The sequence below is a fragment of the Sorghum bicolor genome, chromosome 6 (assembly GCF_000003195.3).
Source record: "Sorghum bicolor cultivar BTx623 chromosome 6, Sorghum_bicolor_NCBIv3, whole genome shotgun sequence".
Taxonomy (NCBI): Eukaryota; Viridiplantae; Streptophyta; class Magnoliopsida; order Poales; family Poaceae; genus Sorghum; species Sorghum bicolor.
The window spans coordinates 45,471,623-45,613,049 of NC_012875.2; the positions used below are offsets into that span (position 1 = coordinate 45,471,623).

At 44.2% G+C, this 141,427-nt stretch overlaps 12 protein-coding genes, 1 non-coding gene and 1 pseudogene across 17 annotated transcripts in view; 6 read left to right on the forward strand and 8 right to left on the reverse strand.

The window, feature by feature from the left end:
• LOC8075828 (glutathione S-transferase TCHQD) lies at positions 12,425–14,658 on the reverse strand. Its single transcript, XM_002447819.2, has 3 exons — positions 14,215–14,658; positions 13,402–13,612; positions 12,425–13,300 (listed from the first exon to the last, which is right to left on the reverse strand). The coding sequence occupies exons 2-3, from the start codon at positions 13,608–13,610 to the stop codon at positions 12,712–12,714; spliced, it is 798 nt and encodes a 265-aa protein (XP_002447864.1). The 5' UTR covers positions 13,611–13,612; positions 14,215–14,658; the 3' UTR covers positions 12,425–12,711.
• On the forward strand, positions 29,112–34,357 carry LOC8075829 (ultraviolet-B receptor UVR8). The gene is made up of 11 exons (XM_002446464.2): positions 29,112–29,494; positions 29,636–29,969; positions 30,267–30,348; positions 30,699–30,854; positions 31,890–32,063; positions 32,436–32,507; positions 33,066–33,137; positions 33,311–33,429; positions 33,550–33,635; positions 33,746–33,798; positions 33,939–34,357. Exons 1-11 carry the CDS (start codon positions 29,404–29,406, stop codon positions 34,029–34,031), a joined length of 1,332 nt encoding a protein of 443 aa, XP_002446509.1. The 5' UTR covers positions 29,112–29,403; the 3' UTR covers positions 34,032–34,357.
• Positions 37,508–39,161, forward strand: LOC8075830. Its single transcript, XM_021463889.1, has one exon. The coding sequence runs from the start codon at positions 37,939–37,941 to the stop codon at positions 38,644–38,646; it is 708 nt and encodes a 235-aa protein (XP_021319564.1). The 5' UTR covers positions 37,508–37,938; the 3' UTR covers positions 38,647–39,161.
• LOC8075831 (acyl-coenzyme A thioesterase 13) lies at positions 40,062–42,879 on the reverse strand. Its single transcript, XM_002447820.2, has 3 exons — positions 42,583–42,879; positions 42,325–42,468; positions 40,062–40,556 (listed from the first exon to the last, which is right to left on the reverse strand). Exons 1-3 carry the CDS (start codon positions 42,757–42,759, stop codon positions 40,413–40,415), a joined length of 465 nt encoding a protein of 154 aa, XP_002447865.1. The 5' UTR covers positions 42,760–42,879; the 3' UTR covers positions 40,062–40,412.
• On the reverse strand, positions 43,243–50,495 carry LOC8080314 (protein disulfide isomerase-like 1-2). 3 transcript variants are annotated; one of them, XM_021463937.1, is made up of 12 exons: positions 47,269–48,084; positions 46,652–47,020; positions 46,021–46,233; positions 45,903–45,933; positions 45,474–45,761; positions 45,175–45,363; positions 44,957–45,082; positions 44,587–44,724; positions 44,383–44,499; positions 44,152–44,269; positions 43,918–44,030; positions 43,243–43,800 (listed from the first exon to the last, which is right to left on the reverse strand). In XM_021463937.1, the coding sequence occupies exons 3-12, from the start codon at positions 46,203–46,205 to the stop codon at positions 43,549–43,551; spliced, it is 1,557 nt and encodes a 518-aa protein (XP_021319612.1). In that variant the 5' UTR covers positions 46,206–46,233; positions 46,652–47,020; positions 47,269–48,084; the 3' UTR covers positions 43,243–43,548. The 3 variants fall into 3 exon arrangements, 1 of the variants encoding a protein (XP_021319612.1); XR_002454381.1 differs by lacking the exons at positions 43,243–43,800; positions 43,918–44,030; positions 44,152–44,269; ... (5 more) ...; positions 45,903–45,933; positions 46,021–46,233 and having other exon boundaries at positions 46,244–47,020; positions 47,127–50,495; XR_002454380.1 differs by lacking the exons at positions 43,243–43,800; positions 43,918–44,030; positions 44,152–44,269; ... (5 more) ...; positions 45,903–45,933; positions 46,021–46,233 and having other exon boundaries at positions 46,245–47,020; positions 47,269–50,495.
• On the reverse strand, positions 50,652–54,324 carry LOC8080316 (pentatricopeptide repeat-containing protein At3g26540). Of its 2 annotated transcripts, none has more exons than XM_021463936.1 (2): positions 51,075–54,324; positions 50,652–50,991 (listed from the first exon to the last, which is right to left on the reverse strand). In XM_021463936.1, the coding sequence occupies exon 1, from the start codon at positions 54,071–54,073 to the stop codon at positions 51,899–51,901; it is 2,175 nt and encodes a 724-aa protein (XP_021319611.1). In that variant the 5' UTR covers positions 54,074–54,324; the 3' UTR covers positions 50,652–50,991; positions 51,075–51,898. The 2 variants fall into 2 exon arrangements, with proteins under 2 accessions (XP_021319611.1, XP_002447868.2); XM_002447823.2 differs by having other exon boundaries at positions 50,652–51,013.
• LOC110436208 (NAC domain-containing protein 104-like) lies at positions 73,375–74,657 on the forward strand. The gene is made up of 3 exons (XM_021462647.1): positions 73,375–73,663; positions 73,752–74,047; positions 74,184–74,657. Exons 1-3 carry the CDS (start codon positions 73,495–73,497, stop codon positions 74,334–74,336), a joined length of 618 nt encoding a protein of 205 aa, XP_021318322.1. The 5' UTR covers positions 73,375–73,494; the 3' UTR covers positions 74,337–74,657.
• On the forward strand, positions 98,086–99,372 carry LOC8080317 (DNA-directed RNA polymerase II subunit RPB1). Its single transcript, XM_002446466.2, has one exon. The coding sequence runs from the start codon at positions 98,086–98,088 to the stop codon at positions 99,370–99,372; it is 1,287 nt and encodes a 428-aa protein (XP_002446511.2).
• On the forward strand, positions 110,993–112,523 carry LOC8080319 (U-box domain-containing protein 25). Its single transcript, XM_002446467.2, has one exon. It carries the CDS (start codon positions 111,150–111,152, stop codon positions 112,344–112,346), a length of 1,197 nt encoding a protein of 398 aa, XP_002446512.2. The 5' UTR covers positions 110,993–111,149; the 3' UTR covers positions 112,347–112,523.
• Positions 112,663–112,735, forward strand: TRNAF-GAA. Its single transcript has one exon. It is a non-coding gene; the product is annotated as a tRNA-Phe (tRNA).
• LOC8075833 (mitogen-activated protein kinase kinase kinase 3) lies at positions 113,386–119,207 on the reverse strand. Of its 2 annotated transcripts, none has more exons than XM_021463160.1 (11): positions 118,545–119,207; positions 117,174–117,827; positions 116,906–116,993; positions 116,742–116,804; positions 115,999–116,159; positions 115,830–115,905; positions 115,189–115,248; positions 114,988–115,095; positions 114,659–114,895; positions 114,187–114,293; positions 113,386–114,115 (listed from the first exon to the last, which is right to left on the reverse strand). In XM_021463160.1, exons 1-11 carry the CDS (start codon positions 118,952–118,954, stop codon positions 113,863–113,865), a joined length of 2,217 nt encoding a protein of 738 aa, XP_021318835.1. In that variant the 5' UTR covers positions 118,955–119,207; the 3' UTR covers positions 113,386–113,862. The 2 variants fall into 2 exon arrangements, with proteins under 2 accessions (XP_021318835.1, XP_002447871.1); XM_002447826.2 differs by having other exon boundaries at positions 113,386–114,118; positions 118,545–119,205.
• Positions 124,420–129,535, reverse strand: LOC8080320 (elongator complex protein 1). The gene is made up of 5 exons (XM_021463148.1): positions 129,165–129,535; positions 128,608–128,925; positions 125,422–128,522; positions 125,159–125,257; positions 124,420–125,080 (listed from the first exon to the last, which is right to left on the reverse strand). The coding sequence occupies exons 1-5, from the start codon at positions 129,333–129,335 to the stop codon at positions 124,762–124,764; spliced, it is 4,008 nt and encodes a 1,335-aa protein (XP_021318823.1). The 5' UTR covers positions 129,336–129,535; the 3' UTR covers positions 124,420–124,761.
• LOC8080321 lies at positions 130,861–135,627 on the reverse strand (annotated as a pseudogene).
• The window catches only part of LOC8080322, a 2,824-nt gene continuing 366 nt past the window's right edge, over positions 138,970–141,427 (reverse strand). The window contains exons 1-5 of the mRNA XM_002447829.2: positions 141,343–141,427; positions 140,542–140,624; positions 140,299–140,474; positions 139,661–139,769; positions 138,970–139,531 (exon numbers count right to left, since the gene is read on the reverse strand). The exon at positions 141,343–141,427 is cut by the window's right edge and continues 366 nt beyond it. Of these exons, the coding sequence (XP_002447874.1) occupies positions 139,223–139,531; positions 139,661–139,769; positions 140,299–140,474; positions 140,542–140,624; positions 141,343–141,427 (762 nt within the window). The 3' untranslated portion in view covers positions 138,970–139,222. The remainder of the gene's footprint in view (positions 139,532–139,660; positions 139,770–140,298; positions 140,475–140,541; positions 140,625–141,342) is intronic.

The following is a 141,427-nucleotide window of genomic DNA, read 5'->3' on the forward strand; positions in this document are numbered from 1 at the left end:
TCTCCGTCAACGACCGGCTCGTCGGCGCTGACATTGAAAACGAGGTCTCCACGCCGAGGTGGAAAGACCGGGAAGCGAGAGAAACCCGGAGGATACGGTGGTAAATCCAGGTCGTAGTCTTCGTCCTCGGAATTTATGACTTCGGTAGGAACGGAGCCAATGCTAGAGTTTGTGCTGGAAGCCTGGCCGTCCCGTAGTTCTCGGATCGTCACCATGTTGACGTAGTGACAAGCTGGTCGATTGCTCCGCTTTGGCAACCAACCAGTCCCGTTGAAGAGGGATTGGATGTGCCGTGAGTAGTGAACGGCCGAATTGTTCAGCCCGTAAGGAGAGCCTTGATCTGGACTAGCCTCGAGTTTGACGGACCGTCCTGAGGGGGTCGAGGTTATCGTCAGAGACGTTCCTAGAAGTTCGTGTGTGACGACACGAGTTGGCCGGTGAGAGTTGTAAAAATCCGTTGACTTGGCTTGGTCAGGGTGGCGCGAGATCCCATCTATTAGTCGGGAAGCTTCGAGAAGCTTGAGATCGGCGCGATCAAGAGCTCGGAAAAGATCCGAGCCATCGATCTTCTTTCCCCTGTAGCACGGAAGCGGTGGTCGGGTGCTCGGTGCCGGTGTCCGCGTGGTCGGAGCCGATGCCGCCGTCATCCCAGATCGGATCTGGGTTTCTTCCGAAACCGTGACCGTGGGGCCACCGCCGCGGGTTGTCCACGTAATCTGGCCAACGGTGAACGTGAGGCCTTCAGGCACGGCCGCGGAAGCTGGAACGATGACCATCTTGTTCGTTGGAAAAGTTGCACGCACACCCCCTACCTGGCGCGCCACTGTCGACGAAAGCTAGTCGGCAGTCCACCTTGGGGTATACCCACGGTAGTAGTTTATCGGTAGACGGTGCGCAAACTACGAACTCAATGGTGACGCAAGACACGGACAAGCTTTTTATCCAGGTTCGGCCGCCGTGTGGGCGTAATACCTACGTCCTGCGTCTGATTGTATTGGATTGAGAATAATGTGTCCTAAGGGGGTCCCTTGCCCCTCCTTATATAGTCCGGAGGGCAGGGTTACAGATCTGGAAACTAATCCTAGTCGGTTACAATTGCCATAGATAGCTCAATATCAATTCATATTCTAACCGACTAGAATCCTGCTTGATCTCCATGTCTTGTTTTCTTGCGCGAAACTCCGAGCAGTCGGATCAAGCCTCGAACTCGTCTCGTAATGGACCAAGCCTCCTGGCCCAAGTCTAGCCGTAAGGGTATATGGGTTTATACCCCCACACTCAGGTTATCCTACGAGCAAAGAGTGACATGCAACCATCGATGAAGACATGGCTACAAGCTTATGTATAATATTTTTTATCTTTTTCCACTCTTTTTTTGTCTCCTAAGTGAGGCTTGTAACACTTTGTACATTTTGTCTTTTTCAATAAATTCCAGTAGGGGGTGAAACCCCTCCTGTTTCCTAAAAAAAAAAAATATAGGACTTGAAACATGGACTTTGTAGAAATAACCCTTGGAATGTTAGTTTCTTATTTTCCATGACATTTGTTGTATTTCATCTCTTTTTAATTCCTGGTACATGTATTTCGCCGGGGGTCGAAGCATCCATCGCAGCCGCTGATGGCACCGCGAGGGGCCGCAAAGGCACGAGAAGTTCTTGCACACGTACGTGTCCCAGACGACGGTGGTGTCCGGCGGCGTGTTCCAAAGGCTCTTGGGCAGTGGCGCCGTGTCCGCGAGCACGTGTTGTCCTTCCTGCCGGCCCACGAGGCCGTGCGGACGACCGTGCTTGCCCGCTCCTGGCACGACCTCAGGATGAGATCCCCTACGCTCCGCATTGTCGGATGGGGTAGTGTCGCCAAGTTCATCCAGTTCGTCGAACGCTTGTTGCGCCACTGCCTCAGTGGCCTGACATCCAGGCACCACCGCAACGGCGAGCCATGCGCTGCACCGATGCCTCTTGATTCCTGTCTGTTCGATTTGTCCCTGCTGGATTTCCACGATGAAAGAAGCATGGTTGCTAACGAGATATATAGAGACGCTGATGAATGACTGGATCCAGCGTGTTGTTTGCTGCCAAGGCCTTGTTTACTTTACCCTGAAAACCAAAAAGTTTTCAAGATTCCCGTCACATCGAATCTTATGGCATATGCATGAAACATTAAATATAGACAAAAATAAAAACAAATTACACAGTTTAGCTGTAAATCATGAGACGAATCTTTTGGTCCTAGTTAGTTCATGATTAGATAATATTTGTCACAAACAAACGAAAGTGCTACAGTACCGAAAATTTTTAATTTTTCGGAACTAAACAAGGCCCAAGTTCGTGTGCTACGATTCAGCTTCCTGTGCCATGGGGTCCCGCCGTTCGACCTTGCCTGACTCTTCTCTCAGAGCATTTAACCAACTTAGAGCTCGCTAGTGTCGCATATCATGATAACCTTAAGCTTTCAGGTTGTCTAGCACTGCAGGATATGAAGATTGAGGATTGGCTTTTTGTTTCTGATGAAATTCAGGCTCCATACTTGAAGCATCTGACGATGAAATTCAGGCTAAGGAGCTCCACACTTGGGCGACCCCAGGCGGCACCGTTGGCACGGCAGGATGAGGAGGAGATGCATTTGGGCGTCGGGGTGAAAGCTCTAGTTTGATTTTGGTGAATTGATAAAACCTTATATGGTAACCTATTACTCTAAGTGTTTATGAGATAGAAAAACACACTCCAAGTGATAAGCAACATGGGTGATAATTATGATGGTGATGGTGGAACCAAGGTGATCAAGTACTTGGGTTTAGAAATGAAGAAAGAGACAAATAAAAAGCTCAAGGCAAAGTATATTTGGTTAGGAGCTTTTTGGTTTATACTCAAGACACCATAGAGGGTGTGAGTGATTTAGGATTGATAGTCATACTATCAAGAGGGGTGAAACTCGTATCTAAATGTGGTTCTTAAAGTGTCACTAGATGCTCTAACTCATTGCATATGCATTAGGATCTAGTGAAAGCGCTAACTCCTTTGAGAAAATGCTTGTGAAAATACTAATACACGTGCACAAGGTGGCACACTTGGTGGTTAGCACTTTTGAGCAAGGGTTGAAGAGGTGGAGAGGGGTTTGAGATCCTCTCTTCCTTCTGCCGAGCTTGTGAGGCAGGATTCGGCGCTTTTATGGAAATGAAATGCTTATTTTCCACTATGTCGGATGTTGTGTTGAAGAGGAGATGAAGTCGCAAGCACCCGTCGAACGTTGAGGTTGGCAGTGTTGGATGTTGGACCTGCGTCCGGCACATGTTGGCAGTTCTGCGTGCTTTTTAGTGGGTCACCGGCGCGTCCAACGCTCTTGCACCAAACACAGCTGGAACACTATTGAGCGTCCAATGAGTGACGTCAGCAGGGTCATGAGCGAGATTTTCGGACAGTGTGCGTCGGACGCTGAGGCGCGTCTGATGGCATGCTGTCAGACGTGTCTGATGCGTCTCTGAGTAGCGTCCGGTGTGAGAAAGGAGTGTCTGATGTGTAGCACATGATGCATCTGACGCCTCCTGACCAAGTACATTAATGTTTAAGTGACCGTTAGAGATCAATGGCTCACATTTAAATGAGGACACATGGCAGCAATCAGGAGTTGCTGGCAGGGCAGTGTCGGACGCTGAGGCGCGTCGGACGCCTTGGTATCGGCGCGTCCAACGCCCCCGACAGAGGCTATTTTCGAAGCCTAATGACTCTATTTGTTTGGGAGCCACTATAAATATGTGTTGGTCGGCTTGTGCTGACTCTCTTGGCCATTTTCATTGAGATAGCAACCTTGTGAGCCTAGCCAACACTCTTCCACTCAATCGCATCATTGATTCATCATCTTTATAAGATGGGAGAGTATCCAAGTGCATTGCTTAAGTGATTGCATCTAGAGTCACTTGGTGATCGTGTTTCGCTGCGGGGTTCGCTTGTTACTCTTGGAGTTTGCCAACTCCTAGACAGCTTGGTGCAGCGAGGATCGTTGAGCGGGGGGTTAGTGATTGTCTCGGCTCCGATCGCAGTGATTGTGAGGGGTTCTTAACCTTTATCCGGCGGAGAACCAAAAGGTACTCTAGTGGATTGCTCGTGGCTTGTGTGATCCCCATCTTGTGTTGGTTGTGCAGCACCCTAGTGAGGGTTTGGCATGTGATGCCTATTAGCTCGTGAACCTCCAAGTGAGTGTATCGCCACAACAAGGGCTAGCTTACCGGCAAGCAAGTGAACCTCGGTAAAAAAAAATTATTGTGTCAATATTTGATTCTGAGGTGATTGGACTTTATTGGCATTCTCTATTGTGATTAGTTGGCTTACGTGGTGGTATATCAATCCTAACCTTTTTTTGCATTACTTTGTTAGCTAGTTTGTGTAGCTCTTTTGCTTAGCTTAGCTTATCACCTAGGGGTAAGTAGTGACATAGTTTTAGTGTGCTTCCTTAAAGACTATAGAAACTAGATTGGGTAGGAGGCTTGCATCACCCTTGTAGAGCTATTGCCAAATTTACTTCGTCATCTTATATACTAATCAAGTGCTTTTAGTGTTGTTATAGAAAATTTTATTTGGCTATTCATCCCTCCCTCTAGCCATTAAGACCTTTCACAAGGTCTTTGGATTGATCGGATGGGAGGAAGGTGACAGGATGGGGATCGGCGGTGAAGAGAAGGAGGACGACAGCAACGGGGAACTAGATGTGTATTAACAGCGATTGATGCTTCGGCCCTCGGTAAAAGGGTAAGTTTAGGTAGGAAATACATGTATTAAGAATTAAAAAGAGATAAAATAAAACAAATGTCATAAAAACCAAGAAGCCAACATTTCGAGAGTTATTTCTACGAAGTCGATGTTTAGAGTCCAATATCTACAAAGTGCGTTATTTGAAGTCCTAAAATATGCAATTTTCTCACTCAGAAATAGAATTTTAAGATGTGATTGAGGAAATTAAAGGATCAGGTGCGTAGGAACTTAAACATCTTTTTGATTTCCCTCCACTTATCATACGTTTCACAAGGTGCTCACTTCCTAAATTTGTCTCATGAGAGAAACAAAAGTAAGGACACTATTCCACAAAAGTAATAAAAAGGGGGTGGCGGCTAGGGTTTGGGTCACCGCTCGTGTCGCCAGTGTGGGAGCGACGCGGGGACAAGAGTGTTGTCCCAATCAAGGTTCAAAATTTCACGAATTTTGTTAATTTCGGTGGTGGCCGAAAGAAAAATCCAAAAAAAACATATTTCATATGCTAGTCTCTAAAAAGATTCAGTGAAATTTTGGCCAAATTTTATGAAATTTAGTAATTTCGGTGGTGGCCGAAATTGTTGCCATACCGAAATTAAAAACCTCTCCTAATTCCTTCAAACTAGGAAGGTCAAAATATGTCAACTTCCTGATTGTTGCAAGAGGTTGAGGTTCCCCCGATAGCGAAGGTTGGTCGAGCTTGCTCGCCCGTTGCTTTGAGGGGCCTGAGTATCTTGACAGACAAGGAAGAGAGAGCTCGAAACCCTAGAACAGTCAGTGCTTCAGTAAATTGGTTTCAACTAACTCTCAGAAAAGCATTTATAGTCCCTTTATATAGGGCTCGGATCCCGACTAAGATTTGTTACAAGAATGTCCCGTGACAGTGGCGGAATATCCCAGCATATTTCGCCCCTTTGTCACTGACCTACAGGGTTACTAGAGTAATTCTCCTTCAAGAACACTTCACAGGCCGATCTGCCGGAGTTGCGCCCCCAAAGCGTCCCTGACCTCTGTTGTGCCTCCACCGAAGGTTCTGGATCCTCCGCCACCCAGCCGTCGGAGGTCCGGTGTCTGCCTCTCGAGGTTCTTCGCCATCTTCAAGCCGGTCCGGACCTTCGCCGCACCTTCGCTGCAAGCTCCAGATCCTCCGCCAATCTTCTGCCAGGGGATCAGCGTCCGCCTCTCGAGATCCCTCGCGCCGGGTCAGCATGCTCACACCTGTTTCACAGAACCAGATTGAGTCACGGAGTTAGCTTTTCCCCGGAACCTTCATACTCTCCTGTATGAAGGTTAGGGGTACGAAGGCTTGGCTACCGCGATTGAGTTTTGATGGCTTTGTTTCCTAAGAAGGGGGGGGGGGCAGGCGTGGTTCAATCCCCAACACTGATCATGCATCTAAAAATTCAGCATGAAGCCACTACGATTTTAGAATCAGCTTGGTTATCCATTTGTTGTGGGTCAGCCAAGCTCACACCTATTGAAGGCATTAGGATAACAGGATGAGCTGACTATCAGAAATCTTTTACTTCCCAAATCGGAATGTTCGTTTGCTGCAATCATACCTGGACTGCGAGAGTGCTAGTCCATTCAGGAGGTGCATGCCGTGTGCACTTACGATCTCGTATCGTTTATTATATTCAAATTTTGTAGTGCAGTTTCAACTTTTTGTTTGTGCCATAGATGGTCTACCAAGCCAGATCGATGCGATGTTCTTGTTGTGCGTGTCAATATCTTTATTTGCACTGCACCTTCTTTGCAGCCTTCATAATAGTGTAAAAAAAAACTAGTGGCAGATCATGAGAAAGAAAAAGGAAAGGACACTTTCACAAATATTAAACGAAATTAAGTAACTACAATTCCTTCAAAATAGGAAGGTCAAAATATGTCGACTTCTTGACCATGCATCTAAAATAGCACTTACGATCTTGTATAGCTTTATTCAAATTTTTCATTGCGGTTGCAAACTATTGTTTGTGCCACAGATGGTCTACCAAGTCAAATGCAATGTTCTTGTTGTGTGGCAGTATCTTTATTTTCTCTGTACCTTCTTTGCAGCCTTTGGTAATAGCAGAAAGTTAGTAGCGAATGAATCGAATCTGTCAGTCATTTAGTAGTGTTTTTCTCTCACAGTAAGTCTATCTCCCGAAGTTTACTAGTGTGATGTGTATTCATGTCCAAAACAATCGGTAATAAACAGTCATATCATTATGTTAGTGGAATCTGAAACTCATTAAACCCTATCTAGGCCATCCTCTTAAGCTAATTCATGGGCTAGACTTGCCAACGAATTTCAGACGGTGAGACTAATCAAACATTTCAGTTAAAACAAAGGCATCATGTTACACAATTCAAGTATTTAAACTTCTCAAAGAAACAACATCAACCGAAAATGGCAATAACTGAGAAATGAAAACGTGTCATTCAGTCATCGAATGGATTGTGTGAGCCAAGAAGAAGAGGAACGAGCGCCTAAGAATGACAGGAATGAGAGGTATCAGGAAGACCCAAAATGAATCATAGCCTTGACATTCCCATTCCTGCTAATCTTAGGCCCTCTTTCTCCCTCTTCCATGATCACTTAAAACAAGCATTGCAAACCAAGAGGAAGAACAAGGAGCGCTTAAGAACGATAGGAATGGGAGGCACCAGGAAACACCAAACCGAAGCTCCCACCTCCACTGCTGGAGGGAGGGAAATTTCTAGAATGGCTTTCCTCCATGTTCCCATTCCCACTGCTCTTAGGCCCGCTCTTTCTTGCTCTTCCCGGCTCACTCTTACAAGTCATCCATATACTCTCAAGCATGAACATGTTGGTCACTGACCAAAGCCCATAGGCCTAGAGGTGTATATATAGATCTTTAGTGCATTCTGAACTTTATGTCCGCAACAGGAGGAATTGGAGCCATGTGATCTTCAGGCCCTGTCCTGCATTGTCAGTTTAGAGCATGTGCATGAGATCTTCTGTTTGGCCATATTTAAAAGGTTGCCAGTAAAAAGGTCCCAGCATTTACAATGGGGGACATTGGTGAAGAAGCCTCCGTTTAAGAAAGTGAGGAGAGATGTGAATGACACCTTATGAAGCTGGATTGTAGGAAAGGTACAGTAGTACAGATATTGGGCAAGGAATGAAGTATTGGGCAAATACAAATAAAACAAACAACCCAAGAAAGGGACCACTATCCCTGTTGAAGATCAAAAGCGCGAGAGCTCTAATGGTAGAATGGCAGGCAAGTAGACGACAAAAGTAAACGTGACTGCAAGTTACTTCAGACAAGAACTGCTCCGGAACAAGTGATAAAATGTGGTTAGCCCATAAATTTGGATGTTACATATGAGCAAGTAACCGTATTACTATTCTGAAGATGTTCTAGATCCAGAAACTATCAAGAACAAACTTTTCAAGAAAAACATATTTAACATTTATAGGTCACGTTCTGATTCAAGTATTCAACAGGTATTGATTCAGCTATGCAACTGCTTAACTATAAATGTTAAATATGTCTGTCTATTGATCTACAGTCTGTCTATTGATTCAGCTCATTGTGAAGTATATTTTCTGAACAAGGTCCGGCTGCACAGACAGACTTAGACAGAAATCTTATATTCCTTCACAATGAGCTCCAGTTATGATCCCTTATAACAAGATTAAAACATGACGGCGTGCATATTAAGATTCAGCATCAAACCACTGTAGACCACAGGGATCAGCCAAGCAATACATCTACCTCAACCGTTCTTGGATTTGAGGCATCAGGAATGAAGCATGTGCTCACTGTCCTTAATCTTCTGTTGTCTTACATGGACTACTTGTCCATTTGGTTGCTATGCTCCATGCGTGTTTGATCCCTATAGCAGGGCAGTTGCCTGCTATGTTTGTTGTGTAGAAGGACTACAAACTTTAGAATGTATAATTTTCATTCCATGTTTGTCATAATCTTAGTTCTCATTGCTTTCTTTGCAATCCTTGGTCATAGCAGAAAATTAAGCAGCGAATGCATGTGGATATGTTCCACGAAATAACATTTTCCGTTGTACATTCCTGACAAGATTTCTAGTCACTAGTCAGTTTTCATAACTACAGGACAAGCAATATTATGATCTGTGATCATGTACAGAACAGTAAGTACTAGAAGTTGTATTATTTTGCCAATGGGTTGTGACACGAACTTGTAGGCGAGCTAGCTAAGCCATCATCTTAGCGTATGAGTGGACTGCACAAGACACAGAATATGAAACTGAAAGGGCTGCAATTAACAAGGCCATCATCTTGAACTAGATGCCAAATAAAGAAAAGAAAAGAAAAAATCACCATTTGACGAGTGAAAACATCATCTTTTAAAGATACAGCAAAACAGAAAAAGGAAACACACTGTTTATCATCTCAGTATTGTGTGAGATGAATCGAAGAAGCACCTAAGAACAATAGGGTTGGAAGGCATCAGGAAGACTCAAAATGGGATCTTAGGTCCTTTTTCCTTCCTTTACCTGGGTCACCCTCAAGTTGAAATCATCCAAGTCCACTTGTACCAACGCTCTTTAATAACGAGGCTTTCCAGCTTCTGGAAAACCCTATCCCCCATCTTTCACTTCCCCTTTAGATGAGAAGCCGAAGGTAGCTATCAATATGGCACATCGAAGAGCATAAAAGCAATGGGTTAGTTAAGTGCAAAGCTGAAGGGTCTGTCGATAGATAGTTGGCTCGCTCAGTAGCAAAGGGATCCTAAGGTCTCTTCGCCAAGAACTCTCCGGCAATGACAGAGGAACTAACCTGCCTGCTGTGGCGGGGCGGCTTTAAACAACAATAAGACCTGGACGATCAATGTAAGAAATGTTAGATTTGTTGATGGATGTACACAGATATATAATATACTGGGACTTTCGATACAGAGTGAAATGAACTACCAGCTTTCCAAGGAATCCCGTCGTTCTTCCTTACTAAAAGACTATTGCATGCACTAGTGTGTGCTTTGGTTTTTTTCGCTAAAACAATTGTGCTGCAAGCCATAAGGAAAAGGAAGGAGTGCTTAAGAACGAAAGGAGTGGGAGTCATCGGGAAATACCAAACCAAGCTTCTACCTCTGTAGATAGAGGAGGAAACAAATAGGTAAGGCTTTCCTCCATGTTCCCATTCCTACTGTTCTTAGGCCCTCTCGATCTTCCTATTCCAGGCTTACTATCAAGTCCCACTACTCTCACATACTATAAACCATATATGTCTGGATTGATGAGATATGAAATATATATGGGCCACTAGTGCACCCTATAGAAAACCTTTTGTGGAGTAAACTATGCACAGACAGACCTCATCCATGGCGCACCGTTAGAGCTGAAGTCAATGACACTGGGGGGAGCACGTGGATTTTAGATAGTCAAGCTGGGTGACTTGCATATATATAGCCTGAGTAACCTGTGCTATATACACATGTACAAATACATCTTACACTTTGTCCTGAAGACTAAGTGTAAATATAGAGCATATGCAGAAAAACTTCGCTTTACCCATATCTAATAGGACCACCAGTATGGCCAGTATTTAGATTACAAAAAAAAAATGAAGACATTTGCATTTAAGAATGAGAACAATGAGGGGATAACATATCTTAAACATTTCAGCTGTAGCATGGTTCAGATGTCAGGAATGCCATGCTATTTGAAAGCAATGAGAAGCTAGGCATAAGAAATTGGCAACATTATAAATAAAGTAAACAAAGGAAGAGAGGTGTAAATTATAATCGCTCAGGCTAAGAGGAAATACAATAAGACAGTGACAGTTGTTGCAGTTGAAAAAACAAGAACTGTTCAGGCTAGCAAGAAAACACCATGCTACCTAATTCAACACATAGACATCAATTTGATTTTTTCACACTTATTAGTGCATTTCAATGAGTTCAATACAACAGGAGGTGTAAGCACTCTGCACTTTGCAAGTTTAACCCCATGAAATTGTAACTCAGAGATGACTGAAACAACTACTAGAGACTAGCACAAAGTATGCACGGATTACAAAATCCTCAGCTCTGCAACACTTGGCTGGAGTTCTCTGAGATGGCAGACACCTGCTTGGACCCAGAGTGCATATCACCAGGAGCTCGCATGCTGAGCAATCATTTGCTACAGACGTGCTTGCATATGTTTAGGCTGTGCAAAGAGGATGCAATTAGTTATAGATCTTCTAGTTTCCATATTTGCTTCTTGCAAACTTATTGACCACCTGTCCATTTGGTTGCTCTGCCCCAAGCTTGTGTAATCTCAGTGTAGCTCATTTGGTTCAAATTTTGTATGGAAGTTGTTGATTTTGTTTCTGGTGTAGAGTCACATGTACAATGCTCATATCTTATGTTTCATCATCTCTGTTTCTATACTTTCTTTTGCAGTACTTCGTCAAAGAGAAGACAGCGGAAAATGCATGCCATCATATGTTCTGTCAAATAGCATTTCTATGTCTCTTGCTGTTAAGTTTGAGGAAGTGCTAGCCAGTTTCTTATTCCATATGCTAGCTGATAAATGTTGGCATGAGATGTGTTCATATTCAGAACAGTCAATAGTTAAGCAGTTGTATGATTGTGCTAGTGGAATCTGAAACTTGACCTATTGGCAATCTTTTTTGAAAGAACCTATTGGCAATCTAACTAAGCTATAACCTTTAACTTATCTGTGACCAAACAGGCCAAAGAATTTTGAACTTAAAACATTCCAGGAAGCAAAGCCAACATCGTAAACTATGCATCTACTAAGGCATGCCAAAACAAACATAAAAGAAAAAAAAAGTCAAATCAGGAATGGAGACACAGCACTCATCCTGTATGTCATGTGAGCCAAAAGCAAGAGGAAGGAGCACCTAAGAACAATAGGCATGGGAGGCATCAGGAAGACCCAAAATGAGCTTTCCATCTCAAAGGCCTTCCTACATGTTCCCATGCCCACTGCTCTTAGACCCTCTTTTCTTCCTCTTCCATGCCCACTCCCAAATTCAAATCATCAAAATAGGAGCATAATTTGGTTGTCTACTGAACCAACTGCACAGTAAGCCAAAAGGAAAAGGATGGAGCACTTAAGAACAATAGGAATGGGAGGCATTGGGAAACACCGGACCAAGCTTCCACCTCTGTTTCTGGAGGAGGAAACAAACAGGATAGGCTTTCCTCCATGTTCCCATTCCCACTGCTCTTAGGCCCTCTCTTCCTCTTCCCAGCTCACTCTCATGTCCTATAGCTACAACTTTCCATATGCTCCACAGCAAAGAAACTTGGATTGTTGAACAGAAAACCTTCTATCTGAGATATATATAGAGCGGTAGTGTACTCTGGAGAAAACATTATGCAGAGAAAACGAAGTACAGACCTGGCCCATGGTGCATTATTGGAGCAAAAGGAGCATGTGATAGTCAGGCAACTGTCCTGCATTTTAAATGTCGCACATGCAGAGCTTATGCTTACCTGTATGGTCATACCTAAAATGCCAATCAGTATTAAGGCCTGCATTTGGAATGGAAAAGAAAATGTGTCATAGAACTTGCACTTTAAGTCTGATAGAAGTGAGGAGAAAGGATATAACATACCTTTGCAGTAGAGTATCAAGGATAAGTGGATAACCTCCCCTTCAAAGAAATTAGAAACTAAGGAAGAAAGGCATAATAACTTGATCAAGTTATAAATTAAGGAAGCAATTAGACAGTACCAAAATCAAGTCAACAATAATTTATTTCAGACAAGAATTGGACTAGAACAAGTGACAAAAACCGAAATGTATACTTAGGCCTATTCTGTATACAGTTCTATAACATGCATTTCTGCAAACAACATGAAGCAGAAATATACAAGCAAACAAACGTATTTGGTTTTACAGGTGAAAACAGAACTCAAGACCACAAAAAGTCACATGGAAGATGTACAGATGATTTTTTAGCCAAAACTCACTATACAAGTCAGTTCACAAGGTACTGATTCAGCTATTTCAGCTGCTGGACTATCTAGTACTTCCTGAACAGGGTTCGAACGCAAAGAAAGAACGATGTCTTGAAGAGAGTCCGATACTTCTTCCATCCACTAAAGTATTTGCCAATGGCAATCTTGTAGCTTGGCCGCAGCTTCACCAAATTGTAGTACTCAAGTATCTTGGGTCTGCAGTTGATGTATTCATCATCAAGGTCCAGAAGAGTTATGCGCGCAAGAATAGGGATAAGCATCGAATCAGCAGGTGAGAATTCATCGCCAGCGAGATATTTGGTCCTGCTGAGCTGAGATTCAACTTCATCAAGGAGTTTGCTCAGTTCTTCCTCGCTTTGCTTCATGATGTCAGGGTCCTTCACTTTGTCCTCAGTCTCATAAGCCTCACGGAGCTTGACATGATACATGCTAGCTAAATCAGGGGCATCAGCCATGCGAGCAATCAACACCCGCCTTATGAACTTGGAGACAAACGCACGGTACTTGACCGGGGTGTGCGTGAGGGTGAACATCTTAGGATTCCAAGCATCAACTTTCTGCATCCATTGGTGAACCTCAGTATTCACAGGGGCGATTTCACCACTTAAATGCACTGCAAGCCTGTCTATGTACCTATGACAACGTAAAGTGCATATAAACATTTGTGTTCAACAGAAATAGAAGAATGTCAGGTTTCATATATTTCCAATATATATAAAAAAGAAGGAACGTACTGAATAATATCGATGGCGCGATAGATTACGTGCGCTCCATTCTGGAAGACTGGGAGCTTCGCTGAAGGGTTCATGCGGAAGAAGTCCACATTCATGTTTTTGCCCGTGAGTGGATTGACGTGATATGAGGTGTAGTCAATGCCCTTCTCTTCCAGTGCCATTCGCACTTTCTGACTGTCCAGCGAATAGGGGTGGTGGTATAGCTGCATTGCTGTATTAGCAGTAAAAGAAAGATGTGCTTAGTATTAGTTCCTCATGACAACCATACTTGCTGTGTCTGGAATAGCATAAACAAATGTGCAACTCAAATTTTTTTTTAAACAAGTAAAACTCTGCCTTTCAGAAAGCGAACGTGCAACTCATCAGAGTCAATTACTGTCTGGGATCAAAGTATATACGCAGTATTATTGCAATAAAAACAACAGCAAAATAAACAGGAAGATAAGTAGTTTGCTCGTTTGCTCTGTATTTCTTCTACAGTTCAATTCTGGAATGATAATAGGTACGATGGAATAAGTACATCTGTTTGTGTAGTCCTAATGAAAAAAAAATTGTAATCATCATGGTGGCACCGGCTTTTCATTGCAAATCACGCGACCCTTACTATAGCAGCCATGAATCATGAGAATCAAGGGGGGGAAGGGAACAAGCCCTATGTACTGGCTACAAGGAGGGGAAAAGGCAAAGAAAACATCACCTGTCTGATCTCCTAATTGGTCTGATAAACACTAGTACAGCCGAACTACAACTACCGCAACCGCGCGACGCCACACCGAATTCAGCCAATCGAGTACGGGAACTGAAGAAGCGTACCTCCCGAGTCCCCGCGAGGAAGCGGCGGCGATGGGGAGTGGAGACTGGAGACTGGAGAGACTTCGCGAAGGCGAAGATTCTTCCCGGCGACGAGGAGACGCGGGCGGGCGGGCGGGCGGGGTTTAGGTGCGCTCGTGGTCGCGGGGGCAGTTTCAGTCGGGGGCCTTTGGGGGCTCCGCTGCAGTTTCAAGCCAAGCAGAGTCGGGGCGTGTGCTTGGATTCGTCCTCACTGGCACGTTTGACGACCTGGATCGACGCAAAAAGGCCCTTTTTTTTGCCCCCCTCTTGTGCGTCCTCGCGACGACACCTTCCTCCCTCGCGGCCTCGCCTCGCCTCTGCTCGTGCCCGGCTCGATCCCGTCGCCTCTGCCTGGTCGGTGGCCGTGGGGAGGGCAGGGCCGGCCGGCTGATTATCCAATGCGCCACACCCGGGGCAAAGGGGACCTGGGAGTAGACCCAACTCGCCGCCGACCGGCGACCGCCGAGTCGCGCCGCGTGAGCGTGACCCAAGTGTTTTTTTTTTCCCGCGGCGTGGCGTGGCGGTGGCGGAGGCCCCGCGCGCGCGGTCAGGTCGGGTCGGGTCAGCGTCTGACGACGGCCCGACGTGACGGTTACGCCAGCCCGCGCCACGCTGTGTTCCCGTCGCATCGGACGAGCTAGGCGGCTTCCGTGGGTGTCGCTCTCACCGACGCACACGGCGGCGCAACTGACAAACTGGCACGGGCCACCGGCGGAGTAATAGCTGTCCGCACACCGCCCGTTCGTTCCATTTCATCATTCCGTTCCCAGTCGCGGTTGCCGGTTGGTGTGGCCAGGAGAGGAGGAGGTCTGGTTCTGCGCTGCTTGCTGTTGCCACCTGCCAGAGTCCAGAAGGCTGCGTCGTCATTGTGATTGCCGTGGCCGCGCCGCGTGGTTCTGGTCAGGTACCTTTGCCGCTGGGATTTTTTTTTTTCTTTTTTTTGTTTTTAAATAAATTCTCTGTCTTTGAAAATGGGAAGTCATCGCAGCTGCGAAGGAAAAAAAAGATTGCACCAACGGCAAAGCAAGTGTCAATGGGCTAATGGCGTGACACAAACAACATGGTGTAACGCTACTATGGGCCGTGCCACAGACATGAAGGGCGTGTTTACTAAAGGGCCTAGGGGTGGCCCGAGCTCCTTTAGCCAACAGCAGCTCATATTTAGATATGCTAGTTCATTCTCGGAGTCCACCTCACACGAATTTTAAAGCATTTTGAGTCAAACCTAAAAAAATAATGGAGGATCATTTTTAAAGCCGGCTAGATTGAGCAAGGAACTGGGCCCCATAAAAAGAGCGGGCTGTTCTACACTGTCCACCTCCCCTTCCTATCCTCTATTTGGCTGGCAAACAAATATAATCTCTACTCGGCTTTACTCTACGTGGCCCGCAACTACACATGGTCACGTGCATCATTTGCACCAGGTCGTGGCTGGCCATAGCAGCATCAAACACACCCTATGGAGTAACTTAACACACCCTATGGAGTAACTTTTTTTTCTGAGGTACGTAGAACATAGGGTGATATAATAAGCAACAGAAGACATTATGGCCTTGTTTACTTCCAAAATATTTTACAAATAGAAATAGTACCACTTTCGTTCGTATTTGACCAATATTATTCAATCATAAATAATCAGGCTTAAAAGATTCGTCTCGTAAATTACATGTAAACTGTGTAATTAATTATTTCTTTTATCTATATTTAGTGCTCCATGTATGTGCCATAAGATTTGATGTGTTGGGGAATGTGAAAAATTTTGTAAAATATTTTGAGTACTAAACAAGGCCTATAAGACGTGGGCCGAACTGGGCCAGCTTGCTTTAGTTTCCAGTCATACAGTGTGAAGCTCAATACGTAGTAGCCCGGCTAAAAAAAATCAATGTGATGATTGTTTTCCAAAAAGAAAAATCAATGTGATGATGAAATGAGACCACTTCCACCCACCATCTAGTAGAATATTGAAGTTCCAATGCGACGAAGCAGTGCAGTGTGTTTGCTTAGGCTCATATCCCGCCATGTCAATTGCCGTTTTCTTTGTCTGAGCTTATAAGCTGAATGTAGCATTATTTTTCTTTCACAACAAATAAACTAATAGCACTTTCTACCATGAATTATCAGCCAAACGAACAAAGCGGACCGTTCTCGCTACCGCAGAGCCTGGCTGGCTGCCTTGCCTGCCGTTTACTCCATGAGTGTTAGTGCCACGAGGCTCACGCACGCGCCCGGGGTGGGGGGAGGGGGGGGGGGTCAACGTCGCCTCAACAGTTCGCGCGCTTCATTCATCCTTGCGGCGGCCTAGAGGCTAAGCGGCGGCCGGGCGTCGGCTTGTGCTTGATTTCGTTGAGCCGGACGCTGGGCCAGCGCGCCCCAATTTTTTTAAAATTTGGCCTTTTTTTTGAAAAAATTCTCTTTTGGACACCTAGAAAACTTAATCTCAGTTTTGGACACAGGGGGTCGACGCCATGTTGGCGTCGAGGTTACACGTCTCGACGCCATGGATCACGGCGTCGAGGTCCCTGGCTGTGCCAGCGTGGCTTCTGACGTGGCAGAGACCTCGACGCCGTAGATCATGGCGTCGAGCTCGACGCCATAGATCACGGCGTCGAGCTCTGAACTACATAGCAGAGAGTTCATCCAGTTCTTGCCGAAGATCGACGAGCTGGAGAGCTTGCTGGAGGTCTACTTCGTGCAGATCGACGGCACCCTCAACAAGCTCTCAACTGTATGTACATTCTCCTTCCCCTAGTCTCAGATCAATCGATGCGTTCAATTTCAATCCATGCCTTGCGCTGAAGAAACGTTTAATTTTTTGGTTCATTCATGGATTGGTTTGGATTGAAATACTTGAAGCTGCGGGAGTACGTGGACGACACGGAAGACTACATCAACATCATGCTGGACGACAAGCAGAACCAGCTGCTGCAGATGGGGGTGGTGCTGTCCACGGTAACGCTGCTGGTCACCGGCGCCGTCGTCGTCACTGCCATCTTCGGCATGAACATCCACATCACGCTCTACAGGATCACCGACCTCAACGTCTTCTGGGAGGCCGTCGGCGGCACGCTCGCCAGCGTAGCCACGCTGTTCCTCGGTGCCATGCTCTACTACTGGAAGAACGGGATACTCCGGTGATCGACGATCTTCGGCAAGAACTGGATGAACTCTCTGCTATGTAGTTCAGAGCTCGACGTCGTGATCTATGGCGTCGAGCTCGACGCCATGATCTACGGCGTCGAGGTCTCTGCCACGTCAGAAGCCACGCTGGCACAGCCAGAGACCTCGACGCCGTGATCCATGGCGTCGAGACGTGTAACCTCGACGCCATGAAGCATGGCGTCGACCCCCTGGGTCCAAAACTGATATTAAGTTTTCTAGAGGTCCAAAAGAGAATTTTTTCAAAAAAAAAGCCAAATTTTAAAAAATTGGACCAAGCGCTACCAACTCCTCTGTGGGCGGGTTAATGGATCTTCACTCACAACGTAAAGTTCAATTCAATAGTAAAAAATACTTCCTCCATACTTAAAAGAAAGTTGTTTTGAAAAAAATTTAGATCAAACATTAAAAATATAAATTATGAATAATTTTTAAATTGTTAAGTTTGAAAATATAAAAATTATGTATATATTATTTTTAATAAATATTTTTATGAGAACAAGAGTCAAAGTTATACGGCACCCATACGTATGGCTAGGAGAGGATCAGATGAAGTCAAAAGTACGGATCACGATCACACATTGTGTAGCATGATTTGCTCAACAGTGACACACGAGCTAGATCAGCGAGTCCAGCCAGGAGCCTCATGTCACACAGTATAGCTCGTGCGCTGCCAGGACATGTCTCTACCTGATCCCGAGCCCGAGCGGGCGAACCTCCAACCACCAACGTACGTGCCCACCAAACCCCGTACCACGGGGCGTAAACTCGGGCGCTGCCGCCGCCGTGGCCCGCGCGCGCCACGACGCGGAGCCCAACCAGAAGGAGCGCTGCAGTCTGTTGGCAGTAACTTTCTCTCACGGTAAATTAGGTCTAGGCGTTCACCCGAAATCTAAAAAGTTTTCAAGATTCTTCGTCACATCGAATCTTACGACATATGCATGAAATATTAAATATAGACAAAACAAAAACTAATTACACAGTTTGTCTGTAAATCGCGAGACGAATCTTTTGATCCTAGTTAGTTTATGATTGGACAATATTTGTCAAATAAAAACGAAAGTACTACAGTATCGAAATCCGAAATTTTTTCGGAACTAAACAAGGCCCTAGTTTCGGAACATATATGAAATATTAAATAAAAATAAAAAAATTAATTCTACAGTTTTTCTGTAATTTACAAGATAAATCTTTTCAACCTAATTAGTCTATAATTAGATAATAATTACCAAATACAAACGAAAATGCTATCGTACCAAAAAAATTAACAACTAAACAAAACCTTAATGAATAGTACTTTCAATTATGAATTATTAGCTAGGTGAACAAGCTAATGGATAGCAAGCGCTCACTCTGGCTAGTTTGGAAGCAAGCAAGGGATAAAAAAACCCTCCAAAGAAGTAAATAATTATTTAAATTATGTCGTTATAGATTTTCACCTCCAAAGAGCTAAGGATCTCAAGAAAATTTGAGTTTCTGGCTCCGTTTGGTATGGCTTCACTTCATCAATGAAGCTTTTTTTTGGGCTTCAGCTTCATTAACAGCTTTATTAATGGAGCTGGAGCCATTTTGGTAAACTATTTCACAAAACAACTTCTTTCTTAAAATATGCTCTCACAGAACGTCACGTAGGATGAGGTGAAGCCGAAAAAACCACTACTTTTAGCTCCTTCACATTCCAAAGCCTGTGAAAATACGATTTAAGGGGCTTTATTGGTGAAGCCATTCTATTTTATCCCGTTTGACATAAAATGGCTCCTGAAGTAGAGGCTTTATTGGTGAAGTCATTCTATTTTATCCTGTTTAACATAAAATGGCTCCTAAAGCCGCTGAAGAAGCCGTACCAAAAACGCGACCTAAATTAGTCCGCGGTGTCTCACACGCCACAGTATACGCCTTTCTGGACGGGAGATGCATGCACGGCGGCACGCCCTCTGTACGGCGACAGTGCGCCGGTACAGCCACGGACCACTAGGCGTGCAGGCATGATTGAGGCATTGAGGGCTTGTTTATTTCCACTAAAAAACTATATCACATGAATCTTACATCGTATATATATAGAACATTAAATATAAATAAAAACTAATTATATAGTTTGTCTATAAATTACGAGACGAATTTTTTAAGTATAGTTATTTATAATTAAATAACGTTTATCAAATAAAAACGAAAGTGATACAATACCCCTAATTAAAAAAAGTTAGAAACTAAACAAGACATAAACAAGGCCTGAGTCTCGTCGCACTGCCTTCTCCAAATCCCACGTTCCCGTGTTCAGGCGGCAGCAGAATCGGCTCTGCATTGGCGTGGTAGTACATACAGTCTCCGAGTAGTATGTTTACTGGCCCTAACGTTCCAATAATCCGCAGTTACAATTCGCTAGTACGTACTAGCCTTCTAGAAAGACGGTACTTCGGCCGGCAGCCAGGACACGCCGACGGGAACAGAGACACGTGACAACACATTTATAACGAGCTCTAGTAGTATCGTTACTGTATAGTATCGTGTGCTAGTATGGTGCACGCCGGGCGGGCGCAGTAATTAGCGAGCTACCTGGCGCTTTGATGACAGACTAAAGACCGACAAGGAAAACGATCGGCCCAACACGCATGTTCCGCATGTGTCGTGTGTGGCACTCGGGAGTTGAAATTCGTGGCACCGTTTCTCCGGCTCCCAGCCAGTCCCATTCTCGTTCACGCACCGGCGGATCCAGGATGATGATAAAAAGAGAGCTAAATAGTAAACATTTAGAGTTAAAGCTAAAAATTAATAAAGATTTATGACTAATTAACACTAATATAATGAATAAATATATTCATAGGGGGGCTGGAGCCCACCCAACCCCCAATTTGGATCCGCCACTAGGTTCACGCCTCATTTAGTTTAGAAAAAGGAAGTTTTTCTACGTATTTTATTACATTCATAACTATAGCAATTAGTACCTAATTATAAACTAATTAAATTTAAAAATTCGTCTTATAAAATACACGTAAACTATATAATTAGTTTTTTAATTTATATTTAATGCTCCATACATATATCCTAATATTTAATGTGATGAGGCAAAAGTTTTTGAAGTTTTTGGATGGAAACTAAATAAAGCCTCACTCTTCGAGTTGTGAAACGATAGGGTTTGACTAAAATTAATACAAAATACTTACCCTACTATTAATTTAATTAGTATGAAAGATATACTCCCTTCGTATAGGTTTTTCAGATGTCGTTTAGGACAGTGACACGGTCTCCAAAACATAACTTTGACCTCTTATTTTTATAAAATTATTTTAAAAAAATGATATATGTATACTTTTATGAAAGTATTTTTCAAGGCAAATCTATTTATATAATTTTCACATTTACAAACTCAATAACTTAAAAGTTATTGATAATTTATATTTTCAATGTTTGACCCAAACCTTATCCAAAACGACGTATAATCCTATACGGAGGGAATAATTATAGTAAATCTAGTTAAATATATGCTCCCTCTGTGGTTTCTTAAATAATGTTGTTTTGAGGTTGTCTTAAGTCAAACATTTTAAACTTTTACTACAAATAAATTCTTTTGGGTTGAGTTTGAAAATATGAAACAGCCCTGTTCGTTTGAACTTATCACCAAAAATTTTATAGTTAGTAGTGTTTTTCTCCCACAATAATCAGCACCACCATCAACATCACCGCTTTACGTTCATAAAAGTATATATTCATTATATCTTATAATAAAAAGTAATGGTCAAAGTTATTTATTTGAGACTATGTCACTATCCAAAATGTCATTCTTTTAGAAAATTGTAGGGAATAGTAAATATAAAATATTCCCTCCATCCCAAATTATAAGTCATTCCAAAAATCTTGGAGAGTCAAACCATCTTAAGTTTGACCAAATTTATATGGTAAGATAATAATATTTATAGTGTCAACTTAGTACCATTGCATTGTTTATTAATTATATTATCATATTATACCTATTTAATGTTATAAATCTTTGTAATTCTCTCTATAATTTTAATCAAAGTTGAGATGCTTTGACTCTCCAACATTCTTGAAATGACTTACAATTTTGGGATGGAGGGATTAGTATTCTACTTACTATAAATTATTTTAAAGTTAAATTAGATTACCTTTGCTCCCTCTTGTCTCAAAAGAAGTTATTTTTGTTTTCCAAAAAGTCAACTTTTTAAATCTTTGACCAAAAAAATATTAATATTTATAATACATTATAATTATCATTAGATAGATGATTAAATATATTTTCATAATAAATTTGAGAATTTTTACAATGGTTGTCGAAAAATGGACGGTCCACGAGAGCCGATCCGACGGCTAAAAAGACAAAGGAACCAAGAGGAACCAATCGAAGAGGCACCAAGTGCATACTAAACAGTGGGGCCATATGCACTAAGTGCATACTAAAATTAGTGGAAGAAACCCATTAGGATAATTCTATTTTTGAGATTTATTTATATAATTAAGGGTAGAATGGTAAACATTATGATAGAAACTAGTATAGGGATGATCGATTGAATTGAAGTAATATATGTCGCATGTTTTCTCTACCTCCTCGGTCTAGCCACTCTCTCATCTCTCTTCTCCGTTCTCACTGTCAACTGTGAGTCCGTGCTGCGGCGGCGACGGCTGCCAGGGCAAGGGCGAGCGCAAGGGCAGGGCTGTGGCATCCAGGGCACGCGATCTGATAGCGATTATATGCGGTGAATAGGTAGCACATTGTCCTTTAAAATGGCTTTAGCAGCCACGTTTATAACATTGTCTTTATTTATTTTTGAATCGTGCTGCAAGGACGCAATTCACAATGAAAGGGTAACTGTTACTAGATGGTGTGTAGTTCATCTAAATCAGTAGAGGTGCAATTCACAATGTCGTTGATGTGTCCGAACACAAGCCGTTGTAGCGACGTTGAGCTGATGGAGATGTGGCCGGCGGCGATGACAATGCCCACGTTGCTCACCTCGAGCTCCCGCAGGCGCGGGCACTGCATAGACACAAGGTGGCCGACGTCGCCGAGCACAAACTTGCCCCCGTTGGATCCTGAGGGCGCGCAGCTACGTGAACACGCCGACACTTGGGACTTGGGAGTCGGAGCTGGAAGTTGATCCTGGCGAGCTCGATGCGCGTCACCCTATTGTAGACCGCCACGTCTTCTGCCGCCTATGAATGTTGTGCTCCGTCGAGATCCCTCGTGCGCCGGCGTTGGCGCCCAAGAGGGAGAGGCGGAGCTCGCCGGCGTGGCACGGGCGTTGATGGATCCACGTCGAGGGCAAGGCGGTTCAGTGCGGCGGGCAGAGTAGGCGTCAAGGGCGACGTCGACGGCGTCAACGTCGAGGAAAAAGCACTCGGCGGCGCCTTTCGGCTCCACGTGGAAAGAGAGCGCCGGGACGCAGTTCCACAGGCCGCGCCAGCGGCGGGACAGGACGCTCGTGCGCGCGGCGGCGACGGTGGTCGGGAGGCAAGCCGAGGGCAGGCCGCCGGCGGCGATCTGCCGAGGCAGGCTGGTAGCGACACTCCGCACAAGGCTAGGGGTAGGGCGACGATGGTGCCGTGCGAGGATGAGGGCGAGGCGGCAGTGATACACGATGGCGAGGCAGTTGCGATGCGTGCACGATGCGCGATGCAGAGGGCGAGGCAAGGCCGCGGCGATGCGTCTTTCATGTGTGGTCTTTCATGTGTGTATGTGCGCAGCGAGGGGTGCGGGGGAGCCACAATTACAATCCTAACCTTCCACTCATAAAATTAATTAGCGCTAATAATTTACTTAGGAACCTATAGGAACCAAGAATACCCTCAACCACCGTAAAAGAGCTCAATAAACTTATTTAGAAATATAAATATTGCATATATTTTACTACAAAGCTAGTTATTATTAAAGCTATGAAAGTTTAATCGATACGTTTTCCTTGATAATCTTCTTTTTTTACCGAGGGAGTATAAACTTTATACAGTCCAAGGTAGTACGTGGATGTGCCTGTGCTCCGTGCCCGTGCCCGTGCCCCCTTAGTAGATGATTTCAGGCGTGGGTGCGGTCTTTTTTTTTTTGCACACGATACTTTCATGAATCCTCTCTCTCCTTTTAAAAACAAAATAAAATTCTCAGCGTAAAAAATAACTTCATCTATAAAACTATTTTAAAAATAAGTAGTTGGAAAAAAATAACTCATAATAGCTCATAAAGCTATTGTAAGTTATACCAAATAGTTCATGAGGAGTTACTTTATATGGTTTTCGCTTCTAGTCTAGAAATGGCTAGCTCGGCTCCTACTGTACAGTAAAAATGTCTCATCCTAAAGTGTTGGCAGGACTCCTTTAACTCTTTTGTAGAAGCTGTTGTTGTCGGAGCTAAAGCTCGAGCCATATTAAACAGGACCTAAATGTGTGTTTGGATGTGATATATAGAGCTGTTGCTATCAGTGTTCATGCATCGGGAGCCTAATTTCTAGCCTAACACCACACAAATTAAAAGTGTCAAATACTATAGCCCTGTTTAGATTAGAGATAAATTTTTTTGATGTTATATCGGATGTGTCGGTAGAATATCGGGAGGAGTTTTTAGAAACTAATAAAAAATAAACTACATAACTCGTCTGGAAACTACAAGACAAATCTATTAAGCATAATTAGACCTTGTTTAGTTCGCAAATTTTTTTGGTTTTTGGCTACTGTAGCATTTCGTTTTTATTTGACAAACATTGTCCAATCACGGAGTAACTAGACTCAAAAGATTCATCTCACAAATTATAGGTAAACTGTGCAATTAGTTTTTATTTTTATCTATATTTAGTGCTCCATACATACGACCAAAGATTCGACGTGACGGAGAATATTGAAATTTTTTCGAACTAAACAAGGCCTTAATCTATCATTAGCATATGTGGGTTACTTGAACACTTAAGGCTAATCATGGACTAACTAGGCTTAAAAAATCCATCTCGTGATTTTCAACTAAACCGTGTATTTAGTTTATTTTTTATCTACATTTAATGTTCCATACATGTGTCCAAAGATTCAATGGGATGATGAAAATTTTTTAGATGGAGAACTAAAGAGAGCCATAGTATGAGTTATGATCCGAGGCGAATAAGCAATTAAGCAGCCCCCATGTAAGGGTACCCTACCGATCTATATGTTCATCGAGCACGATGATGTTCAGGTACAGGCAGGGGGCAGCCAAACACCGGAGCCTTGTTTCTAGGCTCTAGGCGTCTCATGCAGGAGGCAGCTTCTCCAGGAAACGGGATCTAGAGCACGTGAACATGCATGTATGGATGCACTCCAAGCCTACACACTTTAAAACCGGATTACGGTGCTCGTATCACGAATTCACGATCTTATTCTTGCCGCGTATGCATATACTAGACCGTAACTGTACAGTGATGTGCGTTATATCCTTCTCTAATTGGATCATACGTACGTAGTTGACCTTTTCTTTTATTCATTAATTTTGATATGTATCTAGATATATTATTACATATAGATGCATAGTAAAATAGATATAGAAAAAGTTAAAGTAACTTATAATTTGAAATAGGAGTAGACTAGTAGTAGATGCACTAATTTACCGAATTAATTATTGCGCCATTAGACCAGATTACAAGTTCATGTATGGATCAACAATAATCTCACCCACATTATTAGTTGATGTATGGTAGATTTATTGCTACATTCAATTATGAGTTGCATTCCCTTCACCTAATCACCTCCTGGAGAGCTCGAGCTACCACCGATCTTGGCCCTTGTTTAGTTTCGAATAAATTTCGGATTTCGCCACTGTAATATTTTTATTTTTATTTGACAAATATTATCTAATTATAGACTAACTAGACTCAAAAGATTTATCTCGTGATTTATAGGCAAACTGTGTAATTAATTTTTATTTTCGTCTATATCTAATGCTTAATGCATGTGCTCTAAGATTTAATGTGACAGGAATCTTGAAAAGTTTTTGGTTTTCAAGACAAACTAAACAAGGCTCACTTACGATACTATTGTGGACTGTGGTAGTGTGGTGTACTGGTGTTAGTTGTGGTGGTAATGATGATGCTCATTAGTGCACACGTACGATTGATCCGCAGGGTCCGGCCATCCTTCCTTGTCGTTCTATTCACACGTAGACTTCTTCTCTTAATAATCAGAAGCTACATGCCCTGGCCCTCCTGTTCTTCTAGCCTGCGGACGGTCCATATCCTCAGATCGTGCACCATCTTGTACAGTGTTTCACAACACAAGGGATGATAGAGATCGCAACTATGGCCTGCTCGCCTCACGAACTAGAACTCTAATGGATGTTTTTCCACCCAGGCTGCAGAGACGTCATTGAAAGCTCCGTCAACTAGTGTTGCTTAAGGCCGTGTTTGATTGCTAGTGTTTTTTATAACACTTATCACATTAAATATTTAAACACATATATAAAGTACTAAATATAGACAATTTATGAAATTAAAAACACAACTAGAGAATAATTACGAGAGGAATCTTTTAAATCTAATTAGTCTATAATTGAATATTAATTGACAAATAGAACAAAAATACTATAATATCCGTTAAACTTTAACAGCTTTAACCGAACACCCCTTGAGTCTCAGCTTTTAACAGACCGAGCTAGAACTCTAGTCTGATTTGGGTCGCTTTTATTGGAGCAGCACGGTATGTGTGTGTGTCAGATCCGAACCTAAAGGCAATATGATGCAGAGTAACCCAGAAACTTTTTCTCTATCACATCGATTGTTTAGACATATACATAAAATATTAAATATAGATTAAAAATAACTAATTATATAATTTGTATGTATTTTGTGAGACAAATTTTTTAAGCCTAATTAGTCTATGATTGGACAATAATTGCTATAGTTACAAAAAGAAAGCAGTTTGATTTGTTCACATGAAATCTTTTTTCGATTCACATGGTACAAATGGTTCAAACCATGAATAGAAAAAAAAAGTGGAGCCCATGCATGCAGGCCCGAGGCTAGTAGTTTGCTCCAACCACGAGAAGAGAGAAACCTTATGCCTTTTTTTTTATTAAAACATAATGGAGGTCCACCAACTGAACCAACCATTACAACTATCGAATTGTGTCTCATGCTGACAATTTTGCACAACAAAATCACTACCTTGTTTACTTCCAAAAATTTTTATAAAATAGAAATAGCAGCATTTTCGTTTGTATTTGACAAATATTATCTAATCATAGACTAACTAGGTTCAAAGATTCGTCTCACAAATTATAGATAAACTGTATAATTAGTTATTTTTTATATATATTTAATGCTCCATGAATGCGCCACAAGATTCATGTGATGGAGAATCTGAAAAATTTTGCAAAATATTTTAGAAACTAAACAAGGTCTGAGACACTGGAGCCGCCTTAGTAGGCCAACTCATTAACAACAACAACTCATTGTACAAACATTAAAGAGGAGGAGAAGGGGGAGGAAAAGATGCAATGGAAATTGAGTATAATGCATACTAGAATACATTACAATATCAAGTTTAACTTTGGAGTTTTAGGCTATTGGACTATAGTTTGCGAATTAGCTTATTAAGCAAGCTAACATGACTTGTTAGAAAAAAAGGAAACGAGACGAGCTACCACGGTCAGGTAACCGTTCGCTTGTCTTATAAGCTGTACTTTTTCTACCAACCAACATTATTTTTCTCTCACGATAAATCAATGAACAGAACGACTAATTTGAAATGAGCTAACTAAACAAGCGGCGAACTCGTGCTCGGAAGAGTGATGGCAAAACTTTACTCTCCGAAGAGTGTACTACTTTTTCTACCAGCCAACATTATTTTTCTCTCACGATAAATCAATGAACAGAACGGCTAATTTGAAATGAGCTAACTAAACAAGCGGCGAACTCGTGCTCGGAAGAGTGATGGCAAAACTTTACTCTCCGAAGAGTGTAATAGATCAAGCATGATGCATGAAGGTTTGCTGAAAGACTGTGAATATACCATCCAAACGTACATGGATATTCTGTACCAGGTTTTTAAATGACATATATTATATAAACAAAAATAAATTTTGCCATTAACTATTGGTTTTATATAGGGACACGGAGCAATATGTGCCGTTTGGATGGATATAAGAGTAGGAGATAGAAAAGAAAATAGATGAACAGCTAGGATTAGATGATGGATAAGGAACGGATGGCTAGGATATAATGTTACCCTTTGGAGAGGTTGGATATCTCTATCCTCGTACCTATTCCAGTGCCATCCAAACGCCACAGCTCCACGCTCTTGCAGTCCTGCTCCCGTGAAGCTGTGACAGACTTGTCAAATTGTTTTTTTTTAAATTATTTTCTACATAATAATATATGGCCTTGTTTAGTTCGCAAAAATTTTCAAAATTCTCCGTCACATCGAATCTTTAGTTGCATGCATGAAGCATTAAATATAGATAAAAATAAAAACTAACTACACAGTTTACCTGTAATTTGTGAGATGAATCTTTTGAGCCTAGTTACTCTATGATTAGACAATGTTTGTCAAATAAAAACGAAAGTGCTACAGTACCCAAAACTCAAAATTTTTGTAAACTAAACAAGGCCTATAGGACTTGCCAAATTGGCGAAAAGTCATGTCTTGACTAGGAAGCCACGGAATTGGAGTTGGAAAAACGGGAGGCAAGGACCACGGCGGGCGCGTAATGGACTTCTGGCAGTAGCCCAGTACGTCCACTTGGACATCTCGGTCCATCGTTTTTATTTCCAGCTCGTGATACGGTACCATACAAATGGAACAAATTGATCAATACGTACATCATCCATGATGAGGTGCAGAGATCCAGGTCTTGTTTTTTTTTTTTTTGAGAAACAGATCCAGGTCTTTGCCTGAGTAGTGAGGCCTTGTTTAGTTCGCAAAATTTTTCAAGATTCCCCGTCACATCGAATCTTTGGTCGCATGCATGAAGCATTAATTATAGACGAAAATAAAAACTAACTGCACAGTTTACCTGTAATTTGTGAGATGAATCTTTTGAGCCTAGTTACTCTGTGATTGGACAATGTTTGTCAAATAAAAACGAAATGCTACAGTAGCCAAAAACAAAAAAATTTGCCAACTAAACAAGGCCTGAGTATTGCTGGAATCTAATCTAAAAAAAAGAGTATTGCTCGAATCCCTGGTTCTGCAACGGAAAAAAACACGTTGCGATTTCGAGCCAGCCTAATCTAGTTGGTGAAAAATTTAGATACAAATATTTAATATAATGAAAAATCTTGAAAATTTTAGGAAGGGCCCGTTTTCTCCGAAAAGAAAAACGGCCGGAGCCCGGGAAGACGACGGACGCGACGAGACGAGCCGAATTAAAAACCCAGATAAGTTTGCGAGGGCGACGTTGCGCGCTTCTGGTCTCTTCGCTCCCGGAGCAAAACGAGTGGCCCTCCAGGCCGCCTCCCCCTCCCGCCTCCGAAAACTCCCCCGTCCCCGGACCCCTCTCGCCACCCGCCCACTGACAACGGGCCCCGCGGAGACACGGCCCCACGAGTCAGCGGAGCACCACCCTGGCCTGGCCGCCGCGACCGAGCACGCACGGGGGCCCGTCGTCGTCGTCGTCCACCTCTGCCGCTCCTCCTTAATGACGCGCTAATCAGCGAGCGAGCTTAACCCACCGGCCGGCTCGGGCGAGCGCGCGGCAGTGCTTACCGGCGTTAGCGAGCGTGCGTCTCGTCACATGGGGGGTGGGGGGGTGGGCCGGTGGGGCTTGTACGCTAGCCATTAATACGGCAGGTCGCCCATCCCATCGCGGCCGCCGCGCCCCGCCCGTCTCATCTCATCAGTCTCCACTCCCCCCCGCTTAAAATCCCGCGTCCCGGTCGTCGCGCACCCCCCCACTCCGCCTCCGCCTCCGCTCCCGGCACGCCGTCGCGATTGTTGAACGATTGGCGGCCGCCAGCGAGCGCACGCCCGTTCCAGTTCCTCGCGGTGTTTGGTTTGGTGGTGGTGGCTAGAGTCTCGACTGGACTGGACGCCGCGGCTCGCCGCCCGGTCGGAGAGATGGACTCGGTCATGGCCGCCGTCCCCGACTCGCCGCCGCAGACTGTCGTGCTCGTCTCCGCCGGCGCCAGCCACTCCGTCGCGCTCCTCAGTAAGCCAGGCCGCCTGGACTAGGCATTCCGTCGAGCACGATTCTGGGCTTGTCAGTTTGTCACTTGTTGCTTGCGCTTTTGGCTGACAAGTGGCCGTCCCTGCCTTGCTTTTCCTTTTGTTTTGTGTGTCTGCTTGCCAGCGGGCAATGTCCTGTGCTCGTGGGGCAGGGGCGAGGACGGGCAGCTCGGCCACGGCGACGCGGAGGACCGGCTCGTGCCCACCGTGCTGAGCGGCTTCGACGCGCCCGGGATCACGTCGGTCATCTGCGGCGCCGACCACACCACCGCCTACTCCGAGGACGAGCTGCAGGTCTACAGCTGGGGCTGGGGAGACTTCGGGAGGCTCGGCCATGGCAACTCCAGCGACGTCTTCACGCCCCAGCCGGTCAAGGCGCTGCAGGGGCTCAAGATCAAGCAGATTGCCTGCGGGGACAGCCATTGTCTTGCCGTCACCATGGCCGGACAAGTGCAGAGGTGAGCGGGCTACCCACCACAGTTGTAACTGTCGAGCATGTTATATGACTTGTTGCGAGTATTAAGACTATTCATGTGAAAAATATATTTGATAAGCACTGCTATCAAGTTTCACATCATGTATTCGGTTGCTCTATTCATGAAAAAACTTATAGGGAATGAAGCCTATTCATGAAAATTTTTTTTGCTAATCAGTTTCATCAAGTTTCACATCATTGTATTCCGTTGCTTTATTTGAGTTTTGCGGATAACTTTTTTAATATCTGATCCCTATTTCTTCTCTTGGTTGTATCGTAGTTGGGGCCGTAACCAGAATGGACAGCTAGGCCTTGGAACCACTGAAGACTCGCTGCTTCCACAGAAGATTCAGGCTTTCGAGGTAACACAAAGGGGATAACGAAATCTTCATACAGAGTGATCTGGATCATGTTACGAAAATTTTAGGACCACCATTTGCACTCCGACAGTGCAACATGCTATGCGTATAAAACTATTGAGTTGAAGTGTTGGATTCGTATCTAAGTACTTATGATTTCGTTCACAACAATATATTACCTAAACTACCATAATCATGAGACACCATTTATGTGCTGTCATTATGTTCCCCAGTAATGGTGATGTGAACATTGGCCCTCACCCATCCCACCTTGTTCCTTCTGGAGCAGAACTGTCACTATTTGTCAATGTCCTGCGCACTGCACTTTAGTGCTAATGGTCCTATGTTTGTAGGGTGTTTGCGTGAAAATGATTGCTGCTGGCGCCGAACATACTGCTGCAGTTACTGAAGATGGTGACCTCTATGGATGGGGTTGGGGTCGATATGGAAACTTAGGTCTTGGTGACCGTAATGATCGTTTGCTTCCTGAAAAAGTATCTTCTGTGGAGGTAAATTATCTGATTTGGCTCAGCTTGTTTTTTCCAGTTTAAAATCAACAGATCCAAGCAACTGAAAGTCTACTAACACCTACAGCACTTGATACTGCATGAAAATTGATCACATGTTACAAAATCTAAGTGTGCTCCTTATTCCTTAATCCTTACTTGATCTCTGAGACACGTCAGCTGGGCATATGTTTAGCTGTGACTTACTGCTGTGGCATGTTTTTCATTAAGAAGTTGAGTGAAATGCAAGCATCAATAGTCAGAACGGTAATCACTGGATTACCAAGTTAAGGGCACACATCAGTGTTTACAGCGGTTTATATTACACATAGCACATTTGCGACCTTTCTGAAAAAGACCCTAGCTCTGAGCCACAATCAGGTGTATACATAAGAGAACCATCAGCAAACTGAGCTGTTCCTTTCTTTCCTGATCATCCACCCAACAAGGAAAAGCAGGGAGTCGGAACCACGCTGGATGTTGTCATCTTGAAACATCCCTCAACTAAAAATAGTGTTGGGACCTTGGGGGTCAATCTTTTTTTGCCCTGATAGAAACCATCAAATGCATAAAACTCTTTCAGCTGATTGCAGAACTTCTGTGTTCTTGTCTAAAAATTATGCCGGTGATTTTCTTTGAAATCATAAACATGGAGGGCATCCATTTTACCTTTTCCAGTCCTGACAAAGTAAAGCACTAGCACTGGTCTGCCATCATCCAAGCACAGATCAGAGGTCTGCCATCATCCAAGCACACATCAGAGTTTAAATATTTGATATATGGTTCAGTTATAGGTGAAAAGGGAGTTCCTTACTCTAATAATTAATAATTACTTAACAGTAATGAGATGAGTAAGATTCAGTTTTCCCTGCAGCTTTATCTTACTCCTGCTTTATACTCCGTATAAGTTAATGGAACTGTCACAAAGATATGGCCATTTTGGTCCTCTTCCCGTAGATCATTACTTTTTTTTACTGTTATTTCTGTTTGTTCTGTTGTTCCAGGTTTCTGTAATTCTTATGTTATGCCCTTCTGTAGGGTGAGAAGATGGTGCTTGTGGCATGTGGATGGCGCCATACAATCACTGTTTCTGACTCTGGTAATCTGTACACTTATGGTTGGAGCAAATACGGTCAACTGGGACATGGTGATTTTGAAGATCATTTAGTTCCACATAAACTAGAAGCTTTGAAAGATAGCACTATATCCCAGGTAATACCTTCTAGAAACATTCCGTGACATGGTTTTGTGAAGGATTAATAAAATCAAGAACTTTCATTTTCACTTTGCTGGGATTTAGAAAGACGATGGTTCCATACTTCCATGCACAGGTTGACATAGACATACCTTATACTGATGGCTTGAAGAATTCTACCTTTTACATATTGGTATATATAGTCAAGTTTACCTTGAAAGTTGAGGAAACTCCCAAACAAATGGGAACATATCTTATGCTACTTAGTCCAGAGCCCCAGACAAAATGTCCCTGTCGGAATAAATTAGCATGTCCTCAAGTCTTTATTACTATTTGACTATTTCAGCTTTGGAATAGAAGGTTTACATACACAAATTCTGCTGATTTAGATTTCAGGCGGTTGGAGGCATACGATGGCACTTACATCAGAGGGAAAGCTTTACGGATGGGGATGGAACAAGGTCATTATCATCTTTGTGCCTCTACTTGCTTTGGTACCCAATTATTGGTGTCTGATTCAAACCGCACATGCAAAATTCTATCATGTACTTTTTATTGATGAATAAAAAGACATTTATCGATGAATAAAAAGGCAAACATTGAGTAATGCATCTCTTTTGTGGATAATTACACTTTTTTGTATGCACATGTATAGTTGCTTAGGCATGGTGGAACTCGGCATGATGATTGAGAAGTTTCTTTCCTGAATAACACAACAGAAACAAGATAGACTTTATCCTTGGTCACCTTGGGAAATTGAGTTCAGACAAACACTGTTCTTCTATGAACATGATTGCTTACTTGCAAAATGACCATTCTTCTCCCGAAGAGGGACACATCTTGTCTCTACATGTGCATACTTTGGGAACAACTTAAAACTATGTACAATCTAGGCACACGGCGACTTTCACGCAGAGCTTTGCTTGCGTTCCATCTCTATTGTATTCTATTTTCACTTGCCCATGTGGGGGTTTTGTACCATTTTTACACTGAATGTTTCTCCTATTTTGAGCCTGCAGTTTGGACAAGTTGGAGTCGGCAACAATGATGATCACTGCTCCCCAGTACAAGTTCATTTTCCCGAGGATCAGGTATGGTTTGTTTGTGGGAGGGCTAGTGCATAATACTGACTTTTTCCTCAAACAAACGATCCTTGTACTACATGAACCAAAAAGTTATAGCCCCCAAAATGATGGTCACAGTTCGTTAATTGATTCATTTAAATTACAATCACTAACTTTTCTTATTACTGTGGTTACTGCAGAAAATTTCCCAAGTTGCATGCGGATGGAGGCATACACTTGCCCTTTCTGAGAAGAAAAATGTTTTCTCCTGGGGAAGGGGTACTAGCGGACAGCTCGGCAATGGTGAAATAGTTGACAGGTGGTTCTTATCTAGTGCGCGAGCTCAATGTCTTCTCCCTTGTAAAACACTTGTTTATGCTAGTCTCTGCTATTTATACTCTTATGTGCTGACAACTTATCGACTTGTATCATCCTGAAGGAATACACCTGTACTGATTGATGCCTTAAGCACTGATGGTTCTGGCTGCAAGAAGTTGGAGTCATCAACGGCAGCCCCATTTGCAGGTTTGGTTCATTGAAATCTAGTAGCTGCAGATGCTCTTTCAAGACAGGGAATTTTTTGAGGGAACATCTTGCAAGACAGGGAATTGACTGATAATCTCTATTTTTTGCAGCCAAAGTTTGGGTATCGCCATCAGAAAGATATGCCATAGTTCCTGACGAAAACGTGAGTTCAGTTTACCCACGTTTAGTTTGAAGCAAATTGCTTAAACTGCAGCATTAGTGACACACAAGAAAAGTTTTTTTTTACAACACCGACATATCCATCTGGTTAGTGCTGCTGAATTTTCCTGTGTTCATCTGCAGGTTCCTAAAGCAGGCGAAGGCACAGCACGAGGCAACGGCGCCGACGCGAACGTACCAGAGAACGACGTAAAGAGGATGCGCGTGCAGTCGTAGTTCTTCTACCATCCACTCCACCGACCTCCCTTAAGTCCTTAACCCTAGTAGTACTATGAAGAAGACCTGGTGCCCCGTCTAGCGGTGCCCGATTTTTGTGCATTATGTTGTGCCGAAGTACTTTCCGTGGACGGACGGACCTCCTGGTGTTGAGATGGTAGCAGTAGCACTGCCTCGCGTCGTAGCGATGATGTGTGTGTGATGTGATTCACCTCTTAGAGGTGGCTAGTAGTAGCCCAGTCGACCTGCACTTGTTGTGATGTTAAGATGTGTCCTGGATCTTTGACATTCATGGAGGGTACAATAAGTGCTTCATTCTCATTTCTTGCCGCTTGCATGATGGCTAACCAAAGCCATCAGTCTTTTCGGCAGATGTTCTATTTTTCTTGGCAGGAGATACGGGTAAACTGAAATTTGGATGTGAATGTGATTGAATGATTGTAGAACTAGAAAGGAACAAAACAGTACGGATGCAGCATCTGCCTCTGTTACCCTGGAGATAATGAGACATGACATTAGAGGCAGAGAAAGGGAAGACAGGTAGTAGCACGAGGTTGACGAAGCAAGTCACGCCCTTGTCACCTTGTGATTTGTGAATTCTGATGCCTGGACGTTCCTTTCCTTGCATTTACGATTGCTGCATCGACCATGCAAGTCACGCTGAATTTTTGTTTCCTAGATTCGTGAAGAAACAAAGCACCCAAACAGGTGAACTCCAACAGCGAAGGCAAAAACAGAGGCCCCGAGTGTTGGTCTGCCCCCTCCCCACCGAGCTCCTCGCCAAGCGCCAGCCTGACCCCTGCGAGCGGATCTGGCAGCGCCGGCCCGCCTTGCCGTCATCAGGCCTGCCTGGCCGAGCGCCCCACGGGCTCGCCTGGCCGTGCTCTGTCGACGCCGCAGTCCTGCCTCGACGTCATCGTCCGTGGCCGCCAGACCTCCGCGCACTCCCGTTGCCGGAGTGGGGGTGGGAGAAGAAGAAGGAGAGGGAGGAGAACCCAACGCCGGAGATTTGCGTCGTGCACAGAGGTGACGCATATTTGCCTTCTGCTTGGCCTCGTATGTAAAATGCATGTTGTGTTTGTGTCCTCTGTTGGAGCATGATTTGAGGACGCAAAACAGGATAGACGACGGATTTTACGTTTGGGTAGTGCTTTGTCTACTTTCTTGGAGATAGTCCTAGGTGCGGTAAAATTCGAAGAAAAATTGTTTTTTAAAAAAAGAATTTAGAGAAATTTAGGGTCCTTTGGTTAGTCTTTTGAACCTGCTTTTGCTTTTGTAAAAGACAAAAGCCAACCAAAGGACCCAAAAGCCCGACGTCATTATTTTACGAACGTTCAGTGAAAACAAAAGCAGTGGTCAATTTCCGACAGCTATTTTCTTTCTTTTTTGAAAAGTGCATATGTTACTTTCTATTTTTGGATAGAATAGGAATCGTTTCTCTTTCTCTTTTGAGGCATTCGATTCTCTTTTTACTTTCTTTCGCTAGATCACCCACCCTTTAATATTTTTTATTTTTTTAAGAAGCATGTGCTCATAACTTATAAAACGGAATTAAAAAACATAACTTTCACGATAAACTTAACAGTACTAACTTAAAAGTACTTCTAGACAACATAAGTTCGAGAAATAACTCAACATTGCTAACTTAGTTGTTCTAAAAAAGTTATAGCATATAACTTATGTACATAAGTTTACTCCCACTATTTCCAATTATAAGGCAAAACATTTTATAACTTGGAATAGAGGGAGACATAAGTTATACAATACAACTTATGCACATAAGTTACGCAACTAATACACTAGTGTATATAGAAAGTTATACAATTATTATACACAAACAAAAGTTACACAATACAACTTAGCAGAATAAGTTAGCAACATAACCTAGCAGAATAAGTTAGCAATATAACTTATATGTTATAAGTTAATATACATAAATTGCTACTAGAAAAATAAAAATCTTCGAAACATATAGAAGTGGGGTCTAGTTTTGTTCGCCTCGTCACGTTGAACACAACGGTGAAGACGGAATTAAAAATAGATACATCATTCAAAAGTTATAGTAATTTGAAATAAATATTTTGTTTTCTTCACGATAACGTCAAAAGCAGAGGGGAAGAGAAGTGGAAGGGAGGAGGATGGGCGGCCGGCGTACATTAGTTATCGGATCGTTCGCTAGATTGAACTGAATGACCATGAGAATGGAATTGGGCCAAAAACCACAAGTGTTTTTGCCCAAAAGCAGTTTTTCTCGTAGTACAAATCCAAAAGCACCTCACCTCCTACTTTCACTGAGGTTGTTCAGTTTATTTTTTTTCAAAAACCACGAGTGACCAACCAAACGACTTTTCGCTTTCTCAAAACCCATGTTGCACAACAGCTTTTCAAAAGCTCAGAAGCTGCAGCCCTAACCAAACGCACCCCGTGACCGGGCGACTCGGTTACGCACGCTCTCGCATTGCGTCCTTGTGCGGGGATGGGCGGCCGGCCAGGCCCAATCCAATTCCGCCGAGGCAGGGCCACACGGGGACGGCTGGCGGCCCAAGTGAGCGGACATGTAGCGCGAGGCCGCGAGCTAGCCACCCTGGCCCAGTCGACGGTCCAGCCGAGCCGACAGCCGTGTGCATCACGAGCACGCTCCTTCTGGCTTTCTGGGTAGGAAAAAAAAAAAGGAATCGTGGTACCACTAACCACTTGACACGAAGCCCGGCCTCTGCAACGGCAACGTCGCACGCCGTGGGAGTTCCTGTCCCGGTCATGTCCGTCCGTCGTCATTCGTCAAAAAGGCAAGACCTCCTTCGCCGGCCGTCGTCGCGTCCCTGCCGCCAGACGCACCCCACACCTCACCTGACCAACCTGACACACACACACACACATCTCACGCCCGGCGTGGTTAGCTCGATCGTCGCTAGCTAGCTGCACACACACACACACACACACACACACACGTGTGCGGCAAGGTATTAAGCGGAGAGGAATCCAGGCAAGTGCCGCGCGACGGCGACGTGCAGTTGGGGGCGTCGACCAGCTAGCGGGGTGGGTGCCCAGGCCGCATCGCGCCACAGCGACGGCCGAAGCTGGCAGCCAAAGCCAAAGCCAAATGCGGCGTACGGCCCTCGCCGACTCGCCGGCTCATGAGGCGTCAGCCATCAGGTTGTCACACCACCCGCCCCGGCCGCCCCGCGCGCGCGCTCCCCCCTGAAATGAAATCACCAGGTCCACCAGACCACCACCGCGGCTCCGGACCAGCTGTTGACACGGCCGATCGACCCTCTCTGTTGCGGTTCGCTCGCTCGGTCCCCGGGCGATCGACACCGTGTATGCCCTCCGATCCTGTCGGCGGACGGGTCGATCTGCGCGCCAGTCCCAGTCCCAGACCCAGATGGTACGCGCACTGCACTGTTAGTCTGTTACCGCTTTTACGGACGCATCTGGTACGCGCGCGTCACATGTCAGTGGCACACGGTGAACTCGGAGCGTGTATTATGTAGCCTTAAGCCTCCCGATCGATGCTAGTCTACCACTGCAGCAGATCACTCGCTCCCCAGCTCCAGTCACCGCAGCGACACGTGCGTATGGCCCCGACCGCTGGATCCGGGTTACATATGCCGTGTGCGTTTCCGTGTTGCCGGCCGGAGCGACGAGGACGGAGGACACGCGACGCCGCGCTGGACCAGCCAGGGGTACAGTACAGCATCCACCTACCTACTGGCTACTACTACTACAGGGCAGCCGGGCAGGGGACACACACACCCACACAGCGCGCGGCACCAAAATCACAATCAGGCTAGCTTCCTCGCCTTGGGGAGCGCGCCTAGCGCCTAGCGACGTCATCTACTATATCCTTCTCTGGCTAGCATACACATAACACAACACACAACACGTCGAGTGTTAATTAAGAGTGGACATGGACTCCACCAGCTTCCCTGCCACTTCGACGACAGCCGCAGCGACGGCGGCGACGACGGCCGAGCCGCCTGCTGTCGTCGTCGCAGGCCCACTCCCGCCGGCGGCGGCGTCGGCGGCGTGCCGCCACCTCCCGTTCTACCGGTTCACGGCCTCCTCGTCGTCGCCACCACCCTGGTTGTTGTTGCCTGCTTCTTCCTCTCCTTCTCCTACCGCCGCCACCGGTGCGCCGCCGGTGAGTGTGACGACGACGACGAGCCGAGCGCCCACCACTACCATGGCAGCGCAACCAGCGCCGCCGCCGGGCGCGGGGGGAGACGTCGACGCTGCTGCTGCTGCTGCTGCGGCGGTGGTGGTTGCGGCGGAGGTGGAAGACAGGATGGACCTGCTGTGGGAGGACTTCAACGAGGAGCTGGCGCGGGCCCGCGTCGCCGGCGCCGGGCTGCAGCAGGCGCGGCGCGAGCTGTGGTCGGAGTCGGGCTCGTCGGACGCGGAGTCGTCGTCGGAGCCCGCGGCGGCTCGCGGGTGCGCGCCGGTGCTGCGGCCCTCGTCCAGGGCCGGCGGCGCGGTCCGGCACTGCCGCCGCCGCGCCGGGACGTGGGTGATGCTCATGAGGATCTTCAGGAGGCTCTTCGTCATCGAGAAGACCACCGTCTCCGCGTCCGCCGCCAGGCGGCACCACGCCGCTGCCACCACGAGGGCGAGCTGATGCCAGCATGCTTGCAGCCAATTGCCTCCATGATCATGCCTGAATGCTGCTGCGCTTAGCGTGAGCTGCATCCTGCACTGCATGCATGCCTTCCTGTGCGAACGTACGCCGTACGGCCACTAGTAAATTATACTGCTATGCTACTCCATTAGACATACAAGCAAGGGGAGGATCATCTGTTCTTGACGCTGTAATTAAGTAAATAGGGTTCAGTGGTTCATCATCGGCAGATATAGAGAAATTATAGCTAGCAGTGCCATAGCAATGCCACTCCATTTCTTCAATTCATTCTCCCACTGTTAATTACTGGCACTCCATTTTTGTTAATCCTGTTTTATTTATGAATTCATCAATAGTAGAAATGTAAAGGGAAAAAAAAGGAGAAAAGTCAATGCACATTCTTCTTTTTGTGCCTTTTTTTTATTAGTCACGAGACGCTGTCTTGTGTTCATGGTATCATATTCATATCTGCGGATCCGAAGAAAGAAAGAAAGGTGCACGGCTTTCTCAGGACATTTTTTTTTGGGTGTGTATTCGTGGGGATGAAAGGTGCTTGTGCTGATGCGTGTTTTTATTCAGGCGGCTCACATAAGGACAAGGGCATTAGCTCGAAATAATGAACTGACTAAAGGCAAAAGGAGACCACGGACAGGGACATCCAACCTCCTGTCTCTCAGCAGTAAGAACCCTTTTGTCCTTCCAACAATCCAAGGTAACTTCAGAAATCACAGTCGACGGACAGCTACATTGTGTAAGAATGGGAGAAGAAGGACAGCTTTTCATTAAAATGACCCAATGCAATGAAACTGCCTAGGATCAGCAGTTCAGCATGGCCTTGTTTAGTTCCAAAAAAAAATACTAAATTTTTTTTTCCGTCACATCGAATCTTACGACGGAGCATTAAATATAGACGAATCTTACGACGGAGCATTAAATATAGACGAAAGTGCTACCATTCCCGAAACCAAAAAATTTTGCCAACTAAGTGCCCCAAAAAATTTTGCCAACTAAATTGGGCACTATGACTGTTTGAGTATGCTGATTTTTTCAAGGCTGCTTAGTGCCACTGGGGCTAGAGAGTAGAGACTCACAAACTTCCTTCATCACAGCAAAAAAACTGGCACTTTTGTCTCATTGCCTGTACCATTTACTTGCATCCAAATTCAAAAACTGCACGGGCATAGGTAGGAAAGGGACAATTCTTGCAAATCATGTTGGGATCCTACCACAAGTCAATAACAAATTGGGGTCAACTAACAGCTGAATAGACAGGATATGATAGCCCACAAGGACCTAGAGCTCGTACCACTGTAAACACAGCGTGGTGGCAGCCGGGCCTACTTTCACCAACTATCTCAGGCCGATGTGTGCACCAGATTAAATACCATGCACCTTCTAGTCCAATAATAGAATGATGCAGCAATGATCAATTCTTTTTATAAACGGATTGAATCTCCCAAGATGATGGCAGACCGAGCCAATGCAACAACTGTTATTTCCTGCGAAGTTACAACCAAGTGCCTCTGTCGAAACATGTTATCCGATCATGTCTGTCAAGTGAAAGTAACATGACTAGACCAATATGCATCAGAGGCACCAATGATGATACTTGAATTTCATACATATATAGTATATATACAGCAATTTTTTTGACAAAAAAAGATATATCACAAGCATTGTATGATTGCTGCCTATTAATGATGGCACCAGTAATGGAGGGTTTGGGTGCAATTATGTTGATATCTTGTTAACAGAAGGGGAGCACCTCACAATTTGCTTGATGCCACAAGATACTTTGTATGACGGGCCTGTGCCATCAATTTTCCTGTCTTTTTCTTCCTGAAATCGACAGAGACAACACCAACTGACTTTCCAGCACGCAACAACTTCCCCTCAACCTCTATTTCCTCCTGGACAATCAACCCAAAAAAGTTAACAGTATTGTCAAAAAACTTTGTAAGGAAACATAGCAGTGTGGAAACAAAGAAAAAGTTGAAAATAAAACTATTTTTCACTATGTCACCACCAAGGGCAGTGCAAAGACAGGACTAACAAAGTAACAAGTGGGGGCTATGGGCAAAAATGTCAAAAAGTCGCAGATATTTGAAACCTATACATAGAGAGTGACATTTTGATGTGTTGCACCTCTACAGTGGTGGATTTTTTAAGCTGCCCTTAGCGATAGCAAATTGGCAATTTTCACTAGCCGAAGCTGGCTTCATTTTTGTTTAACTTCTAGTAGAATAACCAAAGGACCATCAGTACAATGCGACATCTGACAGTATCAACTACCAAGATGGCTACTTTTTATACCTACCAGAAAATTTTCCAGATATAAAGTGATACAATCCTACACTGTTCAACAATGTTATCCAGAACAACACTCATTTATGTAACCATCTTTTCTGCTTACACACGCAACACATCCTACTTTAGGTAAGTACATAACCTTTAATGCAAGTTGCCAAAAGGTAAGAAGCAAAGAAGTAATAACCATTTCATCTTGCCAATCGAGCTGTTGTCATGCAATGTTCACTTACTGATATAAGTCATACAAATGTAAGCATTCAACCTTTCCAGAGGAGTAGAGGACCACGAAGCAACACTAAAGCTTCTAGAAGAATCATAAAAGAATGGCTATTTATCTATTCTAAATAAACAATCTTAGACCGAATGATACTGGCCTGGCAACAGGCACATGTGTTATGTTATGCATGAGCACAAAAAACAATAAAAAGTATGAAACAATCAGCATTGAGTCATTAATTTGGCAGTTATTAGGAAAATATCTTAATCACGCTGAAGACGGATTTCTAGCACAAGAAAGATGGATAACTGAACTGGGATTCAAAAAACCTGTTGCAAAATTAAACTAAAGACAGTTTCATAGGTTCTGAAATTATGTTATCATGAATACATCAAATTGTCTACAACAGACAGACAAGAACATATACACCTTTGCCACATCCTAATAAAATAAAAAAACTTTCACTATTGAAGTTGTACCATCATTAATTACCACAAAATGCACCCTCGAGCCTCTACTAGAGACAGATATACTAATAAATTATTTCAGAATGCTAGAAAATAATAAACACAAATCCAACAACTTCCATCAAGTTGGAAGCAATTTCAGCATCCAATCCCAGCTCATCCCTACAGTCCTACTCATCAACCAACTTCACAATACAGCACATTGACTAGTATCCAGTATATAGCAGAGAAGATTCCTGAGGTATTATAGCCATAACAACTATGAGTGTGCCATTGAGATCCAAGCCCATAGCTTAGTGACAGTTTCTGACAGCCAGAAATCCATGCACAACAGCAAGCAGTAGAATTGTACAAACCATGGGCGATTGTAATTTCTAGGAGACAAACCACAACATGCTAATTTGACATTCTCCTTAAACATGCTAGAACCATGACACAGCCTAATTGTCAATAGAAAGTACAGACCTTCAAATTATCAGAGAGCAATTACTGAAAGTGAATGCCATTTCTCCAGGGAAAAAAAGGATTTCCCAATGGCCTAGCTCTAGCACTAGCAGACTAGAGCAGCATATAAGTGCCGAATCAATCCAGTTCCATCACAAATCCCGATCCCAATGAACTATTTTTTTTAATACCATAATCGAACACAAAAGGAAATGTGAACCGAGAGAGAGTGGGTCTCACCCCGACTGCAGCCGCGTCGACAAAGGAGACGCTGATCTCGATGGAGACCCCGCTGCTGGGGAGCCCGCTGCAGAAGAACACGGCCGATCCCAGCTGGTCGGCGAGCGTCGCTGTGACCCCGCTGCGGAGGTACCCCACGGGACTCTGCAAGGGCACCACAGATCGAACCAAGCAAAGCAATCAAGCAGGTCAGTCAACTCCGAGTCCGTCGACACCATCTCAACCCGGAGTCGGGAGCGAAGGGAGTGCGAGGCTTACCGCAAGGCGAGGTGTCACGACGAAGGAGCAGAGGAGGCGGCCGTGCTCGGCGGCTTCGATGCTGACGCCGCTGAGGACGAAGGGGTCGTAGAAGTGGAGCCGCGCAGGGGTGGAGCCCGTGATTTTCTCTGCGGTTGCGGTGGGCTCCAGGCTTTTCCGCACCGCTTCCGGGTCCATGGTGGTGGCGCGCCGGGCGGTGAGGAGAGGGGAGGCAGCCAAGACGGCTCCGGAGACGAAAGGAGGCCGCTGCAGAGCGTGGTGGTCGGGGTGGGGGAGGGGGATGTGGGATTGCTAGGGTCATTAGGCTGACAGGTGGGGCCACGGCAGTGATAGGAGCCGCACTCAGGGGAAAAAAAAAAAGAAAAATGCTCGCGTGCTCAATGTTGAGCATATGCATATTTGGATTCGCGCAACTGAGCAGGAACGATTCTATTTGGATTCCTCTTTTGGGCATGTTCGGTTGCAAGGAACGACACCTTGAAATGATTCCCGGCTGGATTGATTTGCTAATTTATATAAGCTTCATTAGCAAGAATGATTTGAGCTCCGTTCTCGGCCAAATGAACGAGCCCTTACATAAAAACATACTGTCTCCATAAGAAAAAGTATATAATTCTGAATTTAGATCGAGTTAAACTATGAAAAGAAATACTATTAATGTATAAATTAAAGTTTGACTTATGAAAGTTTAGAAACATTCTTGCTAATTGGCTAGAAGCACTAAAAAAGTTTGACTATTTTGCATGAATTGGGCAGAAACAACGAAAAGGTTGAGTGCTGGCTGGATTACAATGGCCTTATTCAGATCAGTAACGGCTTATGACAGCAAATTTCAACCAAATAAAACTAGCAACCTCAGTGTGCAATGACTTATGACAAATGGTTCCCAACTTGTAATTGGCTATTTTCTCTGAATCTCTCTATGTGCCTCACTCTCTCACAGCATAGCTACATATGACACCTTGATCAGAGTTCGTCTTTCGGAAGCTCTGACGTCGATGAAGGTGCAGTGCCCTCTTCTACAGCACCAGCATCCGTCTGCGTCACTTCGTCCACGGCACCAGCTCTGGGGCCCTTGTTCTTCTTGATGAAACTGATGATGTCCTCGGCCGTTCTTCCACCATTGTAGGAATAAAGGTCACCGGTGGTCGAGTAGAAGTAGATCGTGGGATATCCCTCCACCGCCAAGTCGGTAGGGATATCGTTTGCAGTGCCATCCTGAGAAACCAAAAGGGATTTATGATAAGTAATGCCTGGTATCAGCAAGATCATACCATACCACAACAAGGAAACAAAGAGAAAAACAATTGAGCATTCAGTCGCAAAATGGCTCACCATCTTTGCAATGACGACGTCTTCGTCGTCTTGTAATGAGACTGCAACTTCCTCCAAGATTGGGGCCAGCTTCCGGCAATGGCCACACCAAGGTGCATAGAACTCGAGCAGTACTGTAGTAAAACAAGTTGAATGTTAAATGTAACTGAAATCTGAATGTAACCACTAATACAATCATATTGAGCTAAGGGGCACATATTACTCAGACAACCGATGGAAGTGAGAAAAACTAACCATTTTTGCCAGAGTTGAAAACGACATCATCGATACTGTCAGCCACAACGACCTTAACAGGTTGGTCATTCACCTTTGGGATTGGCTCTGACTTAACATAAGGTGTCAAGTTTCCATACTGCATGAACCAACACAAGACAGAACAAGATTGAGCAGGAAATTATTTGCCAATAAAGTACTGTGAAACAGCTCGGTAACTAAGAAACATAATAAAGTAGAAAAGGCCTCAACTATGTACTCCTTCAACCAAGGGATGATTTGATCAGGGTCAATAGTTGGATTGAGATATTTCCCACCCTGTGCAATCACAAAAAGGAGGGGCGCATCGTTCTCTTTAAGCCCAAAGTACTGAAACCATTAGCACAAGAGCTTGTTAGGCATCTAACTGTAGAAATTATTGACAAACAAATACACAGAGAAACTACAAATAGCAACCTGGAAGGCACGGTCAGCAGCTTCAACATCACCAATTAGAAAACTTATGTTATTAGCACTGAATTTCTTGGCAGCTTCTTGAATCTGATTCTTGAAGGCCTCCACTCTGTCGTCACTGAAGTTCAAGAAAAGCATTGCCTGTCCAACCATATTTCAAACGATGGTATTCATGCTTTCAGTAGATATGAAAAATAGGTCGATGCATTCGCGCAAGCAGAAATGTCAGCTCAATGCGGATAACATAACCTATTACGTATACTTATGCAGAGGAAAATGAATTACAAAAACCCAGCTCTTCCACCTAACATACAGCTCGTATATTCAAATTCTGAAGGAGCAAACAGAACATAATCACAATTGTGTTACTCACTTTGGCACTAGGAGTGCTGTAGTATCTCTCAAGAAACTTATGGTTGGTTGGATCAGCATCGAATGTAACTACTGCTGGGAAACCAGACACGTCAATGAATTTTTCAAGAGCATCCGTATCAAAATCCTGAAAAAGATCAAGAATGGTGTTTTAGTGCTAGTGTGTTACTGTGTTCAGTCATGAATTAGCATTGAATTATACATGAAAAAGGAATGTACCCGTGAATCAGCAAAGAGCTCGTCAAATGGTTTGAAGAGACGAACAACAGGGCCCTTGATAGTCTGATCACCACGTGGCAGAATGCTTGCGTCTGACGTGTGAAAGAAATCATAGTCTGACCGTTTTTTCTCTGCCACGGCCATGAAATTCTCATACTCCACGCCAGCAAACTCGGGGAAAACTCCAACCTGCAACAGAAGTTTCATATGGACATGGCATGCATCAAATTCGCATCCATCACTCTCCCATGGCATCCACGAAACAGAAGACATTATTCTTAACAGTGGTGAAAACCTACAAGAACCACCCCCTTGTCACCGATGGACGACTGAGCAGCCTCCGCCGAACTGAGCTCGATGGAAGCTGGGCCGACCTGCTTCTTGAGGTACCCCACAATGCCATCGGCGTCCCTCGGACCACCATAGCCACGTACATCCTTCCCTCCGTTCTCTATGATCTTGATGGTGGGGTACGCATGCACCTGGTACTTGTCCTTGATCTCCTTGTTCCTCTCGTCGTACGCGTCCACTTTGGCGAGCACCAACGGCGGGTCGTGATTCCTCAGAACAGCAGCTGCCTTCTCGTACTGCATGCATGGTATCACGGACATGGCACAAAACAAATTAAAACACACATGACATGTCCCTGCGTTGCATCCTCCGGGGCAACCAGGCAAGCCCGGCAGTCTAGCACAGCGGCCCGTATGAAAGGAGCAGCGAGTTGTTACCTCTGGAGCGAGTTGCTTGCAGTGGCCACACCTGCGGATAAGTTACCATTACTCCATTAGCCAAGAGTTGAGACAGAGCACGGCTGCTCAGAGAATGGAGTCACTGAGCCGTACATACCATGGCGCGTAGAACTCGACGACGATGAACTGGTGCTTGGCCACCACCTCCGAGAAGTTACTGGCGTCAAGCGTCAGGACCACCTCGCCCAGCTCCACGGCGGTCTCCACCTCAGCCAAGACAGGACCAGAGAGGAGAACGGCAGCGAGGAGGATGGTGAACGGAAGCACCAGGGAGACAGCCATTGCTTAAGCTGCAACTAAAAGTGCCCTGCTGAGGGTAGAACCCGAGTTAATATATGCCAGGGTATTGCATTGCATTTGCAGGGATCTCGAGGAAGTCAATGGGAGCTTTGTTTGCTAGCTTCTCTTTGACTCTATGTCTATGAACTTTGCCTTCAAAAGACATTAGTGAGCCTCGTTCATCTTTTTTTTCCCCTTCAGCAAATGATAGCCTGTAGCTTGTAAGTGCTATCAAGTATTGATAGTACAGCGCCTTTTGTGTGCAAGTGGCATATCACCTTTGTAAATTAGAGTTATGCGCTAGAAGCACACCAAATTTTTTTGTAAGTTTTGCAAGTACAAGGTACTTGGCGTTCTTGCCATCCCTAGGAGATTAAAAATGATTTACAGGAAAATACATAACACAGTTAATCTAAGAGTAACTGCAGACTGCTAACGCTAATGCTCACCATCTGAAAATGCCAGCAGTAACAGCTCCAGCTTCTTATTCCCACCAGGCACCAGGGGCGGGTGGCGGGCTTCATCCTGAATTCCAGAGAGGATTCCAGACTCAGAGCGGCCCTGTCTACTGAACACTCTGTTTTCCTTTCTTTCCAAATTTCCCAGATTGTGAGGATGATCAGGGACCTGAGACCCAGCACCAGAGAAGGCCGACCTTGCTTGTTAACTGAATGTTTGAATGTAGCAATCCTGCAGGGAGGTAGCCGACTACTAGGTGGAAGGTTACACCCCTCATGCCACAGTCAAATCACCGCCACTGCCCATGCCATCATTATTACTGGACGCTCTATGCTAGGTGCGTTGCCATCTCCAAGTTCCTGATACATAATTGGCAGAAATATGAATTCAAAATTTTTCAAATCAAAAGGAAAAAAAGAATACGAAGAGCCATCCACACGTTTGCATCCGTGCTGCCGTCCATACATGTTCTTGTAGGGACATCCTCACATCCATACAAAGAATTTACGACTTCGCGTCGCTGATGGCTTCCAAATGTGTGTAGCTATTGCCGAAATTACCGTTTCCCTGAATTTCAGAAAATATGAAGAGCGTGTGAAGTACTCACCATTCTCATTTGCAGTCCACACACTGTGATCAGGCTGGTCAGATGTAGGATCCACATTGAAATCTTGCTACTGGACGAACAGCTTGACAAATTTCTCAAATAAAGGAAAAGTGAGGACATGGTCCAAATCTGGAAATCCATCTACGATTATGTGAGCCTCAGCCATTGTATTCTTCCTTCTGGCGTGCGCGATTATGTGAGCCTCAGCCATTGTATTCTTCCTTCTGGCATGCGCAAACAGGGACGGGAAGAGTGCCGACAGTGTGTCTTCTCGAACCCAACTAGTCCAGAAACATGCTGTGTCCTATGAGTCTGTTGTTCAGTTGGACAACAATAGCTGCATTGAAAAGAGCAATATTAGTAATGCTCTACAGGCAGGGGCATGCCAATCCAAGGGTGCTCTAGTGCAACCCATTCAAACCACAGCCACCATAAGCGTTGAGCTCGCGTGTAGCATTCAAGGTCAAGTATGCTAAGGCCGGCCATTTCTAATAGCTGACACATTGTTGTCCAAGGCACTTTGTATTTACCCGAGGAGAGTTCCTAATCCCCCACCCAAAGGAAACATCTCCGTAGCTTATCCCATTCTTTGAAAAAATCATTTTATCTGGTTGAGAACAGTGACCAGATAGGTTGGTTGGGAGCTTAAAATCGATCTGAAAACTCGCCTCTCTCTCTCTCTCTCTCTCTCTTACTAGGTAAAAAGATGATCCTTTCTGTCAACCAACTTGCTTTTGGCCCTGTCCTGTAAGTACTGTGGATGTACTAACCTTGGCAATACAATCTCAAGTTGTCAACGCCTACTTCTGAAGTCATCTGACTTTCTACTTCTATCCACAGGCTTCAGAGCAGTAATTCATCAAGCCATCATCAATTTCATCTATACTCGTTCTGCCCATCTCCATCTGAATTATTCTTAAAGTATTGTGTATCTCATTCCTGCATGGATGTCGTTTGTCTCGTGCTAGAAACACATTCATTTTCCTTCCTATCTCAATCCAACTACACCCTGGCTGCTTACTGACACCCCTGTCCTTCATGGATCTCCTCACTCTAAAAACTTCTGCCCATTTGCCCATCTCAGCGTACATATTCGAGAGAAGGACATAGGGTCCAGAGTTCTGAGGATCAAGCTCAAACAATCTCCCAGCTGTCCATTCCCCCAACTCAACATTCTTATGCAGCCTGCAAGCACCTAGCAGAGAAGCCCAGAGCACAGAGTCAGGTTCCATTGGCATGTCGTTTATGAGCTCCTCAGCTTCTTTGAGATGACCAGCACGACCAAGCAAGTCAACCATGCATGTGTAATGATCTCGGGATGGCGTAATCCCATGATCTTCAGTCATAGAATGGAAGTATCTCCGGCCCTCATCCACCAATCCAGAATGGCCACAGGCTGACAAGACCCCTATCATAGTGACAGAGTCCGGGTTCTCATTGCTGCACAGCATTCTCTCAAAAAGATGCAATGCATCTTTTGCACGGCCATTCTGTGCATAACCAACAATCATCGCATTCCAGGACACATTATCTCTGGCTGCCATTCTCTCAAATACCTTAGCACCATCATCGATGGAACCTGTTTTCAGGTACATGTCTACAAGGGAGTTCCCAACAAACACATCAGATTCTGGCCCAAAGTCAAAGCGAAAACCTTCCTTGAGGACATGCACATGAGCTTGCTGACCAAGTTGAAGGTCAGCAATATTCCCACATGCGTTCAGAACATTCCCATACGTGTAATGTGTCGGCCAAATGGAGTCTCTTTTCAGCTGGACAAAGAGCCTAATTGCTTCTTCCTCCTCACCATTCTGGGCATATGCTGCAATGAGCACATTCCAAGCAATGACATTCTTCTCGACCATCTGCGAGAACACCACTTGAGCATCTTCCACATTTGCAGACTTCGCATACCCAGTGAGTATAGATGTTTCTGACACAATACTCCTGGAAGGCATGGAATCAAAGATGCACCTTGCTTCCCACGTCCTCCCACATTTGGCATACATGTCCACCAGAGCATTGTTGAGCACCATGTCATCCCTAAGTCTGTCACACTTCACCATATGGGCATGGACCTGCCGTCCTTCCCTGTCTGCAGCAAGTCCTGCACATGCGCTCATGACACTTGAGAGTGTCACCTCATCCGGAGAGAAACCAGCAGCCATCATCTCGACGAACAGCATGAGTGCCTCACCCACGGGACCGTTCTGCTCGTAGCAAGTGATCAGGCTGTTCCAGGAAACGACGTTCCGCTCCGGCATTGCGTCGAACACCCTGCGCGCATCCTCCGGGCGCTCGCACTTGGCGTACATGTCCACGAGCGCGCTCCTGATGTGCACGTCGTCCGCGTGCGGCGACCTGGCGACGAGGCCGTGCACCTGCTCCCCGGTCCTCGAGTCCTTCTCAGCGGCGCACGCGCTCAGGGCGCTGGCGAAGGAGTAGGCATTGAGCACGAAGTCGTCCGCGTGCATGGCGGCCAGGAACCGGAGCGCGTCCGCGGCATGCCCGCGCCCGTGCCGTGCGAGCGCCGCGACGACCGCGTTGTAGGAGCACTGGTCGGGGTCCGGGATGGCCTCGAAGAGAGCCCGCGCCTCGTCGGGGCGGCCCAGGCGCGCGTACGCGGAGAGGAGCGCGTTGTACGAGAAGGTGTTGCGCAGGGGTATCTCGTCGAACACCCTGCGTGCGTCGCGGAGTCGGCCGAGCCGCGCGTACGTGGACACGAGCGTGTTGAGGAGGAAGGTCTCGCCGGCTACGGGGGACTTCAGAATACGTGCGTGCGCGGCTCGCGCGCCGGAGAGGTTCGGCGCGGAGCGGAGGAGGTCGGCCAGTGGCGACGACGCGCGGAGGTGCGCGACGAGTTCTTGGCCATGGTGGTGGTGGAGGTGCCGCGCCATGCCACCGAGAGGTACGCCGTCAGGTCGTAAGACCCACCCTTGGACGGATCTCCTGTCGTAATCAACGGCCAGGATCAGTTAAGATAACATGTGCGAATCTGAGTCAGGATCCTGCATGAGAACACAAATACTATTTCTCAGCAACATTCTCGAGATGTTAACATTCAAATAAGTGTTCAGTTTCGAAATGCGTTTGTAAAAGCATCACAGTTTCACACTTGCTGATGCACTTTTGAAAGATTGAATTGAGAATGCTCCTTGCCATCAACCCATCCCATCATCAGTTTCATCAGTCCCCTAAATTTCTTGATTTTCATCATCCATGGCAATACAACTGCATTGCAGCATCGGGGGCTCGGGGCTTCAGCTAATGCTGCATAGCAGATTACAATCCTGTCCACTTCATATATAGATTCAGCATCTGGACACAACAGTTAATCTTTGTTTTAGGCATTTATAGTTAACATGCACAGCACCAGATGCAACTAAAAATGCATCAGCATCTTCTTATCTTAACTCGAGGCATGCCATTTGCTCTCCGAGAGTTCTCATTGTAGATCAAGCTTCAGCTCGATTTTTTTTTAACACAAATTGCAGCAGCTCTGCCCTTCAATTAAGGTACGAAAAAGAGAACAAACAATCCAAAACTAAGGGAGAGGCAGTTGCTAGCTGCTACACCACATCACTAATAAAACAGGAAAAGCCCCAAAGGCTGAGAAACCTCCCCTGAACACAAGGAGACACTGAGCCAAGGAAACAAACACTATGGCAGATTGTTAAAAGCTCTTTTATGCTGAGAAATGTCTTCCTTCACTTTTAGAGCAACCTGTTGCACCGTTTGGGACATGCTGTCAAAGATGAGCTGGTTATGATGTTTCCAGATGTTCCACATGATATAGACGGCCATACCTTTGAAACTGCGCCTCTTGTCCTTTGGGATCTTGCGGGCTGTTTCCTTCCACCAGGTGCTAATCGCTGTGCTCACATCTGAAAGCGCAGGCAGCCTCATGCTAAAATGGTCCCAGGTCAGAACCTGGTTCCCGATCGCCTAGGCAAAGGGGCACTGCAAGCAAAGGTGTCTTCCAGTCTCAGGGGGCCATTACACAGCACACATGCATCATGGTGAGGCCAACCCCATAGCACCAAATTGTCTGTGGTTAGAGTTTTATCTTGCACCAAAATCCAAGTGAAGGCTTGCATTTGTTTTCCATATGTGCTTCAAATTAACTTTGGTTTGGGCCTAGTGTAGGAGCCCTTGAATTGTGCCTTGTGCGCTGACGTGGAATACTGGCCATCAGAAGTCCATCTCCAGATGATGGAATCTTGCACTGTAGATGCACATACTTTACTCGATTGATGGTGATAGTCGTACTTTACTCGACAGACAGATGAACTGCTGAAAGTGAAGTCTGCAATTGGGAAATCCAGCACTATATGATCATATACTTCTTAACTACATTCTGACCCAATGCAAACCCCCAAGGCAGGAGAGGAGGTTAAGCCCTTGATAGACATCAATTATCAGGTCAATCAGCACATGAGCTCAGGGTCCAGCCTGAATTCTCGTTTTAGCAGGGTATCATAAGTGCTGCTGAATGCTGATCCTACCAGCTTATAGGCAGCTAAAAGGTCAAGTTCAAGTTTGTAGCATCTCAGACTGCCCATTCAGCTTCTCAGCCACCAAAAAGACCACTCCTCAACAAGAATCTCAATCATCACCAGTTTTGTCCACCTCAGCAGAATGACATGGGCTCTTCATCATCACTGCCACTGCATTTGTAGTCAGGAGTGGACTCGAAAAATATAACTGGAGTAAGGGGTTTTCTGTCATTGATACGCTGCGCAGCCCTCTCCCCTAATTTTCTGTTCCCATATTCCCTGCAGCAGTCAAAGATCCTAAGCCACATCGCGGTTGTTGGCTCAAAGGGCATGTGGTCCACGAAATCCTCTAGCTCAACCATGTATCCATGCTTGCCCAACAGCTCGATCATGCATTCATAGTGTTCGATGCGTGGGATGATGCTATACTCATCAGTCATCAGAGTGAAATAACTCCTCCCCAACCCAACATGCCCTTCACAGATACATGAAACCAGAGCACCAAGGAAAGTGACAGAGTCTGGCCTAATCCCCTGCTTCCGCATTTCATCAAACAATTCAAGCCCATAGTCACCTTTGCTATTGTAAGCACATGCAAAGATCATAGAATTCCACAGGATGACATCATTAGATAATCCCAACTCAAAGATCCTGGAGGAATAATCAAACAGACTACACTTGGAATACATATCAACCAGTGCACTTCGCAGTATGTCATCAATATCATACCCGTTTCTGATCATGTATGCATGAATCTGCTTGCCATGATTCAGCAGAAATATATTTGCACAGGCTGCAAGGGCAGAGCTGAATGTGGACTGGCTAGGTTTTGCCTCAGATTGCATCTCACGTAGAGCATGCAGAGCTGCTTCACTCATGGAGTGGCGTTCGTAACCTGAGATGAGTGAGTTCCAGGAGAATCTCTCTCTCTCTGATCCCATCTCAAATAGAAGAAGCCGTTCCGCGTTCCTCAGGCATCCACATTTGGAATATAACCTCACAAGTGCATTCATCAAAAAGGGGTAACTGAACAAACCACACTTGAGAGCAAGTGCATGGAGCTCCTCACCTTTCCCAAGGTCAAGCAGCCCTGTACAGGCATTGAGCACAGAACCAAGTGTAACGACATCAAGCTCCTTTGTCTCGTGCCTCATCTGCTGGAACAAATCTAAAGCACCAGTCAGATCCATGGACTTGACACAACCGGTCAACATAGCGTTCCAGGATACCAAATTGTGCTGTTCCATGCCATCAAACACCCTTTTTGCATCAGCAATCCTGCCACAAGCAGCCAATCCTGACACAACTGAAGTGGATGTCACCACGTCCTTCTTTGGTGCCAAGTTGAAGAGCCTTAGCGCTGCATCAATGTCACCACACTTTGCATACATATCTACAACTGAGCTCCGCACGTGTACATGGTGTTCATACCCATGTCGGAGCACAAAAGTATGTATGCACCTTCCTTCTTTAAGTGCACCGTTATCCCGGCAAGCAAGCATTGCGTGTGTGACAGTATATACCAGTGGCCTAATGCCAGCCCATACCATCCTGAAGAACATATGAACTGCCATGTCGCCCATACCAGCGAGAAGATATCTCCGGATGATTACATTCCACGAAATGTCATTGGGTTGCAGGATGTCATCAAATGCCCGCCTTGCATCTGTAAGCAAGAGGCACTTCCCATACACGTCAACCAGTGCCGTGCCTAGAATCACATTGGACTGAAAGTCTCTCTTTGCGATGTGACCATGGAGCTGTTGTGCACCACGCAGGTCAAGGCACTCAGCACAGCAGGCAAGCACTGATGCCAGTGTGACGTCCTTGGGGCGAATGCCAAGAGAGTTCATGCCAGCGAAGAGGGAGAACGCCTCTGCAGGGTGCCCAGCGCGGGACGAGGCGGAGATGATGGCGTTCCAGGATCCGCCATCCCGGCGTGGCATTGCGTCGAACATCTCCCGCGCGTCGGCGAGACTGCCGCAGGCAGCGAGCGACTCGATAGCGCGGTTGAAGAGGAATGTTGGAGCGAACGAGGTCGAGGTGGAAGGGGAAGAAGACGAAGAGGAGGCGAGGTGGGAGGCGACGCGGCGGGCGGCGGCGAGGGAGCGGCGGGAGGTTGCCAAGCGGAGGAGCGAGGCGTAAAGAGAGGGCGGGAGCAGGGAGGAGGCAGAGCACGGGGGGAGGGCGTCGATGGCGGCGAAGAGGTGCCCGGCGGCAACGTGGTGGGAGATCGCGGACACCGTTGAGGCGACGGCGGACGCGGACGCGGCCGCCATGTTGGCGGGAAGGCAGGATGGGTCTACCATAGTATACGCGTAATGGGGGTGCTGCGCTATCTGAGGGCCTAAATTGTTTTTTTTCTTTTTTTTTTTGTGATTATTTCCTCTATTTTTTTAGATTCCTCTAAGAAAAGCTAATTGTAGTTTTCTTGCATTAAGATGTGGTCTGAAATGTAGCTCGATTACATCAGGTAACAAATTCTATAACTTATTGTCCATTTTTGCTCCTTTGTAATAGGTCTCACTGTTAATCAACACTAGCTTGTATAAGACCAATAGTGTTCAACTCCATTGTAATCATGAGAATTTTTATATTTGACACGGTGCTATAAATTGATTCTTAGAGACACGATGTAGAAGTGTCGTGTCTGAAAATTATTAGAAAACCCAACAACTAATAATTCTATCTGTAAATTAATTTTTAAAGATGAATGTAAAAAGCTAGCTGTACAAATTATGACAGTTTTAGACTTTAGAGGCAGACCTCGAAAATCCTCCACCTCTAAAAATACTTCCAATGCGTAGTTCAGCATATAAGTCACTTCCTAGGATTTTTTTCGAGTCCTACATTCAAAGTCACCGCACATGCTCTCTTTCTAGCCACAACATTTATCTATCTCCGCACTCTAGCTGCTTTACAACTCTCCATCAACGTGTATGGAAGCCGCCAATATGTTCCCAATGATGATCCAGATATGGTGGCCCTTCACACTGACTTTGTCCTCTTATTCACCCCAACTCTTCTCGTCTTCTCTTGGAGGAAAAGTAGATGAGACCACCCAGCTGGAGAGTTCAGCTTTGAGTAACCTCTGAGAGGAACGTTGAGAAGAACACTTATACTCAAAGGTACCTATCCTTCAACAGTTCAACCCACCCATCATATCTTTAATTCTCCACCCAGTATGCATGGATCCTCTCCAATAGAGTCCACATCCACATATCGGTTGGGCTCCAGCGAATGGATAGTTGGATCCACTTAACATTGAGATGCAACGCTATCGATGGTCCTTGAGCTCCATCAGGTATGTCTCATTGCTTGATCGGCCATGGGTTCTCTAGTCCTTGGCTCCTCTTGTATCCTCTCCCTATCCCTCTCCTCACATGGTGGATTTTGGCATGGTGATGTGCAGATCCATCCAAAAGACGTTGAAGACAGCGTGGCAACATGCATACTATGGAGGTGACTATGATTATAGAGCGTAGCATGTGGACCCAAGAATAGGACGTTGAGGAGCTACTTCTTTTATTATTATTTTCTACTGATTTAATAGAGATGGGTATCATAAGACACATGCCTTTGTAGTTGCCATTTTCATAGGAGCACTCCACCTCTAAAATGTCTCATTTATGGAGGCCTACTTGCTAAGATGGGCAATCATGTCACCTCTGCTAATCCAAAAACCTGTTCTGTGTAAACCGGTAGTAGTGATACTGAATCCTTAGGCATATGTGTGGTTAATTGAGTAGCAACTAGTAGATTAACCTTAGTGGAGTCAACTTACTAGCTCATATGGATTCAAAAGAAGTTGAAATACAATAGTCTAACAAGTAACAAGCTAGTATAGAAAAATATGTAAGCATAGACACATGAGTCATAGATAAGTGTGTGAGCTTAGCTCTTAGCGAAGAACTAGCTTATTATTTTGTTTCTTTTTTAGCGAACAAAATATTTTATGAGTTAGCTCTTTTTAACACTGTTCAAGCTGTCCTTAGTACCTTGATAACACGTCATCAATAGTAGTAGTGGTATGCTACTACATTCACAAGATACTGCCAAGCTGCAAATGATTACCATAGCCATCATTAAGCCTCAGGATCAAAGATACTATGTACTCCTTCCATATCGCAATTAGAAGTCGCTTAGGATAGCATTGTGCATATCAATGAGTGATTAATTAGAGGGGATTTCCTTCTTTGCCCTTATTAAATAAGGTTGTGGGTGTTCCTATATAACAATTCTTCGCAGTCCAAGTGGTAAGCACTCTGTGCCCCGAGGCTGGAGGTTGAAGCGCCCCTGGAAAACCAGGAACTTAAATGTGATACAATACTAGTCCCAGGAGGCTAGTAACACATTTATTACATCAGATAAGTTTCAGCGCAGTAGTCTCGGAAAGCGTGGACAAGGAAGGCACGCTATAATAATAAGACACCAAAATACAACATAGGTCCAAAGGACCCAGAAACAAACGATATCACAATCGAACATCTGACGAGTCCCAATGCCACAGGCTTAGTTGGGTGCAGACACGACCTTACTCGAACGCCACTTCGGGATCGAAGTCCGGATCTTCCTCTGTTTAATAAAGCAAGGATGAGTACAAAGTACTCAGCAAATCCAACCTTACCCTACGGAAGGGGATAATGATATATATGCATATGGATAAATCAAGGATGATGCTTAGTTTTATTTGCATAAAGCTATCTTTTTACACATGCAAGGTTTCAGTTCACAAATACTGTTGTAAAAGACCTCTTTTTCCATATATGATAGTATTTCTGAAAATGGGGGTTTGATCACAATTTTAAGTGTTGTTGAACCCTTGTTCCCACAACACAATGGCAGTCAACCATTTATTTCTAAAATCACACTCACTCTCATGTTTTCACTCATACCAACCAATCTAGTTGTTGAAACTAAACCATAACCCGTCCGAGACCGCGGACACGGCTATCCAGATAGATTTACATTCTGCAGAGGTTGTACACTTTTCCCACAAGTAGGATACTATAACTTACACCGTCGTGCAAGCACAGATCCATCAAAGTCATTACCCTCCATAGCTAAGTAATGGCGCTCACCACGGAAACACTAAGGTCACATCTCATGATACCACAATAATTCACAAAGCTCTTTTCATATATTTCAACAATTTTACATACATCACTTAGTGTCCCGTTGCACACCTGCCTCTAGGAGATTGCCATACTAACTAGAGGGATTTAGACTAAGCCTTTCCCATGCAAGGCGAGTGGTTGTACGATAAATGAGTTAGGCAAGATGAATCATCAACTCAGTCCTTAATCGAGACAAGGCGGATATCTTCACGCTTAACCCCGCAAGGTATAAGCCACAACACCAGGGCATCCCCAAAAAAGATCCCATCCGCCCCATCTCTATAGTAATCACATCTAAAACTTGTTCATTAACCCTTTCATAATACCCACAATTTATTTTCACCACTCACACCTTTTACTTTTAAAATCATTATATTTGAAAAATATAGCGATGAGTATCCATGATGAGTAACCAGTCCTAAGCATACTAAATAATAATATTTCTGTCATAGCATATTATTTGTTTCTAGGTTCGAACAAGACAATTACCGGGTAATATCAATTCAAGGATGGCTATTCAACTGGTTTTAACTAAGCAACAAAAATACTTCGTACATATATCGTACATGCAATATTTAAAACGGCTTCTACGGGTTGTGTTTAAAAATAGGATCAATATGCATCAAAGGGGATCGGTTGGACTTGCCTCCGTCGGCGTCCTCGGCAAACTCCTGCTGACAGTCCGGGTCCTCGGCGTCAAACTCGCGGTACTCGTTTCCAACGTTCTCGTTTTCCGGCTCGTTCACTCCGTCAGCTAAAATACGCGACGAACGACACAGACAACAAGCACAGATAAATAATCATATAAATTCAAATGAGCTCCAAAAATCATGAAATTAATATGGGAGGTGGATCATGATTTTAGATGAATTTAGGAAAAAGAATTATTAAAATCAGAGTTAGCATATGGTATTTGTAAAATGGCCGGACTTTAATCATACGAAAAAGGCTAACAATGATTAAGGAATGGATGCTTCACGTGGGCATTTGTTTGGCTGGTAGTGCATGCATGCATGTACTATTTGGTGAAGTTAATGCTTATGGCCCACGCATGCATGGTTAGAGAGAAATTAGCAGGGGTCATTAGAGCTCGTCTGTATGTCATGGTTCTATTCGTGGAGTTCTTGGCAGTGAACCGGTACAGACAAATACAAGGAAAAATACAGAAAAATACTACAGAAAGACAGAGAAGAGCAAGAAGATGCTCATGAGCTGCTCACCTCGTCTTGCGACGACAGTCGAGCTCGGCTTGTGCATATGGCCGTATACGGTATACGCGAAGTGAGAGTGAGTGAGCGAGTGAGTGAACGTGCTTCTCGGGTGGTGAGAGTGAGCACCCGAGGCTGGCTTTTTATAGCCAGAGGAGTGAGGTTATGCCTCTGGTGCTCAGCTTCGTGCCATTAGAATTGCTACTGTAGTGCATGGCTACACAGGACGACAGAACGGTGGACGGTGCCTAATTTTCATGCAAATGGCAATGTCTCATTTGCATGCACGGTGCGTGCAAATGGACGGTGCCTAATCACCATGTCCTTGCATGCAGGTGCATGCAAATGGACGGTGCATGCTCGTCCTGCATGCATGTATGCATGAGATATATATTCGTGTAGGTGCACTGCTATGTTTTCTTGCATGTAAGCTTGCTGGTACTCGCTGTTATTTGTGCGCGAAAAATATGGATGGATTAGATGGAGATACTATAGAGCTCAAATTATTTTATAGTTTTTGAAATATATTTTGAAAATAATTTTTAATACGAGCGATTTTTGAATGTGAATTTTTGGGATGTTACAAACCTACCCCACTTAAATGGAATCTCGTCCTCGAGATTCGGCTGGGTCCTAAATAGATGAGGAAACTATTTTCTCAGGGCATCTTCTCTTTCCCATGTTGCTTCTGCTTCAGTGTGTCTACTCCACTGAACACGACAAATTCGGACTGTTATCGTTCGAGTTTGCTTGGTGACTGTATCTAGGATTTTTATTGGCACTTCTTGATATCTTAGGTCGTCTTGTAAATCAACAGTGTCTGGCGATATTTGTTCCTCTGGTACTCTGAGACATTTCTTCAATTGGGAGACATGAAACACATTGTGTATATCTGACATTTCTTCAGGTAGCCGATTACGATAGGCTACAGCACCAATCCTCTGTAGTACTTGATATGGTCCAATATACTGAGGTGCTAGCTTGCCTCTAACTTGGAACCTTCGAGTTTCTCGAATAGGAGAGACTTTGACATACACAAAATCTCCAACTGCAAAACTTAACTCTCGTCTTCTTTTATCAGAATAGCTCTTTTGACGTGATTGTGCCTCTTTCAATTTTTCTCTGATTTCAGCTATACGATCTTCTGCTTCCTTTATAAGGGCTGGTCCAAGCAAGGTTCGTTCTCCAACTTCTGACCACATCAATGGGGTTCTACATTTTCTTCCATACAGGGCCTCAAAAGGTGACATGCCCAAACTAGCTTTGTAACTATTATTATAGGAGAACTCTGCATAAGTTAGGCATTTCTCCCAATCTTTACCATACGTGAGCACACATGCTCTTAGCATATCTTCCATAATCTGATTTATTATTTCAGTTTGACCATCTGTTTGAGGATGATAAGCTGAGCTAAAATCTAGCTTGGTTCCCATAGCTTCACGCAAACTTTTCCAGAACTTAGAGGTAAATTGGGTACCTCGGTCAGATACAATCCTACTTGGCACACCATGCAATTTGACTATGTTATCCACATATAACTGGGCTAACTTGTCTCCACTATACTTGGTGTGCACAGGTATGAAGTGAGCAACCTTGGTAAGGCGGTCCACTATTACCCATATTGAATTATTTTCTTTCAATGTTTTGGGTAATCCATTCACAAAATCCATGCCTATCTCATCCCATTTCCAAACAGGAATAGGCAATGGCTGGAGCAAGCCTGCTGGTTTTTGATGCTCTGCTTTAACCCTTTGGCAAACATCACATTGTGCAACAAATCGTGCCACATCAGCCTTCATGTCATTCTACCAATATCTTTCTTTTAGGTCCATGTACATCTTGGTGGCACCATGGTGGATAGAATAAGTTGAGTTATGGGCTTCATCAAGGATTAATTCTTGAAACTTTCCCTCCTTGGGCACACAAATCCTATTTTTATACCACAATACTCCTTTGTTATCCACTCTAAAGTATGGAGCTTTATTTTCTCCAGTTTGCTCACGAATCTTCATCAGATCCTTATCCTTATGTTGTGTATGCTTGATTTCTTCCACAAGAGTTGGCTGCACCATCAGACTGCCATTTTGAGGTTGACGTACTATATGCATGTTCAACTGTGCTATCTCTTCTTGTAGGTGAGTGTTCTTAGGCACCAACTGCTGACCATATGACCTTCTGCTTAGGGCATCTGCTACCACGTTGGCCTTTCCTGGGTGGTAATGAATCTCAAGGTTGTAGTCCTTGATTAACTCCAACCATCTTCTTTGCCTTAGGTTCAAGTCTGACTGTGTGAAGATGTACTTCAAACTCTTGTGATCAGTGTAGATTTCACACTTGTTTCCAATGAGGTAGTGCCTCCAAATCTTGAGAGCATGTACTATAGCTGCTAACTCCAAATCATGGGTAGGGTAATTTTGCTCATGAGGTCTAAGCTGACGGGATGCATAAGCAACCACTTTTCCTCCTTGCATGAGAACACATCCTAAACCTTGTCTTGAGGCATCACAGTATATGATAAAATCTTGGTGAATGTCTGGCAAGGTTAACACTGGTGCTGTTGTTAGTCTCTTCTTCAACTCTTGGAAACTCTTCTCACATGATTCTGTCCAAGTGAATTTCTTATCCTTCCTAAGAAGCTCTGTCATGGGTCTGGCTATCTTGGAAAATCCTTCTATAAACCTTCGATAATATCCAGCTAATCCAAGAAAACTTCTAACCTCACTCACATTGGTGGGTTGCTCCCAATGGGAGACAGCTTCGACTTTCTCAGGGTCAACTGCAACTCCTTCATCTGTCAAGATATGGCCTAGAAATGCAACCTTCTCAAGCCAAAATTCACACTTGCTGAATTTAGCATACAACTTATGTCTTCTTAGCTTTTCCAACACTACTCTCAAGTGTTGCCCATGTTCTTCAGCACTCTTAGAGTAGATAAGTATGTCATCAATGAAGACTACAACAAACTTATCTAACTCTTCCATGAATACCTTATTCATGAGGTTCATGAAATAGGCAGGGGCATTGGTTAATCCAAAAGACATCACTGTAAACTCATATTGTCCATATCTGGTTACAAAGGCTGTCTTGGGGACATCACTATTCTTGATCTTGAGTTGGTGATAACCTGATCTCAAATCGATCTTAGAGAAATACTTGGCTCCTTTAAGCTGATCAAAAAGATCATCTATCCTTGGCAGGGGATACTTATTCTTGATGGTGACTTCATTTAGGGACCTATAATCCACACACATCCTCATACTTCCATCTTTCTTCTTCACAAACAAGACTGGGGCTCTCCATGGTGAAGAACTAGGTCTAATATAACCTTTCTGCTGTAATTCTCTTAGCTGCTCTTTTAGTTTAGCTAACTCTGCCGGAGCCATTCTGTAAGGTCTCTTGCCTATGGGGGTATTCCCAGGGATAAGATCAATGATGAACTCTATATCCCTATCTGGTGGCATTCCAGGTAGTTCCTCAGGAAATACATCAGGGTATTCTTGCACTATTGGTACTCCCTCTATGGTCCTTGCATCCAAGTTGAAGACCATTGGATTAACTTTAGACCCTCGGGTTTGGCATTTCACTTTAATCCCTTCATGGTTAACTAATGATACTTCCTTGGTTGCACAACTAATAATTCCATTGCGTCTGGTTAACCAATCCATTCCAAGGATAACATCTATTCCTTTGGACTTGAGCACTACTAAGTCTGCTAAGAAAACTACCCCACTTAGAATGATCCTTACATTTGAACAACCTAGATGACATTTGATGTCAGACCCAGGTGTTTGGGTTATTAGGGGTAACTTTAGTAGTACTGTGGGTATTTGACGCTTCTCAACAAAACTTGATGATATGAATGAATGTGATGCTCCAAAATCGAATAATACTGTTGCAAGTACTGAATTGACTAAGAACTCACCAAGTACCACTCCTGAAGCAGTCTGAGCATCCTGAGCATGAATATGGTTGACACGAGCTCTACCATAGGATTGTTGAGGTTGCTTCATCATCTAGCTATTATTGTTGGTGTTTCCATTGTTGCGAGGGAAACCACGGTTGACTCCAGACACTGCACGTCTTGGTCCATTAACAGTGTGGGACTGAGTGGATACTGCTGGTGGGTTGTTCTTGTAGGGACAGTTGGCGATGTAGTGTCCAGTCTCATGGCAATTAAAGCAAGTCCTAACATTGTTTGTGACTTGACCAGTGCTGTTCTGTTGAGTCTTGCCATAAGTTTGATTCTGATAGGTTGTCTTAGGTTGATATGATGACTGCATTTGGTTATTGGAGACACTAGCAGGAGAGCGAAACTGCATTGGGGCTTGAGTCCGCTGGCTTGGTTGGCTAAAGGTTTTCAGCCTCTGGGATCTAGCACCATCTTGAACCTTGCGCTCCAGAAACTTGCGCTTGTTCTTTCCTTTCTTCAGTCTTGGCCACATCAGTCAGAATGGCCTTGTTCATCAAGGTGTTGAAGTCTGGATAGATCTGTGGGGTCATGAGGGTTCTAAGCTCACAGGTCAATCCTTCTATGAACTTTGTCTGCTTCTTGACATCAGTGTTGACCAATTCTGGGGCATAACGAGACAACTCAGTGAATTGGAAGATGTATTCACTTAGGGTTTTATTTCCTTGCTTCAAGTTGCGAAATTCATCAGCTTTCAGCTTCATGATCCCATCTGGAATGTGGTACCGGCGGAACTCATCCACAAATTCTTCCCATGTGATTGTGTTGGCATTGTCCACAGCTCCACTATAGGCTTCCCACCAAGAAAGGGCAATTCCTGTCAGCTGAGAGATGCTAGCAGAACTCTATCCCTTCCATCGCAGTGGATTGTGTCCAACTTCCTTTCAATCACCTTAAGCCAATCATCTGCTTCCATGGGGTTGTCAAATCCGGTAAAGGTGGGTGGCTTAAGCCTCATGAACTCAGTCATCTTGTCTTGGACTTCGGCTCCACGGTTGTTCCTGGGGCGGTTCATGCCTTGAGCCAAGGTCTCTAGAAGGCGAGTCTGAGTTACCATGACTTGTGCTAAGTCAATTACTGGAGGAGGGGGCAAGTCATCTCCTTCATTATGGTTCCTAGTCTGACTCACTTCATCTTCATGAATACCATCAACATTTGCGTTGGCTTGACTTTCATTTGGATTTTGGCTTTATCTACTAGCTGCACGACCACTTGGTTGAGAGCGGGTAGCTGGTTTATGAGGCATCTGTTGGTTAAGATGAGAAAGCATTAGATAAGGGTTAGATCTATTGAGTGATGTTGTTTTTTTGTTAAGACGCTATATTTTAAAAAGGTGCAAGTTTTAAGACTTGCTATCCCGTAAGGGAACAACATGGAGCACTCAATTATTTAGCACAACCAACAAGCACAAATATATATTTTGAATAAGAGGGCGGTCTACAACATAGTAATGGAGGAAATAAGCGTACTACAATACGATTCATCTACTTTGGGGGTTGAACAAAAGTGAAGTAAACTTCACTTCCCCAAGACATAAGGAGGAACTAGGTGCTACTATTCTTCAACTTCTTCGGATAGAACGACTTCATTCCCTTGGTGTTGAGGAGGATCATGCTTCCGGCATTTGTGGTTCTTCTTTTGGACTAAGAGGTGGGTCACCGTCTTCTTTTGGTGGTGGCTGGGTGAGGAGGGGAAATCCTTCTTCCTTACTGGGCTCCAACTCTAAAGCTTCATGAGAGGCTTCTGTGGGTAGGGGAGCTGATGGCCCTTCTATGTCCATCTTTCTTTTGGTTTTTAGGGACATGATTGGGATACCTTTTAGGACTATGGGCTCTTGGTCTTCCTTTGCTAACATCCTTCTTTTGATCCTGGTGATAAGGTAGGCATCCTTCAACTCCTGAGCATGGCGGTCTTCAGCTGCCTTCAAGACTTCAGCAATGGCGGTTTCACGACTCTCGGCTGCAGCTGCTTGGGCCTGAGCTTCTGCAAGCTGCACATGGAGCTTTCTAACTATGATCTCGGCTTCCTGCGCACGATGGATGCACTTCCTTAACTCTGAGGCCTGCTCATCATATTGCTTATTTAGAGCAAGAAGGTACGTGGTCATGAATACCACAGTTGGGTCATCTTCAAGTGAGTAACGTCCTTGCAAGAGCTCCATGCGGGTCCTCCAAACTGGTCGGTCTTTTTCATCGGGTCGAAAGAACCTCATGGGTGTACGGGTGATGGGCTTCTCGTAGATCTGGCATAGGTACCTCAAGACTTTGCGGGCGACGGCTTGATATGTATCTGCAAACCGAAACCCGGTCGCAGTCATGCTCCAAGCTTCAGCTATATTAGGGAAGTCCTCACTTTTCCCAATATAGACGGTAACTTCACACCGCTCGGTCTCATGCTCTTCATATTCTCTGCCTTCATATTCTGGGCGATCCTTGATTCCAAGTTTCTGCATGGTAGCATACAAGAGCTTGGGAAAGCCTTCTACACTTAGACAGTAACTGCTGGTCCAAACTCCTTCTGCCATCTGAGAGACATAGATGAGAGTAAATATTTTTTTTTTCAAATAGAGGGAAGAGGGTAAGAACTTTTGTAAAATATATTTATTTAGTAAAATACTGGTCCAGAAAAGCCTAAGGTCGCGTCCTACAGCCAACTACGGCTCTGATACCACCTGAAGCGCCCCTGGAAAACCAGGAACTCAAATGTGATACAATACTAGTCCCAGGAGGCTAGTAACACATTTATTACATCAAATAAGTTTCAGCGCAGTAGTCTCGGAAAGCGTGGACAAGGAAGGCACGCTATAATAATAAGACACCAAAATACAATATAGGTCCAAAGGACCCAGAAACAAACGATATCACAATCGAACATCTGACGAGTCCCAATGCCACAGGCTTAGTTGGGTGCAGACACGACCTTACTCGAACGCCACTTCGGGATCGAAGTCCGGATCTTCCTCTGTTTAATAAAGCAAGGGTGAGTACAAAGTACTCATCAAATCCAACCTTACCCTACGGAAGGGGATAATAATATATATGCATATGGACAAATCAAGGATGAGGCTTAGTTTTATTTGCATAAAGCTATCTTTTTACACATGCAAGGTTTCAGTTCACAAATACTGTTGTAAAAGACCACTTTTTCCATATATGATAGTATTTCTGAAAATGGAGGTTTGATCACAATTTTAAGTGTTGTTGAACCCTTGTTCCCACAACACAATGGCAGTCAACCATTTATTTCCAAAATCACACTCACTCTCATATTTTCACTCATACCAACCAATCTAGTTGTTGAAACCAAACCATAACCCGTACGAGACCGCGGACACGGCTATCCAGATAGATTTACACTCTGCAGAGGTTGTACACTTTTCCTACAAGTAGGATACCATAACTTACACCGTCGTGCAAGCACAGATCCATCAAAGTCATTACCCTCCATAGCTAAGTAATGGCGCTCATCACGGGAACACTAAGGCCACATCTCATGATACCATAATAATTCACAAAGCTCTTTTCATATATTTCCACAATTTTACATACATCACTTAGTGTCCCGTTGCACACCTGCATCCAGGAGATTGCCATACTAACTAGAGGGATTTAGACTAAGCCTTTCCCATGCAAGGCGAGTGGTTGTACGATAAATGAGTTAGGCAAGATGAATCATCAACTCAGTCCTTAATCGAGACAAGGCGGATATCTTCACGCTTAACTCCGCAAGGTATAAGCCACAACACCAGGGCATCCCAAAAGAGATCCCATCCGCCCCATCTCCATAGTAATCACATCTATAACTTGTTCATTAACCCTTTTATAATACCCACAATTTATTTTCACCACTCACACCTTTTACTTTTAAAATCATTATATTTAAAAAATATAGCGATGAGTATCCAGGATGAGTAACAAGTCCTAAGCATACTAAATAATAATATTTCTGTCATAGCATATTATTTGTTTCTAGGTTCGAACAAGACAATTACCGGGTAATATCAATTCAAGGATGCCTATTCAACAGGTTTTAACTAAGCAGCAAAAATACTTCGTACATATATCGTACATGCAATATTTAAAACGGCTTCTACGGGTTGTGTTTAAAAATAGGATCAATATGCATCAAAGGGGATCGGTTGGACTTGCCTCCGTCGGCGTCCTCGGCAAACTCCTGCTGACAGTCCGGGTCCTCGGCGTCAAACTCGCGGTACTCGTTTCCAACGTTCTCGTTTTCCGGCTCGTTCACTCCGTCAGCTAAAATACGCGACGAACGACACAGACAACAAGCACAGATAAATAATCATATAAATTCAAATGAGCTCCAAAAATCATGAAATTAATATAGGAGGTGGATCATGATTTTAGATGAATTTAGGAAAAAGAATTATTAAAATCAGAGTTAGCATATGGTATTTGTAAAATGGCCGGACTTTAATCATACGAAAAAGGCTAACAATGATTAAGGAATGGATGCTTCACGTGGGCATTTGTTTGGCTGGTAGTGCATGCATGCATGTACTATTTGGTGAAGTTAATGCTTATGGCCCACGCATGCATGGTTAGAGAGAAATTAGCAGGGGTCATTAGAGCTCGTCTGTATGTCATGGTTCTATTCGTGGAGTTCTTGGCAGTGAACCGGTACAGACAAATACAAGAAAAAATACAGAAAAATACTACAGAAAGACAGAGAAGAGCAAGAAGATGCTCATGAGCTGCTCACCTCGTCTTGCGACGACAGTCGAGCTCGGCTTGTGCGTATGGCCGTATACGGTATACGCGAAGTGAGAGTGAGTGAGCGAGTGAGTGAACGTGCTTCACGGGTGGTGAGAGTGAGCACCCGAGGCTGGCTTTTTATAGCCAGAGGAGTGAGGTTATGCCTCTGGTGCTCAGCTTCGTGCCATTAGAATTGCTACTGTAGTGCATGGCTACACAGGACGACAGGACGGTGGACGGTGCCTAATTTTCATGCAAATGGCAATGTCTCATTTGCATGCACGGTGCGTGCAAATGGACGGTGCCTAATCACCATGTCCTTGCATGCAGGTGCATGCAAATGGACGGTGCATGCTCGTCCTGCATGCATGCATGCATGAGATATATATTCGTGTAGGTGCACTGCTATGTTTTCTTGCATGTAAGCTTGCTGGTACTCGCTGTTATTTGTGCGTGAAAAATATGAATGGATTAGATGGAGATACTATAGAGCTCAAATTATTTTATAGTTTTTGAAATATATTTTGAAAATAATTTTTAATGCGAGTGATTTTTGAATGTGAATTTTTAGAATGTTACAGAGGACGGACCTGTACTGGAATTGCATGGCACGCAACGTGCGTGTGGAGAGGGCGAGCGACACTATTAACATGTGGGCGCGGGAGCCAAAGCGTGCGTGCGAAGAGGGAAAGCAGCACTATTAACATGCGGGCGCGGGAGCCGAAGCGCTAAGGGTCATTCGTGTTAAATTTCAAGCCGCAGAACCAAAACGACTTCCTTTGCCAAAGTCGTTATCTCGTCCAGAACAACTTCTATTAACGATACAGAGGGAGTAATGAATTACTCTACTACGTTTGGTTACACGCGGGTTATGGTGGATACAACGACTAACTTCACTAGCTAACTGTCGTCAAAGAAAAAAAGAATCACTAGCTAGCAATATTTGAAAAGGGATTTGGCCTAAACAACAAAAGTCCAGACAAAGACCTGTTGACGAGTTAGCCTGTGGTTAGTAGGACTTGGATAGTAACGTGACTAAACCGGTGCTACCAAGACAATTGGACCATATTGGTAGTCCCTCACCACTTTACGGGCCCCTACTTAATTAACCTGTCAATCAAGTTCAACCTGTGAGAGGTACTCTCTCCATTTCAAAAAAATGTCGTTACTATAAGTTCGTGATGATCAAACTTTCTTAAATATAACTAGATTTATAAAAAAATATTAATAACATTAATTTGTATCTTCATATAGATTCATTATAAAAATATATTTAGTGATTCATGTAATGATTTTAATTGTACGCCACAAATGTTAATATTTTCTTTTATATATATTTGTTTAGGTATCTAAATTCCCAGAAAGTGAGAATGATACTAGGGAGTATCTATCATTCAACTGTATTGGTGATGTTTTTCAGGTGTTTGTATTTTGTCGGCAATTGTCTCTTTTTTCAGGTGTTTGTATTTTCAGGTGATGCATGAAACAACCAAGTCGATCCGTACCAGAAGAAAACAAAGCATGTAAGGACAAGAATATCCACAGTCTGAAGAGGTGTAGGTGTATTAATTAGTATAGTAGACAGTAGGCTGCCAGTTTTTCCACAGAATAACAGAGCACATGATTGCCAATAGGAAGATAGGCCTTGTTTAGTTCCGAAAAGTGAAAAGATTTCGGCACTGTAGCACTTTCGTTTGTTTGTGACAAATATTATTTAATTATGGACTAACTAGGATCAAAAGATTCGTCTCGTGATTTACAGCTAAACTGTGTAATTAGTTTTTGTTTTCGTCTATATTTAATGTTTCATGTATGTGCCACAAGATTCGATGTGACGGGAAATCTTGAAAACTTTTTGGTTTTCAGGTTGAACTAAACAAGGCCATAGCCATTTTAGCACAGAATAATTAACGAGGAGCACAAGGATTTGCTGCCCATCCCCCCAGAACAGAGTACAAGAGCAATATGTCATGTCAACAATAGCCAATTAGCTTACCCGAGTTACCTCAGGATCAAGACAAACACAGAGCAAGGGCCGAAAGAAACAATTTGGGCGACCAGGGCTCTTTTTTTTTACAACATCGACCAGGGCCAATTGTGTACCCACGAGTACCAACTTCCAACACCATGATGCCATGGCAGAGCCACCAAGGCCATACATGCCCCCCCACCCCCACCACCCATTTGAGACCATGTTCGATTGATCTTTTTTATAATTACATTCATTTGATCTTGAGATGGGAAGGATTGAAGAGCATAGAGAAGAATTTTGACTCATAAGGAATTGAATCCTTCTCAATTCTCTTAGTTTTGAGGACACAACATGCCTATTATTACAATTTTTTTAGAAAATGAAAGAACATCTAGCTTGATCTTCACAAGAGAGAAATAAGACCAAAATTATTATTATAGGACACGAATGCTTAAAAACAAAAATAATTCTATATACCAAATAAAGGGAGGCAAACAAGATAATTGCCATAGCAAGCAAAGACAGTGTTATTTGTTTTCATCACAATGTTGTAATTGGCTCAATGACGAAGCTAATAAGTTCCTAGGAGTAAGACCTGCATAAAGTTTTTAGGTTTACACAGAAACAATTTTATTTTATTTCTTGTCAACCAAATAGAACAAAGACTTATGTCCTTGTTAGTAAAAACAATGTATTTTTTCCTCCATGTTTACACCATCTTTAAAAGGATTCGTAACATGAAGTGGAACAATACAAAAAACAACCAACAAACCCAACCAAAGAGCCTTTGCCAGAAAACAATCAAAATAAAAAGGTGTAGAATTGTTTCATTGTCACGGGGATCCTGTTTTCTTCCCAAATCCTGGTGTTCTAGACACGCGGACATGTTACCTAGTTATGTTCATTGATGAAGATACAAATTAGCACAACTCTACTTCACCGGTGGATTAGCTTGTTTTGTTTCGGCTCTCCAAGTAGCTCTACTGGTGGAGCTAAAGTTGTTTTAGTAAAAGTGTCAAATGTTTAGTAAAATAGCTCCTTAGGATAGATAAAAAGACTAAAATGTCCATAATATCCTTTTCTTGTTTTTCCTTACTTTTTAAAACAACTTCTTTTTTATTTTTTCCCTCATCACCTATTTCTCCTTCCCTTCACTCCTCTCTCTCTCTTCCTTATCCACTCACGCCACCTCCTTGGTCAACCACCCCGCACCCTAGTAACTTTGCCTCGCTCGCCTGAAGCCGGCGTCTCCACCACCTTTGCCATTGTGCCTTTGTCTGTCCTAATGCCTCTTTTACCTCTACTCTGTGCTTATTTGTTCGCTCCATGCTTTGCTCATACGAAGTTGAAGTATTTTGAGGAGCGCCTCGTGCCCAGATCAAGGAGCTGAGAAGCCACATTTCTTTTTTCCCATAAAGGATTCTAGGTTTAAAGAACATGAATCGGGATAAAGCGGCGTTAAGCATAGGCCTTTGACCATGTCTAGTAGGCGGAGTCGTGGAGCTACCTATAGAGTAGCTCGAGAAGCGCTACCAAAGGCCTGGGGGTGAAGTCGGTATTGAGTGGCTATCTTTAATTAAGGATGCACATTGGCGGACTCACGGGGAGGGGGGGGGGGCTGGGGTGGCTGCAGCCCCCTCTTGGGCTCAAACAAAATTTAACAGATTTTCTTTTTAGTAAAAGACTCCATGTATTTAGTATTTTTCTATGTTTATTCTATGAATCTTTACTTTTGAGCACTTTAAATCAATATTGAATTATCAATCTTAGCTATATCTATTAGTGTACTGGATTGAGCGAGTAAAAATTTTTTATAGCTATGTTATTTAGCCCCCTCTTGATCCGTTTCTAGGTGCACCACTGAGGATCATATCTTTTTAGGTTAGTGCAGAGCAGCAAAGGCATAGGCAGGCTTACCCCTACTCTAAGAAAGATGACACACGCCTGCCGACTTACCGAGCTGAAACAAAAGCTTAAAAGATTTGCCTAGATGCTGGCTCCGTGATTATCTTGTTGCACATTCCGGCCACAGGGGCTCATCAGAGACGACGGAGAAACAGAAGTACAGGTCTTGTTTAGTTCACCCCGAAAACCAAAAAGTTTTCAAGATTTCCCGTCACATCGAATCTTGTGTCACATGCATGAAACATTAAATATAAACGAAAACAAAAACTAATTACACAGTTTAGCTGTAAATCACGAGACGAATCTTTTAATCCTAGTTAGTCCATGATTGAATAATATTTGTTACATACCAACGAAAATGCTACAGTACCGAAAACTTTTCACTTTCCGGGAGGCCATAGCTTCGTCATCAGTACGTCGATCACCTGGGCCCATGGAAGGGTCAGGTCGCCCCACGTGTAGCTCTGCTGCCACCAGCAGCCATGACTGGGCTGCCCCAGCCAGTATCAAGTGGACCTATAGCCTAATCCTGCATGTTCTGCCGAAAAGGGGGACACGGCATGCATAAAATGAAACATCCTTCCTCCCTAAAAAGGAGAGGGCAGGGCATCAGTGTGCATGAGCTTGGGCAGCGTGAATGAAGTGACTGAATGATTGTCTGTCATTATTAGACTCCATGGCGACAGAGATCGAGCTGCTGCAGGTATACTTACTGGAAGATTCTGACGATCAGGAGGATTATGATTATCCTTCTTGCGATTATTTAAGCTGCGCCTGCACCAAGTTTAGCAGCAGCATCTATCTTACCAAATACCAACAACTGTTAGGAAGCACAGCACAGCACACACTATACTACTGGTCAGTGTATATATTATTGATCCATTGAAGCAAGGGGGGGTTGAACAACTCAGTACAATATTGACAAGAGTGCTCGCTATCAGTGGAAAAAGCCTTTTTTGTGCAAGCGATGTGTGTCCCTTACCCATTGGCTTGGCGCTTACTTAGCAAGGCGGTATTTGCCAAAAGATTTGGACAGGCCAGCAGGCCAGTGTAGGCATGCATCGCCACCAGCATCGCTGTCATAATGTATGGTGGTAAATTTCTCTGCCACACGCCAGCCTGTTTCAAACTGACCATGGAGCTGAGACATGGGATGCAAGGTAAACTTGAAAATGATGATTGATAAGCCTCTTTTTGACGCGGCGGTTTTTGCGAAAACGGGTATACACAGAATGGATAGGTGAAAAGGGCACATGGGTCGGAAATTAAATGGAAGTTGAGTGGCTTCATGCCCAAGTGATGCTCCCTGATCTGTACTTTCCCACAGCTCCACTGAACTCTCTGATATATACCTTTTAGTTTGGTGGGTAATGGAATCGGTATGTTTTATATGTGCCACAAGTGATAGTAGCAAAGCAATGGTCAAGAGGCATGCTGGTTGTGACGCCTGAATGACATGAGGAGTACTGTTGCAGCACTAATAAAGATCCACTATAGGTGTAGGGGTAGCAGCATGGTCAATTTATGGTGGAAATTTTAGGAAGTAGTTAGTTACTTAGTTTCGATGATAAAAGTCGACAGTACTTTCTTACTTTCAGATGCATCCTGCTAAGCTTCACGAAGAAATCAAGATGTTAAAATCTGGTGCAAACCAGCATGTTTCTTGGTACATGATGAAGTGACAAGAAGTTGAGAGCCTAGAGCCCTAGACTATACCTTTCAAATGACTATACAGAGTACGAGTATAGCACTCACCTCCCTGGGTACAGTACTGAAACCTCAACCTCAAGTCGATTGCTTAAGAGTTACATGATGACGTTATTATACCCAGGGAATTGAAGTTGACTGTTCAAGAAGTACAACATATGTATGTATGCAAATCATAGCTGCGTTGGAAAACAAGCTTCATCAAGTTACTATTTGCCTTATAATTGATTGACATCTATATATATCTACATGATGTCCAGCACACATCAACGTAACTGTAAGCATGTCAAAGCTTCTGTCTAATCAGCACAATAATTTAATGGCAACATCTTTTTTTTTTCACACAACTTGCGCGCGCAATCAAAACATGTCAAGGACTGATTCTGTCAGCTCACCTAGCTTTCCATTCACACATATCCTGATTTCAGATATGGACGAGCACAAGAAGAAACCAATCACCTGGTATTACGTTCAATCGCGGTTTCTTGGGCAGCCATGATGTTTTGAAGTTGCATCTAATTAAAGTAGAACAGAAGCAATGTGGTATGATGATCCAAAGAGCCTGGAAATGAAATGAAATTGCAAATTAAATGTTCTATCTTGAGTATTAATATATACAGTATATGGTATCGAAGAGGAGTCAACGATAACACACGTTATAGAGAAGGGATGTTATCCTCATTAAGTGCTCCCATGACAGCATCATTGCTGAACAAGAACTGTTTCTCGCTCGCCTAATCATCTTTTACCAATAAAATAATGATGATGCACCATGCATGCATACATTCATTAATTCATTGATGGCCTTCCATATAGCACCGGATGGATCCTTCTCAATAGAACTGAACATCAAGGCAAGATATACACACTCCTCTCTCTTTATCCAACAGCAGCAGTCTTTGCAAGGCATGATTAAAAAAATGGAGAGGCTAAGAAATGAAAGCTGAACATCACTTGAGTTGCCAGGCTTCTGCCGCAGCCGCCTCAAAAACCTTTCGACGCTCCTTGAGATGCACGTCTCTCCCTCCCTAGCTATCTCCCAAACGCATACGGCGCCTATATAAGTAGTGCTAAGCCATCACACTAAGCAAAGCACTCGTCGTCTATTATTCCAGCATCCTGCTGCACCTCACCTCGCCATGGGGGGAGCTTCTAATTCTAACCTGCTTCCTCCTGGCTTCCACTTCTTCCCATCAGACGAAGAGCTCGTCGTCCATTTCCTCCGCCGCAAAGCCTCGCTCTTACCATGCCAGCCAGACATCGTCCCTACAGTGTGTATGAATCACTATGATCCATGGGAACTGAATGGTATGTATATATCTGACTGATTCCAAGCTGATGATATATTCATTCTTGTCAGGGTCCTGATTGCTAGCAACAAATCTTCTTTTTCTAGGCAAAGCACTTGGGGCAGGTAACCAGTGGTACTTCTTCAGCCATGCGAAGCACAGCAGGGTCACACCAAACGGGTACTGGAGCTCTGTTTGTGCAGACGAGACGGTGAGCAGTGGTGGCTGTAGTGTCGGTCTGAAGAAGACACTTGTCTTCTCCACTGGAGAGCCCTCTGAATCTGAGGGGACCGAGACCAACTGGATCATGCATGAGTATCACTTACTGGATGGGAGGAAGGGGATTAGCAGTAGCACTACCTCAACTAATAGTTCAAGCAAGAAATTGCATCACCCAAACACAGTAAGAGCTACTTGCATATATATGTTTTAATTTAATTGCTTCATCTAGCTAGCACTATTGTATTTGTACATATATACATATATGCATAGTTACTTATCTCAATAAGGGCAATAAAATACTTTCCTCATGATTGCAGGAGTCCAATAACTGGGTGATATGCCGAGTGTTTGATTCGACGACCGGTGGATCGCAAGCGAGCTGCCATGAGGAGGGTATGGAGCTTTCATGCTTAGATGAGGTGTTCCTATCCCTCGACGACTATGATGAAGTCAGTTTGTCAAATAATTAGAATCCTTATCACCAGAACAGGTAGTACTACTAGTAGGCCCCTAGCTACTACGATTTCAGAAGATCAAATGTTCATTCCATAGGTGTTTAGCCTTAAACACTGTGTCGAAACCACATATGTAATTATTCTCTCCTCATCAAAGGAGTCGAGGCACATGTATGTAACAAACTTGAGTTAGCTTTAGAAATATGGTTAGTGTGGATAATCCCCTATCCTAGAAGGTTTTTATTATGTTTGAGCATAAAAAGGCGCGATAACTATGTCTCCGAGTGTCTCTGTATGTATTAAAAAATATTACACAGGTGGGCTGCCTTGACTGTATGGGGAAGTGGTGCTGCATGAACTCATTGACTTGACAAACCAGTTACTGGATACACATGTACAGGTAGCCATTAACATTTGTAAATATTTGTTGGTGGATTGCAGTACATACGTAGTAGTGCACTGGCTTTAGATCACTAATATGGCTGTCATGCGTCGTTAGAAACTATGCTTAGTTAAAAACTAAAAAGGATGCTAGATTACTAGGAGAAACTAACTCGTTACTGCATATCCCTCCAGAACTTTAGCGCGCATGTCCTTGCTTTTCCTAGCTAGAAGACTTGGCTGGTCTAGCATATATGGAGTATATAATGAATGAGAGAATTCTACGTAGAAATTGATTTCTCAGGATGCCTGGCCTTTTTTTAAAAGACGGTTGGTGTTAGAGCCGCCTCTATAGTGATTCAACAAGCAAAGGAAATAATTAATGATATATAATTATGCCATGCCAGTGGTTAAATGTGTGCTATCATTTGAGTTGTACTCTTCTGATTATGTTTATGTTGATGGAGAACAACTTGGGATAAAGCAGAAGTATACATTATTCTGACTTTCAGAGACAAAAGGAACACATATATAACACAATGTAAGCTACAAGTTTCAAAAACATACTCTGTATTCCCCTTCGTTCCAAATTATAAGTCATTTTAGTTTTTTCTATATAGACACATTTTACTATATATCTAGACATAATATAAATCTAGGTGAGGAACGTGGGCTCGTAGGGCATGACGGAGAAGCACAACATGGTGTAGCCCCAAGTGGGCACTGTGGATGCGGCCTCGGAGATGATGTCATGGACTAGTGGCGGATCAAGGATGGGCGAGAGCAAACAGATCGAGTTCTCCAGGCGCGTCGTCCATGGTCACCGCCAGATCATGTGTAGGATTGTTTCGTATAGAGTGGCTCCTCACGCCGAGGTGGGCTAGTGGGTGCCGATGATGAGGGGGCTGCCTCTGCTGGCTTCTCAGTCAGGACCTCGATGGCCGGGCTAGGCCCTCGTGGATGGATGTGCATGGGCACACACGAGGAGTATTTTGGACGATACAAAAATACTACATCTTTAGGTGGGCCCCGGTTCATTTCAGGCATAGAAAATGGCATGGATAAGATGTAGGAACAATTGCAATGGCAAGTTTCTAAATAAGTAAATAGCAATGACATATCTCAGAAGCATGAAAATTATAATAGCATGGATCCAAATAACCCTTTTTATAATAGGGGGACAATTTTGGGTGGACTCACGAACACAAGAATCACGGAGAGGACGCTATGTTTTATCTTGGTCCGGGCTATCAGGGCCTACGTCCAACAGCTGATGATCCTTATACTTAAGCGCTTCCAAAATCTAGGGTTTACAACAGAGTGTGAGGGAGAGATATAGAGAGAGGGATTGATTTGGCAGGGGATCGCTCGGTGCTTATGCTAGATGGCCTTGCCATTGGTGGCGCCCCCCCCTTGCCAGAGAGGAGGAAGATGAGCAGAGGAAGGAGAGGGACTCTCATTGCCGCTCTCTAGGTGTCTCTGCTCTCAGTGCAGAGCACAAACTGAATGATGGCGGACTTGAAAGATCTGTCTAGGGTCATCTCGGAATCATCCACTCTCCTCTAGGATTTTGACCTCCCCTTATATATCGAGGTAGGTTGGGTACATGGCGGTTTGGAGAGCCTATGTTCTACATGTGTGAAAGCCCTAGTTTGGTTTTGGATAATTGATGAAACCCTAGTACTGACCTCTATACTAAGTGTGTGTAGATTTAATGAGGTTGGTACATGCCAAGTGATGGAGCAAGTGATGATGGTGATGACTACAAGATGATCAAGTGCTCAACTTGGAAAAGAAGAAAGAGAAAAACAAAACCATATGGAGATCAAGGCAAAGGTATTGCTTAGGGTTTTAGTTTTGGTGATCAAGACACCATAGAGGGTGTGATCACATTTAGGATAGATAGCCGGACTATAAAGAGGGAAATTCTTTGGCTAAGCGGTTATCAAGTGCCACTAGGTGTCGTTGTTCATGAGAATGCATTTAGAACCTAGTGAGCTAACTTAACTCCTTCGAAGAAAATGTTTGTGAAAATGCTAACACATTTGCATATGTTGGTACACACATAGTGGTGTTGGCACACTTTAGGAAGGAGGTGGAGTTTGAAGGGTAGAGAGGGGTTTGGGTTCCTCTCTCCATCCCGCCAAGCTTGCGAGGCAGGATTCGTTGCTTTTGAGAAAATGAAATGCATTTTTCTATTGCGCCGGTGGAAAGTTTGGAGAAGTTGCGGGAGTGTCCGGACGCTGGCCTCAGAGGCATCGGACGTCGATCCTGCGTGTCCGGTGCACTATCATTTCTAGCAGAGGTGAAGGGTGCATCGGACGCTGGCCGGATACTATTGGCGTGTTTGGTGACGCATGACGTCAGTAAGTGCGCTAGCAACCGTTTTCTGACTGCTGAGCATCTCAGAGCATCGGACTCCCTAGAGAGCGTCCGGCGCATTTGCAGTGCTCTCCGAGTAAGGATCCGGTACTGAGAGGCGCGTCCGGTGACCCTGCGCGTTTTACACTATCTCTGCGTACGGGTCCGATGTGTACCAGACGCGTCCGTTGATTTGAATATGACCGTTAGAGATCGATATGCGAGATTGAAAAGGTTGACACATGGCAATCTTCTGAGCACCGGACACATGGTTTGAGCGTCCGGTGACCCCGTGTTCTGCCCTGTGGAAGAGCCAACGACTCTATTTGTTTGAGGGGCTTATAAATAGTTGTTGGCCGGCTTGGGGCTCACCCTCTTGGCATTCTTAACTACTTGACATCCTTGTGAGCCTAAGCAAACTCCTTCCACTCATCTCCTTCATAGATTAACAATCTTTGTGAGATTGGGAGTGATTCCAAGTGTATTTGCTTGAGTGATTGCATCTAGTGGCACTTGGGGATCGATTTGGATGCGGTTTTCTTGTTACTCATGGTGGTTTCCTCCACCTAGACGGATTGGAGTAGCGGAGGAGCTTTAGCATGAGTTGGTGATTGTTTGTGGCCATCTTCCGGTGATTGTGAGGGGTTTTGTGCCTACCCCGGTGGAGAGCCAAAGACAACTTTAGTGGATTGCTCATATCATTGAGCTACCTCACTTGTGGGTCGGTTCTTGCGGTGTTCTAGTGAGGACGAGATTCGTGTTACACCTCTTAGCCGCCGAACCACCAAGTGTTGCTCGACACAACGGGGACGTAGCGTGACGGCAAGCACGTGAACCTCGGAAGAAAAATCAGTGTCTCAATTATGTTTGATTGGCATTCTCCCAATGCTTGATTGTTCATATATTGGTGATTGGTTCATCCCCTACATGGCGGTATAAATATCTCTTCATCTCTATTTACTTACCTCAAAGTAGTGTAACTAGTTTAGTTGCTAGTCTTGCCTTGTGTAGTTAACCTCACTAGTGCAACTTGTAGAGACTTAGTTCTTGTGTGCCTAGTGATTATAGCAACTAGAACTGTTGGATAGGTGGCTTGCAAACACTCCATTAGAGCTAGAGGAAAAAGGCTTCGCTTTGTTATTTACTAACTTCTTGCTCTAGTGAGTTTGTAGAATTTTTAAATAGGCTATTCACCCCCACTCTAGCCATACTAGGACCTTTCAATGTGCCAAAGTCTAGGAGGGTTTTGCAGTGGCGCCGTGTGGACTGTGGCGATGTCGTGGAGCTAAAGAAGCTCTGGGCGTTGTCAAGCTACTCTGTTTTGACGCACTAGGTGTCCAGCTTAGACCAGCCTCCACCAAGTGTGCCTTGTGGTGGCTTCTTACTTTCTTAGTGGCAAAGGCAAGGGGCTGAGGGGCTGATGCACAGGCCTAGAAGCTCCCGAGCCCCTAAAGCCAGCAGAGGAGTTTGTCTTCTTGCATCATGGCACGTGCGTGACTCTATTGGAGAAGTGGATGACAACGCCGTGTCTGCAGGGCAGCACAAGAGGCCTGAGTCTTGGCTAGCACTAGAGGAGGCCAGGAGGAGGCCACGAAAGTACCCAGGCTATAGCCCCCCGGACGATCCCGGAGGGGTCGATCAGGGTTCTCTCGGTCGAGAACCATTTATCACGAGGCTTAATATACCCTTATGTTAGGATCTCGTCAGCTAGCTGGTGGAGGTGTCCTAGATTTTAAAAAAATTGTTTTTTTGCCTAATTTGTGATTTTTGAAATTCAAATTCTAGTAGCAGTTGGATTCCGAAGCTCCTCTAAAAATTCAATTTATAGAGGCGAGTGAGTCAATTTGCTCTAGTTTTCTAGGTATTGTCTGAATACGCCATCTGTACCTACTAGATAAATAGATAGCTGAGAATTTCATAGACGAGTCAGGACATGTTACTTTCAACAAGTACCAGCTGTCTTTCTCAGGTGATGACAGCAAGTTACTCATCGAGTACGCAAAACCGAATGGGTCCGTGTCATACATGTTGTACTCTTATGCTTACAGGCAATGATGCCCATGGGTAGAGATGAACTGAAAGAGCACTTAGTGGCTAGGTCAATTTCAATCCTGCCAAACTCATTATGTCACATAGCATCAAGCATCACAGGACCACAGGAAGGCCATCCCTAGAAGGACAGGCCATTGATTCTGCATGGACCAATGAAAGGTAATGCATTGACGTGGCAAAGAGGTTGTTGATAATCATATAGTAACCATATTCCTTACTTGGTGTAGTATCATCGCAATCCCTGCCTTTTCGCCACACCTGTGATTGACTAAGAAAAGACCAAAATTTTTTTATTTTGGTAACGGTCGACAAGAGATTTATCGAAATCATAGAGAAAATTCATGGTCGGTCTTTCAACTTGGAAAAAGATGTCACATACTCTCTCCGTTCCAAAAAGAGTGTCGTTTTAGGTTTTCGTGCCACAACTTTGACTCGATTTGTAGAAAATATGTGCAATATTTGTGTCTCTAAATAAATTTGTTAAAAAACTAGACTTAAAGATCTTTCCAATGATATTAATTATGTACTATAAATATTAATATTTTTTACTATATATTTAGTTAAAGTTATTTCTTGAGAAGCGCAAACGACACTTATTTTGTGACGGAGGGAGTAGGTCCTAGGTCCATAAACCTGACTTTGTACAGTATCATTCAGGTCCAAATAGGTTCTTTGTATGTTGACGTGACATGATGACTGTGCACTGACGTGTCTCGTTCATGGAAGGCTGGTCCTTTAATTTGGCAAGGGGTGTCACTCGAGTCCTTAGAGCAACTCCAATAGCTTGGCTATTCTGGTTGTGAAGACTATTTTAGAATTTGCATAACAAAAGGTAGACTTCAATATATGTGCTATCTAGTTTTGTAAAACAGAAAGTTAGCTATTCCTTGATTTTTGCTGGCCATATATAGTCAACCACTGACACAAGCTATATGATTTTGTAAAATAGCAAGACTGTTGTGAATCTCTTCCTTTTTAAGAAGTTTTCTACTTTACAAAATGGCTAACCAGGCTCTTGGAGTTGCTCTTATACTCTCAAACACTATTTTTAGGTCCATTAACTTGGTTTTAGGTATTGTCCTAACCCGTTTCATACGCTGACACGGCACACTGCACATGCATTAACATACTTGAAATGCTTTGACTCTTAAAAAATTAGAATGACTTACAAAGAGCAACTCCAGCAAGGGCATGCAAATCAGAGCTATCTATTTTGGATTTGGGTGCTCAGCCCTACTTTTATTGGCCCAATAAATTTCTTTCACTCTAACAGCACCCCCTAAATATAGCTCCGGAAAGTCCGTATCAACAGATAACGATATAGAAACCCACACATTATTTACTCAACCCTTCTTCCCCTCATCCTATCTCCACACACAAGGCAGGGGACGAGCGGAGAGGCTAGAGAAGGCCGTGGCCGCTCCTTCGGTGACGAGCAGGCCAGGCCCGCTCCTCCTAGTGGCTAGAGGAGGCCTAAGCACATATATTTAGTTATTAGAGGCTTAAGTAAGGCCGTGCCCGTGCTGGAGTTGCTCTAACTAATTGTGAAACTTCAATTAAACCTTAAACATCTATGAAAATAAATAAAAAAGAATCCTATAAACATTTCCCACTGCACCAAAATTCAACATTCACATGAAAACTAGCGCGAGAGACCTTCAAAAATCCAAATTGGCATCCGCCTCGCACGCGGACACGCGGCAACCAAATTAGCGCGATTTGTTGTAAAAAAAAAAATAGCGCGATCATCATTGGCGTGCGCAACGAGCGACCGTGAATCCGTGATCGACAGGTGCCATGGCGATGGTATCCTCCGCGTCCAGATTGGCTGGCTACCAGCATATCTTGATGGCGATGATGACAAGGATAAGAATGAAGTCTTTTTTTTGACAACAAGGATAACAATGAAGTTGATGGACAAGCAGGAGCAGTGAGAAGATTTTGATGGACAAGCAGGAGTAGCGATACCAGTAATTCGCCCTAGAGGATTTTGAAGACAGTTTTTCTTTTTCTAGTTATTTCGGTTGAATCTTTGAAATATTACAGTAAATCATCAAAAAATTATAAAATAGTGAAAGAGCATCTAGGCCCCTAGTGATTTCGGTGATTAATGACATTATTGATTACTATGACTAACGTGTGTTTTGCAGAGGCAAAGTCATAGGTAAGGTCATGGTAAATAGGTTCTCGATGGACAGGGACGTACATGCCTACTTAATAGTGGAAATCGTTTCGGTTTTCAAAGGATGGATGGACATCGTCAAGGCTAGACTAGGTCTAAGTGCCATATGGTGAAGAAGGGCACTTGGAGTAGTTTAGGACTTTGTTTTCCTTTGACCGTACTATTAAGAGGGACTTTGATCTAGTAGCTTGACTTAGGCAAGTCTTTAGGTTTAGGTGTGGTGCACACTTAGTAAACCTAGCTTTAGTCAGCTCAGAGATAGTCCTTAGATCGAGAGGAACCAACTTCGTTTTGGAGCGTTCTCGTTTCAACGAAGGTTGGGTGCCCAAAGGGGCACCGGACGCTGCACCGGACGCTCTGTGAGTGCGTCCGGTGAGGTCCCTAGCCGTTAGAACAGTGTGGTGCTTAGGGTTAGGCACCGGACGCTAGCACCAGACGCACCGGGTAGCGTCCGGTCCCTTACCCAGAGAGCTTGTGAGCTTTCCCTGAGCACCGGACGCTAGCACCGGACGCGCCGGGTAGCGTCCGGTCCCCATGCGCAGGGAGCTTGTAAAGTTTTCCCGAGCACCGGACGGTGCACCGGACGCTGGGAGTTAGCGTCCGGTGACCTGTCAGAGAAAAGTGCAGGTAGCCGTTATGAAGCACCGGACGCTCGGTGCAGTGCGTCTGGTGCAACATAATGTGCGTCCGGTGACCCCGTTTTCAGTGGAAAACGGTTGGCCGACCTTTGGACTTCGTGGATAGTATTTATACTTCTCCACCTCGTCCATGAAAGGTCTCTTGCCCATTTGAACATCAGAGAAACTTGTTGTGGAGCAAGAGAGTTGCAAGAGCCTAGAGAGGATTGAGTTTTGAGTGAATTCTTGAGAGAATCCTCCTCTAGTGAGTTCCAAGAGTCAAGTGTGCATCCACCACTCTCTAGTGCCTTGTTTGCGTCAAGTGAGAGTTCTTTGCTTGTTACTCTTGGTGATCGCCATCACCTAGACGGTTCGGTGGTGATTGGAGGCACGAAGATCACCCGGAGTTCTTGTGGGTGGCTCGTGTCAAGCTTGTGAGCGGTTTTGGGCGATTCACCACGACGGAGTGTCGAAGAATCAGCCCGTAGAGAGCACTTGGTCCTTGCGCGGACCAAGGGGGAGCAAGACCCTTGCGCGGGTGCTCCAACGAGGACTAGTGGAGAGTGGCGACTCTCCGATACCTCGGCAAAACATCGCCGAGCACTTTCTTCCACTACTTCTTTACTTTCTAGCATTTACTTTGTGCTTTTACATTTTTAGAATTGCCTTGCTAGAATAGGATTGGAACTAGGTTGCAAAACTTTTATCCGGTAGCTCTCTAAGTCACACTAGGCACAAGGGGTTGAATTGGAGCTTATAGGTTGCTTAAATTTTTAGAGAAGCCCAATTCACGCTCCCCCTCTTGGGCATCTTGATCCTTTCAATTGGTATCAGAGTCTAGTGCTCATTATTTAGGCTTCACCGTCTAGATAAAGATGTCTAACGGGGATGGACCGCCACCCATGTTCGATGGGAATGACTTCCCGTATTGGAAAATACGGATGGAGTCATACCTTGAGGCATGCGATGTAAAGTGCCTAAAAGCCACGACCGAAGGGTTTGCCCCTCCGGAAAGAGCCACCGCTCTTACTCCACAAGAGCAAGAAAACGAGAAGTGGAATGCGAAGGCCAAAAACCACATCTTTAGAGGCCTTTGCAAAGAGGTGTTCAACCGAGTTCGGAGCCACAAAACCGCCAATGAACTTTGGAAGGAACTTTGTGCGCTCCATGAGGGAACAAAGAGTGAACGCGAGGAACGCTATCACCTAGTGATGAACAAGCTTAATACATTTGAGATGCTTCCTAAAGAAAATGCTAATGAAATGTATTCTCGCTTGAATGTCATTGTAGAGGAGCTAAATGGACTTGGGCTTACACAAATGAGTACGGCGGATGTAGCAAGGAAGATACTATGTGTGCTTCCCATTGAGAAATATGGGCACATAGTAACCGTGCTCCATCAAGGCGATCTTTCCACCGCTACACCAACCACCATATTGGGGAAGATCAATGCTCATGAGATGTACATGCACATGAACCCTCAAGATGGCTCCTCATCGGCCAAGAAAGAAAAGAAGGACTTGGCTCTCAAAGCTTCTCACAAGGGCAAAGCCAAGAAGATTGAAGTTGAGTCATCAACTTCAAGTGATGATGATGCATCCATTGCCCTCTTGGTGAGAAGAACCACAAAAATGTTGAAGAAGCTCAACAAGAATGGAGTCAACTTTGACTCCAAGAAGAAGAAATTCTTCACAAGTAGCAAGAGGAAGCCCATCTCCGAGATGGATTGCTACAATTGTGGTGAACTTGGGCATCTTGCTCATCAATGTCCAAAGTCCAAGAAGGACAAGTACAAGAAGAAGAACAAAGAGCAAGATGATTCAGGTGATGATGAGAAGAATGACAAGAAGCAATATAAGAAGAAAGGTGGCAAGAAGAAGGAGCACTACAAGAAGAAAAATGGCAAGGCTTACATTGTTGGTGATTGGCTCACCGACATTGAGAGCTCAAGTGGTGACTCCTCCGGGAATGAAAGTGATGATGAGAAGGTTGCCGCCATTGCCATCGATGCTCCATCACCATCATCTTCACCACCATCTACATCCTCTACACACCTATGCCTTATGGCTAAGGGTGACCGGAAGGTACAAAGTGAGGATGAAAGTAGTGAAAGTGATAGTGAATATGAATCACCTTCTTATGATGAACTTGTAAAATTGCTAAATAAGTACACTAAAGTCATAAGAAAATCTAGAAGTAAAAATGAAAAGCTTGAACTTGAAAATGAAACACTTCTAGCAAAGCTTAAGTCTAGTGATGAGCTTAGAGATCAAAATGAAATCATGACCACTAAGCTCAAGGAGCTCAAACTCTCTCTAAAAGAGCTCAAAGAAAAACATGATAAACTTGAGAGTGTTCATGATGAGCTTATCACTAGGTATAGAGCAATGAAAGAAGAGCTAACAACTCTAAAAGCAAACTATGACAACCTTGAGATTGCTTATGAACTTGCAATTGATGAAACACATGTTGCTACTAACAATGTTGCTAAGCTTGATGTAGCCACATCTTGTGATGACTTACTTGTGGAGAGCACAAGCAAATGTGTTGATTGCAAGGGCAAGAAAGTGGTAGTGGCCGAGAGTTATGAGGACACTATCAAGCTCAAGGATGAGATTGTCATGCTCAAGAAAGAGTTGCAAGAACAAGCCAAGCACAAGACAACTGTGATTGAGTCACTTGATCAAGACAAGAAGCTTGCATATGAGAACAAGTTACTCAAGGAAGAAAATCAATATCTCAAGCTTGGTTTGATGTTTGACAAGCAAGAAGAAGATGAGACTTTCATCTTGGATGAGTTAGCTAGCAACAATGACCCAATCATCAAGAAGCTAACTCAAGAGAACAACAAGCTCAAGAAAGAGAAGGAACACCTAACCATGGGGTTAGCAAAATTCACAAAAGGGAAGGACCTTCAAAGTGAGCTTTTCATGAACACCGTCATGAAGATGGACAAGAGTGGGATTGGCTATAAGGCTCATCAAACAAAGCTCATCAAGTCTCTAGCCACTCATGATCAAGCAAGCAAGCCAAAGCCAAAAAGATGTTTTGAGTGTGGTCAAGAAGGACATTTTGCTCATGAGTGTAAGGCACCACTACCACCACCCTTGCCCAAGCATGCAAGACCATTTGCCTTCAATGCTCATTACATTGTAAGGAAAGACAAGTGTGGCAAGGTCAAGGTTAGCTTCATGGGGCCACCAAACAAGCAAAGGCCAAAGAAGATTTGGGTGCCAAAGCAACTAGTAGAGAAGGTCAAGGGCCCTAAGCAAATGTGGGTCCCTAAATCTCAAGCTTGATCTCTTGTGTGTAGGTGAACTACAAGACCGGTGGATCACATTGGGTAATTGATAGTGGTTGCACTCAACATATGACCGGAGATCCCCGGATGTTCACCTCTCTTGATGAAGATGTTGACAACCAAGAGAAGATCACATTTGGTGACAATTCAAAAGGGAAAGTCAAGGGACTAGGAAAGGTTACTATTTCAAATGACAACTCCATCACCAATGTGCTCTATGTGCAATCTTTGAGTTTCAACTTGCTCTCGGTTGGACAACTTTGTGATCTTAGATTTGAATGCCTATTCAAGAAGAAGGAAGTAATTGTGACCAAGGAAGATGACAATGAAGTAATTTTCAAAGGGTTCCGGCACAACAACTTATATGTAGTTGATTTCTCATCAAATGAAGTTGATGTCAAGACTTGCTTATTCACCAAGACTTCACTTGGGTGGTTGTGGCATAGAAGGTTAGCACATGTTGGAATGGGCACACTCAAGAAGTTGATGAAGAAATAATTGATTAGAGGCTTGAAGGATGTGACATTTGAAAAGGACAAGCTTTGTAGTGCATGTCAAGCGGGCAAACAAGTTGCAAACACTCATCCAACCAAAGCTTATCTCTCTACTTCAAGAGTGCTTGAACTACTTCACATGGATTTGTTTGGACCAACCACTTATGCTAGTCTTGGAGGCAACAAATATTGCTTGGTCATAGTTGATGATTTCTTCCGGTACACTTGGATATTCTTCTTGCAAGACAAGGCCGAAGTTGCATCAATATTCAAGAAGTTTGCAAAGAATGCCCAAAATCAATTTGATGTGAAGATCAAGAAAATTAGAAGTGATAATGGCAAAGAATTTGACAACACCAACATTGAAGAGTATTGTGACGAAGTGGGAATCAAACATGAGTTCTCCTCAACATACACACCACAACAAAATGGGGTTGTAGAAAGAATGAACCGGACATTGATTACCTTGGCAAGAACAATGCTAGATGAGTACAACACTTCGGAGAAGATGTGGGCCGAGGCAATCAACACCGCATGCTATGCTTCAAACCGGCTCTTTCCTCACAAGTTCCTAGAAAAGACACCATATGAGTTGCTCAATGGGAAGAAGCCCGATGTCTCATTCTTTAGAGTGTTTGGATGCAAATGCTACATCTACAAGAAGTGCCAACACTTGGGAAAATTCCAAAGAAGATGTGACATTGGCTATTTGGTTGGCTATTCATCAAAGTCCAAGGCATATAGGGTCTTTAACCATGCCACAAACATGGTTGAAGAAACATTTGATGTTGAATTTGATGAAACTAATGGCTCCCAAGGAGCAAGTGATAACCTTGATGATGTAGGTGGTGAACCATTGAGGGATGCTATGAAGAACATGCCGGTGGGAGACATCAAGCCTAAAGAAGATGATGATGATGTGCAAGTCATTGAGCCACCATCCATCTCACAAGGTCAACAAGATGAAGACAAGGATGTGAGAGATGCTCATGAAGACACTCAAGTCACCCATGAGCAAGCGGTGGCACAAGCACAAGATGTTGATGCTCCCCAACCAACCCCTCAAGTGGCACCAAGAAGAACATCACATCTTCTCCAAGATCACTCTCAAGATCTCATCATCAGGAGTCCATCACGTGGTGTAACTACTCGTTCTAGACATGCGTTATTTATTGAACATCACGCTTTTGTGTCTCTTGAAGATGAACCAAAGACTATAGAGGAAGCTCTTCGTGATGCGGATTGGATCATGGCCATGCAAGAGGAGTTGAACAACTTCACTCGCAACCAAGTATGGACACTTGAAGAGCGACCAAAAGATGCAAGAGTGATTGGAACAAAGTGGGTCTTCCGGAACAAGAAGGATGATCAAGGCAAAGTGGTGCGCAACAAGGCAAGACTTGTGGCAAAAGGCTTTTCACAAGTGGAAGGTCTTGACTTCGGTGAAACCTTTGCACCCGTGGCAAGACTTGAAGCAATCCGTATCCTACTTGCATATGCATCTAGTCATGATATCATGTTATTTCAAATGGATGTGAAAAGTGCCTTTTTAAATGGTTATATTAATGAGCTTGTCTATGTTGAGTAACCCCCCGGTTTTGAAGACCCTAGGTACCCCAAGCATGTCTACCATTTGTCCAAGGCTCTCTATGGTCTCAAGCAAGCCCCTAGAGCTTGGTATGAGAGGCTTAGGGACTTCCTCATTGAGAAGGGCTTCAAGATTGGGAAAGTTGACACAACACTCTTCACCAAGAAAATGGATGGGGAAATCTTCATTTGCCAAGTTTATGTTGATGATATTATTTTTGGCTCTACTAATGAAGATTTTTGCAAGGAATTTGGTGATTTGATGTCCAAGGAGTTTGAGATGTCCATGATTGGCGAGCTATCCTTCTTCCTAGGATTTCAAGTCAAGCAAATGAAGGAAGGGGTCTTCATCTCTCAAGAGAAGTACACACAAGATCTTCTCAAGAGGTTCAAGATGATGGACTGCAAGCCAATCAAGACTCCCATGGCATCAAATGGGCATCTCGACTTGGATGAGGGAGGTAACCCTATTGACAAGACTCTCTATCGCTCCATGATAGGAAGTCTACTCTACCTCACCGCATCTAGGCCCGATATAATGTTTAGTGTGTGTATGTGTGCAAGATATCAAGCAATGCCTATGGAATCTCACTTGATTGCGGTCAAGAGAATTCTTAGGTATCTAAAATACACACCTTGCCTAGGGTTGTGGTATCCCAAAAGTGCAAGATTCCAACTTGTAGGCTATTCCGATTCGGATTATGCCGGGTGCCGAATTGATAGAAAAAGCACATCCGGAGGGTGCCACTTCCTAGGTAGATCACTTGTCTCTTGGATGTCAAAGAAACAAAATAGTGTTGCTTTGTCAACGGCCGAGGCGGAATACATTGCCGCCGGTGCTTGTTGTGCACAAATTCTCTACATGAAACAAACTTTGCTAGACTATGAAGTAGTACTAGACAAAGTACCTTTGTTGTGTGACAACGAAAGTGCCGTAAAACTTGCAAACAACCCGGTTCAACACACCCGCACAAAACATATTGACATCCGCCACCACTTCCTTAGGGATCATGTTGCTAAAGGTGATATATCCTTAGAGAATGTGGGAACGGAAAATCAATTGGCGGATATCTTCACAAAACCCCTAGATGAAGCTAGGTTTTGTATGTTGAGAAATGAACTTAATGTGCTTGACCTATCCAACTTCACTAAAAGATAAAAGTTGTGTGTTGAATCTTGTAAATAACTTTTTCTTTGCATATCATGCATACTAAAACTAAAAATATAACTTGCATGTAGGGCTTGTCTAACATGGTTAAGATAACCCCCTTGTGTGTGTGAAAAAGCTTAACCTTGGTTCAAACTTGACAAGCATTAGTTTACTTTCAAGTATTGCATTACAACTCATATCATATGCATGCTTGTTAGTTGACCGTTTCTTTTCGGTTATTCGTTGAGCATCCACTGTGTTCGTCCATAGATAGGGGGAGCATTCAAAGCTCATGGTGATTCAAACCCCTAGCTTTATGGCCATATGATGCTCCTTCGTGATTTTCTCGAACTATTTTCATAAAAATCTACTAAGCCTATGGCTAAATATTTGTGAAAATTTGAGGGTTTGAGAGAAGTCACTCATACCAGTTCCATTTGGTGTTTTATTGTGTGCTTTTGGAAATGGAACTTGGTTGGGTCAAAGTCGGACGTGATGCTTAGTTGGAAAAGTGCTCAGAGGAGCACCGGACGATGCACCGGACGCTGCCTCTGTGCGTCCGGTGCGGTGAGTGTGCCAGACTGCACTCACCGGACGCAGGAACAGTGTTCCTGCAGCGTCCGGTGCTGTGCGTCCGGTGCTCACCCTTTGTGACCTGAAGCACCGGATGCTAAAGCCAGCGTCCGGTGCCCATCGTCCGGTGCAATGCCGAATTGCAGACCTCTCTGCGCATGAGTCCGGTGGTCACCGGACGCGTCCGGTGCCACATTAAGAGCGTCCGGTGACCCCGCGGCGGGCGCATATAGCCCGCGCCCAGGGGCTCTCCGCGGCAGTTTTTCTTCTTCCTCCTTCAATCTCTGGCCGCGCCCGTGCCCTAGCGCCGCCGTCGTCGTTCGTGCGTCGTTTCCCGGCGAGTTTGGAGTCTTCCCCCGCGCCAGATCCGCTAAGGGACTTCTTCCCTTCCCTTTCCTCGCTCTGGTTTCCTTCTTTGCGAAGAGATTAGGGTTTGGGGTAAGTCCTTTACTCTGTCCCCCAAGGTGCTCGAGTCTTTGTGTCATTGGAAAAGAATGGTGTTTTGATCTCGATCTTATACCTCAATTCCTTGTAGCACCTTGAGGAAGAGGGTTCGTGGTCTCCGGCAGTCTTCGATCGAGAGTTTCTCATCCGGATTGCGTCTCGTCTGTCGATCGTAAGCCATTCACGCTCGTTTCCTATCTTTTCTTGTGATCCATAGGTTTATCTCCCCTCTAGTCGATATGATTGCTTATATAGATCCTATCTTGTCGATTCCCTGCAGCGCTTTAATCTCCATTGTCAGTCAGTTGTTTGTCGGACGGTTGTTTTGCAATGGCTCGTACCAAGAATGCTAGCGGTCCGACAGCCGGCACTGAAGATGCCTCAGGTGGTGATGGTGGAGGTGATCCTCCCCGTCGCTTCTCAGCGGTAGAGAAAGGCAAAGGAAAGAAGCTGGCCACCAAGAAGTGCAAGGCAAGTGACAGAGAGGCAGAGGTCGCAGAGGCAGTTGCAGCAGCGGCCGAGGCAGCCGAGAGAGGTGGTCGCTCTGGTTCTCTGAGGATCGGTGATGATCTTACGCCACGTTAGCGGCGTGCAGTTCTTGAGGCAGAGGCATTCCATGGATCCCCTCCAGGCACTGTGATAGTTGGAGGACAGAGGATTAGGCTTGTGGTTAGGGATCCGGCTCAGGAGGATCCGGACACTGAGACAGAGACCCAGGCAGAGGGTCCAGCAGAGGGACAGGAGCAGGAGCAGCCACTGCGGAGGTCGACTCGTGCTCGTACTCAGGCCACTCCCCGGACTGGTACGCAGGGTCAGTCCACCTCCACAGCTCGTGCCACTCCGGCTAGAGGCACTCCAGCTTCCCGCCAGAGGCCAGTCAGGATCCACCGGGATCTTACTCTTGTGTCAGCCAGAGAGATCCAGCAGCTGAGGTTTGTCCCGTTTCCCACTTGGTTTCCAGCTGCCAGGGATCCCAGAGCAGGTGCCCGCTTCTACACAGTCGTCCAGGAGGACATCCACGAGGCACTGGTTCGCTCTCAGTCTCAGTTCAGGGAGCATAGGGTGATTGACCTAGAGATTCTCGGGAACGTGGTCGGGGCAGACATTCGTCAGTATTTCACTTACCTCCATGGACTCCCAGAGCTGCTAGCGCTTCCCGGTACTTATTGTGAGCAGTGGGTTAGAGAGTTCTATGCGTCAGTGTGGATTTCTCCAGATCATAGTTATATCCACTACGCACTGGCAGGGACCGACTACCGAGTGACAGCACAGTTAGCCACACAGGTGCTTGGACTACGAGCCTCTCCCACCAGGATTCACCAGCTGTGCTACGGGAACGTGGATCCCCCTCGTCATCCTCACGATGGTGAGATACCACCGGTTGACTTCGTGGCTCCATGCTTACGTGCACCCTTTGGGGAGGGCTCTAGCAGGACAGTGGGAGATTTGACACGCCCAGCCAGGATCCTTGACTTCGTGTTGAGGAAGACCCTTCTCCCCAGGACAGGCTACAGAGACGGGTTCACTCGCATCTAGCAGTGGTTAGTTGCTCACCTCATCTCCCAGACAGAGTTCGATTTGTGGGATCTGATTGTCTCAGAGATAGAGGACACCATCTCAGAGAGCTTCAGAGGCCCGGCGTCAGTTGCCCTACGCACATTGGATCACCCTGATTATACTTCGTGCTAGGCCACTGCCCCTGCCAGCTCACTTGCAGAGGGAGTTGACAGAGTCCAACACAGTCTTCCCCCACTACGACCCCAGGCAGATGTTGAGAGCGCACCACGACCTCAGAGGTGCACCTCCTCCTCGTGCTCCACGTGGACCGGTGCCCCCACCTTCTCCTAGGGGCACCCGCAGTACAGCAGCAGTTGCAGAGACAGAGGAGCAGCAGGATATAGCTATTGGCGCGTTTGCTGATGCAGAGGCAGAGGGCGAGTTTGACTTCGCCTCAGACACTTCAGACGACGACTATCAGCCGCCAGCGACTGACCTTCCTCCCAGAGCTCACGACCACGAGGCAGGCGGTTCTTCGAGTGCTTCAGACCCTGCCCTGCTTGCTATCTTAGAGGGGATGAGGGCAGATCAGCGGCGTGCAGCTGAGGAGCAGGCGAGGCGAGACAGGGATCAGGCTGCCATCAATGCAGCCATGCAGGCCAGGCAGGATGAGCTCCAGCGTCAGCTTCTCACTTTTCAGGAGCAGCAGCTTGCTTTCCAGGCCCAGCAGACAGCGATGATGGCCGCTCTCATGGCCGCCTCAGGGATTCAGCTACCGCAGATCCAGCTCCCAGGCACGTCGTCTGTCAGGCCACCTACTCCAGTGCCTCAGACTCAGAGCCCGTCTCAGCAGCCGCTTCAGCTACCAGCTCAGAGTCAGCCGTTTTCAACTCCACAGCACCAGGTCTCTCAGGGTGCTATCTCTTCCGGCTTTGAGCAGGTACCTCAGTTCACTCCTCTCCGCTCAGGCTTCACTCCTCAGTCAGCGTCAGCGTCACAGCTTGTGTGGGATTCACAGACAGATCCGCACCTCAGCTTCACCTACAGTGCTCTGACTGGTGACCCTACGCCTCCTCCTCTGTAGGCTCCTGCAGTCTTTACGGCGTCAGTTACCACTACAGAGCTTCTGTCGTCGTCAGTAGCGTCGTCCGAGCAGCTTGCACCGTCTACTACACTACCAGAGACGACAGCTACAGCGACCGAGTCCGTGCCTGCTTCGTCAGCCGGACTCGAGCAGCCAGCACAGCCTGTGACAGCTCTAGAGCAGACCCGGACCGCTTCTCCAGCTCCTGCAGCTTCAGAGGGTCACTCCACTTCCTCTGCCTCGACGGCCGACAGTTCAGATGATGCAGCTCGCTTCGTGACCGTGCCGAGGGACTCCACTGCTCCGCCTCCTCCACCAACTTCTTAGGTTTTTGGCGCTTGATGCCAAAGGGGGAGAGAGTTCGTAGTATGGGAGTTAGGAGTTAGGGGGAGCTAGAGAGGGTTTAGGAGTCTTCTTTTGAGGAGTCTATTCTTTTGAGATACCCTTTTTTTTATGTGTGCTACTTTTTCATGCATCACGTTTACTTTAATGCATTGCACTTGTGTGAGATACTATGGTTGTGAGACATGACTTGTGGTTATTGTGATATCTTAATGTCATGTGTTTTGGCTCTTTTTACCCTTTGCTTCCGCGTTTTACTCTGATGTAACTATGAGCCTTATGTTTATATCCTGTCGTATACCACTCACATATTTGGATGCAGGGTATTGGATTTGGTTGATATAAGCAGGACTAATCCCCTTGTTCTTATTGTAATATGCTTATTGAAACCAAATCACTTTAAAAACCTCAACTCTCTTTATACACGAGGTTGTCATCAATCACCAAAAAGGGAGAGATTGAAAGAGCATCTAGGACCCTAGTGATTTCGGTGATTAATGACATTATTGATTACTATGACTAACGTGTGTTTTGCAGAGGCAAAGTCATAGGTAAGGTCGTGGTAAATAGGTTCTCGATGGACAGGGACATACATGCCTACTTAATAGTGGAAATCGTTTCGGTTTTCAAAGGATGGATGGACATTGTCAAGGCTAGACTAGGTCTAAGTGCCATATGGTGAAGAAGGGCACTTGGAGTAGTTTAGGACTTTGTTTTCCTTGGACCGTACTATTAAGAGGGGCTTTGATCTAGTAGCTTGACTTAGGCAAGGCTTTAGGTTTAGGTGTGGTGCACACTTAGTAAACCTAGCTCTAGGCAGCTCAGAGATAGTCCTTAGATCGAGAGGAACCAACTTCGTTTTGGAGCGTTCTCGTTTCAACGAAGGTTGGGTGCCCAAAGGGGCACCGGACGCTCTGTGAGTGCGTCCGGTGAGGTCCCTAGCCGTTAGAACAGTGTGGTGCTTAGGGTTAGGCACCGGACGCTAGCACCGGACGCACCGGGTAGCGTCCGGTCCCTTACCCAGAGAGCTTGCGAGCTTTCCCTGAGCACCGGACGCGCCGGGTAGCGTCCGGTCCCATGCGCAGGGAGCTTGTAAAGTTTTCTCGAGCACCGGACGGTGCACCGGACGCTGGGAGTTAGCGTCCGGTGACCTGTCAGAGAAAAGTGCAGGTAGCCGTTATGAAGCACCGGACGCTCGGTGCAGTGCGTCCGGTGCAACATAATGTGCGTCCGGTGACCCCGTTTTCAGTGGAAAACGGTTGGCCGACCTTTAGACTTCGTGGATAGTATTTATACTTTTCCACCTCGTCCATGAAAGGTCTCTTGCCCATTTGAACATCAGATAAACTTGTTGTGGAGCAAGAGAGTTGCAAGAGCCTAGAGAGGATTGAGTTTTGAGTGAATTCTTGAGAGAATCCTCCTCTAGTGAGTTCCAAGAGTCAAGTGTGCATCCACCACTCTCTAGTGCCTTGTTTGGGTCAAGTGAGAGTTCTTTGCTTGTTACTCTTGGTGATCGCCATCACCTAGACGGTTCGGTGGTGATTGGAGGCACGAAGATCACCCGGAGTTCTTGTGGGTGGCTCGTGTCAAGCTTGTGAGCGGTTTTGGGCGATTCACCGTGACGGAGTGTCGAAGAATCAGCCCGTAGAGAGCACTTGGTCCTTGCGCGGACCAAGGGGGAGCAAGACCCTTGCGCGGGTGCTCCAACGAGGACTAGTGGAGAGTGGCGACTCTCCGATACCTCGGCAAAACATCGCCGAGCACTTTCTTCCACTACTCCTTTACTTTCTAGCATTAACTTTGTGCTTTTACATTCTTAGAATTGCCTTGCTAGAATAGGATTGGAACTAAGTTGCAAAACTTTTATTCGGTAGCTCTCTAAGTCACACTAGGCACAAGGGGTTGAATTGGAGCTTATAGGTTGCTTAAATTTTTAGAGAAGCCCAATTCACCCCCCCCCCTCTTGGGCATCTTGATCCTTTCAAATAGAAAATCTAATTTTGTTGTACTATACATGAGTAGATCTACACAGTGAATATATAATATGATACACTTTAATACAAAATTTTTGCTATGAATGTTTTGCCATTTTATTTTTTTTATTTGGCTAAACCTTTGAAAAATCATAGTAAATCACAAAAAAAAATATAAAATGGAAAATCCATTTTTGTTGGACTCTACCTGATTAGATATACACAACAAACATATAATATGGTATGCTTCAATTCAACAAAATTATTATAGAAGCTGCAACTATGAATTATTTAAATTAATTACAAAAAAGCATAGATCTATAGCTACAATAAAAAAATTATACTAAATTACATGTTCACTATGTAGATATGTTCATGTGGAGTCTAACAAAATTGAATTTTCTATTCTATGATTTTTCTATAATTTACTATGATTTTTCAAATATTTTAGCCGAAATAAATAAAAAAGAAAAAGACAAACCTTCGTAGGAAAAACTTTGTACTAAAACATAACATATTATATGTTTACTATATAAAACTACTCATGTGAAATTTAAAAAATAGGTTTTCTATTTTTATGATTTTTTTTATAATTTACTATGATTTTTCAAAAATTTAGCCGAAATAAATAAAAAAAGACAAAACATCATTACTGTAGCAAACCATTATTCGCTATAGCAAAACCACCTTCAAAACCACTCTAAGGAGGTAAAATCTGCGGTTTGAAAAGTTGAGAAATGTGGTTTGTCTAGTTTAAATTTGAGAGAGGAAAAACGGACTTTGTGAAAGTGAACGAATAAAAAGTAGACTTTTTCCTCACATGATTGACATATCTGTTTCAAGAAAATAATAGAATATTTGATTACAACAGATGATCAAACATATGCTTGTATGTTAATATATTAAATATTTAAAGTATTTCACATGATATAGATGATATGGATATTTTTTGTAGTTAATATGGGATGACATAGACTTAGTGGAGAATAATGTAGACATCTTGCATGAAGAGATAGAACATTTAGTGGGTCACTTAGCGGGGAATAATGTGGACACCTTGCATGAAGAGAGAATTCATCTAGTGGGGTTTAGCTTTATAAGAGTACTAGGAGGATTCCTCGCGCGTTGCTGCGGGTATGAAGAAGAAATATAAGTAGGTTAGAATATGTATTGCTAATGGATAACTTGTATGTTTAGAGAAATAGGTAACTTGGTGACGTGGATATTACAATTGCATGAGTTAATGGATTTTAATTATGTGTGATAATAGATTGCTTAGTTTGATAGCTTATATGTTGAGAGAAATAGGTAGTGGGGTGTGATAGTGTCTACTTAGATAGCTTGCATGTTGAGAGAAGAAATAGGTAACTTACTGACATGGATACTACAATTGCCTTAGCTAATGGATTTTAATTGTGTGTGATAATAGATTGTCGAGTTGGATAGTTTGCATGTTAAAAGAAATATGTAGTGTGAGATGTGATAGTGCATTGTCTACTTAGATAGTTTGCATGTTGAGAGAAATAGGTAGTGGGGTTTTACTTTATAAGAGTATAAAATAAGATATGATTCATAGCCAGCAGTCCGCTATATAAATTAAAGGTATAAATTAAAGGAATAACATAGGTTCATGTGACCGGTGAAAGAGCTACTAGAGTTGTTTGTAAGAAGTTCAAATGCACGAATTGAGTTACTCGCATTACATGTAGCCTTTATGAAAACCAAAAAATGAGGGGAATTTTTTTTTTTTTTGAAGATGAAGAATCAGGAGGGGCTCGGAGCCCTTAAGAAATTACAAATTCACTTGGGCTTTCATATGATGTACTACGTCCATCCTGATAAGGATGTAATTTTACTTCTCTACTTGGTCAAACTAAAACTTTAACAAAATGTTAAATATTAACATTTATGATAACAATATATTTCATGATGAATACAATGACACTTATTTGGTAGAAAAAACATATAGCTTTTTGTATAAACTTTGCCAGATTCAAAATCATCTACCTCGATACTATGCTAAAATTATATTCTTTTCAAGAAGGGATGAAGCATTCATTGTGAGTTTCTATTTTTTGGAATCGAGTAAATCGGTTCCTAAACTCAATTATGTCTCAATCTCAAAATAAATCAAATCCTAGAATAGGACTAAATCAAACTATTTTGAGTTTAACCAGCTTGATAGTGAAGAAATACAATATCTATTACATCAAATAAGTAGACTATGAAAATAAAATTTTATGATGTATCTAGTGATGCTAGTTTAAATCATAAATATTTGTGATCTTTTCTACAAATTTGACTAAATTTAAAATAATTTAATTCATGACAACTTTAAAATGTAATTGAGGGAGTACTATGTTAATAAGCCCTCCAACTCAGGGGGTGTTTAATTCCCCTACAATATTCTAAAAGATTTTGGGTTTTGGTCCATTATTTTACATAATAGAACTAAATACCATGCAAATTTTTGGTAAAAAGATGGTTATTCTTTATTTTAGATTTTAGCCTCAAAAGGCCAGAAAAACTCAAAAAAGCCTAAATTTTGTATTTTAGATGGAACTAAACATAACCTGAAAATTTTAGCATTTTGTATTCCATCATTCTAAAATAGTTGACATTTTGTATTTTTTTAACTAAACACCCCCTCAATTAAATTAGCTTAGCAGCCGGCTTTCCACGACAACGCAAGAAGTGCGAGTTGGGACTTGGGAGGCACGGAGAGAACGGACACGTGGGCAACTGGCTAGGCGGGCCCACTCGACGATGAATTTCTTCTAAATACGATTCACGCAACAAAAGAGGCCCAGGGAGCGTGGCCACGTCGCCCGCAATTCTCGGCCGTCCGATCGGCCGGCCGAACGGCCCAGATCACCATTCTCATTTTACAAAAAAGCTCTCGCACTTTGTTGAAATATAACCCGCCGTCCAGCCTGTGGATCGGGCCATTCTCTGTAGTTTTTCGAAAAAACCCTCGCACTTTGTTGAAATATAACCCGCCGTCCAGCCCACTCTCTCATATTTTTTATTCAAAATAGTCCTCAAACTTTACTGAAATTAAAGATCAGTCCATATGCGCCTGCCTCCAACCTGGGCCGGCCTCAAGCTTGCTGGGCCTAAGTGGGCCAAATACGACCCTATACTATTTTTATTTTCCTATTAATTTTTAATCTTTTCTTTTCAAAATAGAGATCTCAAAAAAACGTTAAAAAAATATAGAAAAATCATAAAAATACCAAACTAATTTTGTTGAGTTTATTATGACTAGATCTATGCATTTAACTTAAAACATCATATGATTTAGTGTATTTTATTTGATAGATATATACATCTATAATTTTATGTCAGTGATTAATTTTTTGTTCGTATCGCATATGAACTAAAAATATCTCTAAAACTTAATTCTAAATAAATTCATACTCTTGTTCACAATCTTTGCTTTCTAATTATCCCCATCTTAACTCTAAATCAATTCATATATTTTATACTAACTCGTAATAAAAAAAAATCCAAAACAAATAATCGCTGACATAGATATACCAAGCCAAATATCTCACCATATATATGACATTCCGTACACTCGCATGATGAATACATCATATGACGCATGTAAACAAACAAAATGAATATATTTAAAATGTACACCGTATAAAGAAAAAAATAAAAACACATAAACATAAGTACGGCGCATAGCTAACCACCGGTCATAAGCGGACACGAGTTAGGATGGAATTCGAGTCGAAGACGACGCTTGCGCGCCACGCGAGCGCGGGCACTATTTACTGTACCTCCCGTCCCGCGTGGATCCAAACCATTACGTCAACAACCGATCCCATCCGCGCTCCATCCACCGCCGCCGCCGCCACCACCTCAACTCGCTCCTCGTCTTCCCGAGCGCTCCGCCGCGAGATGGCGATGGCGTTCGCCTCTTGCGCTTCCACCAGATCTGCCGCCGGCGACGCTTTCTCCTACGACGACGTGGGGTCGTCGCGCGGTTACCGCCTGGTGACGGTGCGCGGAAGAAGCTTCGTGGAGCTGGAGGGCATCGTCTTCGACTCGGAAAGGTTCTGCTACCGGCGGACATCGTCCCTGCTCGACTCGCCGCCGCGATCTGGATCTCCAGATTACACGCCTGGATCGCTGGATTGTTCGTCGCAGCGGTCTGGATCGCCGGATTATTCGCCGGCCACCCCGGACCCGGCCACACCGTCGTCGCAGCGATCTGGATCGCCAGTCTACTCGCCGGCCAGCCCGGAGTACACTCCATTATTGAAGCCGTCGTCGCGGCGTTTTGGATCGCCAGATTACTCACCGGCCACCCCGGAGTACACTCCCCTGACACCGTCGTCGCAGCGATCTGGATCGCCAGTCTACTCGCCGGCCAGCCCGGAGTACACTCCATTATTGACGCCGTCGTCGCGGCGTTTTGGATCGCCAGATTACTCACCGGCCAGCCCGGAGTACACTCCCCTGACACCGTCATCGCAGCGATCTGGATCACCAGTCTACTCGCCGGGCAGCCCGGAGTACACTCCCCTGACGCCGCCGAAGCGATCCGGGTCTCCAGCTTACACGCCGGCCGCCGCGAACTACACGCCCCGGAGTCCTTCAAGCTCGTCTTTATCCGACTTCTTCCACGACTTTGATCGCCACTGCACTTCGCCGTCTACGGGCTGCTCATCGCGCGCCGTCTCGCCGGAGTACACGCCCGCCAGTGCTTCCGGCTGCTGTTCACCACCGGACTACTTCTTCTGCTACACTTCGCCGCCGTCTGCTGGGTACTCGCCGCGCGACGCGTCGCCGGAGTACACGCCTTCGATTCCCCTCATCAGCCTTCCCCGGCGTGCTGCTTCTCCAGACTACACCCCGAGCTCCCCTTCGGTGGTGTCAGACGCCGTTTCACGCACGTCTCCACCGAGCCACCGCCGGTTCCACCCGTACCAGAGGAGCCGGACCAGCTGCTGCCAGAGTCGCCTTCCTCCTCCCAGCATGGATACTAAACGCATTCAGTAGTTTGTAAGAAGAGGACAATCTTGGTTGAGGCAGATCAATGCCTGAATTCTATGTATGCATAATTAATCGAATATTTTGCCTTTGGCGAATGTTTTGTTTAGAATAAGTAGAATGCTTGTAATAGGGGATATTCTGTATGAAAAGCATCAGTGGGGGAGATATTCTGTATGAAAATCATCAGTCAAATGTTTGTAATAGGGGATATTCTGTATGAAAATCATCAATAGTTTTTGCTGCAGATTTGATCTGACATTGTTTTCTTGCACGTTGCTTCTTCACCTCTGAATTGTGATTGTTCTCTATACTGAACTTTATTGAAACCACGCCATTTATTTTCTAGGAACTCCATATGCCTACATTCCTGGCGTTAAAAGATTTGACAGAATCGTCGTCTGAAACTGTAACTCTCAAAATGAACAAAAACCTGAACTGACAGAGTCCAATAAATCAGGCAGCAGAACAGCAGAAACCGGAGCTCCTTCAAGCTTCAGATCAGTCACACAAGCCAAAGGAAACTTTTTTTTTTACAACAAAAGGTAGGATAACGAAAGGCATGCCACCTTTCTACGTATGGCACAATTAATCAAGTATTGATTTGCCTTTGCCTTTCTGTATGAAAATCATCAGAACTTTTTTTTTTTTTTTGCTATTTGGTCTGAAGTTGTAGTGCACGTTGCTTCTCCACCTCTGAATTGTGATTGCGACGTTTTTCTTTTCTCAACTCTATGGATAGCGTGCACCGTTTAATTTGTACTAGCAAATCCAGATGCGTACGACGATGGCAGAAGAATCGTCGTCTTGAAATTGTAACGCTGAAGAGGAAGACAAGCCTGAAATTGACAGCCCGATAAATCAGGCCGAAACAGCATGCTGCAGCTGGCTCGAGCTTCAGATCAGTCACAAGCCAAACGACACTGCTTTGAGCTTTCGACAACAAAGGTAAAGGATCACGAAAGGAAAATGTCTGCTTCTTTATAATCACTATGAATGGCAATATGACTCTCTCTCTCTCTCTCGAAGAAACCGGTCAACAAAACTCGGCAGCAGAAAGGGACGCTTCGTCCGAATGGGCTGTTGGATCATCTAGAAGACATGTCGATGGATCGATCAAAGGCGGCGCTACAAAAGAAATCATTCAAAGCTGCACGTGCAACGTCTCATCCCTTTGCCCTTGCCTTGCTTCATGGCCTAACCTTATCGGTTAAAGAAACGCAGCTTGCATCACGGCATGAAGATGGAGTGGTTCAGACTTCAGAGATATTCCACACGTGTGTGGAGCTCGAGCTGTTCAAAGAACTGCTCATGATTCCTCGTAGGAAATTCTTGCCAGAACCGGAATGTTCTTGTGATGATGCAAGCATGTACATTGTACACTGAATCAAAACGCCTCCAACCGACAAGGCACTCAGTTGATCCACAACTTTTTGCCAGAGCATCCGTCTAGTCCAATGTTACAGCTTGCAAGTAATCACAGACTTTGAACAACAGTCCGTGTTTGTTTTCATGTCATCCATCCATGGAATCTGACTTGGAACATACGGGGAGGGGAGAGTGTTGCTTTGAACTACCACTTTGGCTAGCCGGCACTGAATTCATTCGTCATTGTTTTCTTTTATCCTTTTGGTCTGCTTCCAGTAACACGAGCGAAAGCGATATATAGCACTCCCTGCTTGTGCTTGATAAGTAGGTTTTACCTCACTAATGTCTCTATCATTGATGACTTTCTCTTTTTTTTTTTGCATGTTGCCAGATTTGTCCACGCGGTCGCAGAATAATAATAGATCAATAAACTGGATAAGATGGACTAGTGAAAAAACCAACAAAATGGGGCCAGGTTTTACCAGCACTAGGTTGAACACTTGGTATATATGATGGCACAAGCCAACCACGCAAATCATAACCCGCAAGAGAGAGAAAAACAAAATTGTCTTTATTATTACATGGGCATCATCTTCTGCACAAAAAGAAAATAGATTGTTCAGCAGATGCAACCAAACAAGACGATGCTAATAGGACGTAGAATTAGGTTGCGACCTTTTTGTGTTTTGATTGAGGGAAAGGTCGCAAAAGAGAGAGAGAGAATATGTCATAACCGATAGCTGAAGGCGTATTATGTAATTGGCGTATTCATCTCTGTAAAGCGTAAAGAGGTTTACTACTTTGTATCGGTCTATGACATGTAGGTCCCAGGGACCAGTAGGCTGCGGCCATATATGGTTTGGAACCTGTTGCGTGTAAAACAGTTAATCATTTGGTAATAGAACACGAGACAGAGAGGTTCCTCTGTTCTCCTCGTCGGCGATATCCGTTGTGTGCTCACGTCTCCGGCGATCACCGCCGGTGGCCAGGGGTATTACAGTGGTATCAGAGACAGTCCATCCTCGGCCCTTCCCTACCCACCCAGCTCGCTCTCGCTCGGCGTCGGCCGCACGGTCCATTGCCATCGAGCGAGATTCACACGAGTTCGGTCCACATACTCCTGCCGGATCGATCCGATCCTCCAGCCACGACAAGCGCACGGCGGCGGCGTGAAGGGGTTCACTCGCAGCGTCACTTGCGAGTTGGCGAGAGGCGGCGGCGGCAGATCGGGATTCGCATCGGCGACGGATCCAGGCGCGGCACGGCGCCACGTCCACTGGGTGTCTACATCTCCGGCTCGACAACTCGACTGGGGGACTACATCAACCTCTTCGGTTCGGCGGCGTGAACCTCAGTGAGCTCTTCTCATTCGCTCACATCTATTCCTTCTCGTGCTCGCATCGTTTTCTAGCCCAGGGTTGCGGAACAATTGTTTCCGTGTAAAATTCCGTAAGCTAACGGATGATTGCGGAGCGGTGGCGTTGGCGAGGAACCGTCCTTCGATTTGGGTTGCGGAGCACTGTTTCCGTTGTAAAATTCCTCGATCGAGCCTCGGTTCCGGGAGTTGGGGATTTGGTGTTGCAGGATTTTGGGGAGGTTGTTACTGAACCGGCTGCTACACCATATTTTGTTCTTCTGTTTTGATTCAGTTGGTCACCACGGCACCATCCAAGCCACCGAAACCTTCGGCTCAGACCTCCATCTTGCTGGATCAAATGGCTACCAATGCTGGGGTTGAGCAGGGCCACTGGCGCGAGGTGTTGGACCATCTCGACCTGCTCTCTCAGCGCATGAATGATTTGGGTGTCACTCAACAACAAGTCAAGCAACAGTTGCAGGAGACAAGCCGGAAAGTGGACAAGTGCACTGCTGATCAAGACATGATAGCTCAGCAAGTCAGGGCGAATGGACATGCTGTTGCCCAGATCACTCTTCGTCAGTTTGCCCATGAGGACCGTTCAGATACTACTGAATCAGTAGTGGCAAATGAGGTGGACACTTTTGAGAATGTGTTTGCTGCCAATGAGAGAGCCAACCCCAGACAGGACACAACTTTTCACCCTCGACACAATCGGCTTCCACATCGGCGGGACGTCTTACCTCATCATGCTTTGCCCAAGATGTTGTTCCCTTCCTTTGATGGCTCTCAACCCAAGATCTGGCTGGATAAGTGTAAGAACTATTTCAGGATCTATCAAATTCCTGATACTCTGTGGGTGGAAGCAGCTTCAATGCATCTGCAAGATAATGCAGCCAAGTGGTGGCAGACTTACAAGATGACTTATCCAGATGTCTCGTGGCAGCGGTTCTCTACTGATATCCAGAGTCAGTTTGGAGGTGATGATTACAGAGCGTCACTGAATGACTTACTTGATCTCAAACAGGACACCACAGTGGAAGAGTATACTACCAAGTTTCAGTCCTTGCAGTACGATGTCACTATGCATGGTGGCAATTATGATCCTATGTTTTTTGCCACTCACTTTGTCAGGGGTCTCAGGGAGGACATTCGAGCTGTGGTGGAACCTCAGGTCCCTTCATCTGTGGAGAAAGCTGTTATTATCGCCAAGATTCAGCAAAAGGTCATAGACCGCAGCAAACTGAAACTCAGCCAGAACAGACCCCCACCCAGGGGACAACAAGCCAAACCTGAAGCTAAACCATCCAACATCTATGGCACTCTGTGGAGGGATAAGCAACTCAGGGACTACAGGAAGGCTAATAACCTTTGTTATGGGTGTGGGGAGAAGTATGAGCCTGGTCATGCCGAGCACTGCCCCAAAAGAGCTAAACCTCAGTTGAATGCTATGATAGTCAATGACTTAGACAAAGAGATCAGTGAAGACTTGCTCAATGAGATGGCTATTGATGAGATGTTAACTGAAAATTTTTGCCAACTTTCACTCAATGCCATGTCTGGTACTGATTCTGGCAACTCTATCAAGCTGAAAGCTACTGTTAAGAACAAAACCATGTTGATTCTGGTGGATACTGGCAGCAGCCATACTTTTGTCAGCGCAGCTTTTGTCCAGTTAGCCCGCTTACCTACAGTGGACATTCAGCATCAGAAGATTCACCTGGCTAATGATACCTGGATGTCCACAACCAAGCAAGTGAAACAATTGGACTGGTATATCCAGGGCCATACCTTTACTACTGACATGATTGTACTGGACCAGTTGCCTTATGATGCAGTCTTGGGATATGATTGGCTCAGAACATTCAGTCCTATGCAGTGTGATTGGCAGGCCAAAACATTACAGTTCCAGCATCATCACCAGACTGTTACTCTTCAGGGTTTGGAACCTGCACCTGTGGCAGCAAGTCCTATTTCGGCTAAAGGTATGTTCAAAGCTATTCAGGGTAATGACATTTGGGCTTATGTCATGGTGGATAAGATGGTTCCCGCTTCCCATGCCACATCACAATCACAAAACCCGGAGAATGCTGATCTCCAGGATCTCTTGCTTCAGTATGCTAACATATTTCAGGACCCTAAGCAACTTCCACCACATAGGAGCTATGATCATGCAGTTCCATTGTTTCCTGATGCAGTTCCAGTGAATGCAAGACCATACCATTATTCTCCACAGCATAAGACTGAGATTGAGAATCAAGTGAAGAATCTGTTGGAAGCTGGGCTTATTACTCACAGTCACAGTCCATTTGCTTCTCCAGTGCTATTGGTGAAGAAAAAGGATGGGCAGTGGAGGTTTTGCGTGGATTATCGCAAATTGAATGCTCTCACCATCAAAAACAAATTTCCTATGCCCATTGTGGAGGAAATCTTGGATGAGTTGGCAGGTGCCAAGTTTTTCACTAAGCTGGATATGAGGTCAGGCTACCATCAGATTCGCATGCTACCTGAAGATGAGTATAAAACAGCATTCAAAACACATCAAGGCCACTATCAGTTTAGAGTTATGCCTTTTGGCTTAACCAATGCTCCTGCCACTTTCCAATGCATTATGAACCATCTGCTGCAACCATTCCTCAGAAAGTTTGTACTGGTGTTTCTGGATGACATTCTCATTTACAGTACCTCGTTGGAGGACCATTTGCAGCACATCCAACAAGTACTGGAAGTTTTAAGGAAGAATCAACTATATCTCAAACCTTCTAAGTGCACTTTTGCCCAGCCAAGTTTGGAATACTTGGGTCACATAATCTCTGCTCAAGGGGTAGCCACTGACCCAGCTAAGACTCAGGACATGGTCAACTGGCCTACACCATCCACAATGACTGAACTAAGGGCCTTCTTGGGGTTCACTGGCTATTACAGGAAGTTTGTCAAGAATTATGGGGTGATTGCCAAACCACTGACTGCAGTGCTTCGGCTGAAACAATTCCAGTGGTCAGCTCAAGCTCAGGAGGCTTTTGACAACCTCAAGGTGGCTATGACTACTACTCCTGTCTTGGCCCTCCCAGATTTCAACAAGCAGTTCCAGGTTGAAACTGATGCCTGTGGTGAAGGAGTAGGGGCTGTGTTGATGCAACAGGGCCAGCCAGTGGCTTATCTTAGCAAAGCTTTGGGCACAAAGCACAAGGATCTGTCCATTTATGAGAAGGAATTCCTGGCCCTCATTATGGCAGTGGAAAAGTGGAGACCCTATTTGGAGAGACAGGAATTTGTCATCCTTACTGATCATAGATCCTTATCCTACCTCAATGAACAGAATTTGCATTCCAACATGCAAAGGAAGGCTATGACCCGGCTAATGGGATTACAGTTCAAAATTGTCTACAAACAGGGCAAGGACAATGTGGCTGCTGATGCTCTTTCCAGGGTTGCCCATCTCATGTCTTTACAGGCAGTGTCTCAAGTGCAACCACAATGGGTCCAGGAGGTACTCAACTCTTATGCAACTGATGCCCAGGCTCAGAATCTCCTGACTCAACTGGCAATCTCTAGTCCCAATGACAATGGTTTCAGGTTGGACAAAGGACTGATCAAGAAGGACAATCTCATTTGGATAGGTAACAACTCCGCCCTACAAACAAGGTTGATTTCGGCATTCCATGCATCTGCCATTGGTGGACATTCTGGTTCAAGCGCCACATATCACAGACTCAAGAAACTCTTTCTCTGGAAGGGCATGAAAAATGATGTCAATAGCTTTGTTAAGCAGTGCACCATTTGTCAACATTCCAAACACTCCCTTGAGCACCCTGCTGGACTACTTCAACCACTTCCTATACCAGCTGGTGTGTGGCAAGAATTGTCCATGGACTTTGTGGAGGGCCTGCCTAAGTCAGAGGGCTTCACTGTGATTTTGGTGGTGGTGGACAGACTCACGAAGTATGCTCACTTCATTCCTATGAAGCATCCTTATACAGCAGCTACTGTTGCACAACTGTTTATGGACTGCATTGTCAAACTCCATGGTTTACCTCACAGTATTGTCAGTGACCGTGACCGGATCTTTATCAGTACCTTTTGGAAACAGCTGTTCAAGTTGTATAAAGTCAATCTGGCACTGTCTACTGCTTACCATCCGCAGACCGACGGTCAAACTGAGCGTATAAACCAATGCCTTGAGATGTATCTGCGCTGTTCTGTCCAGGATGATCCTAAAACTTGGAAGACGTGGCTGTCTTTTGCAGAGTTGTGGTACAATTCCTCTTATCATAGCGCCCTTGGTTGTTCTCCATTCAAGGCTCTCTATGGTTGTGAAGCTAATCTGGGTGCCCCACTTCAGTCCACTGAGGACACCATTCAGTCTGTGACAGAGGTCATCGAGAATCGGGAGGCCCATTTAACAATGCTCAAGCAGAGACTGGAACATGCTCAAAACCGAATGAAAATTCAGGCGGACAAGAAACGGACTGACAGGCAGTTTGCTGTTGGAGAAAAAGTTCTACTCAAGCTTCAACCCTACACTCAAACCTCAGTGGCCAACCGTCCGTTTCCAAAGCTGGCATACAAATATTTTGGTCCGTACACGGTTCTGGAACGAGTAGGAGCCGTTGCCTACAAACTGGAATTGCCTGACCACAGCGAGATTCACCCGGTGTTTCATGTTTCCCAGCTCAAACCTTTCACACCTGATTATACACCGGTGTTCACTACTCTTCCAGTACTAACTGATTTGCAGGCTTCTGAGGCTGTCCCAGAATACATTCTTCAGCGCCGTCTGGTCAAGAAAGGAAACCATGCCATTCCTCAGGTTCTGGTGAAGTGGTCAGGCTTACCTCTAACGTCGGCCACTTGGGAAGATCACCATGTCCTGAAGACGCGCTTTCCTGCAGCACCTGCTTGGGGCCAAGCAGGATCTTCGGGCGGGGGAGATGTCATAACCGATAGCTGAAGGCGTATTATGTAATTGGCGTATTCATCTCTGTAAAGCGTAAAGAGGTTTACTACTTTGTATCGGTCTATGACATGTAGGTCCCAGGGACCAGTAGGCTGCGGCCATATATGGTTTGGAACCTGTTGCGTGTAAGACAGTTAATCATTTGGTAATAGAACACGAGACAGAGAGGTTCCTCTGTTCTCCTCGTCGGCGATATCCGTTGTGTGCTCACGTCTCCGGCGATCACCGCCGGTGGCCAGGGGTATTACAGAATACTACAGTTTACTAATGATTTTCCAGTCTGGACATTGAACCAGATATACATATATTTGAAGTCAAAATTGTTAGGCAATTCTCTGCGCTGGGATTGGAGCCGAGTAGAGTAATGCCCATTTAACAGCACGCGAGGGTCCAATCTTTGAACAGAGATACGCATGCGGACAGAGCTACAGACAAGTCCAAGTCTACTCCGTTTAAAATTACACGTTAATACTGGCTGTTACTATTCGCCTGATCAATCAAACTACTTTTATTTCAGGAACGGCGCCATTCTGGACTGTAATTTCTGCGTCTGAACCATACAAAAACTCCCCGTATGTCCGAGAAAACAGCCAGTCGATCAGTCAACGTCGGCGCTGGCTTTGCCTAATTTTCCAATGCACGAAAAAGGAAAAAAGGTATGCGCGGTAAAAGATTGCGGTGGAGGAAAACCCAGTGGCCTGAAAAATTGGACGCGTATATATATATATAATATTGCTTTTTCTTGCTTTACAAACTGAACTACCCTCAAGTCAACCGTGTGTAACGACGCATTTATTACTGTAGTTTGAACAGACACAGACGGGTAAGCATCGAGGCATCCATCCATCATGTCAGCTCGATCGAGAGTGAGGAGGACAGTGTTCATGTCCACAAAAACTCTATTATTGCACGCCAATAATACACATGATGCCGTCTTTCGCAAAATGAAAAGGGTCGTAGTACGTGTAGTAATCGGCCGTTAAAATGTGTTCCACATATCCTTCAAAAAAAATGTGTTCCACAATGTCATGCTGAGTCGATCGTAACATCTCCAGAGCTTTTTTTTTTTCCTATTTGGCAAATGCTAATAAGCTCAAATTTTCCTGTTGTTTAGCTCATGATGTAGATGTGGGTCAAGTCGGAAAACATTGTATATATCATTAGGGTCGTGTAACCTCCCTCATTTTTTTTTACACAAAGCTAATACTACATAGCTTTAGCCATCATCTCCATGTAGTATGATCATACTATATATAACATGGTATGATCAGTGTGTGAATGCTGTTCTTCCTAGGCTAGCCCTAGAGTGGAGCTGAGTCCCTTGATTTGGGCAATGCTGCTGCCTGCACTGGCTACAGCGCCACAAAAGCGCAGTGTCAGCAAAAGACTTTCGCACTGCCCCTATATAGCCGCGTTAATTATCTGCACATTAGCGCCTACGTACAGGCTACAGAATCCTATTGTTTAATCTTCAGTGGGCTGCTCGAGAGACGGCGATTAACCGGCGCAGGCGCAGCTACCCATCCAGTTTTCTACTGTACAGATCATACTGATTTGTACCGTAGCGATGAGATTCTACGGCCCGTTTCTGTCGTGTAGCAGAACTGCAGAAGGCAGTACTGGCTGCTGACTGACAAGTGGGGCAAGCAAAGGCACACGTGGCAACTGAACTTCGTAAGAAATTTTTTTAGTCGGTTTTTTTTGGGGGGGGGGGGGTTGAGAAAGGTAAGGATGGGATGGGAAAGTGCTTGAAGAATTGCTCGCGCGCTCATCATAACGCTTCCAACGCACTCAAGGTTTTTTTCAGTCAGGTCATGGCTTTCTGCCCATGCATGCCCATGTTAACATCACATTCACAGTACCCTCTCTCTCTCCCTCTCTCCAGATCTTGTCCCAGCTAGCAAATGGAATAATCATGACACATGGAGTGGTGCCTAATAACAGTGCAGATCGGTCCACGGTCAGCTACGTTACTAGCGCCAGTACTGTGCAACACACTTGTCGTCCTGTCGACGTTGTCGTTCTCTCGCACTTCTAAATTGTTGACGCCTATAAACTCCCTCCATGCGATTCTAAATTATCGTCTACTCTTATTAGGTACTCCCTCCATGGCTCCATCCCAAAATAACTACGTCTACGCTTTACGAGAAATAACTTTGAGTAAATATATATTAAAAACTTTAATATTTCTAATACATAATTAATATCATTGGAAAGTTCTTTGAGTCTAGTTTTTTAATAAATTTATTTGAAGATACAAATATTGCACATATTTTCTATAAATCGAGTCAAAATTTTGGTATGAAAATAAAAAACGACAGGACAGAAGGAGTATACCTTAAATTCAGATATAGTAAAAACAATATATTTAGAAAAAAAACAAAAATATCTTATAATTTAACAATGGGAAGGGGGCAGCATATACATACCAAATATTATGTTTATAGGAAAAATAAAACGACTTATAATATGAAATAGATGGAGTGGTATTTATTGTGTAGAGACACTTGGCAATTCTTGGCATTAGAATTGAACAAACAAAAATTATAAAATCCACCTTTGAAGTAGAAGCTAAAACTCTGGCAGCTCCAATTATGCTAATAATTTTAGATTTATGTGAGATCAAACATTTTTTATACCAAATTTGTTTTATTTAATGTACTCTGACATTTATACAAAAATCTATGAACATTTTTCATACCAAATTTGTTTTATTAAGTGTACTCTGACAATGTATTTATTCAAACTTACAGAGGTTGATACAACATTTTCCTAAAACTTTATTTAAATTCAATGAATTTTTGGCTAAACATAAAACTAAAGTAAACTATAATTTTAAAACGGATGGAGCAAATTAAGTTGTCCACCTTGCATCTTTTGCATGGAAAACCTTGTAGAGAATTCAACAATCCGCACCGTACAAATACAAAGCTACCTGTCCACGTTTCCCAACTTTTTGGATGATCTTATATTGATGCATGCAATGCAACTCAAATACTACCTACAACCACATGATCACGCTCGCGGCATCAACAAACCTTCCCTTCTCATAATAAATTAGTAATAATCTACATAGAATTCGGATCATGATCAACACCTAGCCCAAAGCCATATCCTTTTCTTTGTCGATTCATTCATTGTCAGTTCTATACCATACCATCTGAGTATCTGACGCCGGCAAGTTGGCAGATCATATTTTGTAAACCTGCTCTGGGAAAAAAGGGAAGCCTCAATGAACACTGCAAATTGCGTTCCAATCTGTCAATTGCGTCTCAGCCGGTCCCCAACTCTGACTGTCCCCACGTTTTCAGGCCGCAAAACTTTTCCCCCGCCCGCTGGCTGGCTCCTGCTCCTGTTCCGGTCCAATCACTAGACCTTTCCCTTTCGATGACCGCCCGACCTCCTCCTGCCTTTATCTTCTTCCTGCAGCCATGATGCTCTCTCTCTCGATGCATGGAGCATGAAGCAAAGCACACGCCCCCCGGCCCCTCTCACTTGCATCCTCGTTCCTCCCATCCATTCCCGCCTCCCTCTCTTCTTCGATTGATTCAGGAGAGCCCATACATTTCCTGCACTGTAGCCTGCCTCCATCTTGTGCGCCGTGCAGTGCAGGCCAAGCTCCTGTTGTTTTGGCCGGCTTTATGGCCATCACCTCACCTGCAGCAACTTCAACAAGTACTCACAACCGCCACAGCGGCTAGCTAACCACAGTCACAGTGCAGTAACTCTGCTGCAGTCACACCTGCCCACTAGTTTCGTCACCTGTTACGTCGCCGTCGTCGCGTCGCCATGGATTCTTTCTTCTTGATGGGGGGATGCATCGCATGGGAGTGAGTGCTCCCGCCGGCAATATACCATCAAAGAGCTTTTCTGGTACCGCGCGCCGCTGCATTCTTCTCGCCTCGCCGGTCGCCGCCCTGCGTTGTGAGTTGTTGGCGTTTTTCGGCTGCCGGTGGCGTGTTTGGCTCTTGATCTGGATCTTGTTGCCTTCTTGGATCGCGGGCCTGTGCTGCTGCGGGAGCATCATCCCTGTGCGTTTCTTTATTACTGCGTCTTGTTGATCCGGTCCGTGGTGGTGGTGCGCGCACGCAAGACGGACGCAAGATGAGCATCCCGCACCTGTTCCGGTGCCCCATCAGCCTGGACATCTTCACGGACCCGGTGACGCTGTGCACGGGGCAGACGTACGACCGCCCCTGCATCGAGCGCTGGCTCGCCGCCGGCCACCGCACGTGCCCCGTCACAATGCAGCCGCTCGGCGACGCCGCGCTCGTGCCCAACCGCACCCTGCGCCACCTCATCGAGCGCTGGCTCTCCGCCGACCACCACCACCAGATCCCCGACGACGACGCGGAGGAGCCGTCGCTCGCGGCGCTCAAGCGCTGCCTCCAGTCCGGCGCCGGCGCCAGGGACAAGGTGGCCGCGCTCAGGAAGGCCGTGGCGCTGGCCTCCGAGTCGGACGTCGGCCGCGCGTGCATGCTCCAGCTGGGTTTCCTCCCCGTGCTGCTGCAGCTCGTCTTCCACGCGCCCACGCCGCGGGACGACCTGTCCGAGCAGGAGGACCTGGCGCTGCAGTGCGCGCTCACGCTGCTGCCGACGTCGAGCCCGGCGTCGCCGCAGCACGGCTGCCTCAACATGCTCAAGACGGAAGCCAGCCTCACGTCCTTCGTGGCGCTCCTGGCCGCGCACGGCCGCGCCGTGGCCAAGTGCGGGCTGTGCCGCCTCCTGGAGACGATCGCCACGGCCACGGCCACGCGGGACCTGGCGCTCGCCGCCGCCGCCTCGCCGCGCGTGTGGCAGGCGCTGCTGCCGCTGCTGCGGCACGGCGACGACCGCGTGTCCGGCGCCGCGGTGCGCGCCGTCGCCGCGATCTGCTGCGGCGCCGAGCCGGCGCGCGGCAGCGCCGTCCACCACGGCGCCGTCCCCGCGCTCCTCGGCTGCCTGTCGTGGGCGTCCGCGGGCAACGGCAAGGCGCGTGGTGGCGCCGCCGCCGCGGCGTGGAGCGCGCTGGCCGCGCTCGAGGCGCTCGCCGCGTCGGAGGCCGGGCGCCGGGCGGTGGCGCGCGAGCCCGGCGCGGTGCGGGCGCTGGTGAGGCACGTGTTCTTGATGTCGTCGAGCAACGAGGGAAGCGAGCACGCGGTGGCGGCGCTGCTGGCCGTGTGCAGGGAGTCCAGGGCGGCACGGAGCGAGGCTGCCGGCGCGGGGGTCGTCACGCAGGTGCTGCTGCTGCTGCAGAGCCAGTGCGGCACCAGGGCCAAGACCAGGGCGAGGTCGCTGCTCAAGCTCTTCAAGTCCATGTGAAACAAGGGGTTTAGTTTAGGTGTTAATGCTTAGATGTTCTTGGCTTCAAGCTGTAAGTTTTTGCTTCAAGAACGTCCTCTAATTGATTTCATGGCTACTTCTTGTAAGCTGCGTCAAGAATGTCTGCTAACAAAGCTGGACACCATAGCTATGGTTATTTCATGGCCCCAAGTTACATCAAGAATGTCTGCTAATATCACGGCTTGCAGTCAGGTCCTGTGCAAGTCTCGACACCATAGCCAGGGCTATTTCATGGCCCCAAGTTATGCAGATTTTGATAGTACTGATAAAGAATACATTGGAATAGCAGCATAAAGCGGGGATAGCTCAGTTGGGAGAGCGTCAGACTGAAGATCTGAAGGTCGCGTGTTCGATCCACGCTCACCGCATTTTTTTTGCCTTTTTTATTTTCATTCTGTTTTTATAAACCTTTTATTGTGTTTCTATTTTTATAAACCATTTTTAAATTACCAAATATGGTCCTGCTGATTAATTAAATTTTGTCCTGACTGCATTTTTTTTTATTCTGTTTTTAAACCTTTCTTTATTTTTGTTCTGTTTTTATAAACCCTTTTTTAATATACACATTTGGTCCTGCTGACTAATTTAATTTTTTCCCTGTTTTTAAACCTTTTGATTTGAATAGACAAATTTAGTCCTCCATTTGAACCTTTCGAATAGACAAATTTGGTCCGGCTGATTAATTTAATTTTGTCCGGTTCTTGAACCTTTTGCATAGAAAAACTTAGTCCTCGATTTGAACCTTTCGAATAGACAAAGTCGCAGACAAATTTGATCCGGCTAATTAATTTAGTTTTGTTTTGTTTTTAAACCTTTTTGCGTAGACAAACTTAGTCCTCCATTTGAACCTTTCGAATAGACAAAATCGCAAGCAATTTTTTAGTTATATATGTGTATACATACTTATATATTTCGGTCATTTGTTTCAGTCCTTTTTCTCAAGCTTATCAACCAGGCAAGGTCATAAATAGCTGCGAGTATTCTAGGCTTTGCAATTAAAAACGTGCAACCAGGTCGATGAAAAAAATATAATCTGCACCCCGCTCCCTTCAAGTTTTTTATTCAAATTACCTGCTTGAATCAAGAGCTGAAATGGAGATGAAACGGTACATGTATATTCCTCCGATTCATTCGGAAAGACATGGTTACATCTGCCATGGAAGTCCCTAACTACTGCTACTTCGCAGAAATATCAGCTTACACAAGCTTACGAATTTACATCCCGTAGTCATCTGTAAGATTTTGTAGGATTTACATCAGGACGTATATGTACGTATAACTATGTATACCAAGAACGACAACAAACCTTAAAGCCTACGAATATACAGAACTTCCTGTTACAATTTCTCAAGAGCCCCATTTCGCTGTACTACTGAACCTCCGGTAAGTGCCGTATTGTAGTAACTATACAAACAAGTTGCTTCCTGAACATCTCTGAATAACTACCTTGTCATGGAGATCCTGCGCTCTTGATTCTCTTTTTCATAAATCGTTCTCAGAACCTTTTGGGGGAAATATTGGGGGTTTGGAGTTTCATCTGGCCAACATCCAGCCAAGGATCTGAAATGGCAGGAGCTGGAATGCGTCTTGTCTGATTTTGCGTGTAACTTAATGTGTTGCCAAGACCAGGGGAGAGCATTGGATGAGGTGGAGAACGCATGCACCTCGCGTTGGTTTGCTTAAACTGCCGCAGCGGGCTTGAGCATGGTGAAACTGGCGTAGACATGTTTGCTCTTCCAGGAATAGGGCTGCTGTACAACAAACATTTTCAGTTAAAATTGTGGGAAACGGTACAAAGGTAAGGATGGTAGTAGAATACCTGTGTGGAGAAGTAACAGCAGTAGAAAATCCAGTAAAATCTCGCATGCTCAGTGCAATATCTTTCAGAGGAGTAATAATCTTCCGAGATGGCAACTCCCTGTTGGACTGCAACAAAATAAAGGATAAGGAGGGGTCAGCATTTAGGAGAACATATCCTGTGAGTGAAATATGATGGCATTTCTGCTCCCCTTCTAAAGCAACAATACCACACTGAACTTAACACTTACTGACATTGTCAAGCTAGTAAGATGGGTTAATTATCACCCCCCCCCAACCCACCACCCACCCACCCACACAAGGTCAAATAATGGGTTCAAACAAGATCAAATAGCTCGCCCAAAGGTGAAGTACTCGAATCAGCGATCCACTACAAGATGTTCTAGTTTTCTTAATTGCACTTGGAAAGTAGATAAGCAAATAGAACGATAAAGAATGAGAAAAAACTGAGATTGCTTAACTAGAAACAATACCATTGTGTGTCTGCCATCTGCTGGAGAAGACATTGCGTTTCTCAATACACTGGATTTTGCAGCTCTCACTGCAGGATGATCCTGAACAAAAGGATGATCCATCAGCTGGGCTGCAGAGGGACGAGATGCAGGGTTGCGTTTCAAGCAAAGCTGCAAGAAACTTTTCCCTTCCTCTGAGAAACTGTCTGGGATTTCAGGTATATCTTTACTGTTTGCAATCTTAAATATTGCTGCTACCTGCAAAATAAGATTTGATGACAATGGCTTAGCATTATTCATCACAGATAACTGGAAATGTGGAAATCCACAACTTCTAAGTGAAGGCCTACCCCCTCATATTGGTGCCAAGGAGGTCTTGCCGTTGCCATTTCAATAATGGTACAGCCCAGACTCCAAATGTCCACTGATAAACTGTAGCCTTTACTGTTCATTATAACCTGAAGATTTCCCAATGATGGGAGAACTTCATTCAGAGACGGATAGCAGATTACGACAAACAACCAATGAAGTTCAGTATTAAAATAGCTCACCTCAGGAGCCATCCAGTAAGGACTTCCTTTGAAAGAGCGTATTTCAGCAAAAGATGATATCTGTTCAACAAAGTAAAATAAATAAATGGGTTTACAGAGGAAAAACAAAAGCAAGCACAATCAGTGTGTATCCTTGTTTTGGTGACCATAAAAAATACAAAACTTGTTCATTGTTAACAATCCTTTAGCTGGGCATGCACAGAAGGGAAACAGACCCTTGGCACCCTTCCATAACTTTCCTTTTCCACATTTATGTGAGTAGGCACTAGGCAGATAACTGGAAACTTCAGTTTATAAGAAATCAGAATTTGCACCTACTTTAATTCCTTTTCTATTAAAAAACATGGATTCTAATGCAATTGAGTAATATTTACTTCAGCTGCAATTTCTCGAACTACTTCAACTGCAATTTCTCGAACTACTTCAACTGCAAACTCTTTAAGGATGCACATAAGCATTCCTCAGCGAATTTCCAGGGTGCACAGGCGAAAAGGACTACCGTGGGTCGTACAAAATGGAGGGCACTCGGGACAGAATCAGTAGTTGACTTTTTAAGTCCAGAGAAATACTAAATATTATGATAATTGAAAGTGCTAAACACAGACAGATAGATAAACGGTCAGAAAGTAAATGCTGCATACATGCTTAGCCATGCCAAAGTCAGCAAGCTTGACTTCACCATTAGGACCCACAAGTATGTTTGCTCCTTTGATATCTCTGCCAAGAAAATAAGTATGACATGATTATTGCACTTTGACCTATATGACTATACCTATGGGACAAGAACACAGTTTTAGACAACAAAACAACCTGTGGACAGTGTTTCGCCCATGCAAGTAGGCAAGACCTGCAAGAATTTGCCCAGTGTAATTACGAATCACAGGTTCCTTAAAAGGGCCATATTCTCTTAGTAACTTGTGGATTGAACCCCCTGAAACATACTCAAGATAAATGGAAAGTGCTTCATCACTCTGCATACAGAAACAGGTACGATTAGAAAGTGTAAGCATGGCCATGTTGTAATGCAACACCCATAAAAGCTGATGAACACTAAGCACTGTGATACTAGAACCACAAAACTAACCCTTGAGGTGGACAAACAATAGAACAGTAGCATTTTACCAATTTCTGCAGCTCCTAATACCAATACCACCCAAAACACTGAATGAATTCCATATTCTTTAGGTCACTATATACAGTCACATGCATTGGAGCACAGAATTAATGTTGCTATCGTATATGTATACAATAACATTCTTTGACATGTTAAGTTAATAAGTTCAAATAGTGATGAAGCCCTTGTAAACAAGTAAACTTTTTGTGCATGAATGCCCCAACCCTTTCTCTAAAATAGTCAATCAAGCACAAATGCACTATATATGTTATCTGTGGAATCTCACTAAGGAATTCATAACAACTTTCTACTAGCTCACAAAAATGAATCATATTCATATGACAACATATGCATGGAATAAAAAACGTGATAGGGCAAACAAGTACTGGAACTAAATTGCTGCAGAGATAACTGAAATGGATTATGAAATAAAACTTACCAGCTCACTTCCATGATACTGCACTATGTTCGGGTGGGAGAGTTGTCTAAGCATATCTATTTCCTGTCAATACCAAAATTAATCATGTGGATCAGTCAATCAAACAAGAGATAAAAAATACATTCATGAGACGGCAAACCTAGGTAGACAGCAGCAGTAAGTACCTGATTTAATTGTTTGAGTCGTTCCTTTGAATGTGGATCGTCCATAATAACTTCAACCTCCTTAATTGCACAAAACTGTCCATTTTCACTGCATTGTTGAACAATCATAAACTAAGGATATTTTTTTAATATGATTGAATATATCAGTTTGTTTGCACCGTCATATCTCTAATGAATAAGTGCAGCATGAGGTGCACTTCTAATGCATTAAATTTCACTAGATATCACAAAGTTTCCATGATGTAAAAAGGGGGCACAAATGTGATACCTGTTAAATCCAAGGTAAACCTGGCCAAATGTACCACTCCCTAGCAATTTTCCTTTCTTCCATTGCGACTGGGACTGTGAGGAGGTAGTAGGAGATGCAGGAAGAGGTGGGCAGGAACTGGGAGATGAAGGAAGAGGCGAGCATGGACTGTGGATTGGAGGAAGAGGTGAGCAAGCACCAGAAGCTGGATGGAGAGGTGAGCATGCACCAGAAGCTGGGTGAAGAGGTGAGCAAGCAGCAGAAGCTGGAAGAAGAGGAGAGCAAGTAGCAGAAGCTGGAGGAAGAGGTAAGGGATGTGGTGGGCTCCTCAACCCATCCATCTTTCTTACTGGTGACCTCGGGCTAAAACCAAATTCTCTAGAATTTCCATTGCTCACAGCGAAGACATGGCCTTTTGGGACAGGAGAGAGACTCCTTGTTCTTGGAGCAAAGAGATCATCAGATGTCATTCTTCCACGTGAATGATTGGCTTCACTAGTTGAAGGTTCATCACTTTGCAAATGAAGTTCTCTAACACTAGACACAGGAACCTCAAAGAACTTCTGATGCTCCCGTGGCATACTACAAGACATGAAACGCTTGTCTTCATTTACGGTCCTATCCGAATCAGAAGGCATATTTCTTTCCCTCGCAAAAGCAACTGGATCCATGGGCCTAGAAATTACAAAGGAAGCAGTAAGCATCAGATAACATATCAACATGACAATGCAAGGCTTGTAAATAATGTACTTATGTAAACAGATATAGTTGAGAAATCCCCAAAATGACATATCTGAGTGCAAAAGAAAAAGAGATAAACTAACCCATGTGCATTATAACTTGCAAGGATACACAAAGAATCGTCCAAAAAAAACCTTAAACTGTACTTAAAGGTTGATATCTCGAGTTTTCGAACAGATGAAGCAGCAAATACATGGCCGTTCACTCGTTATTACTGTAATTTTACGTTTATTATATTTGTCAACAATTAACACGCCTTGGTATCCTGAACTATGCAGTCCTCAATCTACGTTTACCAGAGAGAGGGAGAGGGAGAGGGAGAGATGGTCAGGATTGTCGAACTGGAACGACCTAGAAGAGGTCAACTGGTGCAGTTGGTGTGAATCCTCACAGCTCACTCTAACTCTTACCCTTGACTCAAACCCCTCAAATACGTTGCACGCCAAATTGAGGGGAAGACAATAAAGCAAGCCAGCAGATCGACCTATCTAGGCGCTCAACTCCCCCCAATTTGATCAGAGCACCAGGCAATTGAATTGCAATTACAGCATCCCAAATGGGGAAATTCTGGTGACAACCAGGCTGCAGCAAATTCGGAATCGATCGAGCCATATAAAGGCACAAGCCATTCCGCGATGAGGCACTACTCACCTAAACCCATGCTGGTAGTGCGGCTCGTCCAACGACCCGGCCGAGCACACGCTGGACTCCTCCGCGGACGAGCAGCCGTCACCGGCCGCCGCCGCCGCCGCCAGCACCTCCTCGTACAGAGTCCCGACAGGCTCCGTCGCCTCCACGGGCATCGGGAGCTTGTACCCTACCGACCCATGATGCCCCGCCGCGGCGCACCGGCCGCGCGCGGGGCCCGCCGCGCCCGCGCCCGCGCCGGGGAAGTCGAGGCTGTGCGCCTTCCTGTCCCGCTGCGTCGGCGACGGGGACGGGGAGGGCGACTCGAGGTCCACGGACTTGCGCGGGGACGACGCTGCGGAGACGGACCCGGCGGCCCCCGGCTTGGCCTTCGACCTCGACCTCAGCTTGCTGCGGGGCCACCACGCGGGCATCGCGCCGCCGTCGCCACCACCTCCGCGAGCTCGCCTGGTAGGTTTCTGCCGCCGAGCTCGACCTGCCGCGGCGAGATGGAGGAAGAGGAAGGGAGAGGAGAGGAGAAGGCAAGCGAGGCGAGGCGCGCCGCGCGAGGAAGGCGCGAGGTAGGAGCCGAACGAAGCCGACGGCGCCTTTGCTTTAGGTGAAGAAGGGGGAGAGAGAGAGAGAGAGACGAATGGGGGAGATATTTTCGGATTTCTTTTTATTTTTCGTCCTGATAAAAAATGGTGCGGCGGAAGTGGTGGAGAGGGCAGTGTCATGTAGGCGTAGGAGTGTACGCGTGTGTGCGCGCGCGCGACTACGCGAGTTACTGCGCGCAGGTGGGTGGCAGCTGCGGGCGACGGCGACGGCGACGGCGACTCGGCGCCTCGGCTCGGGCGGGGGGGGGACCCGGCGTCAGCGTGCCGTCCTGGCCGGGGCCGGCGGTGGCGGCCTGGCGGGGCTTGTGGCTTCGGCGGCTAGCGCCGTGGCGGCTTCGGCCCGCTCGGGCGGCTGCAGGCTGCAAAGCTGGGGCCGCGGCCGCGCCCGTGCGCGGGGGGTTTCTTTTTCGTTTTTTTCTTTTCTTTTTCCTCGCGTGCGGAAGCGGAAGAGGAAGGGAATCTTCGCGGATGGTGGTGTCGAGCCCGGGTTTGGCGCGCGCGGGAAAGCTGGGTGGCGTACGCCACGCAGGTGGGCCGCCACGGTCGGCCGGGCAGGCTGACGACCGTGGCAGGAGAGTAGTAAGTACTTGTTTTTCCCGGTTTTTTCTTTCCCGGAAAAAAACAAAGGGTCGGAACTGGAATTTGGAAGAAAACTGCTCGTCTTGTCATGTCGCTTCCTAAATTTAGGGCAAGGAGGGATTGATGCTTGGCAAGCACTTGCAAATCCGGCGGATGATACAGCTCATCCACCACCTACACATTAGAGATGCCTTTTGGGTTAGGCGAGGAGGGGATGCTTACACAGATGCTTATGGATAATGACTGCATTTAATTTATACCTCTGCTCTTTAATCATTTTCTGAGATGTCGTTAGCCATCACTGACGCCTCTCTAAATTTGGAGCAGCAAAGTTTTTACTAGTTTAACTACCGCAATTATGGCATCAGCGTACTTTTTCTGGCAGCCAGCAGTGTTTTTCTCTCACAATAAATCTATGAACCAAACAAAATATCTTTGTGATCATTTCAAAATGGTTTCGTGGGTGATTTTACTAACATGGTAGTAGAGTTGACCTGCTAGTTGGTCATTGCATTTCTACTTCAAAAGACAAATTTTTCATATGAAATCATATGCATACAGATTTTATATCGTACTTGGAGACCTCAGTACTTGATAAATTTTTTATTTAAGATATTTTTAGAGTCTCAAATATTTATTTTAAGTTACCAAATTTTAAAATTCAATTTTTTGATTTTTCTAGTCTGGTGTTGTCATAGTAAGGTCCACAACTTTGAAACTTTTTATTATTCGTTTTAAGTTCTACAATTTTGTTTTTTTATTTTTCAAACAATCTCGGATCTTGATGTGGTCTACACCAAAGTTGTAGCTCTCAATATGTTATACAACTTTATAGTTGACAATATTTATATATAAAGTAGTATAGAGGCCCAAATATTAGTTTTGAAGTTTCAAGTTTTGAAATTCAATTTCCTTGAACTTTTCAAATGCCCACTAATATTGACAAACAATCTCGGATCTTGATGTGGTCTACACCAAAGTTGTAGCTCCAATATGTTATACATCTTTATAGTTGACAATATTTATATCTAAAGTAGTATAGAGGCCCAAATAGTAGTTTTAAAGTTTCAAAATTTGAAATTCAATTTCCTTGAACTTTGCAAATGCCCACTAATATTGACATGGTCTATACTAGTTAGCAATATTTTTATCTAGAGTATTTTAGAGGCCCAAATATTTGTATGAAGTTATCGGAATTTTAATTTGTTTTTTGAAGTTTTTAAACAACTTCTAATGTTAGCATAATAATCTATACAAGAAGTTGTAGATCCCAATGTGATTTATAACTTCACAAATTTGTAGTGCCCAATGAGGTCTAAAACCTTTTAGTTGAAATTATTCCATATTTAAGCTCATTTAGAAGTCTAAATACTCAATAAAAAATGACATGGCAAAAACCTAAAGACATATGTGTGGACCACATGCCACTTATGTGCCAGCCAAAACAACCATCAAAATCACTATAAACTATTTTAGGGTGCTAATTTATCCAGTTTTAAAAGTTAAGGGATACATTGTCCGGTATTGAGTTCAATAATGTTTTGTAAATTCAATGGCGATTTTAATTAAGTGGGGCAAATCAAGCTTTACTCATCTCACGCAGCCGAACTAAAATAACGTACGCGAATATAGGCCTTGTTTGGTTCGCAAAAGATTTTGTTTTTGGCTACGGTAGCATTTCGTTTTTATTTGACAAATATTGTTCAATCACGGAGTAACTAGACTTAAAAGATTCATCTCACAAATTACAGATAAACTGTGCTGTTAATTTTTATTTTCGTATATATTTAATGCTCCATGCATGCGACTAAAAATTCGATGTGACGGAAAATCTTGAAAATTTTTACGAACTAAACAAGACCATAGTGGCGGCCATAGAGTATTGAGTCATCACTTGCACGCCGCCTGAGAATATATATTGCTTGCCAGCTCACAGTGTACCTGATCAAAATTGGTTGATTGGCTATTAAGCCTGTTATCCATGTGTGCGCTGATCTGGACTGTTCTTTTGACGTGTGTACTCGTTTGGCTCAAAATCTATAGCTGAAATTACTGTTTACTAATTTGTTGTGGGAGAAGATAATCTCAAACGTACAAGCTTCTTCAAGATATTTCACCAACACAGTAGTGGACAACTTAAAAAGAAAACAAGCAGTGAGCGTGTATGATAAATAATCAAACTTTCTTCACAAGAGTCGTCTAACATTTTACTTAATCCATAAATCAGGTCTCATTGGCAACATGGATGCTTGGGGTTGTCAGGGAGTTGGGGCGGTGCTATTAGGCACAGGAAAACGAAGAGACAAGGAAGAGGTAAAAGGGTTCCGGATAGTGCTAAAATAGGAGGGAGTTCAATTCATCCGAACACATAGATCCTGATCTAGCAGTAGAAAAAAATAGCTTAAACAAACATTAAATATAGGATGCATCTGATTTGAGAAATGAGTTAGTCAATCATCTTTAAATTCCTCACTTTTTTCGTTTTGTGGAATGGAATAGGTGGATGCATCATACCTCATTTCTCACAAACTAATAATAATTACTCCCTCCGTCCCCGAAAGAATCAATTCCTAGGATCCGTGCCAGTCAAACTTTTTAAAGTTTGACTAACTTTATAGAAAAGAGTAACAACATCTATAATATAAAATACACATTATATGAAAATATATTCTATGATGAATCTAATAATACTAATCTGATACTATAAATCTTAGCATTTTTTTCTAGAACTTTGGTCAAAGTTTAAAAAGTTTGACTTAGGACAACTCTAGAAATTGACTCTTTTGTGGACGGAGGGAGTAGTACTACTAGAATGAGGAAAAAAATTCACGATGGTGTCATCTCGAGAATTGGAGTGATTTCCCAAACCAAACATGCCAATATCCCTTGAGAAGGCGATCGAGGACGAACGCTTAAAAATTGGATTGTGCGATAATGGTTGCACATATACTATAATGTAGACAAAGTGCAAATTGGCACAAAATTACAAGCCGCACAGGAGCAGCAAAATTCATCTAATCATTTGCACTAGCCGCCGGAAAAGCATTTTTACATGTTCATATTAGCGTTGACTAATATATGTATATGGCTATCATCAAGATCCTACATGACCGATTGACGACACGACGAATCATGTATATGTATATCTATATATATGAATATAATTAATATAATGATTGTCAGATCGATAGATTAACCAAAGCAATCATTTAAGTCTCGAAGATAGGAATATATAACCGAACATATATACATGCATGCCCTGATAGGCTGATGATAGCGACACTAGGAATTAGGAATCACATTTCGGATACATATAATAATAATAAAGCTGGATTAGGTGCGCAGACACGGTCACGAGGATACTATCTTAAGCATCCGGCCTGTCACACTTCACGCCGATCGATCGATCGATTCTTTAGCTTTTTGCGTCCTTCTTTCACCCATACTGTATATATTGTACGCCATCTCTCCGGTAGTTGACGCCGATGGAAGAAGATCACGACACTTGCGATGGATGCAATAATCTCGCCTCTTTTCATGTTTGTCAAGTCAAGACTCGAGAGTTAGCTTCACTCTGAGGCTATACGAAAGTCATCGTTAACTTTCTCGATCGCCCGCTTTTCAGACGTATCCTGCTTCATGAACCCTTTGTCTCCCATTACATATTAGGGCCTGTTTAGATTGGTAACGAAAATTTTTTGGATGTCACATCGGATATGTCAGAAGGATGTCGGGAGGGGTTTTTAGAAACTAATAAAAAAACAAATTACATAGCTCGTCAGGAAACTGTAAGACAAATTTATTAAGCATAATTAATCTGTCATTAGCATATGTGGGTTACTGTAGCACTTAAGGCTAATCATGGAGTAACTAGGCTTAAAAGATTCATCTCGCGATTCTCAACTAAACTGTGTAATTAGTTTATTTTTTTATCTACATTTAATATTCCATACATATGTCCAAAGATTCGATGGGATGGATGAAAAATTTTTGGGTGGAGAACTAAACAGGGCCTTAGCTAATAAGTATCCTGCTTCTTGCGAGCCTGTTCGCTTCTTTTATCAGCCGTACTTTTTCTATCAGCCAGCAGTGTTTTTCTCTCACAATAAATCAGCCTACAGTAATTTTAGCCATAACTTTTCAGACCAACGAACATACTAACGCAAGCTGGTGGTACATCGTACAATACTTAAGTACTTCCTCCGTTCCAAAAAGAATGCAACTATGGTTTGCGTGTCAGTTAAAGTGATTCATGTTTAACTAAGTTTTCAATGAAAGATATTCACATTTATGGCCAAACCAATTTATCATGAAAATACATTTCATAATTATCTAGATGCATAGCAGCAAAATAGGTATATCAAAAAAGTCAAACCGGCTTATAATTTAGAGCAGAGAAAGTATTTAATATCAATATCATAGACATTAATATTTTTATTTATTTATAATTGATCAAACTTAAATATTAAAACATGACACTGTACTAAAGTTGTATATTCTTGAAAGGGGAGAGTACTAGTCAACGGGTAATTAAAGATATATACATTGTTTATCAGGAGATAGGAGTATGCATGTCATGGTAAGTAAGATCATTGCTGACCTCAGTTTGCACTGTCGGTTTCTGGAGTCCAAAATCGTACGCGTAGCTTCAAGCTGAATTACCTTCCACAAGAGGTCTTCAGCATAAAAGAACAAGAAAAGACTAGTACCACGATATTCGTGCTTGGATTATTTGCTCCCATGACAATATATTATACAATAGAGTTGCTCCCACGATTACACATGGCCCAATTTTGTTGATTGTCACTGTCAAAAAAAAAGTGGACAAATCTCGTATTGGCTGACAACATGAAATCCCTACTAGACCACTAGTACAACACAAATCCAATCCAACAGCCCCACCAGGCACCAAAATTTCAACGAGGCTAGAACAGTTCATCGATAAGATCAAGCCTGACCCTTTTTTTCGCCAGTCACAAAGAACACAACACTTCATCCCGAATTAAACAATGCTAAATTGCTAATCGGTTAAACCACTCACCCTGTCACGGGGGAGACAATGCTTTGATTCGCCATGAACCCGGCTCACTGTCACCCGACCCATGAGCCTTCAGCATCTTTACGTAATGCTCAAGGGTGTGTGTGCTCTCGTCTACCTTGTCGCTGCATACTGTGTCCTCGGCCAACTTCACCGCAGCAGTATGAGACACTTCAAAATTACCTGCAGCCTCCTGCACCTGACGGGCTCGCTCTTCTTTTCCCAGCTGTATTAGAACCACAAGCAGGCTCTTCAGCTCATTTTGGGCACCACCTGTGAGCGCCATCCCCTTGAGATGCTCCACAAGGGCCATTTCCTCCCCTGGACTGCATGCACAAAGAAAGACAAGGGTGAGTCCACACACAAACAAGCCCAAATAAACACCAGAAGCGCAAGTTGCCGACCTTCCAGCTCGTATTTTGCCACCTTTTTTTGCCCGCCTTGCCCCTCGTGATTTGCTGACATTGCTGGATATGACCGAAGCACTTGACTCCCTGGTTGACCTGTCCACACAGAATTCGGAGTTTCACACTGATAGGTAACATGACACAGATAGGATTCAATTTTAGAGTTCTTTCGGAAACAAGATATTCTGAAACTATGTAGCGAGGAAACGATAAACAGAGATAACACGAGTTGTGCAACTCAAAATGGTGCAAGGTCTTACCTTGTGGTATATGCACTCATTTCACTGAAGCTAGTGCTCACTTCTGAAACGTTGTCATCTTCAACATCCATAAACCGATCTTCTGACTGGAGTTTGGCAGCAAGTGACAATCTTCTCTGTCGGACAGCCAAATAACGTGCTACATATTTACCAATCTTCAACAGTCCTTCCTGGTACTCAGATATCAGTGATGTGGCACATTCTGAAGCTGCATCTCTGACAGTTTCAACCAGATCATGCCTGCTAAGCATATAGGCAACTCTAAGAGCCTCTTCCCATTCCCTTGCCATGATATAATAACTTACACCTCTTTCGGCATCTGAACAATACTCCAGTGCTACTCTAGCAGCATCTCCTGGCTTGCCAAGCGCCTGGAACTCATCACATAACTCGTGTGCAAGTTGAACAATTTCTTCCTTTTTTAACTCCAAAAGGCCTGCAACGGTAAAAACACCTCTCCAGTCCCCACAAGCACGGTAAGCTCTCAGTGATTTCTGATATGACGAACAGCACTGATAAGTCAATGCGGCATCCTCAAAGCATTTCTCTTCAGAAAGATGGTCACCCCATGCCTCAAGAATTTGATTCCTTTTATCTGGTTCGTTAAATAACTGGAGGCCCAGTGGGAACAGCTGAGGATTACCATTAAGGAGTTTCATGCAATCCTCATGGTACTCATTGCCAGCAGAAACAATGTTTCTGAGAGCACTCTCATATCTTCCAAGCCTTAGATCAATTGTGTACCTCATGATAGCAGGGGGGAGGCTTTCAAGACTCTTAAGGAAAGGAAGGAACTCTTTTGGATCTTTTTGGGAATTCAAAGCAACGATAGCAGCAAGATTCAGATCATACAACCCCAAAGCAGCACCGAAAACAGCTTCAGTATCTGTTAACCAAAGCAAGTGCTTCAGTGACTCTTCAGCAGAAGGGTAGAGCTTTCGCTTGGCATCATCAAGCCCAAGAAGTTCCGATTCTCGAATGAGTTTTATTCTATTCAGTGCCTGCTCCAACAATGGAGGTTCACTACGGGCCAAAGTGGTCAATATACAAAGCTCTCTTGATGAGCTCTCTTCTATTTGTTCCTCAAGGGCTTTTCGAACTGCCATAAGTACAGAAGTGACTTTGTTACCCACCAATAAACCAGGTGAACTTTCACTATCCGCCATTGGGACTGCACACTGATCAGGAAATGATATATAGGCTTCGTACAATTTGCTGCTGACATTGCTGTTCTTCATTGAGCAAACAAATTCAGTGATGTGGGTAAGGTTATTAACTTGTTTAACAAAGTCTGCTGCTGAATTCATAAAAGCATTCCAACCACAATAGTCAACAATGATATTGAAATCTATCCGATGCCGCCTCACCATGTCTATTGCATCTTTGAAACGCCTCTGAACCAGTGCTTGAACAATTGAAACAAGGACTAGCTTCCTGGGGTAGGTACACTCTAAGTTACCACGTGTTGTTTGCATTATGACAGCTGCTTCATCACCATGGAGAACACCAACCAACTTCGCTCCCTTTTCCCACACAGTGATGTGCTCTTTGCTTTGCTTTCCTCGAGCAGGAGTACTGACAAGGCCGTCAATTGTCACCTCAATGTCTTTAAGTAAGATCTCATTGACATCCACAATGAATAGAAGATCTTGCTTAGTAGTCACAAGCAAGTGGCTCATAACTGGCTCAGTAGCTCCATAAGCACTGGAGTAGAATGTGAAGCTGCTGCAGTTGTTGCTCAATAACCTTTTGCCCATATAAAGCTTGCCACTTTCATCGAGTCCAAAGAGAAAGGGTTCTGCCATACCATTTTCATAGCACAGAACTGCAGTCATCCAAGGACATGATGCTGGAAAACAATGGTCAGAACCAATGTCAATGAATTGTGCTGGTGGACACATTTTTGACAGAATTAAACTTGAGCAGTACTCAATAATCCTTCCTCCACTAATTTGAATGAAGGCTGAGCCTCTTTTTGCTGGGTTTGGAGAGACTCCAATGACTGAACTCTCCAATTGCACTTTCTTTGATACTCTAGCCTGCCATCCAGATGAACTCACTGAACCTGGCACAGAATCCTCTGAACATATAAGTTCAATCTCATTGATGAAAAACATCGAATCATGTTTACCTACAAGGTTTCTGGTTTCACTGGACCCGATTGTTGTTAAAGAGTAGTTTTCACTATAGCAACAGATACCAATCAAGGTGCGTGTATCTATCCAAGTGAGGTGCATACAGTTATTCAAAGTAAAGTCAGAACAGCAAAGGTCAACACTTATCCCATTGCCTTCAAATTCTTCCCATGTATCTGGTGCTGGAAGTTCCACAATAGACAAGCTGCCATTTGACAGATAAGCAGCCAAGTGGCTCTTTGAGCTATTGGTCACAAAAGAAACCTCATTCACTGCACAAGGAAATGCAAGGTGGAACAGAGACATGGGAGGTGGCATCAGGCCCAGGATAAGAGGAGTAACAAGAACATGGGAACCATCGATCACAAGTGCAACTGAACTCTCACTGACCGCTGTAGTCCAAGCAAACTTGTGAATTGTGACCTGGCCACTCATTGTCCAGCAAATCAGATGCATTGGTTTCGTTGGATCCCAAAAGAACTTTACCCCCTCTTCCTTTGTGTACCGCAATTCATGTTTCAAGTACCAGTGATTGTTCCTGCAGGTCCATATTTTAATAACATCATGCTGACTAGAAGAAACCAGAGCAGCAAGGATCTCAGAATTGCAGTTCCACTTTAAAGCTTGAATGACAACCTCTGCTGGCTCATCAATAGAAAAGTGGCTCCTCTCTAAGCCATTCTTCTCATAGAAAACAATGAGAGGGCACTTTCCCTCTGTCCTCCTATCAAGGGCTGTAGCAACCTTGGCTCCACTAGGCATCCAATCTAGCGATGCTCCCATAAAAGTTTTGGCATCTGAAGAAGAATGCACCTTTCCCGATTCACGTTCCCAGACATTAAGTTTTGTGGGGCTAGAAGGGCTATCGGGGGCTACAAGTGTAGCGAAATACTTTCCATCCCCTCGCCAAGAAATTGCACTTCGGATCTGACCACCGGTACTGTCTATGTTGTCAATGGTAGCATCCTGAGAAGAAGGATGTTTAGAATGGGGGAGAACACACACAAGAACTTGTATATTCAGTAATAAGACTTTAATACATAAAACATACTTGAGGGTCAAGAGAAGTCTCAAAAAGCACTTCCCAATCCTGTGTGATAACAAGCAGCTGGCCGAGTCCAGTGGTGACAGAGAGAAGGGCCCCATCGGGGCTAGAGGCAATGGTGTTGACACCACCTTCCAGTCTTCCGACAACTTCAGATGTTTTCTCGTCCACGTTATACAAGAGCAGGCAACCAGCTGACGAACCAAGGAGCAGAGACTCCCTCTCCATGAGATAATCCATGGCAACAATACAATCTCCAGGATCAAGAACAACCTCCTCCATGTCAGAGTGTTGAGTAGCAATTTTGCTCCATTGCAGTGGTTGCTGCAGAAGTGGGACGAAAGCAGGATAGTCAGCACAACATGGAAAGCTACAAAGATGAAGTTGTTTGGCGTAGCGGTGTTTTATACCTAGACTGAAAAATTAAAATAATTGGCTATACAGCAACATTTTAGTTAGCGTTGGTTTTTTTATTAAGTGTTCTTTGTGACTTTCTAGAAACGAAAACTAAACTCGTCTTGGTCTGCTAATCAAATAAGATGGGATGGGGTAGAATTGGAGACCTGTTCCTGGGTGAAGGACGAAGGGAGTGAGACGGTGTAGATGAAGTTGGTGGAGGAGGCGAAGAAGGCGCGGCGGCGCTCCGCGTCGATCGCGGAGGCGACGAGGGTCTCGCCGTCTATCTGGAGCTGGAGCTGCTGCGGGAGCCTCGTCACAAGGCGCAGGTTCTTCATCTCGCCGACGGCGACGCCGCGCTGCCGACGTCGAGTGTTTGCCTCTGTATCTCTCTCGCTCACTCGCTTTCTGGGGCCCGCTGGAGACGGCAGCCGGCAGCGGCTGTGGGTGGAAGAGAGGCGGCGGCGGCCGTGGGCGGGAGCCGGCAGGGGGACGGCGGCTGTGTTTTGTCCGGCCGAAGAAATTGGCTAGGTCACCACAAGGAGGAAAGGAAACCGCCGGAAGAGAGAAAGTAGCCGGCCCACCAGGCCCAGAAGAGAGAAAAGTAGACGGCTCACAAGTCACAAGGCCCAGAACAATGATTTGGGAGACTGTTGTTTGTTTTCATTCACTTTTGGAATTGCTTCGATTTTTAGAATAGCTAATAACTACCACGTCAGTAATTTCAGAAAACGCAGCCTTAGAGCATCTCCAACAACTTGGTAAAATTCACTTGTCAAATCTTGAGTTATAGCAAGTTGCTAATTTGTTTAGCAAAAGAAAAAAGGATGTGTCTCCAATAAGTTGCTATTCTCACTTGGTAAAAATAGAGGATGACAGATGAGACTCGCTCACTTGGTAAAAGAATATGTGTCTCCAACAAGTTGCGTTCGGGATAGCAACTTGGGATAGCAACTTGATAAATCTCGGCAGTAGAAACCTCTGGATAGCAACTTGGGAAATTTAGGAAGTTGAGATAAGGAGTTGTTGGAGGAGGATTTTTATGCTTTTAGCAAATTTGGTAGGATAGCATGTTAAAATACTAAATTGTTGGAGATGCTCTAACAAAATAGCTAACTACGACTTCACTTTTTTATTTGTTTAAGAAAACGCAGCCATAACCTGCAATGCGTCGCCTAGTTCACCAAGGTTTAGAGGGTGTTTAGATGCAGGGATTAAAGTTTAGTCTGTGGGTGTTTGTATACTAATAAAAAAAACAAACTACATATTCCATCAATAATCCGCAAGACGGATTTATTAAGCTTAAATAATCTATCGTTAGTATATGTTTACGGTAGCATTTAGGGACTAATCTATCATTAATTATGGACTAATTATGCTTAAAAAATCATATCGCAGATTAGTCTCACTCTATGTTTTTAGTTACATAAATAGTCTACATTTAATACTTTATGTATGTATCTAAATATCTAATGTGATAAGGACTCAAGTTTAGTTGAGGAAACCAAACAGGCCCTTATTCCACTGTGGTTTTTGACAATGGATCTAAAACATGTGTGCAGTTAGCAAAACTGGGTTTTTGTGCCCAGGCTGTATCATTTAGATCATCCTGCTACCTTATCTGTAAACCTCATGCCACACCAGTGAAAAAAAAAGTCTTATTTGACGCTCTTTAAATGTGTATTATAGTATACACTGACTAATTATTGCACAGAAGAATGGGCTTGGGCAAATTATAAGCAGGTCTGAGAAGAGTGAAGTTTCATCAAACATAAAAAATCAGACCTATATGTCTACATAGCCCATATAAGAGGCATATGAAAACACTAAATTTTGGTGACATGCTATCAGACTAGCAGTACATACATGGGCAAAAATTATGTGACTGATTCTGAAGCTGCATTGCCGCATACATACATCCTGATACATTTCATGAAGTACTAAGCTCTTCGTCAATTCATAAAGACAAAACCTTACAACAGCTATTCAAATTATTCATATGCTATTCCCTTTTACACGTGAATCTATACAGATCGAAAATTCATACAGAAGAAACCTTAGAACACCTACTCAAATTATTCATATGCTATTCCCTTTTACACGTGAATCTATACAGATCGAAAAAGCAAAAGTTTCATCAGCGAGAGTGATGAAGCCAATCCTGGATAGCAAACCGAAGGGCATGGTTAGGTGTGAGATTGAGATGCTCTGGTTTCAGGTTATTCAGAGGCGCTGTGCCCTGCCCCGTCTCCATTCGCTCACGGATTGCCCACCCTTCATAGGTCACCCCATCAGCACACACCTGAGGATCATGCATTACGTCCTGCAGGCCAAAACAGAAGAGGAAGAAAAACACCAAGTTCCTTGTCATTATCACATCCAACCCTACCCATTCCCTAGTTAACAATGGTGCAAGATGTACTTGCCTGCATAATTGGGCACAGGAAAGAGGAGGGTGCTCGTTCCTCCCTCATCAAGTGTAGCTGTTCCAGTTCTCGTACAGTCTCGGGAGTCAGGTCTGGGCGATCTCGGCTGCTGTCTTCACTGCACCTCAGGCCCAATTCTGCTAGCCTTCCAGCCACCTCCATAGGCCACAGCCCAGCAGTCGGATCGAGAATTCTTGATAGCTTGCCACAAGACATAGCACGCCTTACTTCACCAGCAAGCCCTGCAGCCTCTTGTTTTCCGGTCAGTAGCTGGAGTATAACAATGCCGAAGCAGTATACATCAGACTTTGTTGTTAATACTTTGCTTCTCTTGTACTCTGGGTCTGCATAGGGAAAAGACCCTTCCAGCTCAGAACCTTCCGATGGATAATCCTTCATGTCATCTGTGAATAGCCGAGAAATACCAAAATCGGCTATCTTGCAATAGCATTCAGTATCTAGAAGGATGTTCTCAAGCTTCAAGTTGCCATGTACGATCATCTGAGGTTTACAGGAATGCAAGAACACTAATGCATCCGAGATCTCAGCAACAATGCGCGCACGGATTTTCCATGGCAAGGGACAGCTATTGCTTCTGCTGAATAGGTCATGAAGGCTCCCATTTGGCAGATATTCATAAACGAGACACAGTGCTTCTGGGCATGCCCCAACCAGTGTCACTAGATGAGGATGCCTCACCTTGCTGAGGATATAAACCTGACATAGAAAACAGAAATAAGTATCTTCAGCTAACCGAGGATATGTTCTTAGACACATACATAACTGATAAAAGGTTCCAATGAATTCAATAGCAATTTTTAAATATATTTGCAGTGCCATCGGACCTAAGATATGCAACAAACAAGCAGAAAATTTGCCACCCTGGTGAAAAATGTGTAATGCACCAGTACAATGCGTTTGCATGTCCGCAAAATAACTTCCATAAGTTCTAGAGTGCATTGGCTAATCAATAAACATATCAAGTGCAAAAGGTGTGAAAATTAGAGAAACATGGAATACCTCTTGCTGGAACTGCCTCACACTCTCAATGCTATGGCCGTGCAGCTTATAAATCATCACAGTTCTGTTCATAATTTCTCCTCTGTAAACACACCCACGATCTTGTGACCATATCTTGAAGCTCTCTGAGAATTTACACGTAGCAGATTGCATATCGGACATTGTAAATTCTCTGAAGCTGTACAAATCATCTCCAAAAGCATTTGAGACGCAATTTGACAGTGTGGCATGGCTGTATGTGCACCCCTTATCCAGGTCAATATGTCTGTTTTCTAGCTTTTGCATTTTCAGTTTCTTCTGGCAAAGACTTTCTATGGAAGATTGGATCACTTCAAGCTCTTCTGAAAACTCATCTATCTGAAGGTTTATTTTTTTAGCATGGGCATCTAGGATAGTTAATCTGCTCACAGAAGAGTCCAGCCTTGATACTGCTCTCTCTTTATTCTTTATAAGATCTTCATGCTGCTTTCTTGTGGCTACCAATACAACTTCAAGTTCCTCCCTCATTTTCATTTCATGTTTTTTAGCAGAATCGGAATTTTTTATCTGCACAAAGGCCAGGAGATGGGTAAGAACAATGAACAAGTGCAGTAGTTTTCTGCACATTAATTCACATGGAGTGTTTACTGCTGAGTATTGGGATTTCACCTGGCTTCCTATTGATGTTGTGTAAAGTTACAAGAATACGGCAGTAAAGTAAGGCAGATCAGATGCCTTGGGCCTTATTTTGCAAAATAGACACCGTAACACTTTTATTTGTATTTAACAAATATTATTTAATATGAATAATTAGGTTTAAAAATTTTATCTCACAAATTACAAACAAACTGTATAATTAGTTATTTTTTATTTATATTTAATGCTTCATACACGTGTCGCAAAACGTGATGAGGAATCTTAAGTAAACAAATATGCATGTATACCTGCCCGTCGCCCCGATTTTTCGTTTGGCTTATAAGCCATGGTAGAAAGCACTGTTGGCTGATTTGTTGTAAGAAAAAAAACTGCTAAATAGCTAGTAGATTTGGCTGATAATCTCAAGCGAACAAGCCTACTCTTACTCTCGGTTCAATTCAACGACGCATGAGCATGTATAAATGGCTGGTTTTTCCGGTACTAGTTCGTCCTATGCTTTGTCTTAGGTATGGTCGTGTGGCCCCTTGAGATGGCTGGAGAGTTTATAGGCCTTCATGGTTTTTGTATAGGCTTTGTTTCGGTCGAATAAGGTGTTTGGGGGTTGTTTGGTGCTGTAAGGGTCATCCTTTCCTGAAGTCATTGTTTTTTCTTTGTGGTCTTGGTCATGTAAGTCATGTTCATGTTCAGTCGTGCTTTGGTTGGTCATTGTACCTGGCTATTTTTGACCTTTCTCCATACGCAGATGTCTTGCGCATTGGAGGACCTTTCTCCATACGCAGATGTCTTGCGCATTGGAGAAAGAAAGACTTCTCTAACTTTTGTCGAAGTTGTTCTAAAAAAACTTGACGAAGTTTATGGAAAAATACATTAACATCTACAATTAGTTTCATTAAATTCTCCACGCAATATGTCTTAATAATGCATTTTATTTGAACTTGTAGATGTTGATATACTTTTCAACTAACTTGGTGAAAATTAGAAAAGTTTGATTTAGGATAAAGCTAAGTGAACTATAATTTGGAATGAAGGGAGTACGCAATATCTTAAATGGTGAGGAATAGATGTCATATACCTTGGCAAAAGCACTCGCAGCTTTTGACTCCATTTCTTTGCGCTTCATCAGCTCAACAAAAGCTTCTTCCCTTGATCTTTCAGCTTCCATCATTACTTGTTTGACATTTCTGGCCAATACTTCCTGAAATACTATCCACATAATGTTTAACACAAGTCTCAAACATGAATTACCGATGCATATGTGTATAAATGAAACAGAGGGAGCACCTTAGAATATAACTGTAATGTATCAACATGTACAGAAGAATCAGACCAGAATGTTGAGTTGAGTGCAGCTTCTGTATCATCTTGCCAATCTGACATGCTCAAACTGTTGAAATGGTTAGCTTCATGTGCCCCAAAAGCTTCATAATCATTAGATCGATCATAATCTGAAACAATGCCTTGATCTAGACAAACTGTTGTTAATGCCTCGCGCGCAAGATATCCTTCATCAAGTATGGGTCCGGTGTTGTTAGTATATGAGCTGAACCTAATTCTTTTTGTAGAATTCACATCATGTTGGTACTGAACTGGGGCAGCGTTGTCGGTGGCCACACTAGCTTCTCTGGTCCAGATGTGCCTTCCTCTCCACACAAACCAGATTTGACAGAATGCAGGAGCATTGCTGGCCATCAAAGATTCTTTGCCATATTTTAACTTGAAGCAACTGCAAACATTTGGCGGCCCAGGAAAGATACAATTCACTGACAAGTAGTAGAGCATAATGTATGCAACTAGCTTCAGGAGATACGATGAGGAGCATACTTATCAGGTGACGAACCCATTATGAGCTTGCTGATCCTGTAATGGTCGACCAGGCTGAGGATGCCATCGTGGATTTGGTCGTTCTCCGTGACAAGAAGCCTGGTCTGGACCTGGGCCCTGTGGCAGAAGGCGAGGTAGGTGTGCAGGATCTTGTTCATCTCCTCCTCCTCGGACTTGCGATGGGAGAGCACCAGCTCCTCTGTAGCTTGGGCCGCGGGGATATTTCCCACTGAATTTTTTTTTTCAGTTCATTTATTACTTTGGTTGTTCAGTGAAGGAATGGTTGAGCTACAGAAATGATGAAAGGCAATAGATGATGGAGATCGAGTCGTCGAGAGTACTCACAGAGGGTTGGGATGACCGGCGACGGCTGGTGGACGTGGAGGAGGACGATGCGGCCGCACCCGAAGCGGCGCAGGGCCCATCGCAGCAGCCCAAGCGTCTTCTCCGGTGACCTCCCGACGGCCACGTGGACCCACGCCTCACTGCGGTGCTGCTCCCGGCGGCCGCCGCAGCGTAGGAGTGGGCAGGGGCTGGGCGGCGGCGATGGGCTCAGGGTCTCCATCACCGGCGATCCGAGTGTGATTTCGACGTTTCTGTGAAGAAGTCAACGGCGTTGTCTTGTCTACAGGACTGCTTATAGTACGTAGTAGTATTCTAGCCGACCAATATATAGGGTTAGAAAAAGAGAGAATCAAACGAATCTTGCAAGTAATATTCCCTAATCTTCTCTGACCCTATCTTTTCTTTATGTTTGTTGTCGTCGTTGTATACTAGGGCCTTGTTTAGTTCCGAAAAATTTTGGGAAATGGACACTGTAGCACTTTCGTTTGTATTTGACAAATATTGTCCAATCATGGACTAACCAGACTCAAAAGATTCGTCTCGTCAATTTCGACCAAACTGTGTAATTAGTTTTTATTTTCGTTTATATTTAATACTCCATGCATACGTCTAAAGATTCGATGTGACGGGGAATGTGAAAAATTTTGCAAAATTTTGTGGGAAGTAAACAAGGCCTGGCACTACTCGTCTAGTACCTGACAGTACTCTCGGTGGCGAGGAACAAAGAAGTCAAATGTTTCCTCCCTCTCAAATTATAAAACGTTTGATTTTTTTTAACTCCAAATTTAACCATTCATTTTATTCGAAAATTTTGTTAAAAAATAATCAAAATTAAGTTATTTTTTAAAAATTTTAATTAATAAACCAAGTTATAACAAAAGAATTGATATTTTACACAAATTTTGAATAAGGCGAGTAGTTAAATTTGGTGTTAAAAAAGTCAAACGACTTATAATTTAGGATGAATCGAGTACAATTTAAAACTATAAGGGTTTGTCTAACGCTCCTGGGGTTGGATGTTAGGCTTGTTTAGTTCCAAAAAAATTTTACAAAATTTTTCAGATTCCTCGTCACATCGAATCTTTAAACGCATACATGGAGTATTAAATATAGACGAAAATAAAAACTAATTGCACAGTTTGGTCGGAATTGACGAGATTAATCTTTTAAGCCTAGTTAGTCCACGATTGGACAATATTTGTCAAATACAAACGAAAGTGCTACAGTGTCGATTTTCTAAAAAAAAATTGGAACCAAAATTTTTTTCCTGCTTGTTTCATGCAAAGATTTCATTTTTTTACGATGTGTCATCTAATAAATGTGCATGACATTTCCATTGAGACTGGCCTTATAAAGCAAAACCCTACTAGTTATTTCTCTTGACATACAAGGTGTCAACCTTAGCAGTCCACTATCATTTGCCACTAGTAATTTCTCTTGACATGCAAGGCGTCCTCCTCAGTAGTCCACTATCATTTGCAATTAAAGCTCATTAGCACAAGAATTATGATATCCACGTCAGAAAGACATATCATCCACTATGAATACAATTTCTACGACTATATATATAGGTAATAAGAAGCACATTTTGGCCGGTGCCATATCAGAGTTATAGGTAATAAGAAGCACATTTTAGGCTTGGTCCAACTAGATGCATGCATACACACATGTGCAGTGCAAGAAACAACTAACTGCATCAACGTAGATGCTGCCCTGCTCCTTGATGATGAGTTGATGACAATTGGCAGGCACACATTTTATTATATTTTTGAAATAAGTTTGCACTTCATTATATCTAGGGAGAATCATTTACATAATGAGACACCAGTTCTCGTATAAACTCTGGGAGAGGATCAATCTAAACATGCGAACGATCCGGGTTCCAATTCAACCCAATTCAAACAAGCTCGTGTGCACACCTATTGCTAGAGCATGGCACATGAATAACATCAACTCGAATAAAATTCATTGACATCAGAAATTTTGCTTCTCTAAACAACGTGCCACAAGCTGAAAAATCATAAAGAGCAGGACTGCAGAGCATCAACTAAAATTATCGAATCAATCTCCAAAATGATCTGGGACAAACCATGATCCATTACTACATACAAGGCAACAAGACAAGACTAAGACTCAGCACTCAATGCATCATGTACCACATTGATTCTACTTGTTCCAGTCACCACTGTAGCACCTTTGTGATCCCTCACAATAAAACCCCAAGTACCTTTCTTTTCGGCTTATATAAAAGCTCCATCAATATTAATCTTTAGGACATCGGTTGTTGGGGAAACCCAACAAGAAATCCCACTTTCTCTCTTAATTGGCCTCTCCTGTGTATGAAGAGTATCAACATATTTCATAGAAAACACCTTGTGAACCATCTCCTCAGTATACATGATTTTATCCTCAACATTTGCCTTGTTACCAGCATCCCACCAAAGCCAAATAAAACCAATCACTAATAATATTTTATCCTCTTCGAGAGAAAGAATTTTGGTGGCAACCTGTTTTGCAGAGTTAAGATCAATCAAAGCTAGACGAAGCTCCTCTAAGTTCAAAGCTCTCCAACATTTCTTGACAAATTTGCATCTAAGAAAACTATGTCCACCATCCTCATTTAGCCTCCAACAGGACAACGTGTATCAATATCTATTCCCTGACGAAAAGTATTCATGTGTAGAGGCAAGCTATTATGTGTAAACCTCCATAAAATGTTTTGCCTTCAGTGGACATTGAAGCTTCCACATCTTGTTTAGAGTGTAGATGTATTAGCTAAAACTGTGGACTATACTAGACTAGTTACAGCTTGTGGCTTAACAATACTCCACTTGTTTTTCTTTTCTTTCTTTGGCAAGAGCCCGCTAGACCAATGGCGTTGAGCCTTACACCTGGCGACAGTTCGAATCCCCACTGAAGCGAATTTGGTGGCCGGAGGTGGCGCAGTTTATCTGCGCGTTGAAAAAAATCTCCTCGTCTGTCCCACGCCAAAACACAGGTCTAAGGCCAGCACAGTCTCACGTGAGCTGCAGAGCCGCTGTGTATAGGTGGGGCGGAGGTTTGGAGACCTACGTGAGTTCTTCTTCTTCTTAAGCACAATATCCAGAGTTGTCTCCCTCGCGGGTCGATTTTTTTTTTCTTTCTTTGTTTTGGCGAGGAACTTCACTTGCTACAAGCAAGGGCTAATTAACATCTGGTTCAGTGTTTATATGCGCAGGGATTTTTATTGACTACTAGGAGTAGAGTGTATTCGAGTGAGGTGTGGGACGACCGCCGGAACCGGAATTATGGAAGGACGTGGCCGTGGACCTCTCTAGCCAGGGCGCTGTGACCGGCAACTGCGCGCAGCACGCTAGAGAGGAAACTGGAAATAAGACCTGACCTATTGCTTCATCTCCCTAATACAACGATCTTCATCATATATGTATATATGGGGCGGTTACATTTGATCAACATTCAGCCAAAAGATCGACTAACTAATCTCCTAGTAAAATTATAGCTTACTGCCTACCCAACAAAATCTACTAAAAAACTAGAGTTGGCATGGTTTCAGCAGCCCATTCAGCTTACAGTGGAAGCAATGAGGTCATCTTAAATTCTTGGTAAGATTGGGGCCTGACCCTAAACCTCCAAAAAAAAGGACAATGCAAGCAATGAGGCAACAATCCATTCTCGTTAACAAGTCGCTAACAAATCAGACAAACATCAATGAGAAGACAAACAATAAATCAACTGCCTGTAGATTGTAAAGGGTGAGGCAAACAACACTGTTTTGTGGGCTAAACCTCTGTTCTTAACTTGTTATCTGTTAGCAGTAGAAAAAAAATTATCATTGATTGTGACAGAGATAGCACAACAACATTCTAACTAGTATAAACTGCGCATCCAGCGACCTACCGGAGTTCAGAAAAATGGATAAACTTCTGAATGGAGTGCAACAAAAGGAAACTCAAAATTTACTCAAAAAACCTGGCATCTCAACATTCAGAGTACAGCCTGACCAACTTCAGCGACTCAAACGGTGTCTGCAGCCTCCATTCCCTCTGCTTCTTGCTCAGGGGCCTGCCCTTGCCAGACTGCTGCCGGTTTATCTTCACGTCAGCTATGCCCCAGATGCACTCTCGCAGGTCCATGTCATAGGAGATTAGCCTCAGCACGCCATCGCCTTCCTGAGGCGTAGCTGCCTCATCGCTTGTTGTAGTGTATCTGACATACATTGCCCGTTCTTTGAAGCGCTCAAGCTCTTCAGGGATACGGATAACTCTCTCCACGCCAGGGGATGACACCTTCAAAATGATTAACCAAAAGTCTGTGCCTTAAACCAAGTAGAGCTACAGGCAGAATCTTTCTGATGCTCGTTTCTTTAAGATAGTAGAAGTCTTTAATTAGTTGTATTATGTACAGAGGGAGAATACCTCCAACGATATGTTCTTTGGTATCTTTCCTGTTGACTCTGCATCGTCCAACTTTGCACGGTATGCAATTGTGTAAGCTTCAATGTCATCTATAGTTGGAGAACCGTACCTATTTTATCAAGCCCTTGATGAGAGGTATAAATCATGTCCAAGGAAGAAAACTTTGACCTTAAGTTATCTGCAAAGCAATTTATGGCTGCCCAAACCCAAGCCTAATGAAAACCAGGTCGGGATATATCAACCTGCCCCACTCTTCCACCATTGACACTAAAAAAGAACTGAATCTAGTAGAGCCAATTAATATGTTCTATAGTGTTTGCGCCTGAGTACGATGCCTATGCTTTTACTTCCACAGTTAGTTCATTGCTTACTGGCCTCTACATTTGAGTACATCAAAATATGTCATTTTCCAGTATATGTACCGTATGCGTGTTCTGATGCATATAGCCCGCAGTCTGGATTTACTGAAACTCAACCTTCAAACAGATGACTGAAACAGTGAAGCCTCCTCTCAAAATCCTATGCACCAACATATTAACCCACTACATGCATCTATAAGATTTTCAGGCTCAAACAAGCTGACATATGCATGAACAGACTCTGGAAACAACTGCATATGTCTACAAATAGATACATACCTGGTGGACATCTTCTCAATGCGTACTCTAATGGTCAAATTTGCAGCTGTCTTGAAAGCATAGATTTTCAAGTCATCATCGAATGATGCTGAGACCTGTTCTGCCAAAGCTAATGCTTCCTTGTCCCACCATGTGCCAGCAAGGGATATTCCGCCACCAGCACCTCCATCTCCAGCCTCCAGAACATAATTAAATGTTTATATAATCAAACTGTATTTATCAACCAAGTAAAGTAAAACTTACATAAAGATCCTGTTCATCATCACTCTCAAAATCATCTTCAAAGTTATAGTCGTCTTCAAACTCTTCATCATCGTCCATTATATCTGCACGATTTGGGGAACAGAGTAACTTTATTTGGTATAACAAAGTACTGTTTGGCTTATATATATGAAACTACTAATACTAGCTGAGCAAGGGACATCAAAAGTCACGAGCAGACAAGTATGCTGGTTGCTGAAACACTGTATGTTTCAGAGCACACAAGTTCAGACAGATGTATTGTAAATGGGAAGCACTACATAACCCAAGCCCATAAGCCATTGTTGCACGTTTGCTATAGAAGGAAATACATCAGCCCTGTCCCAATTTACTAACAAGACTGTACTGTCGCACCTCCAACTGTTCGGAAATGGGCTACGCAAATGAGCAATGACATCTTCCCTCAATTTCATGGTGTGTGTGGGTGCCAACATTGTGCATACAACTGCATCTTCCTCTGAAACAAATGGAAGAGTCTGCATCATACTGCACGTCTTCCCAGCATGGATGCTTTATAATGACCGATAAGGCACAAGCACATGAAAAAGGATCAGATGTGCAGAAATGCTTCTCACTATTTTTTTTCAGAATTTTTTTTTGGTGGGGGGAGGGGGGGGGGGGGTGGTGGAGCATCACAGTGCGAACTGTCAGATAAGGGGAGCCAAGAAATGTAGCAAAATTCAGGGTCCACAATCCCCAGTCGTCCCACAGAAAGACAACCAGAAACTCGCAACCATCATAAGAGGAAAAACAAACATCACCAGAGCTCACAAAAACCATTACCGCCTTCTTCTTCTTCGTCGGCGTCGAAGTCATCCCCATCTTCCACCTCCTCGTTCTCCTCCAACTCGTCAGTGAAATCATCTCC

Bases quoted from the DNA above. Each gene is read 5' to 3' on its own strand.
- LOC8075828 (XM_002447819.2), bottom strand. From the start codon at position 13,610: ATGCAGCTATACCACCACCCCTATTCGCTGGACAGTCAGAAAGTGCGA. The intron at 13,301-13,401 runs GTACGTTCCTTC...ACGTTGTCATAG, and splicing joins CGCGCCATCGATATTATTCA to GTACATAGACAGGCTTGCAG.
- LOC8075829 (XM_002446464.2), top strand. From the start codon at position 29,404: ATGGACTCGGTCATGGCCGCCGTCCCCGACTCGCCGCCGCAGACTGTC. The intron at 32,508-33,065 runs GTCATTATCATC...TTGAGCCTGCAG, and splicing joins ACGGATGGGGATGGAACAAG to TTTGGACAAGTTGGAGTCGG. The intron at 33,636-33,745 runs GTTTGGTTCATT...TATTTTTTGCAG, and splicing joins AACGGCAGCCCCATTTGCAG to CCAAAGTTTGGGTATCGCCA.
- LOC8075830 (XM_021463889.1), top strand. From the start codon at position 37,939: ATGGACTCCACCAGCTTCCCTGCCACTTCGACGACAGCCGCAGCGACG.
- LOC8075831 (XM_002447820.2), bottom strand. From the start codon at position 42,759: ATGGACCCGGAAGCGGTGCGGAAAAGCCTGGAGCCCACCGCAACCGCA. The intron at 42,469-42,582 runs GTAAGCCTCGCA...GTGCCCTTGCAG, and splicing joins TCGTGACACCTCGCCTTGCG to AGTCCCGTGGGGTACCTCCG. The intron at 40,557-42,324 runs GTGAGACCCACT...TTGATTGTCCAG, and splicing joins TCGACGCGGCTGCAGTCGGG to GAGGAAATAGAGGTTGAGGG.
- LOC8080314 (XM_021463937.1), bottom strand. From the start codon at position 46,205: ATGGCTGTCTCCCTGGTGCTTCCGTTCACCATCCTCCTCGCTGCCGTT. The intron at 45,083-45,174 runs GTACATTCCTTT...GATCTTTTTCAG, and splicing joins AGCTCTTTGCTGATTCACGG to GATTTTGATACGGATGCTCT. The intron at 44,500-44,586 runs GTTGCTATTTGT...TAATGGTTTCAG, and splicing joins CTGCTGACCGTGCCTTCCAG to TACTTTGGGCTTAAAGAGAA.
- LOC8080316 (XM_021463936.1), bottom strand. From the start codon at position 54,073: ATGGTAGACCCATCCTGCCTTCCCGCCAACATGGCGGCCGCGTCCGCG.
- LOC110436208 (XM_021462647.1), top strand. From the start codon at position 73,495: ATGGGGGGAGCTTCTAATTCTAACCTGCTTCCTCCTGGCTTCCACTTC. The intron at 73,664-73,751 runs GTATGTATATAT...TTCTTTTTCTAG, and splicing joins TGATCCATGGGAACTGAATG to GCAAAGCACTTGGGGCAGGT. The intron at 74,048-74,183 runs GTAAGAGCTACT...TCATGATTGCAG, and splicing joins AATTGCATCACCCAAACACA to GAGTCCAATAACTGGGTGAT.
- LOC8080317 (XM_002446466.2), top strand. From the start codon at position 98,086: ATGGAATTCGAGTCGAAGACGACGCTTGCGCGCCACGCGAGCGCGGGC.
- LOC8080319 (XM_002446467.2), top strand. From the start codon at position 111,150: ATGAGCATCCCGCACCTGTTCCGGTGCCCCATCAGCCTGGACATCTTC.
- LOC8075833 (XM_002447826.2), bottom strand. From the start codon at position 118,954: ATGCCCGCGTGGTGGCCCCGCAGCAAGCTGAGGTCGAGGTCGAAGGCC. The intron at 116,160-116,741 runs GTAAGTTTTATT...TTCTGTATGCAG, and splicing joins AGTATCATGGAAGTGAGCTG to AGTGATGAAGCACTTTCCAT. The intron at 115,096-115,188 runs GTGAGCTATTTT...GGAAATCTTCAG, and splicing joins CTTACTGGATGGCTCCTGAG to GTTATAATGAACAGTAAAGG.
- LOC8080320 (XM_021463148.1), bottom strand. From the start codon at position 129,335: ATGAAGAACCTGCGCCTTGTGACGAGGCTCCCGCAGCAGCTCCAGCTC. The intron at 128,523-128,607 runs GTATGTTTTATG...CCTTCTTCTCAG, and splicing joins AGACTTCTCTTGACCCTCAA to GATGCTACCATTGACAACAT. The intron at 125,258-125,421 runs GTAAGACCTTGC...CTGTGTGGACAG, and splicing joins ATGAGTGCATATACCACAAG to GTCAACCAGGGAGTCAAGTG.